Source organism: Lissotriton helveticus, chromosome 4_1, assembly GCF_964261635.1.
Source record: "Lissotriton helveticus chromosome 4_1, aLisHel1.1, whole genome shotgun sequence".
Classification (NCBI taxonomy): domain Eukaryota; kingdom Metazoa; phylum Chordata; class Amphibia; order Caudata; family Salamandridae; genus Lissotriton; species Lissotriton helveticus.
This window is the reverse complement of record NC_136063.1, coordinates 174,054,275-174,198,453: the sequence shown is the minus strand read 5'-3', so window position 1 is coordinate 174,198,453 and position 144,179 is coordinate 174,054,275. Positions and strand designations below refer to the sequence as shown.

The 144,179-nt window shown below is 45.9% G+C and overlaps 1 protein-coding gene across 1 annotated transcript; it reads left to right on the top strand.

Annotated features, from left to right (window-relative positions):
• The first annotated feature begins 27,707 nt into the window (after nt 1–27,707).
• LOC144828473 (prostate stem cell antigen-like) lies at nt 27,708–133,767 on the top strand. Its single transcript, XM_078686662.1, has 3 exons — nt 27,708–27,807; nt 107,558–107,662; nt 132,009–133,767. The coding sequence occupies exons 1-3, from the start codon at nt 27,756–27,758 to the stop codon at nt 132,254–132,256; spliced, it is 405 nt and encodes a 134-aa protein (XP_078542788.1). The 5' UTR covers nt 27,708–27,755; the 3' UTR covers nt 132,257–133,767.
• The last annotated feature ends 10,412 nt before the right edge of the window (nt 133,768–144,179 follow it).

Here is a 144,179-nt window from a genome sequence, read left to right as displayed (position 1 = left end):
GAGGAGGTTTCTTTTTGACATTTATTACAGGGTTAAAGGCATAGGGCCCGATACACAGAATGAACTTAAGACTAAATCCTAAACTTACTACTATTTGGTATTCACAGAATGCACTTACTACTTTCGGGATTCACAGAGTGAACTTACTACTTTCGGGATTCACAGAATAAACTTACTACTTTCGGTATTCACAGAATAGATTTAAGACTACTAACTCTAAGTCCGAAATCGGGGAGTAAATTCCGGCCCGGAGGCGGAGCTTCCGGCCCGGAGGCGGAGCTTCCGGCCCGGAGTCGGAGCTTGCGGCCCGGAGTTGGAGATTTCAGCATGGCAAAAATCCCCACCTCCGAGCCGGAAGCTCCGCCTCCAAGCCGCAAGCTCCGCCTCCGGGCCGCAAGCTCCACCCCCAAGCCGGAAGCTCCGCCTCCGGGCCGGAATTTACTCCCCGATTTCGGACTTAGAGTTAGTAGTCTTAAATCTATTCCGTGAATACAGAAAGTAGTAAGTTTATTCTGTGAATCCCGAAAGTAGTAAGTACACTCTGTGAATCCCGAAAGTAGTAAGTGCATTCTGTGAATACCAAATAGTAGTAAGTTTAGGATTTAGTCTTAAGTTCATTCTGTGAATCGGGCCCATAGCCTTTAGATACCTTGTGTGCTCGTATTTATAGGATGCAAACTTAGCTTTAAATCTGGTGCATTAGCTTGAATCTGTGAGTAACATGCTGGGCCTTGTTTCATAAAAATGTGCCCAGGGAGAAAATATGAGATAGCCTGAGCATCTCAGATTCACACCAACTATCTTTTACTGTAGTCCCAGTGTAAAAATATGAGTAAGTCTGAGCATATTATGAGATGCCCATGTGCCTAATGGGAATTACAAGATGCTTTACTCACAAAATTTTACATTTGATTGTGTAGGGTTACTCTTATAATTGAAACAAATTTGTGAATGCTCAGAAAATAATTCCAAGAGTACTCTTAGAAAGCTGCGGCACTCTCAGCATCACAGGAGGACTCCCATCTGTAAACATGTATACGTTCAGAAATGCAGCTTGAGTATAGTTTGGTTAACATAAAGGTAAAATATAATGCAGAAGTGCATTGGCATGTCCTACCATTTCTTCTGTAAAAGGAAAGAATATTTCCCTGTGGAGAAATCCGTTCCCATAAACCCTCACCAATTTTTGGGAAGCCCCGCCCCTTTCCTGCCCTGAAAACAGATTTATTCCAACACTTGACAAAAGTAAATCAACCACCGTTTAATCTCAGAATGCTGAAGTGTAAAGTAAAGTGATGAATGGAATGCTTGAATTAATCACAGCCACTGGTAATTACTCTGGCCGCATCCCAGTCCATCAAAATTGTGCACATCATGCAACCTTAGTTTGGAATTAGCGCAGAGGGATAGCGTGCCTCCAGCAAATCACAATGTGCAACATGCAGATCAAAAAACTGTTTTTTTTTATGTAGACATCTCAGTGGGTTACAGTTTTTGTCACAGGGACTCTTTTGTTAATTGCAGTTTATACGATACAATCCTAATATAATTCATTGAGCTATGAACCAAACAAATAGCAGCATGGAAACTGCAAGGCACCGGTTTAAAGCCTGTGTCTCTCTAATCTTTCATTATTCTAAGATTGATAATTCGGGTTCCTTTAGATAATGATAATGTGCCAAGGTTGGGTAAATTTTGCAGCAATAAAAGGCAAATTATGTGGCGTAATGCAGCACCTTTATAATTATATTACTTACATACTTTTGCATTTTTAAACTTGCTAACACTGTCTGGGCGTAGACTGCACCCCATTAGTGCCAGTTTAACAGGCAAATATAGCAATAAGCTGAGACACCTACATGGGGTACTGGGTAGACAACACACGATTGGAGAAGAGGCAGCCCTGCTGTCCCTGGATGCCAAAATGGCCTTTGACACAGTTAAGTGGGATTATATGCTTGCAGTCCTAGAGAGAAAGGGATTCGGACCCAAGTTCATAAAATGGATCAAACTACTGTACTAAAGCCCAATTGCTCAACAGGTAGTAAATAAACACACATTCAGACAGTTTCAGTTAGGAAAGGGAACACAGCAAGGGTGCCCCCTGTCACCCTTAATATTCACCCTAGTGTTAGAACCCTTAGCGGTATGGATGAGGGGAGATCCCCCATACGGGGACTCAAATGGACTGAGGACCATATAGACAGAAGTTCACTATATGCAGATGACATTTTGTTATATATGGCCTCTCCAACAACTAAACTCCATGGTATCCTTCTTATGTTCCATATATTTGGTGATCACTCAGGGTATACAAGAAATTGGTCTAAGTCACAATTATACTTACTGCGGGGCCCACAACCTTATATACCAAAGGAATATGACATCCCAGTGGCCTCAGAGGGCTTCCGTCATTTAGGAATCTATATTACACTGGACCCCAATCGTTTTCACGAGGCAAACTTACTAAGTCCCTTAAGGGGCTTTCGAGAGGATATTACACATTGGCGTTTCGTCCCTTTGACACTCCTGGGATGAGCGGACCTTTTCAAGATGTTGGCTTTAACTTGTTTCCTCTATGCATTACAAAATACTCCGTACAGAATCCCTAATGCTTACTTCTCTAATATTGACAGTGTAGTGCGTACATTGTTGTGGGACGGAGGAGCACCGCGTATAGCCCTACAGAAACTAAGAGTGGGATGGTAAGAAAGGGTAATCGCGTTGCCAGACCTCAGTTCAAATTATACAGCGTCCCAACTTGTGGCGATAAATCGCTGGGCACATGGAGATCGTGGAGACACAAAAATCTGCACAGATTGGTGGCTTATGGGACAAGGTGGATATCTTTGGGCGTTATACACAAACCCCAGAAAACTGGGCCTTACCGGCCCGACTGCACGTACAATCGAAACCTGGCAAAATAAATTAGGTTGGCACAATCAAATCACACATGCAACTCCTCTATGGGAACACGAGCAATTGGGGCAGCTGAGGGTGTGTCCTGGGTTTTAATAAATGGGACCTGATGGGGATGTCAACAGTGGGGGACATGTGGAAGTCTAGGGGATTGGTCACATTCGCAGATTTACAAAAAGAGTATGACCTTTTATCAACCGAAACATTTAGATATTTGCAAATTAGCCACACACTATCAGCAATACCAGGGGGTGGTCCGCTTCCTGAGGCTTCCCCGCTAGAAGATAGATTGATACTTTACCCCATGGTCAAGACGGCCATGTACCTAAAGTATAAAAAATTGATGAACAATCGCCCTGATCGCCTAACGTGTCTGCAGCAGCACTGGGAGGTGGACCTGGGAGAGTTAGAGGAGGAGGACTGGCGAGGCACCCTGGCCACCCCAAGGGAGGTTGCTATCCCTTTGAGACTGCAGCTAGTCCAATTAAAAGTCCTACATCGCGTTTACTTGGCCGTGGGAGTTGTGGTCAAAATGGGTACGAGACCGGACCCATATTGCCTCAGACATTGTCGCCAGGAGGAAACTTTCTTTCACATTATTTGGAACTGCACAGTTGTCCAAACATACTGGAAACAAATTACAGACCAATTGGAGAGCTCTCTGGGGAAAGAATTGACAATCACACCGAAAATATGCCTACATATGGGATGCCACAGACCTCACCCAGACTGAGAAAACGTGGGTTTCACTGGGATGGCCGTAGCTAAACGAAACATCGCACAAAAATGGGGAGTGGATGAAACACCAATTGTCAGAAACAGGGCTGCCGATATGGATAGAACCATGATCGCTGAAAAGGATGTGCTCAAACACAGAGGATGCCCTAAAAAAAGGGATCGTAAATGAACTGCCTGGAATACGTGCAGGGGTGAGATATGCTAGTGTCCTAGTGAAGAACTACAACCCAGCGAAGAAAGATTGCATGGTCCATTACACATCAAGGGTGAGATGCTTGAGTGACCAATCTATGCTGTAACAATAGTCTGAGAATAATCTACCTGTCTATTACCTTTGATCATATGTTATTGCTGATTTGCAGAGCTGTGCTATTTGTTATGTTGCTTAATAAAAAGAGTTAAAAAAAATATATATATCTATATAGCAATAAGCAACAGAAAGGTGACCAGTCACCCTGTGCAAAGGGCCTTCCAATGCATTGAGGCGTTTTGCTGAATTTTTCGTAACTTTTGAATCATTTGAGCTCAAATCTGCAGGATATGCGGCAGATGATGGATTTTATAGCAAATGAAGCACATCTATAATTATGCGGAAATTGCAGCGGCCGAGCAATTGACTAATTCCAGTGGCCCTGGTCTCAAATAACATTTCCTATACATTGGCTTACACACTTATGCACGCTATTGTATCGGAATAATATGTTTGTGATATAACACACTCCAACACCCTACTGTACCCTACATACTTGGAATAAGTAGCATTGTAAAAGAAATTAACTATGCATCATAGTGGGTCTATGTAGAGATAAGGGCACTATTGGTGGGTGGTACTGATTGAACCCTTGGAGAAGGAGGTGCTTGGGGGGTGATACACAACAAATATTCTCACACCATCTGGCACCAGCACAACAGCCAGCTCTGTCAGGGGCAAAGTTATAATTCCTGTAGCATGTGCAGTGCCCCAGGCCCTGAGGTAACAACACTTGAGCAGCTGATTGTGTGAAGGCAGGTAGGAAGGTATAGTCAATGAGTAGAGGGATTTATTTTTATTGTAATCAGTGTTTCTATATAACATTTTATTTCAACATTTCCATTTAATGGAAAACAAAGAGCACAAGTAGAAATGCCTACATAACATGATCGATGTGCTCTAATCCCAGAATCTTCTACTGCTGCACTGTGGCCTGCCAGACAACTCCTTCGGGCTGGAACCTTGGATGGATTACTCTCCTATTCTTTGAAAAATAGCATTTGCTTAAACAGTGATTTTCAATCTGTCTGTGTGTATGTATATGTCTTTTCTGTAGCAGGGCCCTAGCTAAAAGGCAGCGTGGCACTGTGCAAGGTCTAAGATAAAATGTCTGGACAACGTATGCAGTTTCAAGTTTGTAATACGCTTCTGTGCATCAGTGAGAATCTGCAGTTTAAAGCTCACTGCAAATGAAACAGCCCAAGCAGTATAATATTTCCCATATACAGGTAAAATAAGGAAGGCTGATATATGGCTAGCCAGGGCATTATATAGTAATGTCAACTCCTATCTAACCATTCTAGCCCACAATAATACCTTAACACTCAGCAGTCTGCAGCCAATATTAGCTCATGCATGCTGGTTAATAACTCTGTTTTCCTGCCAGGTGCCATAGTAGAGGGAAGGGGGTAGGGGGGCACTGCTAGGGTCCCCCAAAGTCACTTTCCACTTGCCATTTCATGGCAGGCGGACCGCCATGAAAGGGCAGGCAGAAATTGACGTTGTAATCCCGACAGCAGAGCCGAGGCTGGCTCTGCTGCCATTTTGGAAATACGATTCCATCCGCCACCACCATCTGAGGCAGAGCGGAATTGCCACGCGGTATTCCCTTTGACCGCCAGTATTGTAATACGGCGGTCGGACAGAAACCTATGATATCGGGCGGAAAGCCTCCGTTGAGTGGTCGGATAGCTTTCCTCCCGACATCATAATTAGTAAAATGTTCAGGCTTTGCAATGTTAACCTATGGGAGGAAGAAAACATTCCGCATACACAGGGATAATATCGACTTGCAAGACCGGGCTTCGGAAGTTAAGGTAGGTATTGGGCAAGATTCAGTTCAGCATCAACAACAGCACTGGGGCGGACAGGTGCAGGGTGCAAGTTTGAGATCGCGCTCCCACTAAACATCAATAGGGTTTGGGGGCAATCGGACTGAAGCTGCTTACAGGTAAGTAGCAGTGGCATGTGGGGCTGGTATCAAGGGGTTGAAGCAAACACTGGATGGGGCCCAAAGCTGCATGAACACTACGCCACCAGCTACAAAGAGGGGACTGGGTGCCAACACACCATTAGGTGCACAATGTAAAGATATATAGACAGCCAAAAAATGAAAACAGAATGCAGGCTCAGGCTAGGAAGCCGGCCAAAGAGAATCAACAGCTGCAGAGGTAATTTGTTATGCTTGGGGCGTAGAAACACCTTTGGTCTTCTTCACCAAAGCCCAGGGCGAAAAGGTGCAGAGGTGTCTTTCGGCATGGGAAACAGCTTAGCGGAGCAGGTCGCGGTTGGGGGGGAGATCTCTGTGCAAAGGCTGCAGGCAACGTTGAGGCGTCCGGGAGAGGTCATCTCACGGTGGACTTGGGAATTGGAGCACTGGGGAATCTTGCTGGAGCAGGTAAGCCACTAGGACTTGAGCCAGAGGCGTGGGTTGCAGAGGTGGAACCAGGGGCAGGCTTTGCAGTTCTCTAGGTCACAGAGTCTTTTATTTGAATATGGCTTCTTTGTGAACAGGTCTGCTGTTTTCAGAAGAATGTGGTCTTTGTCGAAGGCAGGCAGTCCTCCCAAGGTTTTGGAGGTTGCTGGGCTGCAGGAAGAGTCATCTTTTGGTACAGGACTGTCGAACGCTGCAGACAGGCTGGTAGGGCTGGGGTCAAGTCAGTTGGCTGCTGCTGTCTTCTCTGCTGGTGCGACTCTGTGGTGTCCGGCTCTTCTTAGGTTATCAGGAAATGAAGTTCAGGGTCTGGGGATGCAACCTAAATACTAGATCTAAGGATGTTACAAGTGAGGAATAGGTAGTGGCCAGTGGTCCCCTTACCTGGGGTGTCAACATCCCATATTATGCCCTCCTCCTGTGGGAGGAGGACATAGTCCTAGCACTGATTGGATAGGTCCCACCATCTTTAAGATGGTGAAAAATGTACTTCACCTCGCCTCCAGCACCTGAGGGGGTGGAGTTGGCAAAGGGGGGCACACCTACTATTCTTTCTAAGTTTTGCGGCCTGTTCTCCCACCAAAAAAGGGGTAAGGGCAGGAAAAGGGTCTGCTCCTTTTAACTGGAGAGGCTGAGGTGCATTACAAAGGTGGCAAGGCCTTTGAAGCTCTCTGCCACAGATGGCTTTTTTCTGACCAGGGGAAGGTGTGAACAGGGGCGCAACTGGAGCAAAATTTCAGGAGGGGGCTCATATTTCCAGCAATGTAGAGCCACATTTTGTGGGGGCTAATACTTCCAGGAATGTGTTTCTTGTATAATGCAACTGAAGCTCATGCAAAGTGCCTCAATACCTTCGGGTGGAGTTTGTGTTGTATAAAACTACAAAAAAACAAAGCCTAAGGTTAGTTTGTTTTCAGGTGATGCATTCTCTGTAAAACCAAAGGGGATGATGGACGGAGTGTTGAACATTGCAAGCACTCACCCCCAGTCAACTGATCTGGGTTTAATCCATCATCATTCTTTAGCTCACTCCGCCACCCCATTTCAGACATGACCATATGCAAATCAGTCTTGACCATGTGCCTCATGGGAACAGTCCAACCCGAACTGCCAAGCCATGTCTTCCCTGGACCGGAAACACGCAGCCTGGGACCGGTTTCTGGCTAATCAGCCGACATCAGCCAGGCTAGCTTGAGTCCATTGGCAAAGTGAGCAAGGGACCCACGTTTGGGCACACCCTGAAAACTTGGGGTGAACAAAGCAAAACCAAAGGGGATGATGGATGGAGTTTTGAACATTGCAAGCATTCACTCCCAGTCAACTGATCTGGGTTTAATCCATCATCATTCTTTAGCTCACTCCACCACCCCAGTACAGACATGGCTATATGCAAATAATAATAATAATAGTCGCTTTTGTAGAGCGCCTGGTTACACTGGGCCAGTGTGTCCCCGTGCTATGGTACCAGCTTAAATCAGCGACAACAAGGGGCCTACAACTAAGACCAAAGATTATACCGCAGGAAACAAATGGGTCTTCAAACCTTTCCGTAAAATAGACTCAGAGCATTCCAACCGGAGAATCTGAGGAAGTGTGTTCCACAACTGTGCAGCCAGATAACGAAAGGAGCGACCATCCATCCTGGCTCTCTTGATGTTGGGAACACACACCTTTACTGTCCCACTAGATCTTATATGTCTGGTCAGTGCATAGGGAATTAAAAAATCATGCAAGTACGAGGGCCCCTTCCTTTGTATGATCCGGTGGCTAACGCACAGGGCCTTAAACTGTACTCTCTCCCTAATAGGAAGCCAATGAAGGGAGGCCAAATCCCTTTTTGCTGAGGCTCTCTTTGGAAGCATAAGAACCAATCTTGCTGCAGCATTCTGGATGCACTGCAATCTCTGCATACATTTGTCAGTAGCACCCAGGTACAGGAGATGCCATAATCGAGGCGAGAAGTCACCAAAGCATTCACCATAGTCTTGCTCGATGCTGTGGGAAGAGCGTCTAGAGTTTTCCGTAAAATTCCAAAACAGGCGCCAGTCACCCACCTTGTATGGTAGTCAAAAGACAGCTTGTTGTCCACCCATACCACAAGGATCTTAGCTTGTTCACAAGGTGTAGGAGTGGGACTCAGAGTCTGGGGCCACCATGTCGACGACCACACTGATGGAACCTTCCCTATCACCAGCACCTCGGTCTTGATGCCATTCAATTTCAGGCAGTTGTTTGCCATCCACACAGCCAGTTCTTGAAGGCAGGACACACAATTGGAGGCAGCCCCAGCCTGTGCTTGGGGGAGGGATACCACCAGCTGGGTGTCATCAGCATAGGACAGGGCATTGATCCCAAATTTATCCAAGATTTTAGCCAAGGGGGCGACATAAAGATTAAACAATGTTGGGCTCAGGGTAGAGCCCTGAGGCACCCCTTGTGTTAGCTTGATGTCCCTGGACTAGTGAGTACCCTGCATGACTTGAAAGCTGCACTCAGATAGAAAGGATTCCATCCACTTCAGGGCCCCACCTGCTACACCTCCTCTCTCGAGGTCTTGCAACAGGGTATGATGGGCAACATTGTCAAAAGCAGCACTTAAATCTAAAACAATTAGGGCCGCCGTCTGCCCTTCGTCTACATATTTACGAATGGTCTTGATCGAGAACAATAGGGCAGTTTTGGTGGAATGGAGGGGCCGAAAGCCTGACTGAGTTTCATGGAGAAGGTTATTTTTACAGATATGTGCTGTAAGTTGTAAATTAGCAACCTTCTCCGCAACCTTTGCAAAATAAGGGAGCTAGGAGATAGGTCGCAAGTTGTCAAGCTGATCAGCACTAATATGAGGTTTCTTTTGTAAAAGGAGAACAACTGCCTCCTTCCATGTTTTTGGGACCACTCCTGAGCTAAAAGACAGCTCTAAAAGATGTCTCATAAATGGCTCGAGTATGTCAATACTCCCTCTAAGCACCTTAGGAGTAGCCGGGTCCCTTGGTGAGCCCGATTTGATACTGATGGCTATCTGTTTAAGAGTGTCAGGGTGGGGCTTGGAGAATTAGTGATAACACTGTATTTCCAGAACATCAACAGGTTCCACCTCCACCCTATTTCCATCACGAGCAGACTCAGGAAAGGAGGAGTATATTTTCTCTACCTTTTCTGCAAAGTACTCAGAACTCGATTGCAGGATTCCTCAGAGCCTGCAATGGGTGCTGCAATGGATGCCAGGGAAGATATTTCTTTAACCCCTTCGACGCTCATGACGAGCTGGGCTCGTCATGAGGTAGCCTCCTGCTACGCTCATGACGAGCCCAGCTCGTCATGAATAATGGGTTTTTGTAAAGAAGAGCACAGGAGGGGAATTTCGCTAGCGCTCATGTGGTTAAAAACCTTAAACAGCTCTTTGGTTGAATTCTCAGGTGCTTCAATCCTTTCCTTAAAATAGGCTGTCTTAACCTTTCTAATAAGCGAATGATAGTTCTTAAGGCTGATTTTATATTCCTTTTCCAAGTGGATTGAGAAAACTTTCCTCCAACGCCTTTCTAGGCGCTTACATGGTGACTTAGCAGTTTTTAACTCTTCACCGAACCAGGGAGCTGTTTTGAGTCTTTTACTAGACATTTTTTGTGACCAGGGTGCGGTGCAATCAAGTGCACCAATTTTACGTTTCTCAAGGGCTTCGCAAGCCAGGTTTGCGTCCAAGCCACAGGGTGGTCCATTCCTTAAATGGGCCTGATTAAAATTCCCCTGAGAGAAACCAGCCCACTCCCTAAATTTTATACCGATCTTAGCTTTCTCCTGTGTCTTAGGCAAGGGCAGCTTTATCGTGAAAGAAATCAGGAAATGATCAGACCACAACACCGGAAGCGCGGGCTCCACTTCCATTGTGCCCCAGTTGGCTAAAATAGGGTCAAGTAAATGACCTAACTTATGTGTGGGAAGTTCTGTCTTTAAAAGTAGTTGTAGCATTGCTAGTTCATGGCAAATCTCTTGTGCCCCGGAGTTGAGTGCATCATCAAAGTGCAAATTTAAGTCGCCCAACACTAATAACTTTTCATACCGTAGTGCAGGTTGAATAAGGTAGCCAATTAAACTAGGTGAGAACCTCATATGGGGTCCCGGAGGTCTATAGAGCAGCAGCCCTTTAATGACATAGTTAGTGGCTATCCTGATCGTAAAAAAACCTGCCTCACTGTCTGCTATATCAGCTGGCTCAAGAGAGCACTGAATATCAGGTTTATAAATGATCGCAATGCCCCCTCCTCTGCCAGACGGTCTATCCGCTGTCATAATCCCATATCCACTAGGGAGTGCCTCCAGAATTTCTGGTACAGAGTCCTCATCCAACCAGGTTTCGGGAAGAAATAATTCATCTACTTGAGCCTCAGTCAGATGGTCACAGATCTCGATTCTATGCTTCCTCAATGATCTACAATTAATTAAAGAGAGCCTGAGTGAGGGGCCTACCTCCCTATCCTCTGCCAGTGCATCCACCCTAAACCAGCAGTGACTGCATTGCCAGCTCTTACCCTCTGTCTTTATGCTGTGTTTGCACTGTTCATCCATAATGGAATAGGGTGCAGGAAGCATCTGAGCATTGTAATGGCGTCCCATTTTAAATGCAGCAGGGGTTCTGGCCCCTAGCCCCAGTCAGCCGCGGACGGGCGCAGGTGGGATTGCCTTTGGCACGCCTCTGGCGTGCCAGCGGCCGCAGAGGCATGCGGAAGTTAAGGGAACGCTCTTCCAACAACTAGAGCGCTGACCGTACCGGCCGTAAGAACCTGGCTCTGTCTTCCCAGCCCTCCGCACAACGGTAGAACACCGCGTCGGACCGAGGCAGGAAGATCAATGATCAAGCTCAGGTAAGATAGGGATTAGCACCCAAAGCTCCCCACAAGTTTAAAACAAACAAGGTACCCCCACCACATATTAAAATAGCCCAATATCTCAAATTTAAAAGAGTTCCTGCTTTTTCATGCTGTACCACAAAGCGGGCTCAGGGACACTGACAAATCAGTCTGACCCTGTGCCTCATGGGAACAGTCCAGACCGAACTGCCAAGCCATGTCTTCCCTGGACCGGAAACAAGCATCCAGGGACCGGTTTCTGGCTGATCGGCCAGGCTAGCTTGAATCCAGTGGTAACGTGACCAAGGAACCCACGTCTTGGCATACCCTGCCAAATTAGGGCAAACAAAGCAAAACCAGTGCTGAACATTGCAAGCAGTCACCCTCAGTCAACTGATCTGGGTTTAATCCATCATCATTCTTTAGCTCACTCTGCCACCCCAGTTCATGGCCATATGCATATCAGTCTGACCCTGTGCCTCATGGGAACAGTCCAGCCCAAACTGCCAAGCCATGCCTTTCCTGAACTGGAAACAAGCATCCTGGGACCTGTTTCAGGCTAATCAGCTGTCTTCAGCCAGGCTAGCTTGAATCCAATGTCAAAGTGAGCAAGGGACCCATGTCTGGGCATACCCTGTTTTTGCTGTTGTTTTTGCATTGGCATTTGTCACCCGACAGGTGTCCCGTGCTCTCCATGCCACTGGAATCCAGCTATCCTGGTTGATGAAGGCTGAAAGCCTGAAACTGGTCCTAGGATGCTTGTTTCCAGTCCAGGGAGGACCTGGCTTGGCAGTTCGGGCTGGACTGTTCCCATGGGGCACAGGGTCAAAACTGATTTGCATATGGCTGGGTTCAAACCGAAATGGCATGATGAGCAAAAAAAGGTGGATTTAGGCCCAGATCTCTGTACTGGGGTGAATATATGACATTGTTCTGCATTCTGTTCAACAACTGTTGTTTTTGTTTTTGCAGATGCATTCTCTGTGGCAGCAAAAGTAATTTGCAACTTTAAGGAATAGGCAGAGTGGAGACACAGGAGCTCTAGGAACAGGTGAATAAACAGCAAAGCCTTGTTATCAAGTAAATGGTCTTTAAAAGACCTGTGAAATACTTGGGTGCTGATGCGATAAGACGCCAGCCCGGCTAGCCCACAGCAGCCTCAAGAACTGTCTGTTTATGTGTGTCCCCGGTAAGCTGTCTCAGCCCGGGCTGCCACACACGACGGGACGGCTGAAGCCCTTTGAGCCCTAAGGGTTGCATGGGCCAGCTGGTGACCACACTAAGGGTTGGTAGAGTTCAGGGGATCCCGCTAAGGGGTCCTCCGTGTGCAACTTTAAATAAATCTGACACTCAAACCTGTACAGGTTTATTATGCGGAGATGTTTGGTACCAACATCCCATACTTCAGTGAAGCTGTCATGGAGCTGGGGAACTCGCGATGACGAGTGTTTAGCTCCTGTACTTACTATGGCTTTCCTGGTCACTTACAGTATCCATGAATAGACAAGGATATTGCAGGGTCATATATGCTGATGAAGATATGCCCTCACAGGAGATACAGTGCACCCTGCCTATCAACTACAAGGCCCACTATAGGGGTGACTTACGCATATCCCAAGCAGTGTCTGTTGGCATGACACACATGGAAGTGTCTATCTTAAGTGAATGAACCACTTAACCTCCGTGCACTGTTGCTGGTGTGGTTCAGTCTCTGGAACAACACTCTATTTTTAATACATTCTACAAAATCACAAAATAATACTCATCCCAAATAAATTCATTCGATATGGTTCTTATTTACACAGTGAACTTGATGAATCAAAAAGACATTTCTGTGTGTGAAAAATTGATATTAACATTAACATGGAAGTGTGCCATGTCGACTCTTCAATTTTATCTGCACCAAGACACGTAGGCTGCAGTGTCAGTGTGCACGTGCTTGGTGAGGGTGGCACAATTGGTGCCTCAGTCCTTAGGGACCCTCTTTAGCCACAAGGCCCTTGGTACCAGGGGTACCTTTAACCATGGATTTAAATGTGAGCAAAGTGGTGCCAATTGTGGTATAGTTTTAGGGAACGAACGCTGGTACTGGGAACCTGGACAGCAGGGACCCAGTACACCTCAGTCAAAGTGGCATCAAAAGTCAGGCAAAATGTAGGGGGTGGGAGGGTGCTGCAACGGATGACCAGTTTCCTACAGCTAGCCACTTGGAGGACTGCACTCTAGTCCAGCACTGCAGGTCCCAATTAGCTATATTCTATGCGTGCTGCTTTACATCTCACAGTGGCATTCAGATATGAGATGCTAATAACAAAGTCAATCTGAGCAGATCTTCCTGACCACTTCTTTCACCAAACATGCCTGCTCAGGAACATGAACTATAAAGAAAATATTAGACTGGACAACCCAGTGCAGTAACTATATAAATAGATTATGATCATATGAAATACATCAAAAAGACCTGCACAGTTACTCAAAGCTGCACGGATACCAAAAAAACATGAAGTGCATAATTGTCTCAACCTAATATAAACTTATTTCGACTTGTACTTTGCGTTGGTTGACTTTTTACTTATGTACTATTGCGCAACCTCCTCTGATGTGTCTGTAAAACATACCCTTTGCCCTGAATTTTTGTCCTGAATTTCGACCTTCTGTCCTGAATTTTCGTCCTGAATTTTGACCCTTAGTCCTTAATTTTTACTCTCCCCTCCCTGAATTAGCACCCATGTCAATCAATCAATCAGGAGTTTGTTAAAGCGCGACTACTCACCCGTAAGGGTCTCAAGGCGCTAGGGGTGGGGGGGGAGTTGGGGGGGTGCAGGTTCCATTCCATCAAGGAGGGGGTCTGTCGAAGAGCCAGGTTTTGAGGTTTCTTGCGAAGAAGGGGAGCGATGTTGTCTGTCTGAGGTGGAGCGGAAGGGTGTTCCATGCTTTGGCCGCGAGGAAGGAGAAGGAGCGGCCTCCCGATCTGGTCTTTCTGGTGCGGGGGACCACAGCGTAGGAAAGCTGGCTGATAGTAGGGTCCTTTGGGGTACGTGGAATTTGAGTCGGCTGTTCAGGTATGCTGGTCCGGTGCCGTGGAGGGCCTTGTGTGCGTGGGTGAGCATCTTGAAGGTGATTCTCGCCTCGACGGGGAGCCAGTGGAGTGTGCGCAGGTGCTGGGAGATGTGGCAGTGTTTTGGCAGGTTGAGGACCAGTCTTGCGGCGGCATTCTGGATGTTCTGTAGCTTGCGGATGAGGTTTTTGTTTATTCCGGTGTAGAGTGCGTTGCCGTAGTCGAGTCTGCTGGTGACCAGGGCGTGAGTGACTGCCTTTCGGTGTTCGAGGGGGATCCATTTGAAGGTCTTACGAAGGAGGCGGAGGGTGTGGAAGCAGGAAGATGAGACAGAGTTGATCTGGCGGTCCATTTTGAGCTCGGAGTCCAGGATGATTCCCAGGTTGCGTGCGTGGTCTGTGGGGGTTGGCGGGTTTCCGAGGGCGGTGGGCCACCAGGTGTCACTCCAGGCGTCGGGGTTTGGGCCCATGATGAGTACTTCTGTTTTGTTGGTGTTTAGTTGTAAGCAGCTGTTTTTCATCCATTTGGCGACGGCTTCCATGCCTTCTCGAAAGTTGCGTCTGGCAGTGTTGGGCTCGTTGGATAGGGAGAGGATGAGCTGGGTGTCGTCTGCATATGACACGATGTTGAGTCCGTAGGTTCTGACGATGGGGGCAAGTGGAGCCATGTAGACGTTGAAGAGCGTCGGGCTGAGGGAGGAGCCCTGGGGGACTCCGCAGGTGATAGGTGTGGGGTCCGAGAGGAAAGGGGGGAGTCTGACCCGCTGCGTCCTGCTGGAGAGGAAGGAGCAGATCCAGTCGAGGGCCTTGTCCTGGATTCCTGCATCGTAGAGTCTGCGTATTAGGGTGCGGTGGGAGACTGTGTCGAACGCCGCTGATAGGTCGAGGAGGATGAGGGCTACTGTTTCTCCTTTGTCCAGTAAGGTGCGGATGTCGTCTGTTGCGGCGAGGAGGGCGGTTTCCGTACTGTGGTTTTTTCTGAAGCCGGATTGGGAGGAGTCGAGGATGTTGTGTTCTTCAATGAATGTGGCGAGTTGGCTGTTGATGGCTTTCTCGATGACTTTCGCTGGGAACGGGAGCAGGGAGATGGGTCTGTAGTTTTTGAGGTCGGTGGGGTCTGCTGAGGGTTTCTTTAGGAGGGGGATGACCTCGGCGTGTTTCCAGTCGTCGGGGAATGAGGGGGTCGCCAGGGAGCGGTTGATGGTTTGGCAGAGCATGGGTGCGATGGTGTTGGCGGCTCTGTTGAAGATGTGGTGGGGGCAGGGGTCCGTGGGGGCACCTGAGTGGATTGACTTCATTGTCTTCAGTGTGTCTTCGGTGGTGAGGGCTGTCCAGTCATCAATTGCTGGTTTCCGGATGTCGGGGGTGGTTGGTGAGGGTTCAGTGTGTTGGTTGTCTTCGTCGAAGTTGTCGTAGATGCTCTTGATTTTGTGGTGGAAAAAGATGCTGAGTTTGTCGCAGAGGTCTTGTGAGGGAGGGATGTCTGTAGACTCGCTGGTGGGTTGGGCGAACTCCTTGATGATGCTGAAGAGTTCCTTGCTGTTGTGTGCGTGGGTGGAGATTCTGTCTTCAATCGCTTTTTTCCTCGTTTCTCTGATGAGTTGATGGTGGGCGTTGGTGGCGGCTCTGAAGTTGTTGTGGGCTTCTGTGGATTTGGTGTTTCTCCAAACCTTTTCGAGGCGGCGGCATGTGCGCCTGGACTCTCGAAGTTCGGTGGTAAACCATCTGGCTTTCTTGGCATGGGTATTGTTGTTTTTCTTGAGGGGGGCTATGGTGTTGGTGCTGTCCGAGATCCATCTATGCAGGGTTCGGGCTGCGGTGTTGGGGTCGTCGTTTTCCGCGATGGTTGGGGTGGAGTTGTTGAGTGAGGAGGTGAGCTGGTCATCGGTGATTTTGGTCCAGTTTCTTTGTGGAAGCAGGTGCTGGTGTCTGTGGATGGTGGGTGTTCTGAAGGTGAAGTGGACGCAACGATGGTCGGTCCATGGGAGTTTGGTGGTGTGGCTGAAGGTGATGGAGGTTCCTGTAGTGAAGAGGGGGTCGAGGGTGTGTCCTGCTGAGTGCGTGGGCTCGGTCACGATCTGGCGGAGTCCAATGTTGTGGAGATTGTCCAGGAGGGATGTGGTGTTGGGGTCCATTTGATTGTCGAGGTGGAAGTTGAGGTCTCCCAGCAGGTTGTAGTTGGTGGATGCGATGGCCTGCGGGGAGATAATGTCCGTGATGGAGTTGGCGAAGGGTCCGCGGTGTCCAGGGGGTCGGTAGATGAGGGTTCCTCGGAGGGCTGCGGTGGGGCTGGCCAGTATCTTGAAGTGAAGGTGTTCCATCAGTTCTGTGGACTCGTCAGGGAGTGTGCTCAGGCGGAGGCTGGATTTGTGGGCGATGGCGATTCCTCCTCCTGGGTGGATGGGGCGGTCCTTCCTGGAGATCTTGTATCCTTGGGGGATGGCGATGGCGATGTCCGGTCCCGAGGTGGTGTTGGTCCAGGTTTCGGTGAAGAATGCTACGTCTGGGGTTGTGCTGTCGTGGAGGTCCCAGATTTCTGTGGCGTGTTTGTGGAGGGATCGGACATTGAGGAGGATGCATTGCAGGGTCTTCAGTTCGGTTGTGTTCTTGTGGGCGGGTTGTGCTGGATCCGTGTTCTTGGCGGTGCTGCAGGTGTGCCGGCAGCGGTGACAGCTGAAGGGTCCATGCGTGTCGGCTGGTGATGCTAGCTTGCAGTTGTTGTTGCAGCCTGGGTTGAGTGCGTGGAGTGCTGCTGGGTCGTAGCGTTGGCGGGGCGGAGGTCCAGGGTTCCTGGTGCTGGTCGCGGACGGGTCGCAGACGGGCGCAGACGTGCGTGCCTTTGACGCGCCTTCGGTGCACCAGCGGCGCGCCCGCAGCCCGCGGCCGCCATTAAGTAGGGGTCGGGGTAGGCTGGACAGCTGGGAGGCGGGAGCGGGGAGGGGAGCTGGATTGGGCCGGTCGTGCTGGGGGGGGAGGGGCCGCGGGGGCAGCAGCGGCGGGGAAAGGTAAAGGGAGGAAAGAAGGGATAAAGAAAAAAGGGAAAATAAGCAGAAATAAGGCACAAAAGAGCAGAGATGCAGAAAAGAGCAGAAAGGTGAAAGATAGAAAGGGTAAAAAAACGAGTGAAAACGAGTGAAGGAGCAGAGGGAGAGAAAGGGAAAATGGGCAGAAATAAGGCACAAAAGAGCAGAGGTGCAGAAAGGTGAAAGATAGAAAGGGGAAAAAAACGAGTGAAAACGAGTGAAGGAGCTGGGGGAGAGAAAGGGAAATGGGCAGAAATAAGGCGCAAAAGAGCAGAGGTGCAGAAAGGTGAAAGATAGAAAGGGGAGAAAAACGAGTGAAGGAGCAGAAAGAAAGAAAGGAGACAGAGGTCCACTGGACCACCAGGGATGAGGCGCAGGGAAACCTGCGTGTGGAGGAGGGCCCCGATCACCAACAATCATAGTAGTGGCATCGGTACACCTCGTGCCGCAACCCACACCACCCAAATGAAACACAGACAAGTATTTGGGAAGAATCAGTTGCAGGTTTATTTGTCGTTACAAATAACAGAGCGGGTTAACTGACAGGATGACCCCCTTGCCCCACAACCCCTTGTTGCAGGGCGCCTGAAGTTGAGCCAAAACTTAAACACCAGCGGCCATAGCCCGGTGTGTCACCTGGGAGGAAAATTCCCCCCACCGGTGGACCTATCGTCCACCTGCCCCACCCTCCGGACCAGGGAGAGTCAACTCACACCTTGCCCAGTCAGGCGAGGCATTATTAGCAAACCCCCGGTTGCTCAGGCTTACAACCGCCCTCAGGACTAACGGGGTGCCGTCGGAACCAAGTCCCCAAGAAGGGCCCCTTGGATTATATATGACTCAGAGTGTGCTTCTCGCACCCGGGCCTCTGGTCCTGTTCCTGCGCCTGTCCTGATGGGGATCACCTTGTAACTCCTCCACAGCCCTGGGCGTGGCATCCGCTGCGCCCAGAGCCCCCACTACCTAGCCCTAGCCATCTCATCTTCAAGCGCCTCCCCTAAGTCTAGTAAGAAAATGGCCATGCCTACCTTGGACAAGTGTACCCCGTCGCTTTCCCAGCATCCGATGGATTTGGCGTGCAGGAAGCCGTGCCTAATGAACCCCACACCTCTCTGTTCGCAGAATTTGCGCATAGCTGCATTTACGCGCCTGCGCGAGACTTCTAATGCCTCCTGTGTCATCGCCCCGTGCCAAATCGGCCTAGGTGTAATTTCAGACCAATATATATTGCACTGTCCCAGTTCACCACCTAGGATGCTCAAGTCTTTCCTCATTGCGTCTAGCAATCGCCTTTTTCCTACCGACACCAGGTCGTTCCCCCCTAGGTGCACCACCAGGATGTTTGGCTTTTGCCTTTTTTCCCTCATTAATCTGCGCAGCGTCCCTATTAGGGCCACCCAGCGCATCCCGGGGAAACCGAACCATGATATATTGGTGCTGTTGAAGCCGTGCTTCCAGGTGTTGGCGCTCACCCATCTCGCCAGTCTGGTGACATAAGAATGCCCCATCACCCAAACCTCTGTCCCTGTAATAAAGCACAGTATGTTGCAACATTAATCTTTTATTGAAACACTTTAAAGGCACCGCAACCAACACACAACACACACAACCACTGAGGCACTGTACAACCTCCACTGAGTGGCTAAATCACTTGAATTTACATCGTCTTATTTTGACATGACTTTAATGACTTTAATGCAATATGTACTTTCTTTACACGTTGTCCACTATATGTCTGCTTACCGGGTGAATTACACTCATTGGTCTGACGTATCTCTTATAGCAATTTGAGTCCCATCTCCCTACTTTTTTAATTGCTTCGGCTGGGAGCCCTACTCTGTAAGCCGTGGTGGCCGCACCTATCCTAAAAGAATGGGAACTAAACTTGGCCCCTGTGGTGGAGTAGCCTGCCAGGAATAGGCATCCCTGCATCATATGGTCAACTTGGTACTTGGTGACAGGGGAACCATCGGAATGAATAAGTAATAAACCCCCTTTGTGCGGCCGGCAAGACAGGAAAGTGGCTACCAGAGCCACCGGGCAATAGGTGTCGTTGCCCAGCCGTTGTAATGAGATGTTCCTCCCCTTGCCTCTCTGATCTGTCTTGGAGCATTGTAGCATGATCTCGACCGACTCCTCTGTTGATCGGATGGCTTCCATCAAAATGGCCCTTGGGTTGACCTCCTTTTTGGACCGCGCTACCAGTTCTCCTATCCTAAATGCTCCAAAGAATGCTAAGCTAAATGTCACAGCGAGGAGGACCGCCTCATAAGCGGAGTGTGCCACCCTGGGCAGGGGGTCTATCATGTTTTTTAAAATATCATAGTCTATGGGGGCCCTCATGTCAGCCCTTATAGGCGTCACTCTAGCCCAGCCTTTGAGTGCCGCCCTTGTCGGGAATAAACTTGTTGGGTCCTTCTGGCCTAGCAGCCGTGCATGGTGCCCGATGGCGGACAGATGCCCTGCCCTCCAAGAGTGGCTCTTCCCTTCATCCTTCGCCCAAACCATGAATGCCTGTACTTTTTCGACTTGACTCACAGCCCCCCTTTCCCAGGGGCCCATAATTTCACAGAATGTTTTAACACAAGTCTGGTATCTTCTCATGGTTCGTGGAGCTAAAGACATCTCGCCTAGTTCTCTGATGCGCTGCGCCACCGCAGCAGGTGCCAAAGCCGGGCCGGGAAAGGCGTCATCTCTTCTCTCGCTCTCGGCCATGCCTCTCGGAACCTCTGCCAATGAAAACGTGAAAGTGCGTCAGCAGCCGAGTTTTGTACTCCCGGGATATGCCTAGCCTTGCATTCCACATTACTGTATAAACATACTTTGACCAGTTCTCTTAGTAGACATAAGACAAGTGCACAGGAGGCCGACTGGGTGTTGATGGCTTGGACTACCGCCATGTTATCTGACCAGAGAACCACTCTTTTTGCCGACAGAAGAGAGGGCCATAAGTGGAAGGCCACCACTATTGGGAATAATTCTAACACTGTTATATTGTTGGTAATCTTTTTCTTCCTCCAAGCGTTAGGCCACCCCGCCGCACACCAGTCTTTGTCGAGAATAGCCCCAAAACCTTCCCTGCCTGACGCGTCTGTAAACAACGTCAGTTCTTGGCTGCTGATCCAAGGTTCCCTCCATATCACGGAGCCATTAAACTGTTCGAGGAAATCCCCCCATAGCTTAAGATCTTCTTTGACCCCAAAGCTCAACCTGACTTGATGATGCCTGCGCTTTATCTTTGCAGCCGTCAAAGCCAACCTGCGCGCGAAAGCCCTACCAGCAGGGATTACTTTAGTGGCAAAGCTTAGTCTACCGTGAAGGCTCTGGATATCGTCTAGAGACACTTTTTCCTGCCCCCGCACCCGTCTTATCTGCGCTGCTTATTCTGCGACTTTGTCTGCTGGTAACCTGGCCTCACCTGCTATGGTGTCAATTTCTATTCCCAGGAAAGCTAGCGCCTGTGTGGGCCCTACGGTCTTCCCCGGGGCCAGTGGGACCCCCAGATAAGTTGTCATTTTTTGGAATTTTTTCAGTGCCTCCGCGCAGTCTGCTGTTTCTGCCCTGCCTACGAAGAGGAAATCGTCCAGGTAATGAGTTACGCGCGCCACCCCTTCCACTTCTTGTAGTACCCATTGCAGAAATGTGCTAAACGCCTCGAAGAATGCGCAGGAGATGGAGCAACCCATGGGCATGCACTTATCATAATAATATTCATCACCCAACCTGAAACCTAGTAAATTTTGGCTGCTGCGGTGAACAGGCAGGAGGCGGAACGCAGATTCGATATCGGCTTTGGCCAGCCAGGCCCCTTTCCCGGCACGTCGCACCAGGTCCAAGGCTACATCAAAAGAGCAGTATGATACAGAGCACACCCCTTCCTCCAAGTTGTGGTTAACTGAATCACCTTCTGGGTAGGATAGGTGATGAATCAGCCTAAACACCCCTTTTTCTTTTTTTGGTACTATCCCCAGTGGTGAAACCACGAAGTTGTCCAATGGTGGGTGTAAAAAGGGGCCAGCCACCCTACCCATTTCCAGTTCCTTACCTACTTTAGCTCTCACCGCCTCTGGGTTGGCCTTTGCTGATTTCAGGTTGTCTGCATCTCTCGCAGCAGGGACCCCTACGTATGGTATAACAAAGCCTTCCGCAAACCCTCCCCGCAGCAATCTGCCGTCTAGTCTGTTAGGATATTTGTTCAGTAATGGAATCAGTCGCTCTAGTTTTATCGGGGAGGGCCCTTTCACTGGGCTTAACCTAGTTGGCATTGGAGATACTGTTTGAGAATTAGGGGCAAGGGTGTCACATGAGTGGGAGGGGGGGAGGGAGTAAGGGAGGTAGTGACCCTCTTACTTGTTCTGCCAGGACCCTCCCCTCCCCCCTTGATAGTTGTTCTGCTTTTGCCCCTTGTTTGACCTACATGTTCCTGCCTGATGCTGTCCTCCACAGTTACTGCATGTGTGCGTGAATCTGCACGATCTCCCCCAGTGGCAATGTCCACCATTAAACAATCTACAGGATCCCGGGGATGACCTCCCGCCTCCCCTCTTCTGGCCTCTCCCCTTCTGGCCCCCACGAAAGGGCACCCACTTTTGTTCTGTCTGTGGCGCGCTGCCGCCTTTGTCATTGTGCACCAACTGCGTATCCTGTATTTTACTGCCAGTTGTTGTGCCATGGAGAGCCCTGGACCCCATATGGTCCATCCACAACAGGACCTCTTTGTGGTCCCAGCGCATCTTGGGACATTTTGACATTTTCTCTCTAAATTCCCTATCATAGTCTAGCCAGCCTAGGCCTCCCCACTTTTTGGCTTCAATGTGAATGAGTCTCCCGTACTGCACTAACGCTGGTCCTTGATCGCCAAACTTTTCCATGATCACCGAGGACAATATCGCAAATGCTTCCAACCAAGTATCAATATTCTTTTCTGGCCAAGGCTGGAACCTGACCTTCTTTTCGTCCTCTTTTATCCCTGCCTTGCGTACATCCGCACCCTGTTGACCTAACATGAGCAATGAGAAGATATCTATAAATTCCCTTTTCCATATCAATTCCTTAGCTGCCAGCGGGACATCCCAGGACAATGAGGAACGGCCCGACAGTAGGGGGGCATCATGCACCACTTCTTCCTCTTCGCTTGGCAGCGCTGACGAAGGCGCAGGTACCGAGGCAGGGATCTCTGTGCTAGCGTTAAGCGCTGGCGGCCCCACAGCGGCTGGGGGGGCGGGAATTGGAGCTTGTGGAGCCTTGGGCGCTTGCAAGGGAAGACTACCAGCCGGCCCAGGTGGTATAACAGACAAGTTGGACAAGTCTGTGCCATCCAATCCTCCACCCTGTGGAACTGAGGCGCCAGCGTTGGCGGTGCCGTTGCGCCAAACGTTGGACGGAGTTTCCCCGACATGGGAAACATGTGTAACACTTTCCCTAATCTCTTTCATAAAACCTTCTAGCGAAGACATGATCTTACCCAGATCGTTTTTAGTAGCATACTCCATAGTCTGTTGGCCATTGGCCGCCAAGTTAGATGGACCAGGCAATTCCTGAACCATTTCCGGCAGTTCCACAAGGCCTCCTGCGTCATGTATTACTGCGGCCGTTGTCTTGACGCTGGCCTTCTTTTTGGGCGGAGGCGGGAAGTCTTTGTTTGTAGGCACCTTTGTCCTTTTAGACGCTCTAATGAGTCCTGCACTACTTATCTCTTCTTCCTCCAATGCCACGACATCGTTATTCACACAGGCGTTCGCCGGGTTGGCCTTGAGCAAATTGGTGGCCCATGCCACACCGTTCGTCTCCACTAGTTGCAAGAAAATCGCCGCATGTGCAGCTTGAGCTTCTGAAACCCCATTCGCACCTGCGCCAGCTGGACCCCTTTCGGACATCTTCTTATTCTCCCTGCAAGAAAAATTATCGTGACTAATGTGCCCTCTCCTCCCCATTTCTTTTCTCTCGCTCTTCAGCTTGGCACACTTAATCCTTGTCATACTTACTTCGAACTCCTTAAAAGGGGTGGGGAAGTACTATTCCACGAATACGTTGCGACTGCGTCGTCCTTAGCCCCGGACCTGCATTGATTGACACAAAATTGTTTAGGCCTAGCCCTACCCCGTGCGTAACTAAACTGGGAGGATCAGCCCCTAATTGCCAATCCCCCAGCACAGCCCCGTATATCATCCTACCATAGCGTAGGACCAGGGGAACCAGACCATGAACACTGGTCCCCTTGGCGGCAATCTTAACCCTTATATTGGCCAACCCACCACCTTCATTCTTACCTTTTAATCGTCGGGTGGGGGGGGGGGTGAGGGGCCCGTGCTCTTGTCGCGATCCTTTTTTGACTAATATGGCTGCAACCTCAGTGTAACCTGCAGCAGGGAAACGCCCATAAAGTCATCAACATAAACGCCCGCAAAGTCATCAACATATCGTTTCCGCTATCATACTATGTATCTCAATTCAACTGGCAATATCTTATAATAATGAAGACAGGTGATAGCAGCTAAGCATAGTTGCCTTCCTAATACTGTAACAAATTGCATGTCACCTTAAACCTAAAGGAGGGAAGACATCTTTCAGCATTATAATAATAAAGCAGGGCTGTTTTATAGGCCTGAATTAAGGGCGCGCCTCGTCCTTTAATTCTGAATGTGAGGTAATCTGGGCTGTTTTGTAGGCCTTAATTAAGGACGCGCCTCCGACTAAAAACTCACCGACTTACCCCCGGGTGTTAACATTTCATGATTGGAGGACTTCCAATGCTGTACATTCACCTTAGTGAGCTCCTGTACTGGACGAGCGTGCTATGCATGCCTAGGCCCCCTATCCGGCGCAGCCTACCGACCTTGCAAGGCCCGCTGCGGTAATTAATTGCCAGCCACTTCCCCCGAAACCTCTTCCTCGAAAAGGGCGCTAGGCCCGCCGTGCTCGACATGTGAGGCTTTCATTGAAAAAGGCCGCTAAAGCCTACCGCGCAAAGCCCGTAACCCCGTCGTGTAAACGTCGCCTTATGTGTGAAGGCCGCTTTACTACTGCCTCCGTGTTTGCCACCCGCCATGTGCGTGTGTGCTCAGGGCCGTCGCTACAAACCGGCGAAGCCTGCCAATGAAAGGCCGCTGGCCGCCCTGCGCACTGAAAATTCAATCGGGCCTGTAAACCAGCGATGCCCGCCATTGAAAGGCCGCTGGCCGCCCTGCGCCCTGAAAACGAATTAGGGCCTACAAAACGGCGATGCCCGCCAATGAAAGTCCGCCGGCCGCCCTGCGCACTGAAAATTCCTTAGGGCCTGTAAACCGGCGATGCCTGCCATTGAAAGTCCGCTGGCCGCCCTGCGCACTGAAAATTCATTAAGGCCTCTAAACCGGCGATGCCTGCCGTTGAAAGGCCGCTGGCCGCACCTGCGCACTGAGAGTTCATTAGAGCTGCAGGCAATCGAGCGAGACTTTCCTTCACTCTGCCCGCCCGCCTACCCAACCGGCGAGCTCTGCCGTGCTAACGGCCGTGAGACCTTAAAGTGGGGCCTGCTGTATCCCGCCAGGCGCCCCCCTTCCAAATGGCTCAGCTTGCTGGGCCAGCCACACAAATTTTTAAGATCGTGTCCGCTGGGCCCACCAGAACCTAAAATGGCCGCGGCGCCCTGTGAGGCCCTCTGTATACCGCCGAGCGCCCCCCCACCATTCGCATCAGCTCGAAGGGCCAGCCGACGAATCTAATCATGACCGGGCCAGGCACATTAATTTTTAAAAACCTGTCCGCTGGGCCCACCGTTAACTGAAAAGGCCGCGGCGTCCTGTGCGGCCCGCTGACTCAAGTTGGCCCTCTGGGCCAACACCTGAAGCTCCACTCATATCTACCGGGCCCGCTGGGCGCCATGATGGCCGCCTCCCCCGCCCGACGCGACTTCCTCCGCCACCCGGTCGCTGCGACGCTACCTATGCTCTATTTTTGCGCACCCTCGGCGCTACACATTTCCCCTTGCACCCTTCTTCTAAAACCCCCTCCCAAACGCCGTAGACGCTCAGCCCGGATCTCTGGGCTCCCCCGTGGTAACACCACGCGGCCCTGTCGACTCGGATTACCGAGGACGGGGCCCAGCGGGGAGGCCTCTGATCCCTTACCTTAGGTAGTCAGCTTGAAAACGGGCCTCGCGTCCTGCGTCGTTGCGGGGGTGGAGGGGGAGGGGGGGCTGGTGAGAAGGGGTCTGGTGCTGCCTGAGGCTGGTGAGGAGCAGCCTAGGCGTGTGTAGCTGCCGTGGCGGGGGGAGCGCAAAAGAGGGTGCCTTCAGGGAGGAGCTCCCCTATATCTGGCCTCAGGAGGAGGGGGGGGCTTCCCACGTGTAACCCCGCCCTGTCCCGCCCTTCCTCCCCACACTCCTCGGTTTACTACGCCCTACTACGGGGTTTGCCCGTTTCAGGGGTCCCTTGCAGGGACCTCGGGCCTCCCTCAAGAGTGCAGGGGCAGGGGCACCTCACTTAATGGTGGAGCTGCGAGGGTGGGAGAGCAATTTCACTGACAATGAGTCAGTGGTCTTGCTCGCCTGTCCCCGCAGTGGCCGCCATTAAGTAGGGGTCGGGGAGGGCTGGACAGCTGGGAGGCGGGAGCGGGGAGGGGAGCTGGATTGGGCCGGTCGTGCTGGGGGGGGGGGGGGAAGGGGCCGCGGGGGCAGCAGCGGCGGGGAAAGGTAAAGGGAGGAAAGAAGGGATAAAGAAAAAAGGGGAAATGGGCAGAAATAAGGCACAAAAGAGCAGAGATGCAGAAAGGTGCAGAAAGGTGAAAGATAGAAAGAGTAGAAAACCGAGTGAAGGAGCAGAGTGAGAGAAAGGAGACAGAGGTCCACTGGACCACCAGGGATGAGGCGCAGGGAAACCTGCGGGTGGAGGAGGGCCTCGATCACCAACACTCAAGAGTGCAGGGGAAGGGGCACCTCACTTAATGGTGGAGCTGCGAGGGTGAGAGAGCAATTTCACTGACAATGAATGAGTCAGTGGTCTTGCTCGCCTGTCCCCGTAGTGGCCACCATTAAGTAGGGGTCGGGGAGGGCTGGACAGCTGGGAGGCGGGAGCGGGGAGGGGAGCTGGATTGGGCCGGTCGCGCTGGGGGGGAGGGGCCGCGGGGGCAGCAGCGGCGGGGAAAGGTAAAGGGAGGAAAGAAGGGATAAAGAAAAAGGGAAAATAAGCAGAAATAAGGCACACAAGAGCAGAGATGCAGAAAAGAGCAGAAGGGTGAAAGATAGAAAGGGTAGAAAAACGAGTGAAGGAGCAGAGGGAGAGAAAAGGAAAATGGGCAGAAATAAGGCACAAAAGAGCAGAGGTGCAGAAAGGTGAAAGATAGAAAGGGGAAAAACGAGTGAAAACGAGTGAAGGAGCAGAGGGAGAGAAAGGGAAATGGGCAGAAATAAGGCGCAAAAGAGCAGAGGTGCAGAAAGGTGAAAAATAGAAAGGGGAGAAAAACGAGTGAAGGAGCAGAAAGAAAGAAAGGAGACAGAGGTCCACTGGACCACCAGGGATGAGGCGCAGGGAAACCTGCGGGTGGAGGAGGGCCTCGATCACCAACACACAAGAGTGCAGGGGCAGGGGCACCTCACTTAATGGTGGAGCTGCGAGGGTGGCAGAGCAATTTCACTGACAATGAGTCAGTGGTCTTGCTCCATGTCAGTTGGTCATCCTAGGTTAAGGGGCAGTGGAAAAGGAGAGGAATGCGGATTGGTGGGGGAACTAAGAAATAGAAAACACAATATTTTGAGAATTAAACATCATTTTTTTAAACTTCCAAAATAGAGAGAAGGAGAGAGTGTGTGCGCCTTTTTGTCTTTACTGAAAAATTCCTGGTGAAATCCGACAGACTCTGGATAATAACTGATCTAAAGCCCCTGTACTCAACTATTTCCTTGAAAATACAATTATTAGGGGGGAGTAACACCCCGCTTGAAGCTAAGCCACTAATTATGTCATAATATGCTGGAAACGCGAACTGACATCACTGAATACATTGATGATCGGTTTGATAGGAGTGACTGATCAGGTAAGAGTTGCTACAGATAACAGGGCATTCTTTCCCTCGTTGCACGGCCCCTTTAAACCATGCAACGGTGAAACAACTGCCACCTTGACGACTGCTATTGTGAGTTTCGGTGTGTTTAGTGTAAGGGCAGGTGGCTGCCGCCCTGCGCCCGCCTAGGTGTTGAGAAAGTGTGGCAGGTGAAGAGTGCGCCCGCTCGTGACTGGTTATCAAAAAGGGCGCGCTCACCTTTACCGCTGGTTGCTGTTTTAGTCGTGGGAGGGGCGAGACCAAACCTCCAGCATCGGACAAAAGATGCCGAGAAGTCGCATAACTCCAATCCGAGCAAATAAACCTGTCGCTCCAGTCCAACGGCCCCCACCACCCACCCACCTACTTACAAAAAGTGACTGTACACCTCCCGTCAGGCTTGACAGCAAACTCTGAATCTATATATACAGGTGCCCGCGAGCGGCCGTGCAGACTCCGGGCATCTGGGAAACATGAAGGCCTTCCTTGTCACGCTCGTGGCGGCTGCCCTCTGCTTTGGGCTGGGTGAGTCTTACCCTGCACTACACAGCAGCACTACACAGCAGCACTACACAGATGCACTGGTTAAATTGTTACATTTGTGTGTGTAGATAGATAGATAGATAGATAGATAGATAGATAGATAGATAGATAGATAGATAGATAGATAGATAGATAGATAGATAGATAGATAGATAGATAGATAGATAGATAGATAGATAGATAGATAGATAGATAGATAGATAGATAGATAGATAGATAGATAGATAGATAGATAGATGTGTGTGTCTCGTGTACTCACAATTTTTCTTACGGCGCCTACATACCGCTTTAGGGCACTTCCCAGCGCTTTAAATTAGGGCCGAATGGAACCTTTGCACACACAGGGTGGGAGGAGGAGGGAGCGGAAAGGATGCAGGGATTGATCATTGGAAAGTTTTCCACTGCACCTGCTTCTAGATTACTGCCTTGAGCATTTTTTTTCGTGCAGCATCCGAGAGTGTGCAAGGCGTGATAACTGACTGATGATAGGCAGCTGATAGTGTTTCCTTTATGACAGGCAGGCGGATTGTCATCACCCCAGGGCCCTCGCAGCGGCTGTTCAGCAACAGAACGCTCATATGTGAATCGGCCCTTATTACAAAATAAATGTATTTGTGAAACATGCATTTTTTTCTGCACTAGAGGAGAAAAATCATATATTTGCCTTTTGTTAAAAATGATGAATGGGACAAAAACCTACTGTCTCTGTTGTAAATTCGAATTGACCAGTTCCAAACGGGTTTATACTGGATCATGCTGCGGTATATTTATCCTGCAGGAAATAAAAGACTTTAAAGTATAAGTAACCGTTGGAACCAATAACCAGTTCCTGGTTATGGGTCCTGAATGCAACTTGACTGGGTAATAATATACATTTTATCTATACATCCCAAAATCCAGTTTAGCAATTCCCTTAATGAGTCGAAACCATATCTGACCAGTCAACTGGAATTTCCACCAGGAGACCTGTTTTTACTTCATTCTCTTTTCATAATTCATATCAAACGTGTATTTGCAGAAAAGCTTGGAGACCTGTTGAAAGCTTAGCGTCTGCCATTTTCAGAACACACCTAACTAGTTGTAAGAATACTTAGGGACTGATTGAGAGTGCGGCGGTCTTCCGTCTGCCTGATTACGACTCTCAAGGTCGTACCAGTGGTGGACCACCGCCTGCGCCAGGCAACCGCAGTTCCCTGGCATTGGCCCAATGTAGCATGCTGAGCGGGACTGGCACAGACATTTCATGGCAAGCTCCCTGCCGTGAAAAGTCTGGTGGTGGAGGAAAAAAGTGGCCCCTATGCGGCCCGCATGCCGCCTCTGCAATGGGGATGCATTTGGGGGGGCACAACATGTGCCCCCTGTCTGCTTGCAGCCCCAGTTCCAACACGCCATGGCCATCGTCCATGCCGTGCTGGAACATTTTTGCCGTTCCCATTGCGGTGTCTGTTTTTCTGCAACCGCTATGGTAACAGCAAAAAGACCATCAGAAGGTACGAGAAAAACTCATTATCAGGCGGGCAGTCTTTGTGTTTCTTTGGCGCAGCCGCGCCAGCAGAGAGCCGCTGCAACTGCGCCAAAGTAGTACTCAGGCCCTAAGTTACATGCTGGTTGGTAACATTGCTATGTAGTTCCTGCAGGTAAGCACTTGCTTCTGACATCTTCTGTGCCCTGGATATTACATGCTTGAATTCAGGCTTGACCAGGCCTATAACATGTAAATGTTACTAATGTAGGCTCATGGTGGCAAGGCTGTGGCGGATCCAGCCACGGCTGCACCAGCGGTAGGGGTGGGCGGAATTTGCGAAATTGACTTTTGCAAACTATTGCGAAAGTGCGCAAAATCTCTGCGAGCATGCGGAACTTTCGCGAAGATGCTGAGATTGCTTTTCCCTCCCGTTCGTAATGTGTTTTTGCATGCTCGCAGGGAAATGTACCTCTAACTTGCCCATGCGGTCGCTAATGGGTGCAGCCATCTTGCTCGCGATGGTTATTTCCTCTTCCAGGTCGAATGACGTGTTCGCGATCTCAAACTCGCGCGGGATAGTGCGACCGGTTACCAACAATCCAACATCTCGTGGCACACGCAAATGGATAGGAAAACTCGTCGGTGAATGTAGGGACCCGGTAAGTCGCTACCGCACGCGCAAGAAAGCATTTTAAAAGCGTTAACAAGAAAAAGCTTTGTGGCAGATTGCGAAAGTTTTGACATTTTCGCGCTCTCCACGGAACGCAAAAATTTCAAAATATCGCAAATTCCGCTACAGTAATGAAATTTACCACCCAGGCCTAACCCGCGGTCCGACCGCCCCATTAGGAGTTGGTGGGTCAGACAGCCCTGGGACCCCAGGCCCTGCCAGGGCACCACCATTCCCTGGCGTTGGAGCGGTGGTCAGAGGCCACAATATGCTTGGCTGGACCACAGTCCATGCCATGCAGGAACCTTGTAGTGCGGTTCCAAAGAGGCGCCTTTTTTAAAGAGGCACCACCATTGGACTGCCATTGCACTCGCCTGCAAGACAACTGAAAAGTCATAATCTGGTGGGTGACGGCTACCTTCGGTGAAGTGGTGCGGCGGTTTGAGCCGTCGCACCAGCGCTCTGCCGAAAATCGTAATTGGGCCCTTAGAGTATTAGCTTAAGAAGAATGGAAGGCTGAACAAGCCCCGTCGCTTTTAAAAAGTGACATTTGGCCACTGTTGTAGTCAGTGTGGCACAGACCTTAGTGCAATGAAGAAAATGGGTCTCCTGGTCGCTGTTAATTACAGCAACATTCATGGTTCAGTAGGCCCCCTCAGGCCACTCGGCCATGGTGCTGCTGCACCTCCTGCCCCAAGGGTAGCTACGTCCCTGGTTTTAGCGGCTCATTTGGTGCTGGTGCCGAGCACCGGAAACCACCTACTCAAATTAAGCACTGGCATGCAGAGCTGGTGGTATTTCTCCATGAGTACATATGACACATTAGTGAGACTAGAAACATACGACGCTGACGACAGAGCACATGGCTTGCATGTCTGAAAAGGTTGTCAGGATTCAGGGCTGCAGTGGATGCTAATGTCATGTAATGTTTGATTTTTTAGTATTCCGCAGGCTTGAGAAATGCATTATAAATAATGGTGAAATATATCAAAATATCTTAGGTATATTTTAAACATGTTGTAAGTGTCTTCCCAAACACTATAATATATTTGAAAAAAGTCCATCTATAACAAACGTGAATTTTTCTTCTGAGTTACATGTTTCTTTTCTGCACTGGCGAAAGAGCTTCCCAGACATTACCAGTACCACGCCGGCCAGGACCAACACAGCCTGAAATACAGGCCACAAATACCTGCAAGTACTAAGCAGGCTTTCTTTACACTTGTTTTGTGTCCTGGTGGAAACTTCAGTTGACAGTAACAAATGGTTTGGCTGGAACAAGTTGTAAGAGCAAACACAAACACCAGGCCCACATGACACCAGGCAGTCAATGTGTATTGAAGGCACACAGTTGCTAGTACCACACCCTTCAAAGTTTCAGCCCAGCAATCACCAAGCACAGTGGTTGTCTAAAAACCACAGAAACCCCACGACAAACGACTGCTCACAGAACACTAGAATGTATTTAATTACTGGGAATGTTTCAATAGAGTGGACTGGATCAGAATGACGCCAGAAGGCATTACACTAGGCCGAGTTCGCGACTTTGGAGGAACCATAGTACATTATTACACACAGATATTTAAGTGGTATTGTGCCTCTGTGTGAGGCACGCTCATAGATTGTTACATGAGTTACATACAAATATTAATGCAAATGCCTGACGCTCAGCAGAAACCTAAATGTAAAGCTTCACAAACCTGCACAAAGCACTTAAAACTGTAAGGAAAAGAATAAAAAAAAATCTTTCAATCCTTTGATGAAGGAGAAGTGTGGGCGAGCCACCTTTAGTTCCATAGGCAGATATTCCACATAAGGACTGGTTGTCTTATGCTTGTTCGGGCCTGCTGGCTCAGTGGACTAATGCACCCACTGTGTTTGACCTCATGGTCACAGATTCAAATCCCGGCGGGTCTACTCAGCCTTTTATCCTTCTGAGGTCGATAAAATGAGTACCATTGACTTAGGAAACAATAAACATCGCGGTGGACATACGCTTTACAAATACACGTTATGTTGTTGAATTTAGGGACTTCGGACACCAAGCCCTCCTTGCTTCTTGATCTCCTGTTTGTCCTTGGGATGTGCAGGTTCTGCACCAGGTAGTAAGGGAAGATATCCCGCACAGCTTCATGAGTCAGCAGGCCATCCTGAGGATGCTGGGGGCCAGTTCGCAGACCTCAGGATCTGTGATAGTTGGTCTGACCTCTTTGTCCTTGTGACTAGCTTCACTGCTGAGTTTAGTAGCACTTTGATGGAGTTCGGGAAGTCTGTGAGAGATGCTAATCCATAGTTCAGCCTTGAGACAGGTATGGATCAATGCCATTTTACGAATTTCTGGAGCCACAGGCAAGATATATCTGGAGGCCCAATTTTCGGAATAACTTTGCATTTTATTACCCACTTGCAGCTCATTCAAGTCTGCAAGATGCCAAACAATGTTGAAATATGCCTTGAATTGGGAAACATCCTTTACAACGCAACCATTACATCGCACTACACTTACAACGCAGTCATTGCATCGCAACATCCTTTACAACGCATGTCACTACAACGCAGGCATTACAATGCATATCATTACAACGCATACCATTACAAAGCAGAGTACCCCTACACTATCCAAAAATTACCTTACTGTGGCAAGCCCTAGAGTTAGAATAGTAATTTTTACCCCTACACTATCCAACACTTACTCTACTGTGGCACCCCCCTGGAGTTAGAATATTAATTCTTACCCCTACACTATCCAATAGTTACCTTAAATGCAATGTAATGGTATGCGTTGTAATGGTATGCATTGTAAAGGCATAATGCGATGTAATGGAATGTGCTGTAAAGGTAGTTTTTAAAAATGTGATGTAGTGTCATGCGATGTAATGGAGTGCATTGTAAAGGATGTTGCGATGTAAAAACTGTGTTGTAAATGTATGCGTTGTAACGTCACACATTCCCTTGAATTATCACATACAGAAGTGAAACAAAAGAAAGCTAAATGATGTCTTTCCTGGTGTTCTAAAATCCTTAAGATGACACTGGGAGGAGAAAGGTAGAAGTTGAAGTAAAAGTGGTCAGATGGAACAGAAAAGGTTGAGCTAGACACATAGCTATATTAAAGATAGAAAAAAAACATTCCCAGTGACCCCTTAGTGGGCGAGAGCCTGGGCCATTGCCCACTTTGCCATGCCTTCGAATGCCTCTGCTAAGGACTGAACTAGAGTTAGTGTATCATGTTCAAGACAAAGAACCCAAAGTTGAAAGTGGTGCCCAATGGCTACTGAGTATTGTTAGCTATGTCTTTGATGTGTCTGCCTCAATGCTTAATTTGAGACCGTGGTTTCCAGTGCTCACCACTGGCACTTAATTGTCAACGCTAACAAAGTGGGGGGCTGAACTGTTCCTGCAAAGAGTGGGGAGAGAAGGGGAAGGCTAGGAAGGAATATGCAAACGCTGGCGTAACCAGAGGTGTAAATGTAACACCTGTGGGCATCCCTTTTGTTGGATGTATTTGCCTCACACACCCCGAAGGATGTCATGCTTCATCATCGGCGGTTGCTCCTCGTCGGGGGGGCGGTGCAATCCCCGACGGGCACACCTCAAAGAGGGGCACTTTGGCGGAGATCTTTTGTATCCAACTGCCCTATGGTGAAGTGTGGGTGTGTGGGCGGGGAGGCAACTGAGCCTGAGGTGAAGGTTAAAATGCAGTAAGAGGTACCGGAAGCAATTTTATTCTGGTGGTCCCCCTATTGCAGTTAAAATCGTGAAAACAAGCTCACTCAGTGTCACCTCGTTAGGTAGAGTGACCTATGTGGAGCTCTGAAAAACAACAAGTGGTCAACATGTTTCTCGCAAACGGATTACTATCCTGCGATTCATCAGGACCTTAAAAAGTGAAAAATAATAAAGGAAATTAACTCAATAACATGCTAGTGTCATGTATATGGTGTGGTATGGGTATACAGTTTACCTCAATGGAAAGTCCTATGCCTAGAGTATGAGAAAGAAAGCAAATACACATTAGTAGTACATTTCTCATTAGAACAGCAAGGATTGCCAACGCCAGAATGTGAACATAAGGAGGCATGCTTGGGGCAGTGTGGGAAATTGTCACTACCTCTTCATGCCAGGTGGTTTCAGCGTGCAGTGTGGTGTGCACACACACTCTAAAACTATATCGGTGAGGGGGTAAAGAATTTAAAACCAGTTATAAAAAACACTAACCAAATCAGAAACACCATCAAACGTCACTGGGGGATCCTCAATACAGGTGACCTGACTTTAGAACAACCTCGGTTTGCGTTCAAGAGATCGCAGAACCTGAAGGATATACTGATCAGCACCAGGCCTAAAACAACTATAAAAGAGACTCAACAAACTCTTTGGCATCTACCACCTGTCACGGGCCACTACCCGTGTGGCTCCTGTGTTGTTTGTAAGCTCACCCTGACACAAAAAACCATCAAGCTATCTGAGACCTTCACTTGGGAACTGAGGCACCACACTAATTGCAACACAACACATTGCATTTATCTGTTGACCTGTCCCTGTAATTTGCAATATATTGGGATGACCACCCGCCCAGTAAAAACACGCATCATTGAACATCGCAGCAACTTCCGCTGCAAAAAGACCCATACTAAAATGTGTAAACATTACGTGGAGTCCAATCACAACGCGGACTCTATGACATGGGTTGTTCTGGAATCCAGACCCAATTGCCCTAAAAATGCTCTCTTTAGGAAGGAGCAGAGATGGGTCCATCGACTTTCCACTGATAGCCGGGGGCTGAATGAAGACATCCCGTGGCATTCATTGTGAATCCACACTAACCTCCTGGACTTGGTCTTGCAAGGCATCCTATTAACCTCCATGGTTAATTCCCCCTGGTCGAACCCACCCCGGCACACACTGTTCTACACCCTACTGCTGGTGTGTCATATACCATCTACATGGGACACCGTTACCACCGACGATATTGATGAAATCACGTGACCATTTAGCCCCTTGCCGTGTACATAATTTAATATTATAATTACATAATTTTATATATTAGTTAGAAATCACGTGACCAACTAGCCCCTTGCCGTGTACATAATTTTATATATTAGTTATGAATCCTGACAGATCAATTTAAAGTTTTACCTGGGCGCCCATCAACATTGCCTTTAAATTTTAAATTTTGACTTAACACATCTGTGCGGAACAACCCGCGGGACATCAGCCTTAACCATGCCTATATTCATTATGCACACGGACTGTACACGGTAATATTCCCATTCTACAACCCACACGAAGTTTACATGCACTTGCCCCATGGACTTCGTACAATACGGTCCCTGGCAGTACCTTTGCACAATCTGTTTTCTGGTAAATCCAAGAGTAGTTGACATTCAGTGTTTTCAGGAACTAATCATGAATAACCTGTAAATATAACATTCTGTCCCCATATAACCGATGGAATAAACCTTTAATCCCATGCATGCTAGCTTTCCACATGATTTACGCGGCCCATTTGACTATTACATCATGGCCGACCCATCAACCGCCCGAGTCACATGATTTTGGCGGTAGGCGGGTCCCTAATCGAAACCCCCGAGCCGGGCTTCAATAAAAACAAACTCCGCGAGTGCTACACCATCTATCCGAGCTCGGCGGAGATGGGTAGGTGATCCCTCGCGGACACGGGCAGAGTGAGGTAAGAGGCGAACCCCCCCCCTTTTGGGGCTGGCATGCTTTGAGACATGACGGGTTGGAGGCTGCAATACCGGCTTCCCTAAATCCTTGTGCAGCGCTTCCGCTTTACAAACCGTACCTGAACACCGCTACATGTTGTTCAGACCTCCGTTTTAATATGTCTATTTCCTAACAAAGTCAACACCGACTTCCTTAATTATTTTGTCAGCGCGTCCATTTGTTAATCTAATTTGAGCAAAGCGGAGCGTTCCCCCTTTTTGAGCTGGCACGCTTTGAGACATGACGGGTTGGAGGCTGCATTACCGGTTTCCTGAAATCCTTGTGCAGCCCTTCCGCTTTACAAACCGTACCTGAACACCGCTATATGATGTTCAGACCTTCGTTGTAATATGTCTACTTCCCAACTAGGTCAATACCGACTTCCTTAATTATTTTGTCAGCGCGTCCATTTGTTAATCTGATCTGAGCAAAGCGGAGCGTTCCCCTCTTTATAATATGTGGACACACCATGAGACCTGCCCTGGTGGAGGCTCAAATACCGGCTTCTTGTCTCTTTTCTCCTATCTTTTTTGCCAAACTTCTTGCCGCGCTTTTGCGTTGTAACATAAAATAAATGTAAATACACCTGAACACAGCGAAGTGTTTTCCAGACCTTAGGTGTAACATGCCTACTTCCCAGCCAATTTAATATCGGCTTTATGAAATCTTGTGCAGCGCTTCCACTTTATAACCTAATCTGAACTATGCGAAGCGTTTTCTTTACCCCTGTTGTAACATGTCTATTTTCCAGCCAAGTCTGAAGGCTTACCCCGATGTACTGACCCGCCGATCACTCATGTGGTATTTAGCCCTTAACCCTTAGGTGAGTCCGGCGTTAATTACTTCATGACCATGTGAGCCACTTAGGTTTGATAGCGCACACTGAGTGTTAGGTGTTGCCACTCACTTAATTAAGGTTCATGATGCCGCTCTGAGCCAACATGGTGTTTGTATAGTTGCCTGCTGTTTTTTATAACTGGTTTTAAATTCTTTACCCCCTCACCGATATAGTTTTAGAGTGTGTGTGCACACCACACTGCACGCTGAAACCACCTGGCATGAAGAGGTAGTGACAATTTCCCACACTGCCCCAAGCATGCCTCCTTATGTTCACATTCTGGCGTTGGCAATCCTTGCTGTTCTAATGAGAAATGTACTACTAATGTGTATTTGCTTTCTTTCTCATACTCTAGGCATAGGACTTTCCATTGAGGTAAACTGTATACCCATACCACACCATATACATGACACTAGCATGTTATTGAGTTAATTTCCTTTATTATTTTTCACTTTTTAAGGTCCTGATGAATCGCAGGATAGTAATCCGTTTGCGAGAAACATGTTGACCACTTGTTGTTTTTCAGAGCTCCACATAGGTCACTCTACCTAACGAGGTGACACTGAGTGAGCTTGTTTTCACGATTTTAACTGCAATAGGGGGACCACCAGAATAAAATTGTTTCCGCTACCTCTTACTGCATTTTAACCTTCACCTCAGGCTCAGTTGCCTCCCCGCCCACACACCCACACTTCACCATAGGGCAGTTGGATACAAAAGATCTCCGCCAAAGTGCCCCTCTTTGAGGTGTGCCCGTCGGGGATTGCACCGCCCCCCCGACGAGGAGCAACCGCCGATGATGAAGCATGACATCCTTCGGGGTGTGTGAGGCAAATACATCCAACAAAAGGGATGCCCACAGGTGTTACATTTACACCTCTGGTTACGCCAGCGTTTGCATATTCCTTCCTAGCCTTCCCCTTCTCTTCCCACTCTTTGCAGGAACAGTTCAGCCCCCCACTTTGTTAGCATAGACCACCCACGGACACATGCTGTAACTGGACCTTCCACTCCCTTAAGTGGTAACTAGTGTCCGTTGATCTATTGATCTCTCTCCCTCCTTTTGATAAAGACTTAATTGTCAACACCAGCACTTATGACAGTCTACCACACGGAGGAGCTGTTTATCATATTTAGAATAGAGCACAATACCAGTTGTTGATTAGTTCAAAATACATCAAACATGATGTCTAAGCCATTCCTATTGCTTTGGAGACCTGGAGTAGCCTGAACTGTCACACTTGTAGGAGTGTGAGGGTTAGTAGCTGTTTTAGAACTGTCATTGCCAGTGCTGGCAGGGGCAATGGATGGTGCAAGCAGCAGTGACCTCCGGACGAGGGCCCTGGCACTTCTTTTTGTTCAAATTAAGCACTGGTCAGGTGCCCTGATAGAGAGAACCGGTTCTCTAGAATGAGGCCCAAGGACTTTGCCTGTTGATAGCCTTTGGTGTGGTCCCTTGGGGGTTTTACGCCACTCTCCATTTGTTGGCATGGGTATTGTTATTTTTAGGGGTTATACAAATACATTCCGAGCTTTAGGAAATGTTAAGGCGGCCTGAAACAACAAACACAGACCTTCTATAGGTACAACACATCTCCATAAACCAACTGGACTGTTCAAGATTCCCACGTATTCTAGAGGCGCGGTGTCTGACCCCCACATGCGGGCGGCTGATATAACTACTGAGAGGCAGGGTGTAATAACCTCATGTAATAACCATCAACCGAAGATCTTGCCCCATCCTTCTAGAAGGGTGGGTTTGTCATTCCCCTCTTCTTTAAAGTGCAATAATATTGGCATGGTTGATCCTGACCAGGCTCCCACAGGTAGTTTATAATTAGTCATTGGTATAATTTGCCTAGTTTGATCTAATATTCAAGGAAAATATGACATGGTTATAACATTCGAAGCCCATTCAAGTGTGTTGTCTTCCTCAAATGTGAATCAAATAAAGTGATCCCTGCTTGAAGGCATTTTCTCTTTGCACTGCACCACAAATTGTCCTTTGTGGGGGAGCAACGGGATTAATAATATACAATAAGGAAACGCTGTTTGCAAGAAGTAAGAAGGTTACTGGCGATCCTTTCGTTGTGTGTGTGACCATTTCAAAGGGTAGATAAAAGTGTTAGCCAGAGCAAAAGCTGAGTTAAAAATGATAAATGCAGCTCTTTGAATAGGATATTGCCTCACCAATCAGTGTTTCCACCTGGATTTGCTATGATATTTCCGATTTACTGGCCTTTTTCAGGGGAAATAATACTTAAAGAGCTTTTGGCCAGACAAATATGTCTCTGGAAAGGTTGGGTGGGACAGGATGCAAAAATTATGGATTTCTCAGAAAACCAATTCAGGCAGAAGCCCTAGTTTCCATCCAAATTAGTATTAGACAGCTCACACGCTCTGGACTGTGTCTCCTGTGTTTTACAGTGCTTGTGCAGAAGTGTGGCCAGCAGGGCAGGGATGTAGTTTGACTGTGGCACTTCGGAGCATGGGTGCTTTAGGCGTTTGGTGGTTGTGAGCCAGAATTGCTGGTAGGGGGCAGAGTTACAAATGCTGATTCTGTAAGCAAATTCAACGAAAATAATTTTTAGGTTTCTCCTGCACAGTGCTTGCAGTTTGTTTGCGGAATCTCTTGTATTTAATATATCTTGAAAGAGGGCTCTTATCAGTCCCCATAGCCAAATTACTGTGTTCACTCGCTTTTGTATGGTACTTTTTTTCTGTTAACTTCCCCTTGCTGCAAGCATTTACAATAATTCTACTAAAGCTGTTCACACTGTTTAAGACCCATTCACTGCCAAGATAAGATCTCTTCCCACGGAAAACGCAGACAGCTTCTTACAGTATGCTGGAATGCTTGCTTTTTATTACTCATTTGTGTACAGCAGATGCTCTAGCCTTAGAATTTTTATGGCATTTCCCATTCATGCCTCAGTACCTTTATTTGCAGTTTATAGCATTATCGGATTCCTTTTTTCAACTTAATATATTTGGCCATTATGATCAAATTCTAAAAGTTGTCATAAACATTGTATGTTAAAAATGAAGACATTATACAAGAGCTTTGCTATATTTTACTACTAAACAGGCAGCCACAAGTGCAGTTACCCTGCAGACAACAGGGTCATGATTTGAATGGTGCAGCTGGTGCAGTAGCGCCGAGACCTAACTGTGATAATGTGATACAGTCTAGTGGTTAGGGTGGAGTTAAGGGGAGGAACAGGAACAGGAGGAGCCAGGGGACAGGAACTAGGGCAGTTAGAGCAGGAACTAGGTATGGAACAGAAGTAGATAATAAAACTCAAGAGCTCCAAGAAGAACTGCAGAGCACTCGAGAAAACCTGGCGGAGAGACTCAACACCGGACAACATGACTGCCCTCAAGCTCGCCACCCGAAAACACCACCAGCTGATCCGCGCCACCAAGAAAACTGCATTCAAGGAACGACTGGACAACAACGCACACAACAGCAAGGAACTCTTCAACATCGTGAAAGAGCTCTCCAACCCCAACGCCGGAAACAACGACATCACCCCTTCGCAAGACCTCTGCAACTCCCTCGCCTCCTACTTCCACAACAAGATCGCGGACATACACAACAGCTTCAGCACTCAACCAACGCACGCCACGACCGAACCACCGCCCCCCACCACCACCCTCCGCGCCTGGACCCCGATCAGCACCGAAGACACCATCTGCACGATGAACTCCATCTACTCCGGATCTCCGACAGACCCCTGCCCTCACCACGTCTTCAACAAGGCCGACGCTGTCATCGCACCCCACCTGCGGGACATCATCAACACCTCCTTCGACATCGCCACCTTCCCGGGGAGCTGGAAGCACGCCGAACTCAGCGCTCTACTCAAGAAACCATCAGCAGACCCTACCGACCTCAAGAATTACCGCCCCATCTCGCTGCTCCCGTTTCCGGCCAAAGTCATTGAGAAGACCGTCAACAAGCAACTGGCCGCCTTCCTCGAGACGAACGGCTCCCTCGACCTCTCGCAGTCTGGCTTCCGGGCCAACCACAGCACCGAGACCGCCCTGATCGCAGCCACAGACGACATCCGAGCCCTGCTCGACAACGGAGAAACAGCGGCCCTCATCCTCCTGGACCTCTCCGCGGCCTTCGACACTGTCTGCCACCGCACCCTAGTACAGCGCCTCTGCAACGTCGGAATCCAGGAGAAGGCACTGGAGTGGATCACCTCCTTCCTCACCGGAAGGACACAGAGAGTCCGCCTCCCCCCGTTCAGATCGGAGGCCACCGAAGTCATCTGCGGCGTTCCTCAAGGCTCCTCGCTCAGCCCAACTCTCTTCAACGTCTACATGAGCCCCCTCGCAGCCATCGCACGCCAGCACAACCTGAACATCATCTCCTACGCCGACGACACCCAGCTGATCCTCTCCCTCACTAACGACCCCGCCACCGCCAGAGCCAACCTGCACGAAGGGATGACAGAAGTAGCCAAATGGATGTCGAACAGCAGCCTGAAACTGAACTCAGACAAGACGGAAGTCCTCATCCTGGGATCCTCACCCTCTGCCTGGGACGACTCCTGGTGGCCCCCCGCCCTGGGCAGCGCACCCAAACCAACTGACCACGCACGCAACCTGGGCTTCATCCTGGACTCCTCCCGCTCCATGACCAGACAAGTCAACGCCGTCTCCTCGTCGTGCTTCCACATCCTGCGAATGCTACGCAAGATCTTCCGATGGATCCCCACCGAGACCAGGAAGACGTCACCCAGGCCCTCGTCACCAGCCGTCTGGACTACGGCAACTCCCTCTACGCCGGAACCACCGCCAAACTCCAGAAGAGACTCCAGCGGATCCAGAACACCTCAGCACGACTCATCCTGGACATCCCCCGCCGCAGCCACATCTCCGGACACCTGAGAGACCTACACTGGCTCCCGGTCAACAAGAGAATCACCTTCCGGCTCCTCACCCACGCACACAAAGCCTTACACAACCAAGGACCAGGATACCTCAACAGCCGCCTCAACTTCTACGCTCCCACGCGCCAGCTTCGATCGACCAGCCACGCCCTCGCCGCCGTCCCCCGCATCCGAAGAGCCACCAGAGGAGGAAGGTCCTTCTCCTACCTGGCCGCCAAGACTTGGAACTCCCTTCCGACCCACCTCCGCCTGACCCAGGACCACCTCGCCTTCAGGAAGCAGCTCAAGACCTGGCTATTCGAGCAGTAGCGGACCCCCCCCCAGCGCCTTGAGACCCTCCGGGTGAGTAGTGCGCTATACAAATGCTCTGATTGATTGATTGATAAAAATAATGAGTAGTGTCCGCCTGTTGATTACCAGGACGATACTACAGCTGGCGACGAGGGTGGGATCATCGCGCTGTGCTCTTAGCGCGGATCCCTGAAGCTAAATAACCTGCCCTGCGATGCACGCTGAAGAAGTCGCCGTTGCGACACACGTGCCCTGAATGAGCGCCGCTGTTGAGGGTGAAGCGGACTGCCCGAGATAAAGGACGTGAAGCTCCGTGACCGGCGAGTCAAGTGGAGCGCAAATGCGTGAGTGCTGTCGGGCGTTGAATGCCAGGTGCCAACCCCTGATGCGTGGTATTACGCACGGTCGAGCGCGGCGAATGCAGAACGGGACACCGGGAGCCTACCCCGGTCCTACCTGCCGTGTGACGCTGCCCGGGTTGAGCGATCGTGTGAAGGAGCCCCTGGGACAATTTGGAGTCCGGCGTGAAGCCGCAGTGGTCATGGCATGGGGCGCCGATGCCTGCAGCTCGGCGTGGTGAGTGAGCACCGGATTGCAGTGTAGAAAGGCATAGGAAACAATGAGAGCCCAAATCTCGCTGAAAACGAGATTTCCAAGTCGACGGCCATCTTAGGATCAGGCAATTCTCTCCAATCCCCTGTCAGGGAGTCAAGTCGGCCATTTTGAGGTCAGGCACACTGAAGTGAGCAACAAGCATTGGAATATACAAGTAACAAACATTGGCAAGTGTAAGGCAACAATAGAAACAAATAAACAAGCACAAGCAAGTGTAAAAGGGAGGAATGGCAAGCAAGCACGAGCTCCTGCAAGCATCAAATCAGAAACAAGCACATGCAACTGTAAGAGATAAAGCAAGAAACAAACACTGGCGAATGGAAAGGAACAAGCGTTGATGAACATAAATAAACAAGCCGTGGCAAAGATACAAGAACAAGCACAAGCTAATGCAAGAGGCTAAACGAGCAAACACAAGAGCCAACATAAACAAATGCAAGAGCTGAAACAAGTAACCAGGCACAAACAAGGACAACAGTAAGCACAACAAGCATTGGTAAAGGCAAGAAACACAAATGAAACAAGCACTGATACAAGCAACAAGAAGTGTGATGAATCGAAGTGACTTTAGCAACAAGCACAAGCCAAAGTAACGATAAACCACACAAGACAGAATGAGTCACTCAGGCACCGGAAAAGGGAAGACAGACGCACACACGGCACCCGAGACAACGAGGCAAGTGAGAGGAGGCCATCACCATCATACGAGAGAGGCAGAGACAAGGCGCCCGGGGATCAACCACAAGAAATAAGCATGTGGTTATCAAACAACCTCTCCATCGAAATGACAACGAAGGCATGTCGAAACAGATACCCGGAGAATTATCCCAAAGATAACTCTGACTCGAGGAGCAGCTCGTCATGGCCTACTCGTTCCGGAAATCTACCATTCAAGACACCCTCAAAGGAATGTTCTCAAAGAGCATCAACAAAAGACTCCTCCGATTCAGAAAGCTTTTCTGTCCGATCTTTCGGGTCGACCGAGTCATGGTCCCAACAACGGTCATGGCATCAACCACCCGAACACACCACGGAACCTCCGGACATTCTTCCCATCCAGAGCGACACAACCCACACCAATGTCTCTGAATACTTAACCACCCCACAAGATAGCATGTCATGTCAGTCGCAGGTATATCAAGACATCAACAATATACCGTCACCCCTAAAGGGGTCAGCAAGACTGACTCAAAGAGCCTACAGAAGGAAAACAGACATAAAGGGCCCTACCAACTGGTTGGGAAAAGGCTATCCAGTCACCCAGCAAGGAAGACCGGGTGTGGTGACAGCGACAGATCATCATCGGATGAGGGAGAAACAGGTCCATGCCCAGATAGTTAAAGGACTCACCAGCCTCGGGGCAAGACAACCAGAGACAGCAGATGAGTCTCCTGACAAAATTAGGAAGACCCTTTCAGATAGTGCCCTACCGGCTGGCATGCATGACTCTGAACAGGAGGACAGTGTTGCCCCCGACCGGACGAGACAAAAGGAAGTAGCATTATATGCAGGTGCTCGGAAAAGAACCAGGACAACATCCACTCACAGGGGAGATCGAGCATCAATTGAACAAGAGCCACCAAAGAAGACGGAGTGCCGCCATCGAGCGGAGCCCTTCACGGTCACCTCCCGAGAGGCAATCATGGTTGCCTCAGAAACTGAAGATGAGTGGACAACCCACAAGCTCATAGGAAGCCGCCACGGATCTAGGAACAAGAAGATCACACAAGACATTTCGCAACTTCAAAGATGCACTTCTGTGTTCAAGGATGATCTTGTCAAACCAACGGAAAGCCACACCAGAGAAATGGAGACGCGTCTCCAGAGCCTAAACAGGCGGCCTGCGGACCCGTGTGGTTGATTGAGGAACTATAAACATGCTGGACGCTAAGTTTATTCTCTTTTGTTAACAAGGGGGTAGGTGTGATAATGTGATACAGTCTAGTGGTTAGGGTGGAGTTAAGGGGAGGAACAGGAACGGGAGGAGCCAGGGGACAGGAACTAGGGCAGTTAGAGCAGGGACTAGGTATGCAACTGAAGTAGATAATAAAGCTCCTAAAAATAATGAGTAGTGTCCGCCTGTTGATTACCAGGACGATACTACACTAACGTTGTCAGATCTCCTCTTAACACATAATATTGCTATATTAGACGCCTCAACAGGGAGTCACAATTGCAGTTACCTTGCAGTTAAAAGGGACTTGATTTGAATGGTGCAGCAGGTGCAGTGGCACTGGGGGCAAACGTTGTCAGAACTCCTCTAAACACCTGGGGCCTCATCTAGGAGAAATGACACATCGCTGCGTGAAAGCAGCGATGCGTCACTTCTCAGTGTGCACTCCTTGCGACATACCTGATGCGTCATATTTACTGTATGACGCATCATGTGTCAAGGAGTTACAGATTCGTCAGTATTTCTGACGTATCTGTATGGTGCAAAAGTGAGGCATTGCTGGAGTGTATTACAAAAGTGACGCACCTCCAGCAATGCGTCCTTTCACATGGGGCAAGCCCCATGTGAAAGGGCCTGCGTCAGTCTTATGCCTGCTGTGAGGAAGGCGTAAGATTTTGACGCAACGGCGTCCTAGAACTGACGCAGTGAAATCTCATAGATTTCACTACGTCATTTCTACGAGGCTTTTTGCGGGGGAACCTGATGCAGGTATAATGTAGCGCAGGGGTTTACAAAGTGACGCATCTGCTTAGATGCGTCACTTTGTAAATAGTGTGCCACAGGAGGCATGTTTTACGCCGCCGATGCATAAAAAAAAGTGACGCATCAGAAGCGCAAAACTGACGCAAGGCCTCATAAATGAGGCCCCTAATATTGCAATATTTTTCAAATAAATAGTCAGCCACACAGGCAGTTATCTAGCAAACACTAGGGTCATGATTTCAATGGTGCTGCAGGTGCAGTGACACCGAGACCAAAAGCTCCAGGCATCCCACTAAACACCTAAGATTGCTATATTTTATTCCTAAACAGGAAACAACACGTGCAGTTACGGTGCAGACAACAGGGTAATGATTTAAATGGTGTAGCAGGTGCAGTAGCACTGGGCCCTAAGGTTGTCAGAACTTCTCTAAACACATAATATTATTATATTTGACTACTAAACAGGCAGTCACAATTGCATTTGTCTTGCAGTTAAAATAGACTTGATTTGAATGTTGCAGCAAGTGCAGTGGCAGTGAGGCCAAAAGCTGTAGGGACGCCACTAAACTTTGGTTATTGCAAAATGTATTACTAAACAAGACGGCCACTAGTGCTTTTATCATGCAGGCAATAGGGTCACAATGTAAATAGTGCAACAGGTGCAGTGGCACTGGGGCCAAAAGCTCTAGGGACCCCACTAAGCGCAGAATATTGCTAAATTTGACTACTAAACAGGCAGTCATAAGTGCAGTTATCTAGCTGGCACTAGGGCCATGATTTCAATGGTGCAGCAGGTGCAGTGGCACCGGGGCCAAAAGTTGTCAGAACTCCTTTAAACACCAAATGTTGCTATATTTAACTACTAACAAAGCAGTCACAAGTGCAGTTACCTTGCAGGCACTAGGGTCATGATTTCAATGGTGCAGCAGGTGCAGTAGCACCGAGGCCCAAAGCTCTAGGAACACCCTCTAACCACCAAATATTGCAATATTTTACTACTAAAACAGGCAGTCACAAGTGCAGTAACCTTACAGGCAATAGGGTCATGATTTGAATGGTGCAGCAGGTGCAGAGGTATCGAGGCCAAACTCCTCTAAAGTTGCCATAACTCCTCTAAACAGCGCAGACTGCTATATTTTACTACTAAACTGGCAGTCACAATTACAGTTATCTTGCAGGCACTAAGCATGATTTGAATGGTGCAGCAGGTGCAGTGACACCAAGCCCAAAAGTTGTCAGAACACCTCTAAACACATAACATTGCTATTGCATCAATTAATTCTATTATTTCCCTCTTTCACTTCTTTTTTCAAAATGTTGTAACTACTTACCAGCACTTTACCACTATTAACAGCACAGTATATTGCATTTTTCTACATAAACGAGTCATAACACTTTAACCGACTTTCCGTAACTTATATTGTACAACTACTCAGCAAGTTACAACTTACAACAACAAACAGCCTATTAATCACATCGGTGAAACCTAATGCATTTACCAATGCTTTTTTTAAATGTAATAGGATTTAAAATCAGCTTTACAGGTTACCCTTCCACCTGGTCTGTGGAATTTCAGGAAGAGATATACCAATAATAACATTTAAAGAAAACTAAGCTACAAACACTTCCGGGGGGCGGGAGGGGGGTGTAGAGGGTGGTTTAAGCTTTCTACCCCCCCCCATGGATTTGTTCCTAGGTGTTTTTACAAATTGTGTCTGTTGATACCAGGTGAGGTCAGTAACATTTTCCAAACGCCTAGGAGGATTTAAGGTGCACTTCACAGGGGAGGATGAAGCAGTTAGATGCAGTTTATAAAGAGTTCTTTTTTACGCCTCACAGAGTCAAGAGTTAGGTACACTCCTCCAGGTCAGTTCTCACCAATGATGTGCACAGGTGTGATAATAGTTTGCTTTTCAAAAGGCTTCAGGTCTCCCTATGCCAGCCAGCACCTCTCCTCACACCCAACAACACACCACTTACACACTGTGATGACATGTGCTGTGGTGTTAGGCTGTGTCAAGAAGTTTATGAAGCCTAACAATGAGGCACTTGGGGCTCCTGGGTGTTAAGAGCATCCACATCGTTTACCCCGTAACAATCTCAACCAAATAACAAATATAGCCAGAAAAACTGTCTGCAGCAAGCTCAGATCCATGTAGGCTTCCATACTTTTTAAAACACTTAGGGGCATATGTAGGTAATTCACAGTTTGCGATTCTCAAATAGCGATTTTTAAGGAATCGCTATTTGAGAATTGTAAAATGGAATGTAGGTAAAAAAATCGTTTTTTTTTGCGAATATCAAAAATTCCTTAATTGCGATTAACAAATTGCGAATCGCAATTAAGGAATGAGTGTCCCATTCATTCCTATGGGCCAAGAGGCCCATAGGAATGAATGGGGATACATTCTCAAATTGCGATTTTCTATGCGGAAATCACAATTTGAGAATCGCAATTCCAAGGGTGCCAGGGTGTCCAAAGGACACCTGTTGCACCCCTGGAATGTGCCTGGACCGCTTTCCTACCTGTCTGATTCACTAATGTGGGCCAATTTTCTGTCCCAGTCGACCCTGCCAATAGGATTCCAAAATGTTCCCTTGTTTGATAATGTTGGCTTGAGTTTTGTGATCTACTGTGACATCATTTACTGGAGCCCCTTTAATGTTTCATGTAGGTTATTTTACTTTTGTTGCCTGGACTGGCAATGTTCATCCACCCCTTCTCAATTCTTAAAGTCAAGTAACAACTACGAGAGGTAGCTTAGCTAAGCTTAATGATCTCCCACAACTGCAGCTGCAACACCTATCGGACCCTTTCTAGAGCGGCCTGCTGAACAACACCTTGCTATAGAAGACCTCATAAAGAAAACCTTCCTATAGTAGACCCGATATACGAAACCTTTCTATAACTGGCCTGGTGAACAACACCTTGATATAATGGGCCTGGTGAACAACACCTTGATATAATGGGCCGGGTGAACAATACCTTTCTATAATGGGCATGCTGAACAACACCTTTCTATAATGGGCCTGGTGAACAACACCTTGCTATAGAAGACCTGATAAAGAAAACCTTTCTATAGTAGACCTGATAAACGAAACCTTTCTATAGAAGACCTGAAAAACAAAACCTTTCTATAACTGGCCTGGTGAACAACACTGTGATATAATGGGCCTGCTGAACAATACCTTTCTAAAGAGGTTCTTGGTGAACAAAACCTTTCTATAGTGGACCTGGTGCACAATACTTTTCTTTAGTGGTTTGGTGAGCAATACCTTTCTATAGTGGGCCTGGTACATAATACCTTTCTTTAGTGGTTTGGTGAGCAATGCATTTCTATAGCGGGCCTGGTGAACAAAACCTTTCTATAGTGGTCCTAAAGATCAATACCTTGTTTTAGAGGGCCTCGTGAACAATACCTTTCTATAGAGGGCCTGGGGAACAATACCTTTCTATAGTGGGCCTAGTGAACAATACCTTTCTATAGTGGGCCTAGTGAACAATACCTTTCTATGGTGGGCCTAGTGAACAATGCCTTTCTATAGAGGGCCTAGTGAACAATACCTTTCTATAGTGGGCCCAGTGAACAATACCTTTCTATACAGGGCCTAGTGAACAATACCTTTATATAGTGGGCCTAGTGAACAATGCCTTTCTATGGAGGGCCTGGGGAACAATACCTTTCTATAGAGGACCTGGTTAACAAACCTTTCTACAGCAGATCTGGTGCTGCCTTCTATAATAACCTGGTGAAGAATACCTTTCTATAGTTGTTCTGGTGAACAATGCCTTTATATAGCGAGCCTGGTGAACAATACTTTTCTATAGTGGGCAGGAAGATCAATACCATGTTTTAGTGAGCCTAGTGAACAACTCTTTTCTATAGGAGGCCTGGTGAACAGTGCCTTTTTATAGTGGGCCTGGTTAACAATAACTTTCTATAGAGGGCTTGGTGAACAAAACCTTTATATAGCGGGCCTGGTGAATAATACCTTTCTATAGCGGGCCTGGTGAACAATACCTTTATACAGAGGACCTGGTGAACAATACCTTTCTATAGTAACCTGGTGAACAATAACTTTCTATAGCAGGCCTGGTGAGTTTCACTCTCTTATATATGAGCATTCAGCGAACAGCAACATGGACTGGGGGCACCAGTCCTCTTTGTCAGCTGGATTTGTAACAAGGCTGCAACATTCACAACTTTTTGAAGAAGTCTCAGCTAAAAGTCCAACAGCCCCAAAAATGAATTTTTAGCATTGTCATGTCCTGATTGCACCGTTGCCATGACAACTAGAACCCGGCGTTGAAAGATAAAGAATGGAAATATGCGAGCACTTATTATCAGAAGGGCAAAAAGGCCCCAGGGGACCTGAGTCACAAGGAGGCAGAGCCTGTTTAGCCCAGATGCCAAGACTCTTTGCTGCCCCACCTGCTTCTCATTCCTCCACACGCCTCACTGTAGAGCTTTCGGCAATGCTACCAATTTAGGGGCATATGCACAAGCCCTATCACCACGGGAACATCACTTTTAGTTTAGCGTTAAGCCACTTAACGTGGCTTAATGCTGTCTTGTAAATAAGGCCCCCTTTCACGCTATGCTTAGCATGAAAGGGATGGGCAGTGGGTGTTGCAGTGAGTGTTCCACCGCAACACCCATTGATTTCAATACTGCCCCCTATTTACAAGGGCAGCGTAAATAGGAGGCAGCGCCAAAATTAAGACCGGGGAAAGCAGGTCTTAATTTGGCAAAATGAGGAGAAATGCTTTATTTCTCCTCGTTTTTAGGTCGATCCTATGGCAGCGCGCATGCGCTACATAGGGAATCAACCTCTTGGAATCACTTCAGCTTCAGTAGAAGCTTATGGATGTGGTGCGCACACGCCATTGGCCTTTGCGTCCGGCTTTAGCACGCAATTGGCCAAAGGGGTGTGGAGGTCCCAGCTTCTTCTGAAATGTTCACTCCCAGAGCGTTTTGCTCTCGGGAGCCAGCAGTGGCACGCAGGGGTCATCTGGTTTTAATTTAGCGTGGCTACACTTGTCTGTTTATACAGTGGGGTGGGAAGGCTCTCCTCACGCTCAGCTTCTCAGGTGTTAACATGCCTGTAAATTTTGTTTTAGTTATCACCGTCTAGTGCTGGGGCTATTGTGGCTGAACGCTTTCGTTTTCTTGCTGTGTGTGTGCCCAGTGTTCGTTACTGGTGAGCGGCTGAAGGTCACTGGGCATCCAATCTTATGCTTCAGACTAGCGTTGCACTTCAGTTCCACTGTCCGATGGGCTGCCCTAATGTGGGTACAGGTCCTCTCCACTATTGTGAGTCCCTGACCTGCTCAGACATGTGTAGCTAACCTCTAATATGGTTTGGCTCTCAAACTCCGAGCTTTGTCGATTGAGAACCTTAACGAGTCATAGCATCTGTTATTTTGAGCGCTGAGAAACGTGTGTTGTATGAAGCGCTGCATAAAATGCATCACTATAATTATTAGGCTAGAGTCAGCTAACTGTGTTTGGGTTTAAGGTGAAGCTGAGCCCCTACTCCGTTTGTTTCACTCATACACACTTGCAGCCTGCTGTATTGCACAGTAGTGCACACATTGCTGGGTGGTGAGCTCCCCGGGTCATGGATGTGAGTGGAGGGTGTTCTTCACACTGTCATGCCAGGCTCCTGGACCACAGTGCTGTCCTTCAGAACTTCCAATGCGGCGAAATGAGAGAGACGGACCCAAACGGCTCAGGCAGGAAAATATTAATTGCTTTTTCCCTCTGCGATGCTTTTCGAGCACGCTGTGCACTTGATCACACTGAAAATTAAGCGTTCGTCATTGTTTTTATGTTTGCTAGGTGTCCAACCCTTTTGTGAGTCACATGACCACTCACATAGACATAGAGAAAATACTTTGTACACAGGCTTTGTAGTTGCCTTAACCTTGCGTAGAAATGCTGATATAGCATGACAGTTTCAATTTTTAAGCGGCAGAAATGCAATATTCTAAAGTGATCCATGCAATCAATAAATATATAAATACATACAATAATATATAAATATTTTAAAACCAACCTTCAATATAAAACATGTTCTATTTTCATTGTGGAAAATATCACTGACCCAAATACATAGATAAAAATCATTAGATCTATAAAGTAATAAATATGTAAACAATCATTGTGCATTACATCGCTATTTGTGCAAATTCTGCGTCAATATGGGTCACCGGTGTAGCAGCAGCATTATCACTTGGTAATGCTTAACTGATCCATTTGAGAAAATGAATATAGGGCCATATAAATGAAAACATGAGAAAACTTTTTCTGTCTGCGTAAATGCATAAAATACATTGCCAACTAACCCGCCCCGAAAATCGAATTGGCTAGTTGATGTTCGAAAACACTGTCCAAATAAATTCTCCTACGTAATCATGTGGTGAATTAAAGTGCTAAAGTGCTCCTAAAAATACCCTGAATAGTTATATTAAAATATACAAAATAATAAATGAAAAACACCTAACCTACACCTCTACTAAAATACCATACTGTGCAAGTAATAATGGTTAAAAAACAGGAGTTTCGCTATGAACCATCCCTTAAGATGTCTCTAAGAAAAACTGAATTGAAAAATATTTATATATACATCCTACAAAGACAACTAACATTGTCTTGTATATATGTGCAATAAATACCAAACTCCTCTATTACTCAACATAGTCCAAGACATCAGCAACTAACCCTTACAGGAAACTCAATCAATTTGGCAAAATATCACCTTGATTAGAAATGATCTTAAATAATTGTACAGGTCTTCAGTGGTATTTAATCCATTAGGAGCCTTGCTGTCTAATTCCAAAATAATCCATGTTTCTAACTTTCTTAATAGTTTTTCTCTGTTGCCACCCCTTCTAAGGGGGGCAACTGCATTGATCACGAAATATGAAAGACATTTCAGTTCATTGTTGTGTACAGCTTTGAAATGTCTAGCGACAGGATAGGCGTGGTCATTGTTAACGATCGCTCTGAGATGCTGTAAAATTCTGACGTGCACCTGCAGCTTAGTGCTACCCACATAACGCAAGCCACAGGTGCACCCCAGAACATACACCGCATACTCGGTTCTACAGCAGTAGCTACCCTTAATGGCCACACTCTTATCTGAAAATGGAGCATTGTAATGAGTGGTATTAATGCCGAACATGCAAGCTCGTCAAGAAGAGCATTTATGGAAGCCTAACTTTGGTTTGAGCCATGTATTAGCAGTACTCAATTCTGGGCTCATTTTAACCAGTTGGCTCCGCATTGATCTTGGTTTCCAATATGTAATGGGAGGTAGCTCTGGTAGTCTACCACCTAAGACTCCATCTGTTAGTACTATAGGCCATTTTTTTCTGATAATTGACTTGCTTCCTGAAAGTCATGATGAGGCGGGGACTATCCTCCTCATTTGTGTTTATATAATCTTTTGGGAGTAATAGAGACTCTATAGGCCTCTCTTGTGCCTTATTCATTACCTTAGAGAAGACTGTTTCACTGTATCTGCTCTCTTTAAGTCTCATTATCATCTCTCTTGAGCATCTGTCAAATTCAGATGGTGAACTACAGATGTGTTTGAGTCTTAGTAATTCGCCATAGGGTATGCTATCAATGAGGTGTTTGGGGTGTCCGCTGCTGGCATGCAAAATGCTGTTCACTGCTGTGGCTTTTCTAAATAGTGATGTTTCGATTCTGTGGTTACTAACTGTGACTTGTACATCCAAAAATTCTATTCTTTCATTGCTTATGTTGGAAGAGAAGATGAGCTTGCTGGAGTTGTTGTTCAACGCACCCACAAATTCTCGTGCACTTTCCTCATTCCCATCCCACACACAGAAAACATCATCTATATAACGTAGCCAGTGACGTGCATGATGCACATTGGGTATTTTCTCCAGGACCTGTTCCTTCCACCAGCCAGCATGGAAGCAAGCATAGCTGGGGGAGAAACAGGATCCCATAGCCACGCCCCTTATCTGTTTCAGGGAGTCCTTTCCAAACATAAAACAATTGTTATTAAGACACCAGGAAATTAATTAACATATCATTTTGGTGTGTCCATAGTATTCACATGGTCTCTTTCCCAAAAAGTACTTGACCGCATGAAATCCAGTTTCATGATTAATGCTAGTATAAGTGTTATAAAAATCAAGACTTCTTCCCATTTTATGTTGTGTATATATATATCTATATCTATCTATCTATATATATATCTATATTCACTGAAAAAACCATAGGTTATAGACCATATATAGTTAGGAATTAGCATTTAGAAAACCTTATTTTACTCACACAAAACCATTGAAATTCCATATATAGTTAGTTGCACTAACTATATATCGCGCACCCGCAATCCACTGCTGATGATGTCACATATTACATCATTCATGACATGGTCAGTGACATCACTGATGACATCACTGATGACATCTCAAATGACATCACTGATGACATCTCATTTGACATCATTCTTGTGCTAATACGATAAACCTCTTCAGACTCTAATATAACCTTAGATACACTCAGTGTATACAGACACTCACACACTGTCACTCATCCATGGAGTTACTCACACACCTAGTCAGTCATGCAAAGAAACAATCTCACCTCCATTTCCTCCACTATACAGTTATACACACCTTACTTATTCAAACATATACTAACACATATTTACTCTCTTATACAATCCCTGATACAAGTTCACAATGATCCATACAGCCACTCACACATTCAGTGGCTCTCATGCACAGTTATTTATATATGCCAACTCTCACATGTACTGTGTTTTACATATGTACTTACTATGACATGTAGCATTGAGATATCCATTCACTCATCAATACACTCATGCACACAGTCAACCGCCCATGTAGCTTTTTCCACATGCACTCTTGAACTCATACACCTAGTGAATCAACTGCTCACACATCTATGCACAGAGTCACACACCTCCCAGCCACCCCCACACAAACTCAATCTCCCATAGAAATACTTGGGCAACCAATTAATAACACATATAGCCTCTCGTATAGCTAATGATCAACACATGCAGCAGTTTACATCACAACAGACATAATGATGCACAAATTAAGACAGTTTAGTCACTAACCCATGCATTCAGTGAGACACATTTAATCACTCACTCATACAGTCAGTCACGCACCTACTAAATCCTTCATCCAGACACTTATACATCCACTCATTCTTCAATATCTAAGACATATTTTAACTTTACAGAAACATACAGTCACTGGATGTTGTCATCAGTGATGTCATTTGAGATGTCATCAGTGATGTCATCAGTGATGTCACTGACCATGTCATGAATGATGTAATATGTGACATCATCAGCAGTGGATTGCGGGTGCGCGATATATAGTTAGTGCAACTAACTATATATGGAATTTCAATGGTTTTGTGTGAGTAAAATAAGGTTTTCTAAATGCTAATTCCTAACTATATATGGTCTATAACCTATGGTTTTTTCAGTGAATTTTCAAGGTTTTGTAAATGCTAATTCCTAACTATATATGGTCTATAACCTATGGTTTTTTCTGTGAATTTCATTGGTTTTTTAACAGCTAATATCTGTAGCTGTAAAATGTATTCTTCTTTAAATCCAAAAATATATTTTATATGTTTATGAATCATTTTTTTTTTAAATATTTTTTTTTCTTCGTTCCCGCTTCGCGAATCGGGAAGCTTCCCGTTAGCTGACCTTGATGCCGCGAAATAGACCGCGAGCCGGTAAACGTTTCTTTACCGCAAGTGCCGCGTTAGAAAACAACATCGTGACGCCTCCCGTCCGCATGACGTTTCACGTTGTCGCGTGATACGTCATATGACGTGCTACGTTAGCGAACTGGTACGCGAAGCGAGTGCCAAAGCGCAGGTTTCTGGAAGCAAACCGGGAGGCCCTGCAAAGCGCTTAACGTAAACACAGCAAGTCATGTGACTTGGTAATAACACTTTTCATTGGTTCATTTCACTTTTGGTTTCCTAATGATGTAAGACTAGGTCATATAATCTAAAATGAACACTTTTGATTGGTTGAGAACTCTTGTTTTTCCCAAATGATGAAAATCCCTCCTTCTTTCCTCACTCTGACTTTCATCATTGTGAGAGAAAGACCCTTTGTGATCACTGAGCAATGGCTTCTTTAGTAGCTTCAGCTGGTGCTTCCCCACCACCTCCACCACATCCAAGGAAGAGTGGACCACCTGCTCAAGTTGTAATTCAACAAGAAGAAGAAGAAGAGGAACAGGAGGACGAGCACGAAGAGAGGCCGTTTTTGCCTGAGCAGCCCAAGACGTCTCACCGGAAAGAAAACTTCATTTGGCAATTTTTTTAAATTCCCAAAGGTCAGAAAAAAGTAAATGCAAGATACGTAACTTGCCTTATATGTCAAGATAGACTGTCCAGAGGGACCGACAAAAAATACAGTTTCGGAAACTACACAATGCATCGCCATATGACTAGGTGGCATCCTAACAACTACAGTGCTGCACAGTTTCGGAACGACCTAGATAATCTCCCTATTATGGCCAGAAGATCTGTTGTACCGGAAGTAACGGGACCAGAGGGCAGGGAGATGGTGCCAAATATACAAATGAGATTTGGTGAAGTAAAACACACCTGCGTATTTTGCGATGGATTCATTTCCTACGGAGAAAGAAGCATCACTCTGATCAACAGAGCTATTGACTATCATATGCAAGTTTGTCCGAAACGCCCAAAATAATAAATACTTCTTTTTTTTGTTTTGTTGCTCCTGTTGAGCCCTTTACAATGAATCGTTTTCATTGCCCCCTCCAAGAAAAACCCAAAAAAATATAAAACTGTTCCGAAAAATTCAAAAACAGTAAAAAAATGTTCAGAAAAATAAAAAAAAAAGTTCTTTTCAGAACTACCTCCCCGTTATTAAAAAATTGGTACAATATTTGGAACTGTGCCAACCTCTATTTCTCTTAGTTCGCTTCCTAGTTCGCTCGCTGGTACGCGAACTGGAAGCGAACCAAAAACAGTAAGTATAAGGGAAGGAAACACACACTTATGTTAAAAGAAAGACAGCTATAGGGGAGTAAACTAGAGATACTATTACCCATAATCCACTGCTGATGATGTCACATATTACATCATTCATGACATGCTCAGTGACATCATCAGCAGAGGATTGCGGGTTTTTTGGCAACATGCCTTATCCACGGTTTAATAACGCTGCCTTTTGCTTTATATAAGTTTTCAAATTGTATGAAATATATACCAATAGGTCTTTATGAACCTTTAGGTAGTGCTTTTGTTCATGAGGTCTGGTCGCTTCCATACACATACAGATGTTTCAAAGATGATCAAGAAGTTTATCTGAATGGAGAGGAATGCACTGAGACGCCAGATCATTCACTAATGTGTAGGCACATACAGTTACACGATTCATGCAACAAACACCGACCAAATATGGCTTGCGTGTTGCAAGGCACGCCAGTTCCTGCTATCATCCCCACGTTCAAGTTGTTGGAAAATGGTAGTTATTTGATGCTCAATAATGAAGATTGTTCTGAGTTAATTAAAAGTATTCCTTTTATCGTAACAGTAAGTGAACGGGTTATTTGCTGCAGAAATGTTCTATTTCCTCCCACACATGAACATAGGGAGTTTTCAATCTGGCCACAAATACCAACCTTGGGACACGTTTCAACGGCATGGCAAGAATAAGAGCTCTTTTGTCTCAGAGAGAGGTGGCCTTGAGTTCGGCCCGTGAAACTTTCGTACTTCACATAGCGAACACCCGTACACAGGTTTGCCTTTCAATTTCAGCAACATGTTTCCGACTATCTTTAACGCATCCTCCACAAAATCCCTGGCACACTTTTTTAAAGTTGTTACCAGTGGTCTCGTGACTTCATTTGAGAAAATCTTTGGAGTCATCCCTGCTCCCTTTCATTGTATTTTCTGCACTCTGGTTCGTGGATTGGCATTTTTACTTGCATTACCAGCGGACGCTCTTGTGCTTTTTTACATTTTTAAATATGGATGTCCCTCCTATGCAACCTCCGACCCTGCAGCTGCTGACACTGTTCCGCAATCGCATGCTAGAATATTATGGCACAATGCCGTTGGCGATATTAAGCACGGCATATGGATTATCTTTTCGGTTCTCCTACTTCACCTGTGTCCAGCCTGTATTTCACTGCCTGACCTGTGATTTCGATTGGGCCATTGATTTGTGTCTCTGCGGACCGGTTTCTCCTGACGTCGACTTTAATCAGCTGATGACTCCTATCATTACTCACGAGTTGATTTGTCCTGGCGAAAGGATTATGGCTGTGGCATTGATGCATGGACTACTTGGTCCCTGGAATTTACTGGCGGCAGCACAGTCTTTCTTGGAACACAGCTTTCTTGAAAACCCACCGAGCTGTCCTCTGATGGTGATAGAGGATCCGGTGCTGGGAGAGCACGTATGTTCTTTTCCGCTTTTAAATTGGATGGCTGAACTGTTTTCGGATGAAGACGGTGACTTCCTATTGGAGGCTGTTGCAGCTTATTTTGCATACACAGTTATGTCATAGACCTTTTTCATGTTTGATATGCTGAGTACTAGCATTTCATTGACAATTCATTGACTTATTTGTCAAGTTTTTATTATTTACCTTGCCTATTGGCTTAAGACTCGATAAAGTACTTGGCTGTTTTATTTTTCTTTAGCATTGAATTTTCCTAGTTTTTAATGCTTTACCTTGCGGACCGTCCACATATAAACTTGCAATCTGCTCTCATGAGATGGCACTTCTATTATCTTATTCAGTTCGTTTCCGGATCATGAGGAGGTGTCATCTAGGTCCTGGATATCTTTACACCGTGTTAAGTTAGCATGGGCTCATTACCGGTTTAAACGCCATTTTTCCTTTTTTGCAACTTCTGCACACGACACTTAGTTGTTGCTTTAGCTTTCCACCTAGTAGTTCATCGTGGTTTACATGAGAATAATTTGTTATTGGTCTACTATCTGCTTTACTTGTTAAACTATATCTGTACAGCGAGTGCTAAAGTTTCAAGAACAACACGATACAGAATTGTTATGAGGTCTGATCTCCACGACTTCATACTCATAACATAAGTGCAACTTCTGCCAATTCTGGGCATGAGGCGGGTTTTATATTGCTTTGCCGAACACACATACACAACAGTTGATGCGGTTCACATGAAGAGAGAGCTGGTGTATGCTGATGTGATTCCTTCAAATCTAAGACACTAAAGTATGGGCACGCCCTAAACCAACACAAAGAGACCTTCTTAGCAAATAATATAATATGTGTATTAGGGAGGGTGAGATATAAGCAGCCGCGGGCCGTGGAGGGAGTTACGATGGGACAGGGAGGCGGGGAGGGGGAGAAGCAGGGTGGAGCCCTCTCTACCTTGCCCCTCCCCCTCCCCGCCTCCCTGCCCCACCGTAACTCCCTCCACGGCCCGCGGCTGCTTATAAGTGTTGCTAACTCTTATTCATTTACAGCATGTTAACATACTGTCACCATTCGCTTTTTATGTACTAGTAACTATGCTGGTAATTTTGCTACTGATAATATGTGTACTTGTATTCTCCACCCTGCTTCTCCCCCTCCCCGCCTCCCTGCCTCACCGTAACTCCCTCCACGGCCCGCGGTTGCTTATAAGTGTTGCTAACTCTTATTCATTTACAGCATGTTAACATACTATCACCATTCACTTTTTATGTACTAGTAACTATGCTGGTAATTTTGCTACTGATAATATGTGTACTTTTATTATCTAAGGTACTACGCCTGAGAAGACGGCATTAGTAAATAAACATTTCAAATACACATCTGTTCTTCTTAACTCCATGTTCTGGTTTCTAAGAAATCTATAACGACCGACTGTTCATGAGTTCCACGTATCCTGAGGTACTATAAGTTCATATTCTGGATTGTCTAAACATTGAGAGTTTGTTATATCCAATGTGACACTGTACCTAGCTTGCTAAATAGTTTTTGATTACTAACGTGAGTTTTGGGACACCCTAATTCGCCGAGGTTCCAATCCTCTGTCCACAGTTCTGTGTGAGAACAGAAACCCTGCGACAGGGGCACCCCCGACCCTTGCTGGAGCTTCATCACACTTGCGATACAACTCCAGCAATGCGCCACCTTTACGGCACAGATACATCACGCATCTGTGCTGTTTTTGCCCCATGATGCGCCGCATTGTAAATGCAGCACACCATAGGTGACGGAACAGCGGCACAGAATGACTAACACATCCCTGGTGATGCGCCAGTCATCATAAATCTATCCCTATGCTTCTTATCTTGTTAGAGATGAACCGCCATATGTATCATCAAAGTTATTTGCATTTCCTAAATAGCGAACTTTAAGGAATAAATAGCGATTCTTTACCATTCCTAGTTTGCGATGAGCTATTTGCTAATTAGCCGAATGTAGCCCAATGAAGCCCAATGTAGCCCAATGTAGCCCAAAGATGGCCGCCAGACACACAAAAAAACAAATGTAGCCCAAATATCAGCCAGATGTAGCCCAACTATAGCCCAGTGACAGAATGACCAATCAGCTTCGCAAACCTCCGTTACGCGAAGCGGAGCGCTGTTACAGATATATATCTTTTTTTGAACGTTAATTTCTCAAAATCCACTGGAGCACATATATTGAGACCTAGCAAAGGCACATCGGGCTACCAGTCCCTAATATTTTGCCAAGTTTCGTGCAAATCCATTCAGCCGTTCAATTATTATTTTTATTATTTTTTTTTGCCCCGCGGGGCCCTTTTAAAACCTCCACATCAAACCTAGGGGGTCAGCGAGGATCTACTATGCCCCCTTATAGTTATTTCCCCCTTTGTTTTGACCTCCTCTTGTCTCTCGATCCTACCGAGAGACAAGATGGCGGCCGCTACGGACTGTTTGGAATGTTGACAGACGCCGGAGAACCAATCAGCTTCGCTTCACAAAGCTCCGTTGCGCGAAAAGTCCGCGAACCAGAGCGCTGCCTGGTCCGCGCTTACAGATATATATCTTTTTTTAAACGTTAATTTCTCAAAATCCACTGGAGCACATATATTGAGACCTACAAAAGGCACATCGGGCTACCAGTCCCTACAATTTTGCCAAGTTTCGTGCAAATCCATTCAGCCGTTCGGGCTAAAAGTGAGGCCAACCGCCCTATGGAAAACTCAATGTTAAAAACACGTTTTGGGACCCCCCTTTTTTCTCGGCCCCCCCTGGACGAACCCCCCCCAAATTTTCAAGGGCTGCTCAGAAACAAAATGTGCCATTTTCCTGAAAATTTCAGCCAATTCCGTCCACAAACGCCAAAGTTATTAGACATAGAATTTTCAAAAAACCCATAGAGAAAAAATCCTAACTATATATACCTACTGGCGACCGCCAGTAGGTAATATATATATATATATATACATATATATATATATATATGTCTTCTCAAGCTGCTCTTTTCACTCGCCGGCTGCTTATTTTACAGCCAACGGCTTTGAATGTGGGCTGCAGCCTCGGGCATGCCTTGACACTGGGCCATGGGCAATTCTTGGGCACCTCACCCACAGATCCGACTGCAGGGGAGGATGGCCCTCCATGCCGCTGAACAGGTTGGCTGTGAGAAGTGGAATCCTGTCGGGCGGAGGGTGTGTGCACGCGTGTGGGGGAGCGGTTGGATGCCTGTGCTCTGAATACATTGATGCGTGCCTCTACTGTGTGTGGGTGTCTGCTGTGTGTGTGTGTACACACAGCAGTACTTTTTCAGTGTTTGAAGGGGGTCTTTCTGTTCCGGATATCCCTCTGTGTCTGTCATGTCTGCGATGTGTGGGCATGTCTGCTGTGCCTTGTCTCCTTTGTGTGTACCGTGTATCTGTCTGCTGTATGTGTGCGGTGTGTCTGTTGTGCCTGCTGTGTGTCTTGTCTCCTTTGTGCCTGCAGTGTTTGGCTGCTGTGTGCGTGCGGTGTGTCTGTTTTGTCTGCTGTGTATCTTGCATCCTTTGTGTTTGCCGTGTTTGTCTGCAGTGTGTGTGCTGTGTCTCTTTTGTCTGCTGTGTGTTGTCTCCTTTGTGCCTGCAGTGTGTGGCTGGCTGGATGGATCCCTCTGTGTGTCTGTCATGTGTGGTGTGTGTGTGGGCATGTCTGTTTTGTGTGTTTGGTCTCCTTAGTGTACCTTTCCTGTGTGTGTCCGTCCGCTGTGTGGGTGTCTATGTGCCTGTGCAGCATGTGTGTCTGTTTGCTGTGTGTGGTGTCTATCGGCTGCGTGTGGTGCATAGTCTGTCTGCTATTTGCCTGTGGTGTCTGCGCTGTGTCTGTCTGCTGTATGCCTAGGTGTGTCTGTCTGCTGGGTGTATGCACAGTGCACTCTTATAGTGTCGGGGATCCCTTTGCTCAGCTCCGGTGGATTTACGGCCGTGATTTAGGTCCACGGGGTGAATGCCTGCCTACCCGCCGCGACCCCGTCTGCTCTTGGTGTGTCCCGGCCAGAAGGGACTGTTCTTTGCCTCAGAAGACGCAACGAGCCTTATCAGCGGCAGCGCACAGTGTGCCAGATGTAGGGCAGGCTGCATTCTAGTCTCAGGTTAATTGTCCTTCACAGCAGGCACCCATTTTTATAAACCTAGTGGCAGGCTGCTCCTAATTAGCAACAATGCCGGCGCATGTGTTTGTTTTTTAGCATAATAAATAATGTGGCCACACGTGCCTACAAGTTACATAATGTATACACAAATGTTGATGTGGACTACATTTTACCATGAAAGACATTTTGGTGTGTTGCATCTTTGAACAGGTCCATATGGAGCAATCGTCCTCGCAAGACTGACTTCCAACAGACCAGGGACCCGGGCTCAACTGTGTAACAGTATCCCCCACTCTGCCTCATTCTGCCTCACTCCACCTCACTGCTCTTTACGGTGCCTCATTCCACTTTAATGTGCCCTGGCTCTGTACACGTGTTCAGCTGTGTAACAGCATTCCCCACTACGTCTCATTCTGCCTCAGTGCCACATAATTACACGCCACATAATTACACTCTACTGAATGCAACATACACTCCACACTATACCACTCAGTGCCACATAATTATATGCTACAAAATTACACTGCACTCAATGCAACATACACTCCAAATAACACCACTCAGTACCACATAATTACACGCCACATAATTACACTCTACTGAATGCAACACACACTAAACATAATACCACTCAGTGCCACATAATTATATGCAACATAATTACACTGCACTCAAAGCAACATACACTCCAAATATTTCCACTCAGTGCCACATAATTACGCACCACATAATTACACTCTACTCAATACAACATAAATACACTCCACATAATATCAATAACATAATGCTACACAGTGCCACACAATTATATGCTACATAATTACACTGCACTGAAAGCAACATTCACTTCAAATACCACTCAGTGCCACATATTTACACACCACATAATTACACTCTACTGAATGCAACATACACTCCACACAATACCACTCAGTGCCACATAATTATATGCTACATAATTACACTCAAAGCAATATACACTCCAAATAATTCCACTCAGTGCCACATAATTACACTCTACTGAATACAACATACACTCCCCATCATACCACTCAGTGGCACATAATTATACGCAACATATTAACACTGCACTCAATGCAACATACACTCCAAAGAATACCACTCAGTGCCAGGCCACATAATTACACTCTCCTGAATGCAACATATACTCCACACAATACCACTCAGTGCCACATAATTATATGCTACATAAATACACTCCACATAATACCACTCAGTGTCATATAATTACATGTCACATACTTACACTCTACTTAATGCAACATAAATACACTCCAAATACTACCACTCAATGACACATAATTACACACCACATAACTACCCTCTACTGAATGCAGCATACACTCCACACAATACCACTCAGTGCCACATAATGATATGCTACATAATTTCACTGCGCTCAATGCAAAAAACACTCCAAATACCACTCAGTGCCACATAATGACACTCCACTGAATATAACATACAATCCCCATATTACCAATCAGTGCCACATAATTACATGCCGCATAACTACACTCTACTCAATGCAACATTAATACACCCCACATAATACCACTCAGTACCACATATTCACGTCACACTCTATACAATGCAACATACACTCCACAAATTACCACTCAGTGCCATATAATGATATGCTACAAAATTACACTGCACTCAATGCAACATAGATTCTAAATATTACCACTCAGTGCCACATAATTACACGCCACATAATTACAATCTACTGAATGCAACATACACTCCACACATTTCCACTCAGTGCCACATGATTATATGCTACATAATTTCACTCAAAGCAAAACACACTCCAAATAATTCCACTCAGTGCTACATAATTACACTCTACCGAATACAAGATACACTCCCCATAATACGAATCAGTGCCACATAATTACACTCCACATAATTACACTCTACTCAATGCAACATAAGTACACTCCACATAATACCACTCAGTGCTTTATGATTACACGCCACATACTTACACTATACTTAATGCAAATTAAATACACCCCACATAATACCAAACAGTGCCACATAATTATATGCTACATAATTTCACTGCACTCAATGCAACATACACTCCAAATAGCACTGAGCGCCACATAATTATATGCTACATATTTACACTGCACTCAGTGCAACATACACCCCAAATACCACTCAGTGCCACATAATTACACCACATAATTACACTCTACTGAATGCAAAATACACTCCGCACAATACCACTCAGTGGCACGTAATTATATGCTACATAATTACACTCAAAGCAACATACACTCCAAATAATTCCGCTCAGTGCCACATAATTAAATTCTACTGAATACAACATTCACTCCCCATCATACCACTCAGTGCCACATAATAATATGCAACATATTAACACTGCACTCAATGGAACATACACTCCAAAGATTACCACTCAGTGCCACGCCACATAATTACACTCTACTGAATGCAACATACACACCACACCATACCACTCAGTGCCACATAATTATATGCTAAATAATTACACTGCACTCAATGCAACATACACTCCAAATAATACCACTCAGTGACACATAATTACACGCCACATAATTACACTCTACTGAATGCAACCTACACTCCACATAATACCACTCAGTGCCACATAATTACACACCACATAATCAAACTCTACTCAATGCAACATAAATACACTCTACATAATACCACACAGTGCCAAATCATTATATGCTACATAATTACACTGCACTCAATGCAACATATACTCCAAATACCACTCAGTGCCACCTATTTACACACCACATAAATACACTCTACTGAATGCAACACACAGTCCACACAATACCACTCAGTGCCACATAATTATATGCTACATAATTACACTGCACTCAATGCAACATACACTCCAAATAATACCAGTCAGTCACACATAATTACACGTCACATAATTACACTTTACTGAATGCAAAATACACTCCACACAATACCACCCAGTACCATATAATTATATCCTACATAATTACACTCAAAGCAACATACACTCCAAAAAATTCCACTCAGTGCCACATAATTACACTCTACTGAATACAACATACACTCCCCATCATACCACTCAGTGCCACATAATTATATGCAACATGTTAACACTGCACTCAATGCAACATACACTCCAAAGAATACCACTCAGTGCCACACCACATAATTACACTCCACTGAGTGCAACATACACTCCACACAATACCACTCAGTGCCACATAATTATATGCTACATAAATACACTCCACATAATACCACTCAGTGTCATATAATTACACGTCACATACTTACACTCTACTTAATGCAACATAAATACACTCCAAATAATACCGATCACTGACACATAATTACAAGTAACATAATTACACTCTACTGAATGCAGCATATACTCCACACAATACCACTCAGTGCCACATAATGATATGCTACATAATTACATTGCACTCAATCCAACATACACTCCAAATACTACTCAGTGCCACATAATTACACACCACATAATTACACTCTACTCAACACAACATAAATACACACCACATAATACCACGCAGTGCCATATAATTACACGCCACATACTTACACTATACCTAATGCAAATTAAATACACTCCACATAATACCACACAGTGCCACATAATTATATGCTACATAATTACACTGCACTCAATGCAACATACACTCCAAATACCACTCAGTGCCATAGATTTACACACCACATAATTACACTTTACTGAATACAACATACACTCCGCACAATACCACCCAGTGCCACTTAAATATATGCTACATAATTATACTGCACTCAATGCAACATACACTCCAAATAATACCACTCAGTGCCACATAATTACACGCCACATAATTATACTGTACTGAATGCAACATACACTCCACACAATACCACTAAGTGCCACATAATTACACGTCACATATTTACACTCTACTGAATGCAACATACACTCCACACAATACCACTCAGTGCCACATAATGATATGCTACATAATTACACTGCACTCAATGCAACATACACTACTAATACCACTCAGTGCCACATAATTAAACACCACATAATTATACTTTACTGAATGCAACATATACTCCACACAAGAGCACTCAGCGCTACATAATTATATGCTACATAATTACACTGCACTCAATGCAAAATACAATCCAAAGAATACCAGTCAGTGCCACGCCACATAATTACACTCTACTGAATGCATTATACACTCCACACAATACCACTCAGTGTCACATAATTACACGCGACATAACTACACTCTGCTCAATGCAACATAAATACACTCCAAATAATACCATGCAGTACCACGAAATCTCGTCACAATTCCACTCTACTCAATGCAGCATACACTTCACACAATACCACTCAGTGCCACATAATTATATGCTACAAAATTACACTGCACTCATTGCAACATACATTCTAAATATTACCACTCAGTGCCACATAATTAAACGCCACATAATTATCCTCTACTAAATGCAACATACACTCCACACAATACCACTCAGTGCCACCTAATTATATCCTACATAATTACATTGCATTCAAAGCAACATACACTCCAAATGATTCCACTCAGTGCCACATAATTACACACCACATAATTACACTCTATTCAATGCAACATAAATACCCTCCACATAATATCACTGTGGCACATAATTATATGCAACATAATTAGACTGCACTCAATGTAACATACACTCCAAATAATATCACTCGGTGCCACATAATTACACGCCACATATTTACACTCTACTGAATCAGCAAAGACTCCCCATAACACCACTCAGTACCACATAATTACACTCTACTCAATGCAACATTAATACACTCCACATAATACAACTAAGTGCCATATAATTACACGCCACATACTTACACTCTACTTAATGCAACATTAATACACCCCACATAATACCACACAGTGCCACGTTATTATATGCTACATAATTACACTGCAATCAATTCAATATTCACTCCAAATACCACTCAGTGCCACATATTTACACACCACATAATTACACTCTACTGAATGCAACATACACTCCACACAATACCACTCAGTGCCACATAATTATATGCTACATAATTACACTGCACTCAATGCAACATACACTCCAAATAATACCACTCAGTGACACATAATTACACGCCACATAATTACACTCTACTGAATGCAACATAAACTCCACATAAATCCACTCAGTGACACATAATTATATGTTACATAATTACACTGCACTCAATGCAACATACACTCCAAATAATACCACTCAGTGCCACATAATTACACTCTACTGAATACAACATACAATCCCCATAATACCAATCAGTGCCACATAATTAAACGCCACATAACTACATTCTACTCAATGCATCACAAATACACTCCACATAATACCACTCAGTACCACATAATCACGTCACAATTACACTGTATTCAATGCAACATACACTCCACACAATACCACTCAGTGCCACATAATTATATGCTACATAATAACACTGCACTCAAAGCAACATACACTCCAAATAATTCCACTCAGTGCCACATAATTACACACCACATAATCACACTCTACTCAATGCAACATAAATACACTCTACATAATACCACAGTGCTAAATAATTATATGCTACATAATTACACTGCACTCAATGCAACATACACTCCAAATACCACTCAGTGCCACATATTTACACACCACATAATTACACTCTACTGAATGCAACATACACTCCACACAATACCACTCAGTGCCACATAATTATATGCTACATAATTACACTCAAAGCAACATACACTCCAAATAATTCCACTCAGTTCCACATAATTACACTCTACTGAATACAACATACACTCCCCATAATAGCAATCAGTGCCAAATAATTACACACCACATAATTACACTCAACTCAATGCAACATAAATACACTCCACAAAATACCACACAGTGCCAAATAAGTATATGCTACATAATTACACTCTACTGAATACAACAGACACTACCCATAATACCAATCAGTGCCACATAATTACACTCTACTCAATGCAACAAACATACCCTCCACATAATACCACAGTGCCATATAATTAATTGCCACATACTTACAGTCTACTCAATGCAATATAAATACACTCCACATAATACCACACAGTGTCACATAATTACACACAACATATTTACACTCTACAGAATGCAACACACTACCCACACAATACCACTCAGTGCCACATAATTATATTCTACATAATTACACTGCACTCAATGCAACATACACTCCAAATACCACTCGGTGGCACATAATTACACACCACATAATTACACTCTACTGAATGCAACATACACTGCTCACAATAACACTCAGTGCCACATAATTAAATGCTACATAATTACACTGCACTCAATGCAACATACACTCCAAATATTACCACTCAGTGCCACATAATTAAACTCTACTGAATGCAACATACACTCCCCATTATACCAATCAGTGTCACATCATTACATGCCACATAATTACTCTACTCAATGCAACATAAATACACTCCACATAATACCACTAAGTACCACATAATCACACGTCACAATTACACTCTATTCAATGCAACATAAATACACTTCACATAATACCACTCTGTATAACATAGTTACACGCCACATAATTACACTCTACTCAATGCAATAAATACACCCCACATACCACTCAGTACCATATAAATACAAGCCACATTATTACACTCTCCTGAATGCAACATAAATACACTCCACATACTAGCACTCAGTGCCAGATAATTACATACCACGTATTTACACTCTACTCAATGCAACATAAATAGACTCAACCTAATACCACTCAGTACCACATAATTACACGTCACATAATTACACTCTATTCAATGCAACATGAATACACTCCACATAATACCACTGTGGCACATAATTAGATGCCACATTATTACACTCTACTGAATGCAACATAAATACACTCCACAAAATACCGCTCAGTGCGATATAGTTACACGCCACATAATTACACTCTACTCAATGCAACATAAATATACTCCACATACCACTCAGTACCACATAATTACACACCACATAATCACTCTTTACTCAATGCAACATAAATACACTCCACATAATACCACTCAGTGTCACATAATTACACACCAAATAATTGCACTCTACTTAATGCCACATAAATACACTCCACAGAAATGCACTCTATACCACATACCACCAATCAACATAAATGCAATTTCACTAAGCATTATTTCACTCAACACCACAGTTCCAGGCCGCACAATCCAACTCCACACATTTCCAATACACACCGCATAATTACACACGAAAGAACATATTTCAACTCCAAAACTCCACAATCCACAACGTACCTCCAATCCACACCATATAGTGTCACCACCTAAGCACCAAACTTCATTCACCACCACCATTTTGCAACAGCGCACCACCTAAGCATCAAGTCAGTCTGCCCTTGGAATCTGGCATCTGTTGATTCTCCCCTAGTGTCCGTCCGCTGCTCGTGTTCTAATTAAATTCCAACCTCCACTCACCTGTTATTTATGTGCCGCTCTCCCATAACAAAAAAAATTATAACAAACAAGCATGAGAACAGGTACAAAGAAGTTGCCAGCAGTGCAAGTACAAAAAAACTAGAAGACATTTTTTATGTTAAAATCTTTTTTTAATCAGGTTTTTCAGTTGTATATAATGTTGTCTTCGTTTGTATAATGGTAACAAAAATGCTTAACACTTTTTATTATAACTTTTCAACATAATGCACAGCAGCCACCATGCTCTACAACATAGCCAAAAGATCTGGCTGAACACATAAGGTCCCAAAGGCGAGACCTATTGGCTATGCCAATGCTTGTTTTTTTCCACGTGTGCGGTGCAGCACAGATGGAAAAAGCAAAATGCCCTGGACTGTTTATGAGTAGGAAGGTGACACATAAACAATCCTTAAATAAAAATGACATTTTTTACCTTCCATGTGTGTTGCATTAACCAGCACACATAGAAGTGACTAAACAGCATTTAAAGATGGTTTATGTGCAGGAAGGGACACCTTCCTACACATAAACAATTTTCCCTGCACGCAAACACCCTTGCAAGGGTGCCTGCGTTGGCCATACACTGCTAAGTGTAGCGCCAGCATAGGGTGAAACGCAAGGCTGCACCATATCCTTGTAAATATGGTGCAGCCTTGCGTTTCTGAAGTGGCGGAGTGAGGCGTTAAGCCATGGCGGGTAATGCCTCACTCTGCCACTTCCTCGTATATATGCCCCTTAGTTCCAGCCGCCATAAGTGTGGTTTTGATATGATGTAACTTCAAAATGTTGAGGCACATCCAGTTGTCAGATGGCTGAAAATGCGTCGGAAAGTTCTAATTTCAATCACATGTTTCAGGATTTTACTAATTAGCTTAGTATCAGCATCATACTAAAATGTAATTCGATAAGACCCTACAAATGAAACACGAGATCGAACAGATGCATTATATGGTACAGGTAACAATGCTGAACCCTGTGAAACCCCAGGGATAACCCTGTCACTTTGGAGCACAATGGAGGTATAACATTCCTGCATAAAATATTCATCCGAAAAAGACCTGAACTACCCCAAGTGTAGACCCCCATGTACTCGGGCAACCTTGGAAAAAGAGCTTTGCGATTGACTGTGTCGAACGATGTGGACAAAGACAATACAACCAGTACCCAACACCAACACTGTCCTATTCCAACCTGAGGTCATTCAAAATAGAGCAGATGAATGAAGGTTATCTTTCTAATGGAGTTTACATCACTTTCCATTCTGCAATTTCCTAGGAGAGTTTGCCCCATAAATGCATGTATGGATGCCTCCCTTCTCGTCCTCAGTTAGGAAACTCTCAACGGGGGTCCCTCAGGGCTCCACGCTGAGCCCTCTGCTTTTCAACATATATCTGACCCCCCCTTGATTTTTTTAGCGGAAGAGCTGGGAGCAAAAATGAAAGCTTACGCGGACAATACCCAGCTGCTATTCACCTGGAAGGACTCTGATCTGGACACCAGTGCCGCCCAGATTTGGCTCTCATCCATATTCCTCCCTGCCTTCAGAGAATCCTTGTGGCCTCCAGACTTCCCTTGCCCTAACTCAGAGAGAGGCCTGGCAAAGAACTTAGGGGTGTGTTTGGTGTAGATCTCCGGTTTTCAGATCATGTTCAGAAATTTACCGGAGTCTGCTTCGGGACCCTTAAGGCCTTACGAAGGTTCTTTCCCCTGCTTCCTAGGGAGGCTAAAGAAATGGTAGCGCGTGCCCTCATCCTTTCCAGCCTCGACCATTCCAATGCTTTGTTCATTGGAATTCCTGGCTATTTGGTTAAGAAACTTCAAATCATACAGAATGCCGTCGCTAGACTCCTGTTCGACATCTCTCGGAGATCTAGTGTTCGGCAGCATTTGCGGGATCCGCACTGGCTACCTGTGGCTGAACGGGTGCAATTCAAGGCCCTTATTCTATCTCACAGGGCCGTTCATGGCCAAGGGCCTAGGTACCTTAGGAGGCGCTTTGCTTTGTATACGCCCAGTCGTCCCCTGCGATCTGCCACACAACGCCTGTTGGTTATCCCGCGGTTTTGCAGGTCGGGCCTGGGCAGCCAGTCCCTTTCTGTTAAAGCAGCAGTCGCCTGGAATGTCCTCCCCATGGACTGACAGCATATACAGGATTTTCGTCTTTTTAAAAAACATTTAAAAACTCATCTTTTTAATCAGTTCATTTAATCTTTCCTGCCCTCTCTTCCAAAATCCACTCACGTGCCAGGACACTCTAGAGTATTAGAGCGCAATGTAAGTCTTTTTAGAACATATAACATAACTTTGGCATTTGCTGATCACAGTCAAAGTTATGAACTCCAAAGATACCTCATATTTTGCACCCTCTTAGTAACTAATACATGCAGTTTCACAGACCTTTGTATCAGCAGAAGACTGGTTGTCATCTTCTTTGCAATGTCATTCTCGAAGAGCAGTGGATAGAGGTCTGAAATAGACCTTCAAAGCAATAAATAATTTGTTTCTGCTTCTGCCATTATTGCTACAATACAACTACAGCAAAAAACAAACAACGCAATCTTTCCTGCAAAAACAGCAACTAAGGGCCTTATTTATGAAGGCCTTGCGCCGCCGGTGCGTCACTTTTTCCCATTTTAAAAGTAACGCACCGGCGGCGCAAGGCCTTCATAAATACGGCCCTAAATTCCTAACACCAAAAATAAGACTTTTGTTCGTCTCTTGTTGGTCCATTAGCAGAGCCTATATTTTCTCATAGTACACCTAGTTCTTTCTCGTAATATCTCTTAAAGATTCATATGAATGCCACAAGCAACATTCATTAAACATGCACTGACAAAGTCAATATGCCTGGCCTAAGCGTACTGATGCAATGGTAGTTTGTTTACAAAATTGTCCTTGCAAGTGAATGCTACAAAAATACAACACAACATCCTTTGTCACCTAAATGTGACCATCATATGCTTTAAAAAGTAAGTTTTCAAAAACATTGCTGCTGTGGATGACTTTTTAGTGATGTTTTAAAAATAATAAGAGTTGTGACATGTATTTTACTGATATTTTTTGTGAAGGTGACAAGAAGAAAGCACTCAAATTGCAGGCAGCAACAATATCACAATATCACAATGCCACTTCATAAAAGCAACTTACAGAGAGAGACACAAAATAAATCACCATCTAACTGGGAACATGATATGCAGGCAAAATAAATAGCTATTATTTAAAGGTAACATTTCAATTTCAAAAAAGCAACACTTTGACCCAGTTTTGTCACTGATGAGACAGGAATTTTATTTTAGTAGATGGGAACAATGTGCACAAGCTTTTTGCAGCCACTCAAAGTGAAGGGAGCCAGTGCGTAAAGTGGGTGGACCCATTTCTCAAGAATACACGCTGCGGTGGGCACAAGCACAATGTGAATGAATGTTTAACTGTCCAATGGATGAAGACCAACAGCCCTTCTCTGTATGTATATTATGTATGATATATTTTTCAAAACAATAGTCTGCTGAACCAGACAAAGATGTCTCAAAGGCCAGACCTAAAAAGTTGTAACCGGTCAGTATATGGGTCCCTCTGTATCCTTGTTTGCTTGTTCCTTTAATATCTGGACCCCCCCCCCCCCCACACACGCACATACACTTCTTCCTTCTGCTTCATTGACAAGTGAAGCCCTTAGCATAAGAGGTTATAAGAAAACCAGAATAAAACAAATGGGATGGAAAAGGAGATGGGTGCATTATACGAAGATTATAGGTAGGGAAAGAGGTGTAATAGCTAAAGTGGTAATAAAAAAAACTTTTTTCTCGATTGGTGTGCAGCAACAGTAAAAGGCCACATATGATTGACACTTATAAGTAAGTTGGAATTATTGAAAGATACTGAATTAGGGATACCAACTAATTCACAAATGTCTCGGAGGCTTGTAAACTTAGGATGTTCAATTAGTGGTCACAGACATGGGTTACATGTAAGTCCAAAACTGGACACACCATTTATAGTTCTTTCTGTGCAAAGTGCACTAAATCTGTTAGGATAACAATTAAGATTCGAAGATGTCTCTGCACTCATTGTACCTCGAACGGAAACCCAGGTGGCAATCTTGAAAGTGATCTTGTACTCTTTCTCAACAGATATCACATACTGTGTACTCACAAGAGACTCATCAGAAGATGATGACGTTTAATCACTTGTGATCTTGTGGAGACCAAGTGGCAGTGGTGAAAGTCTGTGTGACTTTGTGCCAAACTGTATGGCTATCTAACCACCCTTACATCTTTAGCTGGCCAGATCTATGGCTGCTCAATGTATTTAAATCAAGAGCTTGGAAACTAGGGGTGGACAAAACGTGCAGAATTTGACTCTGAGTAACTCAGCAGAGTTTCATAAAAACTCCACGAGATTCCACGGAATTCCGCCAACGGGCGGAGTTGCACATTTTACGCTGAAAATCAGCTTGAATGGCACCACCCGGTGCACTAGAGGGCGCAGCTGCTCAAGTTGATTTTGCTGCCACCCGAGTAAATTTTCTATAACTTCTAAAAGTTTTCTGACCACCAACGGCCACGATTACCGACGTTAGAAACAACTCTCACTCACGCTCTTTACGGAGCTGCATGCAAGAAAAACTCACCACGCGGTGTTTGGCAAAATTTGGCCAGAACTGAGTTGGCAAAATTACACCAATTCTGCAGGCGGGACAGAATATTAGGCTGTCTCCCAGTGACAGCATGGCCTTTGAGAGCAGTCTGTTACACACCAGCTCTTCTCACGCAATTCACTAAGGAGCCAGAGGCACAGATTAAAGGGCGACAAGATGACAAGGTAGAGTTCAAGCCCATGACAAAGCCATTTCAATAGCGGTACATTTTCGGGTAATTGATTTATGCCAAATTGGATTGTGACCATATCTTTCTAGTGAGTTTGCTGGAACAATTCACATTCATGCAAGACAACCCACGTAAATAGCTGTGCACAGATAGTAAAATTGTTGGTTAAGGTTCAGTCTGGAAAACCACTTTGAATTTTAGGATAGGCCTCCTGAGAATGGAAACGCATGCATAGTTTGTTGTGCGTAAAGAGTTCGAGTCATTTATGAAAAGAAAGGGCGTGAGGAGATGAGATATTAGTAAAAGTGTTTTTTAGGCACATGTAACAGATTATTTAATCAGAAGGTTAGTTTGAGACCACGCACAACAATCAAGAAGAATTTATAACATTATGAGCAATTCACCAATTTTTATAAATGTTCACCCATTTCATTGAGCTACCTAAGCGAATTCCGAAGGGGTTTGAAACAAATATGTAAATTATGTGATTCACTAAAATAAGAGCATTTTGTCAAAGGTCAAGACTAGCCCTAAGCAGGAAATGTTTACATGGCAAAGGACACAAATACGGTCTATTTTATTGTTTTTTTCTTAAAAGAGTAACTTCCCACATTTAAATTGTTCACATTTGTAAGTGCAGGGAAAAATCTAACTTGTCCACTTTGCTGCATGGAAAATGAAAATTCTCATATATATTCATGAAGTTACATTAGTATATTTTTAAATGAGTTCCTGTTTTAGAAAAACAAATTTGGCCGAATAAAATCTCTGCTGTAAACCAGCTCGAAACAGAAGAACTGTATTATAAGTAAAAACAGGAGAAGATATTGGCCCTCATTACGATGTCGGGCAGACACAGTTGCAGGGAAGTAACTGCCCGAATATAGGTCGGCGGTTCTGACACCCTAATTTGGATGAGATCACACTAAGGGGCCGATTATGATGGCGGACGGACCTGAGTCCGTCCACCACCATATAGTAGGAGGGAACCTCCGCATGGCCTGCGGAGTGCCCTGCTGTGCAATTAGGATGTGACCGCCACCCTGGCGGTCACATCCTCTATTTTTACCATTGCGGCGGGTGCGGCTTCCAGCTGCACCCGCCGCAATGGTAAAAATGCATACATTGCATTTGTATGCAGAAAGCGGCAGGCACCGTGCGGTGTGTGCCGATTTCTGCATACAAATGCAGGAGGGTACCATAGGTACCCCCAATGTGCACCCCTCACTCCCCCTTCACCGAGGGGGCCTGCAACAGGCCCCCGCAGTGCAGTTACACATGCTTTTCCACAGCGGAAAACCCGCCGCGGAAAAGCATTTTTTACAGCCCATCCTAATATGGCTGACGGTGTCTGAGAGACACCGTCACCATATTAGAGCTTTTCCGCTGCGGTTGTAAGCCAACCGCGGGGGAAAAGCTGCGGACGGAAACCACGACCCACCAGCCATCCTAATGTGGCGGTGGGTCTTTGGTGGGTCCGCTGCGTTTTTTCCGCATCCTCCGGGCCGGCGGTCGTAATAGGCCCCATAGTGTGGTGGGAAACATCAATTTTCCAATTAGTAAACATCCATACACCGTATGCCAGGGGGCAATGGGGTCCTGGTATGGGCCCCCAAAGTCAGTTTCCGACGGCAATTTCATGTTGGAAAGGCAGACATGGATTGGCTGTCGGAAACCGACATCTTAATCCCGATAGCAGATCTGAGCCTGGCTCTGCCGTTATTGAAGGGAATACTATACTGTTCCTGTTCAGACGGGCTCACAGAGCCCATTGAAAGAGGAGTGGTATCACCTTGCAGCTTTCTCTCCAACTGCCATAATCAAAATACAGCAGTCGAAGGGAAACCTCAGGATGTCGGAAGGAAAGCCTCTGACTGCTGGTTGATGCTCTCCGCCCGACATCCAAGTCGGGCTCAAAGTGTCTTATTTTTAGATTCATCAACCCTTCTTTGTGGCTTAGCGGATCATTATTTTCCCAGCGTACTCGTGATCACTACTATACACTCGCAACATGCAATATCCCTTCTGTGACTCAATTAAGTATACATTGTGCATCTATAGTGGGTGTACTCTTTTTGGGCCTGGCCTTGAGACAGATTTAAATGTCTTGCCAAAATATATCTGTAAAACAAACAAATCATGAGTAGAAATGAATATATACATGTACGCATATAGAGAGGAGCTTTGCATGAGTCTACTTCATCCACCGTTCCGTTCAAGTTTAATTCACATTTTTTTCCACCCACCACAGCATACATCGAAGGGCAACAGATCTGCCCAATATAACCATTGACTGACTAGCATTGCAAGTAACAGTATTTTACTGTTTCCTTCCTTTTTTCCTTTCTCATCCCTGTGTTCACACAATACACCTTAAAGGAAGATTTGCAAAGCATCCTGCAGCTCCTTTCGATACCTGGCACCTCATCTGTGGAACTCCTTGCCAGCTCCCCTGAGAAAAAATGTTAATCTGCTGGCCTTCAGAAAGGAACTGAAGTCCTGGTTGTTTGTCCAATAGTTTTTGCTGTCTGTTCATCTGCTCCTGATTTCTGCATCGGGTTTTGAAGCGCCGGGACACTCCTTGGAGTAGCTGAGCGCTATATAGAACCGATTTTAACATAACATAACATAACTATTACCAATAGAACCAGAAGGGATGTATTTTCATGTTAGTACATCATAGATGACCAAAGCTGGTATAGAAGGATGGTGTCCAAGCCAGATGTTTGGGAAATTGAAATTGCCCATTCTCCACTGGTTGGATATACAAACTACTGTGCAGTGGGACAGCATACTACAGGGCACTGATGCCTCTTCACTTGTGGCATTATTGACCAATTACCTAACCAACCACTGTTTTCAAATCGTCTAAATTCCCTATTTCCCAAATGTCCTAAAATACACCTATGGCCCCTGGGCTGTGCGCTACTTTGGCCAGCACAGCCAGGAAGGCCACCATTTCCCACACCTATTCCAATCTTTCAATCAAAATGCTCTTGATTCACCAAAAATGTTAATGTAAAGCTTGACCTGGATGCCAGTAGCGACAACGTTGAATTATCTCTGCTCACAGATCTTAGCGCCAATTTCTTTTCCATAAAATGATACACCAACTATTTTTCTTGTGATAGTTATGGTTGTGAGCCCCTTGTCGACCCTCTTGACGATCACGTTGACCAGAATCCAAACTGCATTGTCCCTCTGCTCTTAAATTCATTCTCTTGTCCTCAATTTGTGTTATAATTCCATCAATGTTTTTTAAAATGTAGTTATTTATTTATTTATTTGTTTGTTTGTTTATTTACTTATTTATTAATGTTTTTTGTAAGTGCTGCAAGCCACCGAGAGGTAGCCACAGCACTTTGGAAATACGTCCCCTTGGTGAATAATCAAGACATATACCATTACGGAGAACCAATAACCGTGTATGCTGGTAACAATATGGTAATGCCTTAGAAAGGAGTTTGTAGAGCTTTAAAATGGACCAGGGCATGTGGCCAGAAGCTTGCGTGAGGCATTTAACCAGGCAATCAGCACTCAGGAATGGGCTACAAAGAAAGGACATCCCAACAACCCATTGTGAGCTTGGGCACCAGAATCAACTAAAGTAATTGACCAACAAGGGGATCAGTTACAAAACTGATTACACTTGATCCTGATATTTAAGCATCTATTTTATGTCCCGCATTGAACTAAACCAGGAGAATTATTCACAGCCGACAGATAACAGCATTAGTTAGCATTAATTTGTGCCTGATCTTGATATAATTTAACTCAGAGTGCATTGGGAAATCTGCAGATGATGTTAAACTTGAAACATATTATTTACTATTATTTCATAATTAGTAAAGTAAAAGATAAAACAAGTCCAGCATGAAAAAGTGCGTACAAAGTCAAATGGAGTGCGAAAGAAGTCCACGGGAACCAGACACAAAATACAAACCCACTGTGCAGATTTCCATGTACACAAAAATTCTTATAAAGCACTACTTTCTGGTGGCAGTGGCCAGGGTCTGAGTAGCCTTTCTTTTTTTTATGTTTGAAAAGCTTTATTTAGAATAATAATGATAACAATCAACATCAGCCAGGAGAACATAAGTCATACAATTCAAATGAAAAACATAATATTGCTATTGTCAAAGTAGGGAACAAAAAGCATGTTAAGGGTTTTTTTTTAGGGGGAGATGCATGGGAGAAAGGGAGGGACTAGAGGGAAAAATATTGTAACAAAACAATGCTATAGAGGAGAATGGCAATGAGAAACATAGCTGTGTAACAAAACGGTTGGGGTAGGGTATAAGGGGAAAAAAATATATTTATAGACCTGCCAAACAATCTACACCCCCATATACCATGTAGAAACAAACAACATGACTGTCAGCGGTCTGTAAAGAGAAAGGACTAAGTGTCTGAAAAGCAATGGATATCACTATGTACAGGAAATGAATCCCATCAGCCCACCCAAATGGCGGAGCATCATCATCTGGGACTTCTCTGGATACTCGTATGGATAGGGAGATACACTTGTTAGAATAGTGTGTTAATCTCCACTTCACCGAGATCACCAGCGATGGATCCAACCATAGAAAGAAAGGGGGGGACAAAGTGGTGTGGGATATTTAAATTGCAGTGCAAAAAATCGGGTAAACAGAAAGTGAGTAATTTAAAATTGGCTACCGTGACTGCAAGAGAAACTTTAATGGGGAGCAATCAAGGTGTCAACATTAAAACAAAGTGTATGACAGTTTGAAAAAATAACTGTCCAAAGAAGATGGTATCATGGTCAACATGTTTCTGCCATTTATTAGGGAAATTCCCTTCTGGCTTTCATCAGGACCTTAAATAATACACTACTGCAAAAATAAGAAGAAAGTGCAAAACGAAAGTATTTACACCAAAATATATGATACCGGATATCCAGTAGTGCGTGGAAGGTCTCCTACGTCTCTTAATCCGGTTCAAGATCTATTGGATTCTTTCCCAATAATCCTTGGGAGTAAGCCCCACCTCACCTGGCCACTGCTCAGGGTTAGGAGGCCTTGGCTTAGGACGAGGCCAGAGGTACCGACGGAGAGAGAGAGGTGTAAAATTGATGTTCAAATTCTTTATTATGTGCAAGAGAAGATTTACGTTTTTGAAGAAATTGTTTCTTTTTCCTAGAAACAAAATCAATATTAAATCCCCTCGCAGTAGCCTTAAAGGAATCCCAAAGGATATAAGGAGGAGTAGTGGTAGTATCATTAGTTTGGAAGAAATCATTAGTGAAAGTTCGAAATGAAGAGGAAAAAAGAGGGTCAGTAAGTAGAGTAGAATTAAATCGCCAGCGAGAGGGTTTTGGAGAAGGAGGAAGAAGGTCAATATCAGTTATAATAGCAGCATGGTCCGAAATGACAATAGGTTCAATAGAAGAAGATAAAAGACTTTGGGTGAGAGATTGAGAAAGAAAAATATAATCTAATCTAGAGGAAGATGCATGAGGGTGTGAGAAAAAGGAATAATCCAAGGTGTCTGGATGCGTGAGTCTCCAAGAGTCGGAAAGATGCGTTTGAAGGATAGTGGTTAAGAATTGCTTGTGTGGGAATGAAACGAACAGAGGATTTGCGATCAAGGAAAGGATCCATAATTTGATTACTGTATCCTCCTAGAAGAAAGAAATCGTCATTATACTGTATACATTTGCTTATGATGAAAGGCCAAAATAGACAATCAGATTGAGTGGGACCATAAATATTAAAAACAAAGACACAGAATTAATCAATAACTTAACCAAAAGCCATCTACCTTCTGAGTCTTTTTCTTCTAATAAAACTTTACATTTCAATTTTTTATGAATTAAAATAGCAACTCCATTACGTTTATTGGAAGAAGGAGAGAATAGAACAGTACCCACCCAATTCCTTTTTAATTTAAGGGATTCAAGATCATTAAGGTGAGTCTCCTGTAAAAGAACAATATCAGGGGAATAGGAGGATAAATGGGAAAGTACTCTCTGCCGTTTAATGGGGTTTACAAAACATTTACATTCCATGAGATGACTCTAAATTTGCAAACAAGAAAAATGTAATAACATTAAAATTTGCAATTAGATATGAACACAACAGAAAGCCAAAAATAGAAATGCAAACAACATCAGGAAAAGAAAATGATTGAAGAGAAGCAAGGGAAGGGGAAAGAACAAGGTAAGAAGAAAATGAAGAGAAAGAAGAGACAGTACATATCCAAAGGATGACTGAAGGAAACATACCTGAAGGGAAGAAACAAAAGGAGTGATGGGGTAATGATGGCACTCAAAAAGACGAGCCACTCGAAGAACAGGGATCCAACCGTACCAGATACGAATAGGGAGCCAAGGAATATGAGTTGTACAATGAATGGGTCAAGGGAAATGAACTTGCATCAGAATATCTGAAGACAAATAAGAAAAAGATTAAAAACATCATTAGGAGAAAGTAATACAATAGAAACAACAAATTGACACATATAACAGGATGTCCAAAAATTACTATAAGAATTTAATAAGAAGCATCAACAGGATAACTGTGGAAAGATAAAGGAAACCATACAGAAGCAAACATCAAATCAGATCAGCCAGTAGGAGGAGTAGAGGTATCCATGCTGCTGGTTGACTGGATATGAATGAAGTTCTTAAGCTCATTAGGATCCAAAAAAGTCCAAGTATGATTCTTGTGGGTAACTTTGAAGGTGCATGGATGAAACAAACCATATCTGGCGCCAAGCGATCTGAAAGGAGCACGAAGACTTAGGAATTCTTTTCATCGATTTGCAGTAACATTGGAGACATCTTGAGAAACAAACACTCTCTGACCATTCCAGGAAATCTGACGTTTGGCTCGTGCTGCAGAGAGGACCGAAAGAAGGTCAGTAAATTTCAAAAAGAGAATAATGACTCCATGTGGTTTGGACGGAGTAGATGACCGAGAACCCAGTCTGTGGGCCCGCTGAATACTGAGAGTAGTGGAAGGAGGCACGTCAAGCAATTTCGGGAGAAAGGAAGTGAAAAAAGTCACTGGATCATCACTCTCCAAGGATTCAGGCAATCCGTAAATACAAAGATTATTTCTTCTATTTCAGTTTTCTAAATCTTCCTTATGCTGCTGAAAAGAGTGAACAGACTTTTCCAAAGTAGAGATACGTTGAGCATTGGATTGAATTTCCGTAACTTGTTGTTCCACTGAGGTAAGTCTGCTGTCCATAGAAGACCATTTCTCCTTCAAAAGTTGCATATCACTGCTAGTTTCCTCTACAAATGGGCGCAAGGCGCGAATTTCCTCCAAAATGAACTCCATAGAAATAGTAGAAGACGACTTAGGAGATGGAGGATCATGTTTCAAGCGCTTGGTAGACGTATTAGGAGAAGAAGCCTTGGTAGATGTAGACTGAGTAGAGGAAGAGCAATTAGGAGTTAAGCCAGCCATTTGTATCTCAGGAATGATAGAATTTAGGGTTGAAGGCTGTGATGGTCGAGCAGAATTGGAAGATAAAAAAACAAACTTGGGTTTACGCAGTTTACCCATAAACGAGGAGCTTAGAAGATATGGGCTGAAAGTCAAAGTATGGAGGAAAGGATAGAAATAGAGAACTGACCTGCGAGTAAATCACAATGATGAGCGGATCAATGTAATAAACCTAAAGCGACAGAAAAAGTCCAATGACCTTGATGCAACAAACAGGAGAAGAGGGACGTCCAAGAAGAAAAAGTAGTGAGTTATAAGATGATTTCAGAGGTTACACCAGAGGAAGAGACATGTGGCTTCAGAATTGATGATGTGGAAAACACTAAGCAGGCAGGCAATGACGCAGCAGAATTAAAGAAGACGTCAGCAAACACGACGTGCTGGAAGAACTGTGACAATGTCACACTATGGTTCAGGTATTCTACTGAAGAACGCCGTTGGCAGAAATCCACAATCACCTGAACAACAGAAGTGCAGGCACAATAAAAAGGAAGGTATAAATGAAGTATTCCATCAAACAGCCATCTTGAAACTGCGCTGACAATGTTCTTCAGCTTAAATTACCTCACAAATAATACGTCAGCTGAAGCGCGCTACTTTAGGCATACAATGCTGTCATTTGTCCATCAAGTTGTAAGATTTGCGCAGTGCAAACACCATTTCATTGAGGCTAACTTGGTGTGAAGAATCAGGTAGCTGGAGCTCAATGGGAATTAGGAAGACAGTAGAGGATTTTAATGGAAGCAATATAGCACAGCTTCTCTTACCATTGGTGAAAAGCGCTCCATGGGAAATAGTTGCACAGCAGCCATAGCAGACCACAGATAGGAAGGCTGAAGTCCGTCATAAGAATGAGGAGAAAATTCTCGCTGAGGGAAACCCCAAAATGGCGGCCGCAGGCGCCGAAAACGCCCCAAGCAGTCCGCAGCATGGTGGTGTGTAAAGCGCCCAGAGATGCAAGAAAAACAGCAAAAAACAGTAACAGAAGACTCAGCGCGGCGGAGATCCTCCTCAAGCGGCCATCTTGCCACGGCGCAGAAACCACGCCCCCTGAGTGGCCTTCCTGCCACTGGCATTTTCCCAGTTGCTTGCATTCTTTAGGCAGTGTTTTGAGTGACGTAGCTAACCACGCCCCAGATTTATTCTGCAGGAGAGGCTGGTTTGAACAGTTCTACCAGGACTGATTTTGGCTTCCAGTGCAGTCCTGGCAGTGATTCCGCTTGTACCGAACGGCATTACAAGTATGTCCGTAGGCACTCGCAGAAGAACCTACATGACATGGCGTCCATGAGACTGTTTTGAGATGTTGGGTTCATGTATAGCAACACAAATACCTCCGAAATTCCTGAGTATGTTTACATTCCACCTGATGCCCTTTGGTTGAGCACCCCCCAAGCCAAGATACCCTTCAACTTTCCTCCTTCCCACCACTACTGATACAACCTGATGTTGTCCCTTTAACCTTGCATGCCTCGTACTCATCCCTTTTACGGTGTGAACTGTTCCACGGTCCTATGGCTGTGTAGTTCTATATGAATGAATATCCGCAATGCCATAACAAGTCAATAAAACTGGTCCGGTTCCCCTACTGTTTCGTTGCCTCCATTGAAGATCACTTCCTGCTTAGCTATTTCTGAAGCATTGAGCCCCATTGAAAGTGGGCTCTTAATTTGAGACACGGATATCTGTCAATGTAAGTTTTCTGGCCCTAAATTAGGGAAAACATGGGGTACTATAAATTTACCTGGTCCATTTCTGAATGTTCTCCCCGAATCTGGGCTTGTTTCCCCTCAGATTTTCCTAGTTTTTCTCAGAATTAAAAAGAGACATGGAAACCCTTTAGGTTTTACTATACCTATAAACTCTCTCACCCCATAAATTTGATATCTGGTGAGAGAGTCCACGCCTGCACCTGACTTGTAATGCCCCGATTACTTAACAGTAATTTTCATTACTCCAAGTCCTGTTTCTGCCAGAAAGTAGAAGTATGTCATGCGTAAGGACTTCATCCAGGAAGACGGGCGAGGACATAATGTGGCCTGATGTGGACAAAGCCACTGAGGGGAAAAATTAGACCTTTTTACAATTTTCTGAACTTTCTCATATGCATCAGCCCTTTTTGTAATATACCTCAAATCTTGACAGCAAAGGTTCGCCCGCGCATTTAAGCATCAAGACACACAGTATATCCACCATGCTCCGACGGCCTCTTCAATCCGACATTGCATTCTTCTTGCTGTACTTTTCTCTATCTGTCTATAACTAAACTAAGTCTATTTAATTTCTACTACTTATAAATACACAGTTTGATAATATGTTTCTAGTCTCATGGTCAATTCAGCTGCACTCTCTAGCATTTTTACATTTGGTTTGCAGTTTTATATAGTGCCAACGAGGCCCAAGGGTACTAAAGTACCTTACAAGAGAACCAGATTAAGTTACATATATTTTTTAGGCACAGGGAGGTTAGGTGATTTGCCCAGAATCATAGGATGCTGAGTCAAATCCGTGATTCAAACCTGGTTTGAAGGTCGGCAGCTCTAGCCACTAGGCCACATCTCCTCCCAGAAATGCACCTTCATCCTAGACATCTCCTTTCCTCTCAGTAGCTGACAGCAAGTAACCCTCAGCTCACACAGTCCTACTGAAGAGGTCAGGATGGCCAACACCAGGACCACTGTAACCAAGAGCACAGAAATTGGGCACACATACGTACTTTCCGTAATAGGGCCCCAGGTGTGCACACACACTCACACACACATCAAACACCACATGAGAAACAGCAGTTCATGCTTCTATTGAATACATAGAGAACTGTGCACTAATAGAAAATGAGCAGTGGAAAGTTTCACTACCGCCACAGGGAGAGGTACCACATGGGCAGCAGCAGTGTCAGCTACCTTCACACGTACAGTACACAAACAGCATTAATGACGGGAACACCAATATAGCTTAGCAGCAGGCAGCTCCTCTTAACAAGACACACTGACAGCACTCGCTGTGGGTCATGACAGTGGCATCAAGGCAGGAGCTGTAGACATCATATTGAGTCCTGCACCCCAGAGGGGCACTGGTCTTGGGCAGATGCCACTTCGAGGATAGTGGTAAGGAAGGCTGCAGGGGCTCCTAAACATCTAATACATATGGGGCCTGGGAAAGGGGAGGTGAACCCTTTCTGAAGTCAAGGGTTAGAGAGGTTCTTCCACCTTATGGAAGGGGTAATGGAGGGATACGTCCTCCCAACTTATTGCATCTTGTTGGACTTGGCCCTTTTGCAGGGTCATCCCTGAACAATATTTTTTCCGACCTGTTGTTGGCTGTTTTATGACTCTGGGCACTTTACCACTGCTGATCAGTGCTAAAGTGCATATGCTCTCCCTATGGTAAATTGATGTATGGATTAGTGATTGCATGATTGGCTGGTTTGGTTTACTTGTCAGAGCTTAGTACAGTGCCCTGAGTGTGCCCAGGGCTTGTAAATCAAATGGGGCTAGTGGTCTTGCAGCACTGGTTGTGCCACCCACAGAAGCAGCGTGTAAAAGTGTGTCTCAGGTCTGCCATTGCCAAGCCTGTGTGCAGCCTGGTACTGCCATGTTGACTGCGTAAGTGCACCCACTTGCCAGTCCCCAAACCTTCCCTTTTCTGCATATTTGTCACCCCTATTGTAGGCCCAAGGGCAGGGTGTATTGTAGGTAAAAGGTAGGACATGCCCCGGTGTGTGTGGCATGTCCTAATAGTGAATTACAGCCATTTTAGTTTTCACTATTGCAAGGCTACCTGTTCCCCATAGGCCAGAATAGTGGGCAGTTTGATTATAACATCTTATAATACTAACGGACTCAGGGAACTAGGTAGAAATTTGAGTTTATTATGCCCGAACTCAGAACGATAAAATACATCTTTAAGTGAAGTTGGTTTTAACATTCTGTGTTTGAAAACACCCTTTTTAGAAAGTAGGTATTTTCATGCCTAACTGTCCAAGCCTGCCTCTGCTAGGTTGTGTATTCCTTGTCTGGAGTTTGAGTGACAGGGGCTGGGGGATTCCAGGAGACAGAGTGAGTCAGCACAGGGCTGAATAGACCCATCTGCATGTAGAGTGAGGGGAGGAGTGCACCTGGGACCTAAATAGGGCTGTGCCTGCCTTCCACAATGCTGGTTCCCCCTCCTGTGGTGCGTCTGATTTCCCTGGCCCACACTGTCAAAGGAAAGAAGGAGTCTTGTCAACAAAGTGCTCCAGGACTGCACAGAACTGGTTTGGACTGGGCACAGGACCCTCTGCCTTCAGAGGACAAAGGATTTGCTAGTATAAATATTGAGACCCAGACCCAAGAACTTTAGATCACTTTTGGGAAACAAGAAGAACCTTTGCTGAGTAGAGGAACTAGGGAAACTGAGGAGGAGACTATCCCTAAACTGAGTGCTGTTTGGGGGGATTGGCCTGCAGTGGTTGCCTGACTGCCAAAGAAAGGAGAAAGGACTTTGAGCTACTTTAACATCAACTTGTAAAGGATCTCCAAGGGCTAGAGATAGAGCTTGCCTCCTGCTGAAGTCTCAGGGACAACAGACTTAACCAACCAGCTCCCCTGCTTTCCCTTGCTGGGAATTGAAGTGCCTGCTGCTCAGCTGGAAATTCTGAGAGACTGCGTGTCGCTGGGAGCGTGACTCAAGACGAAGAAGCATGTTGCCGCCGCAGCAGTTGTCGTTGCATCACCTGAGAAGAGTGTCGCCATTGCAGCAGACGCCATCGCATCACGGGAGAAGCATGCCGCCGCTGCCGCTGTCCCCATCGCATTACCCAAAGTGCCTCGCATCACCGGAGAAGAGTGTCGCCGTCGCAGTAGGCGCCTTTGCATCACCGGAGAAGCGTGTAGCAGAGCCTGTCGTGGCTCACAAGAATAGTTGGGTCTCCGCACGGCGGTCGGGCGTGCATGCATCGTTGTCGCATCAGGAAGAAGACGCCATTTTGTTTCATTGCACTGGATCTTCATCGCATCACGGTGCCACTGATCGCATTGCCACGGAAGCGCAGTAAGAAACCGATGCATCACCTCCCCACGCGGTGAAGAACCAACGCATTCACTACGCATCACCGTTCTTGCGTGTAAGGAACCGACGCATCACCTTCCCTGCAACACTTTTGTTGTATAGTGTTACGCATCCAAAGGTACATTGAACTCAAAGTGTCGCATTTCACATCAATAGAGAACTAAGCTATTTCTACCATTTTTAAGTACAGTATAATGGATTTTTGTCGTTTATGGTCTTGTGTTAAGTCTATATGAAAAAATACTTATTTTTATACTACAACTTGTGTGGTGTCCATCTGTAGTGTTGTCACTGGGTTACTGTATGTGTTCACAAATGCTTTACACACTGCCTCTGAGATAAGCCTGTCTGCTCGTCCCAAGCTACCAAGGGGGTGAGCAGGGGTTATTTTAGGAGTGTACCCCCTTACCTTTACCAGACGTAAGGGTCCCTATTTGGTCAAAAGTACCTACCTCTGCCAACTAGAGACCCCCAAAACTAACACTTCTAAACAAAAAGTATCCCACCTTGTACATATCTAACACGTAAGGCACTAGTCTCTCCAGGTGGTGCACCGCCTAATTATGCAATGTCAGCACACTTCCCTACCCCATTGGGAACACTTAGGTGGCAGTGCCACATACTGTGGTGTGGCTTTCGGTAATTATGGGGCATAAGACATTTTTCTAATGGCTTATTTTCATTCCTTATGCTTCAAAATCACACAGCGGTTTTAATTCTAAAATGTTCCTCCTGAGGCAAAGCAGCCGGGAGTTGTATGCTCTGATTTTTAAACTTTGTGTCACTATTTACATGTACTTTTAAAACGCACGCCGCTCTTGGCACTAAGCACTCTGCCTGAGACAGATACTCATCGCACAGCCGATTGGAGCGCTGTCGGTCAAAACCTTTTGCCCTCACGACTCTCGCCGCCATCGACCGCGAGACGCGAGGCCACGCCCACTCGAGGCCACGCCCCCATCCCACACTTTAAAGCGCTGATCACGAGCGCTTAGAGGCAGAACCTGTTCCTCCTGAGGCAAAGCAGCCGGGAGTTGTATGCTCTGATTTTTAAACTTTGTGTCACTATTTACATGTACTTTTAAAACGCACGCCGCTCTTGGCACTAAGCACTCTGCCTGAGACAGATACTCACCGCACAGCCGATTGGAGCGCTGTCGGTCAAAACCTTTCGCCCTCACTACTCTCGCCGCCATCGACCGCGAGACGCGAGGCCACGCCCACTCGAGGCCACGCCCCCATCCCACACTTTAAAGCGCTGATCACGAGCGCTCAGAGGCAGAACCTGTTCCTCCTGAGGCAAAGCAGCCGGGAGTTGTATGCTCTGATTTTTAAACTTTGTGTCACTATTTACATGTACTTTTAAAACGCACGCCGCTCTTGGCACTAAGCACTCTGCCTGAGACAGATACTCACCGCACAGCCGATTGGAGCGCTGTCGGTCAAAACCTTTTGCCCTCACGACTCTCGCCGCCATCGACCGCGAGACGCGAGGCCACGCCCACTCGAGGCCACGCCCCCATCCCACACTTTAAAGCGCTGATCACGAGCGCTTAGAGGCAGAACCTGTTCCTCCTGAGGCAAAGCAGCCGGGAGTGGTATGCTCTGATTTTTAAACTTTGTGTCACTCTTTACATGTACTTTTAAAACGCACGCCGCTCTTGGCACTAAGCACTCTGCCTGAGACAGATACTCACCGCACAGCCGATTGGAGCGCTGTCGGTCAAAACCTTTTGCCCTCACTACTCTCGCCGCCATCGACCGCGAGACGCGAGGCCACGCCCCCCATCCCGTGTCCCCTTGATAGGATGTGCTTACACCGTACGCGCAGCGGACGGGCGCAGCGGGCGCGCCGTCAGCGCGCCGAAGGCGCGCCAAAGGCAAGCCCGTCTGGGCCCGTCCGGGCCCAGCCGGCCCCAGGCCCAGACACTATGCCCAACTTGCAGGAACGTATTTCATACTCTCAGGACACGCTCCGAGCCTGGAACACAAAAAAACACCCACGGTGTGAATATATCCTGAAGGATGACACCCCGTTCACAGGATGCATCCTCTGTAACCCCTCAGAGGCAACGGAACGTGGCCAAACGCTCCGACTTGGCCTTCTGAACTGCAGGTCCCTGGTAAAACACGCCCATGAAATTAATCTCCTCGCCCAAAACCTCACGCTAGACGCTCTATTTCTCACCGAAACATGGCTGACTCCCAACAGTAACTCCGACATGGTCAATGCAGCCCCACCTGGGTACCAAATCTGCTGCCTAAACAGACCAGTCGGAAGAGGTGGCGGGCTAGCCATACTTTATAAAGACCATCTCAACTGCAGGATCGAATGTGGCACGGTCAAAGACTGCGAAAACGGCCTCTTCACCCTCCAGATTTCCCCAACTACTTCACTTACGGGACTCTTAGTTTACCGACCGCCAGGCCCGCCAGGAGAATTTTCAAGCTCCCTGATGGATCACATTTTACTAAAAACTATTTCAGCCCCCAACTTCCTCCTCCTAGGGGACCTAAACCTGCACTTCCTAGACTCGGCGGACAACATTGCAGCAAACTTACTAGCAGATCTCATATCAGCTGACCTCCATCTTCTAAATTCAAAAGCCACCCACGAGAAAGGACAGCTGTTAGACCCGATCTTCACGAATATCAGGAACCTCAAAACCCAAGATCCCATCCCCCTTCCATGGACTGACCACTTCCTGATCCCTACCTATTGGACCCTCGAGTGCGTACCTACTCTCATACAGAAAACCAAGATACGAACCAGAAGATGGCACAAACTAATACCAGAGAAATGGGAAGCGAAGTTACGGGAATCCGCTGACCCTCTCTCCACTGACCCCAACACAGCTGACATAGAATTCAACAGCTGGCTCACTCACCCACTTAATGACCTTATCCCACTAACTAGTTCTCTTAAACACGTTAAAAGGATCAACCCCGCTCCATGGTACACACCCCCCCTTAATGCATTAAGGAAGGAATGCAAAAAGACGGAACGTACGTGGAGAAAAAACAAACTGACTACGGACAAAGTCACTTATCAAACAGCTATGAAGATCTACAAACAAGCCCTCCATAACGCAAAATGTACCTTCTACGAGGAAAAAATAAAGAATGCCTCTTGCTCAGCCAAGGAGACTTTCTCTATCCTCAAAGAGCTCCTCCACGTACCAGACCCCCCGCAGAAACCCATGGATCCCAAAGCAGCAGAAGAAAAATGTGTCAACTTGGCCTCCTTTTTTGACGAAAAAATCAAGAAAATTCTGGCCTCCCTTCCTGCGATCAATCCCGACATCACAGAGAAAGCTAAGGAATCATCCCCCTCAGCCGAGATCTCCCCCGAGAAGCTCGATACGCCCTACCTAGCGTCGTTCGGTCCAGTCACTGAAGAGGAAGTGGCAGCAACTCTGGCATCTATTAAGAGTGGCGCCCCCAGTGACCCAGTTCCCATACGGTTCGTCAAAGACATCACCCAGACCATAACGCCCAAACTCACTGCCCTCATTAACATCTCGCTTGCCCAAGGAGAAGTTCCGCTAAGCTGGAAGGAGGCAGTCGTAAAAGGGCTTCTCAAGAAACCATTGTTAGACCCAGCCGATCTATCCAACTATAGACCTATTTCGCTCCTCCCCTGGATAGGTAAGGTCGCCGAGAAGCTAGCAAATAAAAAGCTGTCATACTTCCTAGAAACAAACCATCTCCTTAAAAATTCACAGACAGGCTTTAGGCCAGGTCAGGGCACTGACACTGCCCTCCTGGCAGCAGTAGAAAAGTCCAGGGAAATCATCGACACAGGAGGATCAGTGGCAGTGGTCCTTCTAGACCTGAGTGCAGCCTTTGACACGGTCAGTCACCAGGTCCTAACCCAGCGCCTAGATAACATCGGAGTGAAAGACAGTGCGTTGAAATGGCTTACGTCCTTTCTCTCCCGATGCTCCTTCCAAGTCTGGGAAGGTGATAGTCGCTCCCCTTCCATCCCCCTCCGGTGTGGTGTGCCACAGGGCTCATCACTAAGCCCCACGTTGTTTAACGTGTACATGGCCCCACTGGAAGAACTGGTCGCACCATTCGGAGTCACCATCGTCAGCTATGCTGACGACACTCAGCTGGTGGTAACACTCTCTCACCCCAAACTAGAGCCTTCCAATCTCCATGACTGCCTCTCCAATATCCACCAATGGATGAGTGAGTCAGCTCTGAAACTGAATGGATCAAAAACAGAGATCCTGCTCTTAGGATGCAAATCCATGAACCTTCCTCCCAACATCTGGCCCGCCTGTATGGGCGAACCCCCCACCCCCAAGACGGAGGTGAAGAGTCTGGGCGTGTGGCTGGAGACAGACCTCACCTTTAGAACACAGGCAAGAAAAACGGCCGGCATCTGCTATGGCCTACTTAGGTCATGTAGAAAGGTGCTCCCCTTATTACCATTCCAGTCCCGACTCCTGCTGATTCAAGGCCTAACTCTATCAAGGCTTGACTACAGCAACGCCATTTACCTCGGAGCACCGGAATCCACTCTCCAAATACTGCAAAAGTCCCAGAATGCCGCAGCCCGACTCCTCACGAATACCCCAGCCAGAACCTCAGCCAAACCTGCACTGAGGCAACTACACTGGCTCCCAATTAGGGAAAGAGTAACTTTTAAAGCCCTCTGCTTGGCCCATAAGGTCTTGCAGAACGCGGGCCCCCCAATCCTCAACAACTGGATCATACCCTACAGACCTACGAGAGCCCTTCGTTCAGAACATGGAAACCTCATCACGATCCCGAAGGTGAAGAAGGCCCGCGCAGGCGGTCGCCGCTTCTCAGTCAACACAGCAAAAAAATGGAACGCGCTCCCCCCGAATCTCAGAGCAGAACCAAACCTCCTACGATTCAGAAAGTCCCTTAAAACCCTACTTTTCCCCTGAAACTTAACATCTTCTCTCCTCAGGAGGCCTAGGTTCAGCGCTGGGATACTCACGGGTGATTACGCGCTTTATAAAAACCTAAAATAAATAAATAAAATAAATGAAAATTGTAAATGAGAAGCCCTAACAATATTGCACGTATCATATGGAAATGGTGAAAAAGTAGAGTGCTTGAAATGCTGTTTGCAAAAGTGTTTAACTTCTGTATGACTGGCTACTGTTAAAGTCTTTACGGAAAGGAACCAACTTAGCAGTAGCACTGTAGCCAATCACAGGCATGCAATCAAGAATCTAAGCATGCCATTTTCAGGTTTCACCTGCATGGCGCTTGTGCTGTGCTTGTGAAATCTATTGTTGTTATGAATCTTAAAAGGGGCTTCCAGAACACCCCCTTGCTTTTCATTGGTTCCTATGCTTGGCACTTACTTTCCTCCATTTCTTTTGGCAGTAGTATACTATTTCCTGTTGTTCCTCATATCTTTCTCTTACCAGTCTCCCAATGGCCCAAGTACTGTATTTATCCACTTTGTGGGACTTTTTTTAAGCTTTTGCCTGCACAGAGCTTGCCCTGTGCTTGTTTTTTCCTTTCTGCCGAGTGCATCGCTCTCTACAGTTTGTCCCCGTCCCTCATGTTTCTCCCCACCCATTTCCCCTCCTCCCATGTAGCACTTCAATGACAACTATCTCTACACCTGCCCATCTCGCCAATTGTGAGACTGACATGTCTTGGAATCAGGGAGCAGTCCCACTATTAAGAAATTGGGAGACTAAATTCAACTCCACTGCAGTGTTACTGGAGGAAATTCTGTATATGGTAGATCCTGTATGTTACAGACTAGTCAGGGTAGATATGTTAGGGTTACTTGATGTACAGTGGATTACTGATGCAAGCTGAATCAAGCTCATTGCATACTGTTTTGTCCAGGCTCAGCTTGCTTCTGTACACTCAGTGGGACCTTCTTGCAATCATCTAAAAAGTGGTACATCTCCAGGTACGTGGCCAGCCACGCCACAGCCTCCTCCTCTCTGTCCTCGAGGCTGAAGTAGTTACGAGTGGTGCTAAGAACGAAGTGCTTCCTCAGTCCTCCTTGCTGCCTAGCTTCTTTTCTGCTCCAGCATCAGTACGCAAGTACAAGCCACAGGAACCTATCTCAGTGTAGGCCAGACTCACACTGAGTCCTCAGCCACTGTCATGGCAATGCATCACTGTACTAGAGCTGCCACACCACACACACCTAATTCAATTGGAACGAGAGCGCTCATTTAGGTGTGGGCAAACCTGATGATTTAATAGGGTGCTTAACAAGACTGTGACCACACAATTGCTCTTCTTGTGTGTGGTAGAGATGGTTTTTAGTCCCTTTTCTTTGTCAATATTACAGTGGAAATGTACGCATTGCCATGGCAGCGGCTGAGACTCAGTGCGCGTCTGGCTTCACAAACAAAGATGCTACTCTGGCCACAATAATCACGTAGTGAGCATTCGGGTCATATTTTTTTATTATTGGGCATTGTGGATATTGCGGTCTCTATGTGCTCTGTGGAGAAGTCTCTCTCCAGTTTCCTTTGTGTTTTTTGCTACTTCCCTTGTGCTTCTCCCACCATCCAATCCTCTTCTCATTCTCAAATGTTTCTTTTCCCTCCCCTTAGAGCTATTAAATTGTGCCACTGCCTCTGACAACTTGTTTGCCTAATTTTGAAACCCCCTGCTTCTTCATTGTTCTGCTTCCCCCCGCCACTATTGCCACTAAGCAGCATCAGTGTTCTCCATCTGCCTGCACTCTGCCTGCTCCTCCGTTGTCTTTGCCTCATGTTATGATCCTGCGTTTCAATATCCATTCACAATATTAGTGTGGTTTTCAGATATTCATGTGTTTCTGTTTTACAGTTAGTTGTGTTCATTTTTGTTTCCACTTTATTGTTGACACCAGTGTATCATGTATTTTACAAGCCGCTAACATACCAGTAACTCTGGGCGGAGACCTCAGCTCCGCCCGCGGAGTATGTAGAGATTTGCCTTCTCCGCGTTCCACAGAGAATGTGGGGAAGGCAAATATCCGCACACTCTGCCAGCCCCCACCTCCACCCCCCTATAAAAAAATAACTTAAAAGTAATTAAAAATAAACTTAAAACCACTTACCTCTTTACTGAGGCGTCCCCGGGCTTCCCTCCTCCTCTTCCTTGCTGTACCAGTAATATTTAAGAAAACTGTGCATTACGGGTAACGCGAGGAAGAGGAGGAGGGCAGTTCGGGCATGCCGCAGTAAAAAGGTAAGTTGCTTTGAGTTTATTTGTAATTACTTTTAACTTACTTCTTATTAGGAGGTGGAGGAGGGCAGTGTAGTGGAGCTCCACGGAGTTCCATGGAGTTTGTTTGCAACTTCGTGGTCCTCTGCGTAGCCTCGCTATGCCCACTACGCCCAGGGTTACATACCAGTCGACTTTTATTAAGGAGCATGTCTTTGCCTCAAGTTATGAACCTACAGTTTAATATATAATCCCGATATTACCTCATCACGCTTACTGCAAGCGGTCAGTGTGCCTGCCTCATATTTTAGCACAGCACAGCTTTGTACCTTTGAGATTCATTATCTTTTTTTAATTTCAGGATACATTTAGCAGCAGTATACAATACAAGCATATATCTCATACATATAGTTCACAATTAAATTAGTAAAACATGTCAGAGTTGCATGTCAAAGCATGTATTATTGTCAAGATGCAGATGATGCCTTGCAAGATATAGCAAGGCTTCATCTGCATATATGGATACAACATGTACTCTGACATCCAGCTGGATTCCCTAACAATTCTTGTCTCTTCTTAGCCTAATTGCTAAAGACTCTATTTCCAGGGCAAATAATAGAGGGGACAATGGGCAGCCTCGTCTTGTGCCTGTTCGATTAAAAGAATTTCACATATCACACCACCATTCTGTACCCTAGCAGGTGGTAGATTGTACAGAAGGCGTACCCAGGAAATATATTCCTGGCCAAGGCCTATTCTTATCAGCACATCCCGAGATAGTCCCATCGTAGGTTATCGAAGGCCTTTTCCATATACAGGGCCAGCACAGCAGCACAAATGTCCATATTTGCTCTGAGGTGCTCTGAGGTGCAAGACATGAGAAAATCTACTTAGATTTATATGTGTGCCTGGCATAAAGAAAGATGTACTGTTCTGTGCAGACTAAATGTGTGATCCCCCTACTCAGACGCATTGCGATCGCTTTTGCCAGTATTTTCATATCTACACCCAGCATTGATAATGGTCGATATGAGCCTGCGTACTTGGGTCCCCACCCTGTTTAGGGAGCATCACTATCTGAGCCTGCCTCATTGATGGTGGTAGGAGTCCTTCCCTCTTAGACACCTGTAAGGTTTCCAAGAGTCGAAGAAGCAGGTGATACGCATAGGTTTGGAAGTATTCTACCAGTATAGAATCATGCCCCAGAGACTTACAACGGGCCATGTCTGGCAGTGCTTCTTGCAGGTCTTCCAATCTGATCTCCGCATTAAGTCCCTGCGGTGGCCATCAGTGAGGCTGGGGAGTGCGAGATCATTCGGAAAAAAATCCCGGATGGCTTGGACCACCCCTGCCTCCTCTTTGTACACAGAGGATAGGTGAGCGTGTAAGATGGAATTAATACCTTGTTGTGTGGAAACGTTGCTGCCTCATGGTTTATGGAGTGTGAGAATAACCGGGGGGAGGGGGCGCTCACGCTTTAGTAAACATGCCAGCAAGTGACTTGATTTGTCACCCTCCCAGTGAAGTAATTGACGGTACTCGCATTGGACCATACAGTGTAGTCTGTCCCATATCTATCTCTCTCTCTCTCTCTATGTTGGGTGTATAGTAGCAATTCTCAAGGTGTATCCCCATCAGATTTCATCTTCTGAAATCTCGCTAGGATGTTTTCTGCCTGGGTCAAATCCCTCTCCAACTATCGTCTCAGGCTACCCACTCTTGAGTAGCATTCCCCGGTGTCACCACCTTTAGGGTTTCCCATTCTGTCCCCCTCCTACTAGTGGCTTCCCAGTTACTGTCACATTCAGTATCCTTTAGTGATTTTTCATGTTTTGATTACACGTTTATAATGAACAGCTTTTAATTGGATTGTTTTTTGGTTGTGCTGCTGACATATCTTTACACCACTTGCATACCCTTCACCTACCCTCAGACACCTCTCACCCTGCACACTTACCCACCATTTACTCTGCAGTCACCCTGATATTGTGACGGAAGTCAGATACTGCTTACCCACTACTCACAAAGTGCTGACTCTGCACCACCACTGACATACCTCTAACCCAGCACTCACATTCCTCCCACCCTCCACCAACACCTCTCACCCAGAACTCAAACTGCTCATCCTGCACTTATACTATTGACATACCGCTCACCCTATACTCGCACACCTCTTACATTGTACAGGGTAACATCTCTCAACCTGTACACACATCAATAAACCATGCATGTAAGCACTTTTACCCTGTACTCAGACACTTATTAACCTTCATTTCTGCACCACTCACCCAGCACAGAGAGTACTTAGATCATTCTCCCTGCACTCATACACTGCTCCCACACCTCTTACCTTATTATTAATCCTATAGGCGAAACCTAATGCATTTACCAGTGCTTGTTGCACCAGTAAGCAAAGTGGCATATTGCACTCTTGGAAATCAGGAATTGTGAAGCATCCATTACATACTTTCCTAAAGTTTCACTTCCCACCGTTACAAGACTAAAGCATTATGAGGATGAGGATGAAACAAGTTGTATTGCTAAACTGTCTCTATGTCACAATGGTTAAACAAGCATTTGCACGACGTAGAGGTCTTCTGCTGGCCACCAGCCTTTTAGCTTTGTCAATGCTTTTGTTTTGCTTTTTGTCCCAGGATTTACAAAATATTATTGGTGGGGAAGACATGGCTAAAAACAAAAATATTTGGGGGGGTTCAAAAGTACACATTGACACAGCAGTCCCTGGCATGTAAATAAACTATTTTGTGTGAGGATGTGCTCCATGTGAACGGACAGAATGCTGTCACTCACCGTAAGATTAGCCAATGGCTGCAGTCTGCTGACCTACTGATCCATGCTGCATGCTGTATTGGTTGGAAGAACAATTAGAATGATACATCAGACCAGTGGCTCAATAGTGCTGCTAGAAATCCCCTTTATATAAGTATATTATACTTTGGTCAAATTGCCAGCTGTGACGCCAGACCAAAGAGAAGGCCTAAATGGCCTCTTATGAAACTTTGAGGAGTCATTCATGACTCCCCTACATGCAAAATCCTTGGATTAAATGCCCTGCTAATTGAGTTCTACAAGGCCTCTGAGGTACCACTGATCCCCAAACGGTTAGAAATATATGCAACTGCTCTTACTGCTGTGCGTCTGCCCCAGACTCTTCGGTGGGCTACTGGTCTCACTACTGAAGCTAGGGCACGACCGCCTCGAGACTGCTTCCTACAGAACACTGCCCAAGTTGGGCGGTGATTGCAAGATCGTAAGCAGGGCTATAGCAATGAGGCTCTTAGAGCACATGCCTACCCCGGTGCACCTGGACCATAACAGCTTCCTACTGCATAGATCCACAACTTTCTATATCTGAAGGCTGCACTGGCTGCTAGAAGTGTCAGGATGCTGGCCCTTTGTGGCATATGTAGTCCTGGTTCTCAAAAAACGATTTGATACCCTAGACCGGGGTGACATGTTTGCGATGCTAGGAGCAATGGGCATGAGAGGCAGGCAATAGACCATGATAAAGTTCTTCTACCTGGAACCCAAGGCGATTGTGGAAATAGGGCACGGGTTATGGCCCCCTGCTGAGTAAGGAGGGTCATATGTCAGGGATGTCCTCTATACCCCTGCTCTTTGCACTGGCGATCGAGCTGCTTGTACAGAGGCTCGATCAGGTAGGCCACGATTGGGGCATACCTGTTGGATAGAGATCAAATCATCCGGGGTGCCCATCACAGTGCATCATGATGGGCTCTTGTGCCAGTCGCTGGGAACCCCACACATTCCAATACTTGGGCATTAAAATTTACCATATTTTCATACGCCTTTCCAGCAATGAGTGTAACAGTGTATCGATCCTGAAGGTTGGATTGTCACGTGTAGCTGAGTGGATGCAGAGGCACCTCCTCAAGCTAAACGGTGACAAAACCGAGATCATCATCTTGGGAAAGAACAAAGACCTTTGGGGCCCTCAGCACTGGCCCAGCGACATGGGACCCCTCCCCCAGCCGGCGTCTGTGGTTCGTAACCTCGGATTTCTCATAGACTACAAACTCTCTATGAGGCAGCAGGCCGCTAAGGTGGCCGCCATCTGTTTTGCCACCCTGAGATGGCTCCAGAAAATCCTATGGATGCTGCCTCATGCCACCAGGAGAACCGTAGTCCAGGCGTTAGTAATTTCTCACCTGGACTATGGAAATGTCCTTTATCTCGGTGCCGACGTTTCTACCATCAATAAACTTCAGGTAGTACAAAATTCGTCGGCCCGACTTCTCTGTAATATTCCGAGGAGATCTTCGGCCGCACAGGCCCTCCGTGATCTACACTGGCTTAGGGTCCCAAGCCGTATTAAATTTAAAGCCCTGTGTTATCTTTTTAAAATTAAGCAGGGCTCGGCCCCAAAATACCTACAGAGTCTGGTCCAACCGTACCAACCTAGTCGTACCTTAAGATCTTCTGCAAACGGCGATTTTGTTGTTCCAAGATTCAAGCTTGTAAAGATGGGGGGTCGGTCCTTCTCCCATCTAGGCCCCAAATCCTGGAACGCATTACCTATTGCCCTGAAATCAGAGACTGACTTATTTTGTTTTCGAAAAAACTCAAAACCCTACTCTTCCAATAAATTTGTCTTGTCGCTCTAACTGGTCTTGTCCTATTGCTGTTGTGTTTTCTTTTCTTCTTTTGTCTATCCCTGGCGCCGGGAAACCCACTGCGGGTAGCTGTTGCGCATTACAAGTTCAAATAAATAAATAAAAATAAATACCACTCGTCCCAAGACATCATAGATGGAAACATCACAAAGATGATTGCCTCCCTCGAACTCCAAATCACCTTCTGGTGCTCCCTCCCACTAACAGTGCAGGCCAGAGTATTTATCTTCAAAATGGTGTTGCTCCCATGACCACTGTATTATTTTACTAACTTGCCAATGGGCATTCCCCACAGAATATTCAAATCATTAAATACAATCTGGAACAAGGGCAGACCCAGAGTAGCCTTGGCCAAACTGCAGCTCCCAACGAAGAGAGGATAGTTGGGTGCCCCAATTTTTGAGCATTATTAATTGGTGGCAGAGCTGCAGTACCCTGCGTGCTGGCTGGCATGGGGATACCTCGCAAAGATAGGACTGGTACAATAGTGGAGAGCAATTATTCTGATGCGAGAACTATTTCTCACAAATGTACTGCTGTCCAACCCTCTCATTGGCACCTGCGTGTAGCATATGAAAGCTACAGGAGAGCACTGTGGATCATGGTGGCAATGCCACTTGAGGAGCAAATTGGCAGGGTGGGAAAGGAGATTTGGGAATCTGTAGGGGTGGGAACCCCAGGAGATATGTTCCAGGATGGCCCCTCACCGCCTTCGACCAATTTACAGACCACTCTAACTCCCTGGCAGGCCTACAGATGGCTGATAGGAGAGATAGAAAGATTGTGGGGCATAGTGTGGCTCAATGGTTAGAGAGTGGAGAAGTGTGGCTCAATGGTTAGAGCGACAGACCCTGATGCAGAGGTCAAGCCCGGGACCAGGGTTCAATTCCCCGCCTCGGCGGGTCTTGGGGTCAAAATTCCACGGACCTGATAATTCTCGCCTCGGTGCCTATTCCAATCATGGAGTCCCACTCTGCAACTCTGGGCAATAGCTTGCTTAATGTTCACAACGGCCCCCACAACGCTAAGGATGCCTGGCCTCCACCTTGGGGGTGCCCAGGAGTGGACACCTCACAGGGAAAGCCAGGATGGGTTCCACAGCGGTATTCGTACAAGCGCCTTGAGACCCTTGTGGGTGAGTAGTGCGCTATACAAGTATCAATTTTAGTAGACACAGACCCAACCCACACCCATTAACACACATGCTACACACAATTAGCACCAGCCGTCGGCTTACACTTGACTTGCTGAGGCCCTCTCCCAGGCAATTCAGGACCCACTAGAGTCCCTAAATTGGGTTTTAGAGAATGACATCGGTTGAGAACTGACTCAGAAGGAAATGGATAGAAAAGTGTTACACCCACAGAAAGTCTCTTACAATGCCTGCTTCCAATATATAAAACATAACATCCTGCTTAGGGCATACCTCACAAAATCAACACAATGCATCATCAGAACGCCCGTGCTGCCAAGCTGTCTGGACGGACATGTTGCATATGTTTTGAAGCTGTACCATAGCCCACAATCTTTGGTCAGAGCTCACAAACACCCTCACCAGAATCACAGGGTGCATCAACCTCAACTGGCCGGCAGTCTGCTGGGCCTTTATAAATGGCTCAAGTCTGGTGAAGTATCACTCACTTCATAGAACTGGTGCTGCTACTGGTTTGAAGACAGATTGCAATGCATTGGAAGTCTCGGACAACTCCAGGAATGCGGAATTGGCCGGTAGCCATGATTAAATTGGGCAAGAAGTGAAGAAGTGTGTAGAGTGCGAAAACGCCTCATCGCATCTGCATGTTATGACCTACTATCTGTCCTTCAGTGAACGCTAGACAGTGCCACCAGTTCGGACTAACCAAACATGATGTATCATAGCCCATCGGTTACACTTTGCCAGTATAGTTTCCTTCCCACTCCCCCCTCCTCCTCCATCGCATGGCCGTGATTCAAAGACGACACTTTGCACTGCATACCAAGCATCCCAGACTGCAAATTGATCACAGAGTAGACTGTGTGCTGCTGTCACACACTGCATAACACTTAGAGAGTCTTTGTCAGGCTCATAATTTGATTGTTTGTTGCATTACTAGAACCAGTATTGTCAAGACATTACGCATGTACTTTTGTAACTGTGGGAACATACTGCACCACACCCATAATCAGTACTTAATTTGTAAATAATGAAGTGCCATGGCCCAAACAATTCTTGGAGGACACTGCACCTGATGCTGTCCCAACTCCTTCCACTGCTGCCAGATGTTAGGGACAGCAGTAACTATCTACTAGTTTTAAAAAAAAGATGTAAAATTGCCAACGAGCAAATAGGCACTGTTGGAAGCTGGAGTCCCTGTCCTGCACTGCTGTCATCTAATGCGAGACCCAGGACTCCCAACTCAACGGTAGGCCAAGAAAGGACACAGTTTGAGATAGCCCTGCTTACCCCCTTGGTAGCTTGGCATGAGCAGCCAGGCCTATCTCCAAGGCATGAGTGTACAGTATGTGCAACCATACCTACAGCAACCCACTGGTGACACCACAAATGGACTCCACACAATTTAATTAAACGTGTATGAACTCTATAGAAATGGATATATGATCAGACCACACGAAACAAAATTCAACATATAATAAAGGGTAATATTTGTTCCGGCTGGTTGTTAGGTTCAAATCACAACCACTGCTTTCAAAATGCTATGCTGGTCGCAATGCTAGAATCATACACATTGCAATGGACAAACAATAATCCACTGTGTAACAATACAATCCTGTGCTGGGCAAAGGAGAAATAATACAATGCAAAACGATACACGCGGTGCGCAATGAAGGAATAATGCAAGGCGTCACACCCCAATCACGTACTTTGCAAGGAAGAAATAATGCAATGTGCGTTGCTACAATCATGTACTTCGCAATTAAGGAATAATGCAATGCGTCGCTACAATCATGTACTTTGCAATGAAGAAATAAAGAAAGCGGGCCACTGCAATCCTGTACTTTGCAATGGAGAAATAATGCAATGCGTAGCGCTACAAACTTGTACTTTGTTATGCATAAATAATGTCAGGCGTCATAAGACAGAGACAGTCCGGCAGTTCATTAGCAGCAATATTGGCAATGTGTTTTACGACAATCAGCCTCTTCGATAACAGTTGCCCCCCACACGTATCCACCGTGACATAAAGTGCAGCTTCTCACTCTGGCCCCAGCACTGCCACTCTGTCGGTCAGTACAGGCCCCAATCTGAGCCGAAGCAAAGGCTCACGTCGCCAGAAGGACTAAGTGTCCTTCCAAGCCCGCACCATGCCCAGGTAGCAATCCACGTTACCTAGGGGCACAACCCCACTCTCCTCTCCTCCTTCAGCGAACTGGGCTTCCGTGCAGAACTTTCTCAATGGGCCTTAGTGGCTAGGCCTGGCAGCTCAGCTCCCCCGGGGCTGCCGGTCTAGGCCACGACTGTTAGGAAGGTCTCAGGCGGCTGCAGGGCACACATACCCCACGGCTCTGAGATTACGTTACTCCGAGTGCACGTTCACCAGAGCACCCTCCGGGTCTCCTCTGGCACGAAGCCACACACACAACGCTGATGAGACTTTACGTCGACTCCGAGTGCACAGTCACCAGGCACTCTTTTCTGCAGTCTCAGTTGGCACCAAGACACGCACACTGCGCTGCAGAGACTCACTTTCTTCCAGTGCACACGATGATCAGCCAACCACCTCTACAGTCCCAGGTTGCACCAAAGCACGCACACTGCTTCACTGAGACTTACTCCAACTTCGGTGCCCAATATCCAGGCGCTCTTCACCAACGCTTTTTGCCGCACCACGACACCTTGTCCGAGCCTCATGTCTCCTCCGGTGCACTCGATGACCAGGCGCTCTTCACCAGCGCCTCTGGTCCCCCCGACACGCCCCCTGCGTGTCCGAGACTCACTCCCCTTCCGATGCACATGTTGACCAGGCGCTCCTCACCAACGCCTCCTGTGACCCATGACACACACCTTGCACGTCCGAGACTCCCCTCACTGCCGATGCACACGCTGACCAGGCGCTCCTCACCAGTGCCTGCGGTGCACCACGACACGCACCCTGTACGTCCGAGTCTTACTTCACCTCTGATGCAAACGCCGAGCAGGCGCTCTTCACCAATGCCTGCAGTGCACCACAACACGCTCCCAGTGCGTCCGAGTCTCACGTCTCCTCCGTGTGTGCAAGATCACAGGGTACACCTTCTGAGGGTCTCAAGCTGCCACAACATGTGCCTACCGCATTGCTTGAAACTTCTCCGGAAACTTTTATGGTCCTGTGTTTCGAAACAGGGAGCCAGCTCACCTCGGGCCCTTGGGGTTACAAGACACAGCACAAAGCACAGTCTTCTTCAAGCAGGGGAACCCAGCGCACACAGCACAGTCCCAACAGCCTCTTCCCAGGTTAAAACAGCAAACTGCAGACCAGCCCCAGATCACGAAGCAAGGGCTGGTCTTCCTAGCAGTCTCTTCAGTTGTTCTTTCCTTAGCAGAGGTTCCGCTTCACCACAAAATGAGTCTAAGCCTTTTCAGGCTCAATCCATTTCTATTCCAACGTTCAGGGGCCTCAGCTCTCATAGTTATACCCCTAAATGTCTCTGAAGTTCGTTGTGCTCAGGGCCCCCTGAACCCTGCGTAAATCAGTTCTGGGTGTCTCCCTCCCAGTGTCACCTTTCTCCCTTTGATAGTGGTGGTCTGGATCCTTAATCACTCAGCAGGAGATGGGTCAATTGGTTTACAGCACCAGCCCAGGCCTTTTCACCTCCCTGGTTTCTCCTCCCCCTACTCTCCAGATGCAGGGCAGCCTGGTGCCATCTCAACCTCTCGCTGGGTGAAGACCTTTGCCAGCTCCTCTCACCTCTCAGATCCCGACAGTCAATCCACATTCAGCAGAGACACACAGAAATGCTTAAAGCACAAAACTCAGCCACTTTCTAAAAGTGGTTTCTGAACACACTGTGCCAAAACCACTTTTGTAGAAAGATGTTTTATGACATTGTGAGTTCATACATACTAAACTTCACTTTTCCTTTTTAAACTTATAGAAAATTAGGCTAACATACACAACACCCAGCCTCCCCATTCTGTTCTATGGGCAGCATGGCCTTTCAGCAGTGAAAAACGAAATGGAGTGTTTTTCACTGTCAGGACATAACACACACCTTAGTATATGTCTTGCCTTTTACTTACACGAAACCTGCCCAGGAGTTACTCTGGACCTACAGGAGTGCCCACGGTGTACGCAAAAGGGAAATTAAGGCCTGACAAGTGGTTGCACTTGTCAGGACAACATGCTAACTTAGCAAACTGCACGCAGGCCTTACACTGCAGACCTGAGTTCCCTTCTCCACGCACCTTTGCATTACTACCCTTGGCACACACAGTGCACATCACTAGGGCCTTTACTAGAAAGGCAAACATACCAATCATGGCCAATCAATTACCACTACACTTTACACAGGAAACACTTGTACTTTTACACTGATCATCAGCGGCAAAGTACCCAAAACATCTAAATTGGCAACTGTATGTCAGGAAAATGGTCTAGGGGGAAAGCAAAAAGTTTAGGGTACTGTAGATAAAAAGGGCAAGTTCTACAGGCACACAGCGCCACAATGTGGTGGATAAATATTTGCCGGTGTTTAGAAATGGGTGCAGTGCCAAGCACCACCAAACACGGGCACAAATTAAGCACTGCCTGTTAAATATGGTTGAAAAGAAACAGGTAACTATAGGATTTTACTATAATTAAAAGGTCTACCCTAACACCAAACCTAAAAAACAATGGTCCAAGCTCATTCATCACTTTGTTATCCCTGCCCCCTTCCGTTGTTCCTACCAAGAGCATGAAGCATTTTTAGGTCGAGCCAGAGTCAGAGTGCAAGCGCTGCTCTGGGGATGATCTGTTGTAGTACAGCACGGAGAGAAGCTCCGTCCACTCCCGTGGCCATATTTTTCATTGGCTTGTGTTTTTGTCTTTCGTAAATGCTGTCTTCTGATTCCTAAATTGGCTTGTTAGTCCCTCTTTAGTACGGCCATGTCTTCATTTGTAACCGTCCATGGCTACTGGCCCCTTTACTTGGTTGTTACACTTACGTGTACTATTCTATTTATTGAGTTTTTCCTACATTAGGCAGGAGGACGTGCTTTGCTTACATTCAACGGGCCATGCTCGCTCTCACTTTCGAAGCAGCCAGGACAACGGCGGTCGTTTGTTTGCAATGCCATAGGGCTCTGAAATGAGCAGCTAGTGATAACTGTTGCTACTTAAGGCGCCAAGAAACTATAGCTTCTGGCGCAGCAGGATTTTTTATATTTTTAAAGTACATCTTTTCACAACTACATTTAAATCAGAGCTCTGCATGTGAATCATCAATAATATTAACATTTGTCTATGGTTTGCGTCGGAGCAACGTTTTGCTTGATCTGAAGATTTAATTGTACTCAGAATTTGGCAGCTTGAAAGTTACAAATGTTTTATTAAGTAGTAGCTTTTTGGTTTTCAAGTAATGGCGAGATGTATGAGTGTTTTAAAAAAAATGTAATCGCTAAAATTAGCTTAACACAGCAATAAAGTGATAGCTCTAAACGATGCATCTTTGGAAGTTTCAGAACAAGCTGTGCTTGGCACCCCCGCGCCCTCCTCCCACTCCCCTAAATTTAACTCAACACCCCCTTCACCCTCCGATGACTTTGCTACCCTCCTTCCTAATGTTATTTACAAAATGCTTTTCAAAGAAAGAGGATATTGAGCTTTGTGTGTTTCTAACTTCCTATTGTTACATAAATGCTAGCGTCTGTAGCATGTCTAGACGGGTTTCCCTTTACTTGCTTTTATTTTCCACATCCGTCATCCGTATTTTACCATGAGGACATGAGTTTAAATCCTGGTGTGTCCTCTCACCTTTCAGTAAAATGGGTACCACTGAATTGGATAACTACCATCAGCTGTTATATTGTGCCAGGAGGCTCCATTGGGGAGGACATGTTTTTTTTCCTCACAAATACACAGGTTCTGTTCAAAACCTAATAGATCATATTGAACTGTGTTGTATTTTGGTACTGTTATAGCCATGCTAATGCATTTTAAAAGCTATCATTGTTGCATCTTTAGCTGTGATGGACATATGTTTTGGTGCTCGGATCTGTTTGTTACAGCATTTTAAAATCCATAGTTCAGTCATCTTAAATAGACAAAAAGTGGCACGATAAACCAGTCTGTTGCAGTTGAGGCTTGTGCTTCTGGTTTGCGCACACCTGTTCTGATTTCAGGCCTCTCTTTTGAAATTAGTTTTTTGTTTCCCTGCAAAAGGCATTCTGAAAGACAAAAGGTGTTTATCAACTGTGCCCAGGAGAGCTGCAATCTGAGCCTGGCACAGCTCGCCACATTCAATTCTCCAGATTCCTTCCTTTTAGATGCATTGTAACACACATAATATTCATCACACACATCCTCTTACTCCAAAACACACAATTAAAAAGCATTTGGATTACAACGCCAATACCTCTTACTCAGAATAATGTGAGAGCTATTGCATTGCAAATGCTTGTCCTAAAGGATGTTGATATTGGCCCGACCTTGTGGTGCAGAAATGCACCTTTCCATTTTAGTGTTTTACATGTGTATTCATGTGTTTTAAGATAACATGGAATTTTACTGCTAACCATCATCTATTGTGATTTTATTTCTACTTTTATGGCACTTCATGCCGAATAAAGGGGCATATTAGCAAGTACCTTGTTAAAATTATCGCCGTTTTAGCGGCAGGAAACTGCCGCTAAAACGACGATTATGGGCTTGCTAATATGCGTTACAGAATTTCAATAGAAGCCCATGTTAGATGTGCAGGACATCTAACCTGGGCTTCTATTGGAATTCTATAACACATATTAGCAAGCCCATTATTGCCGTTTTAGCAGCAGTTTCCTGCCGCTAAAACGGTGATAATTTTAACAAGGTTCTTGCTAATATGCCCCAAAGTTATTTTCCGAACGATTGATGAGCCATTTCTCAAATTCCACAGGAGGTAGAAGATGGCACTAAGGGTTCTTCTCTACTACAGGGACCCAGTAAAAAGTTTTAAAAAAAGATCGGATTCCCTGCAACTTCAAGAGCATCACAATATCTTAGAACATCCTCGACCGTAGTGTGAGAATTCCATCTCATCACGTGTGCAGAAATGGCGGTGCTTCAAAATATGGAGTACAAAAATATCAGGGTGCACTTTTAGGTCTGTCTTGAGAGCTCTCACGTGTAAATAGAGTGGGCTTTGACTAGACCCAGAGGAGTTGTTTTCTCTCCCGTCAAGCTACTGGCTGTTTGTTGTATCATTCCACCCCTTGTCGGGTGCTGGCATAGCAATGCATGAGGGACTATTTTATACCTGAAAAATATACAGAATCATGACACATTATGTTCTTTATCTGATAAATGCATTTTATATTGAAAGCTGTAAAGAGAAAAATTTGTTTGATTAGTTTTTTTCCATCTCGGCTGGGTTTTTATTAATAATAGTTAAGTTACGACTCAAAATGCAATCTTTTGGCATTGCAAATGCTTGTAATTATAGACAAAATCTCGACTGTAAAAACGCTGTATATGAAGTTATGTATGTATTTTATCATAATATCTGCATTTCATTTATACAGTATACAATTATATAATTGCCATATACATACCACATAAATACAGATAATGCAAGGGTAATGTATACATCAAACAATGAAACTATAACTACACACCTGCCCTTAGCTCGAGTCCTAATGAATGATGAATGAATGAATGATGGGGTTTTTGTGTAGCGCAACGTTCACTCCAAGGAGCATCTTGGCGCTTACGGACTAATCATCACCTTGAACTGATCCCTAGACCTTTCCCCTACTGTGGTGCTTACTTAACAATATAAGTGCAGACAATACTATGACTCCCAAGATCAGATGATGTTTTTCCCAAGATGATTTTGAGAAAAGATATTTTAACTTGATTTGTCGGTAGTACATCTGTGAATAGTTACTCAACTTTGAGGTCCGAACTCCAAGGTAATGACTATACCATCCCTGCGTTTTCTTTTTCAGCTCACTCTCTCATGTGCTACTCATGCACGGCAGCGATAAACGACAGAGATTGCATGAGCATCCAGAACTGCTCTGCATCACAGACTCACTGTGAGACCATAGTTGGTAAGTTTATAATACCATTGTTAGCAATACTTACGACTTGCATTGTACTTTATGCACTTTGAGGGGCACTTTAAAGTGCCCCCTGAGGCTGCTGTCTTTGAAAAGGCCCCGTGCCTTCCGACCGCCCTATTATGACCAGAGTGGTCGGGCCGCCCTGGGACCACCGCAACTCCCAGGGATCAGAGATCCCTGGAGGTTTAGCAACAGTCTTGAGGCCGCAATATGCTTGGTGGAACCACCGCAGTCCCGCCAAGCATATTACAATTTTCCTCTCCATTACTTATGACTATTTTCATGGCAGTGTATAAATAGCATAACCCTCCAGCAGTGCCAGTCCTGGAATCGCCACTGAGTCTTCAGAGAGCCACGTCTCAGTTAAAAATAAGGTATCAGGGGATAAACATCAGAGCAGTGTTTGACCAAATAATGACAATTCAGATGGAGAATAGTCAAACTTTTGCCTGGGGAAAAGTGGCAATCCTGAAATACTACCGGGGTGACAGATGAAAAACCACAGCCTCTGCAGCTGAAAGGGCCCTCTAGAACCCCTAACCCGTGGACTGAGCACCTCCCGGACATCGTCCTGATTGATAGCAGCTCATTCTGGGTATAATTGTGATATAATTTCCTAGAATTGGCAGCGTGTCTGGCGTCTGGCGACGGCCTTGCGCGGACGGGTGCAGACGGGCTTGCCTTTGGCACATGGCGGCGTGTCTGCTGCGCGGCTGATGAAGCATGCCAGTTAAATGTGCCCCAGTAGCGGAAATGGGGAGAGGAGGGCAGAGCCACGTCCCTCGACACAAACAGCACACGCTGCGGTGGACCGGGGACTGGCGAGATCGGGTGCGAGGAGCAACACGTAAGGTGCAGGTATTTAAAAGCACAACAATAAAGCAAATATCACACTGTTAAAAAGTGAGGCACCCCAAGCCCAACACTAGCACAGACTAACAATCACGCTGTATCTAATGCTGCGAGGCCGGTCACACTCAGAGTTTAAGTGTGCCCAGTAGTGGAAATGTGGAGAGGAGGGCGGAGCCATGTCCCTCCACACATACAGCACACGCTGCAGTGGACCGGGGACTGGTGAGATTAATTGCGAAGAGCAACACGTAAGGTGCAGGTATTTAAAAGCACAACAATAAAGCAAATATCACACTGTTAAAAAGTGAAGCACCCCAAGCCCAACACTAGCGCAGACTAACATTCATGCTGTACCTAAATCATGTTAGCAAAATGGGCCGCAAGAACATTAAAAAATGGATTAATGATATAGGACGATAATTTGAAACTAATTCATGATTATTCCCTGGTTTATGAAGAACAAACACTGTTCATTTAGAATCACTCAGTACTTCTCCTTTTATGAAAATCTCATCAAAACAATTTAAGATCAATAACTGAAATGACTGAAAAAGCTTTAAAAATAATACTGGCAAATCGGATTCAGGAGTCTTAAGAGATTTTCAAGATTTAATTACTTTCTCTGTGTCTATCCCATATTTGGACCAAGGAGTGGTAGCGAGTGGAATTCTGCGCTACTCCAACATCTGTGTCTCAGGTCAGGAATTTGGGAGTTTTTCTAGATCGTGAAGTGACTATGACTAATCAAGTTGGGAAAGTTTAGCTAATTTCCTTCCTCATCTTAAAAATGCTCTGTAAAATCTTTAAGGTCCTTCTATCGGAGGCTTGTAAATCAGTTATCCATGGTCTGATTGCGTCTAGTCTGGACTATGGAAATCCTCAATTATCTTGGTATTTCAGCATGTCTGATGAGGTGGTCCTAAACTACACCATCATCCTGGTTGTCAAATTGTCTTGATCAACACATATGTCACGCTTTCATAAAGAAACCATACTGGCGAAAGAGGGACACAGTTAAGAGTCTTTGTCTTAGACATAGGATTTTAAATGGTCGGGCCCTAGGTATTAGGCCTGGGTCATTTCTACCTTACAGTCCTACTCGGTAAACATTGTTTACCACGAATCCTTTTCCCTGCACGGAATTACAATGCGGTTGTTACAACGACCGCATTGTAACAGCGCATACCATTACTCCACAAGTCGGAAAAACGACTTGCGGGGGGAGCAGAAGGAAAATCTAACACCTCCCTACTGTTGCACATATGGGAGTTTGAATAGTAAATTATACTATTCCAACATCCAGCTCCCCCCCAGAGCAAATCGTTGTTACGATTTGTGGGGGTGACGGTATGCGTTGTTACAACGCAGTCCTAGTAACAACCGTGTTGTAATTGCATGCGGGAAAAAACATGCGGAATAAAGTGGCATATGTGTCCTACTCTCCTATGCTGACACACACTGTGTGAATGCTTCTTTGGTGGCTCTTCCCCCGATTTTCCACTCCTGTGCAGGCAGTTATACTTTTTCTTTTGCAACCACAAAAGAGTTGAATGAGTTGACCATTTATATCAGTTAGAAAATCAGTAACATAACATAACATTTAGAAATTTGTGAATCTAATAGAACTTTATCGTCTTCATTAATGTAAGGGACATTAAATTTGGAGAAAAAACTTAAAAGATTGAGGTGATGAATTTTCTGAGATGCTATTTGGTGTTCAGTCAAAGGACTGAAATTGGGCAGCAGAACCTTATGCCTATGTAATCAAATCACCATCATGATTTCTATTAAATAGTATTTATTTAATTTGTTTTTGAAAGTTTGCAGGTAAACAACCTGTGCAATTTGAACATATGAAATACTTTGCTTAATTCCTAACAGTTAAATATCCAACTCATTTACTGAAGATTTACGTTTCTGTAAAAACATTTTTTAACTATCTTTGAGATAATATACAGTCTTTCAGTTCATTTAATCTTGTTCTCTAACTGAGAAACTCAACTCTCCCACTTAGGGTGGCACACTGAAGTATACAAAAAAAAATGGATTGCAATGCAGCCGCAATTAATCACCAGGGCTGACATTTTTTCAAGCATTTCATCCATCACTTTGTTTTTTGGTACCCCAAGTGTGATGGGAATGCCCGGACGTGGGTCCTGTGCTCACTGTGCTACTGGAACCAAGCAATACATGTCTGATGAGCCCCTAAGGATAAAACCAGTCCTGAGGTGCTAGTGTTCCAGTTCAAGGAGGACCCCACCTGGCAATTTGGGCTAAACTGTTTCCGTTGGATGATTTGCCTATGGCGGGGACCAAATTGATGTAGCATGGTGGGTGAAAAATGACAGATTGGTATGTGGCCCAAGCGATCGCCAGTGGCTGAAATTAATTCAAGCATTCCATCCATCAGTTTGGGTCGCATTCTGTGTCATATCCAATTCACTGTGCACATGCATGATTATCAGTTGTGCTTTTCCATGCTGGGAAAACAAATCCAAAACCAACAGAAACTCCCAATAGGAAACTAAAGGCAGGCACACACACACAGTCCCAAGCAAGGCGAACAACCTTTTCCGTCCCAACACACATTTTGGAGATGTTGATTTTGGTTTATCAGTGGCACTCGCTGCTATATGAACCAGGGATGTGTATCTCTATTTTTTTTGGTAACAATATTTAGCATCAGCATATTGTCTTGGGTCGACAACATGTAAAACTCTCTGGCTCTGTGTTACTATGCTTGCCCTGATCCAGCGCTGCTCTCAAACAATCCTCCAAACCATCACTATATACCCCAGGAGCTATCACATTTCACTCGTCGGTGGGGCCCATAGCACCGCGAGTCACTCATTCACACAAATCACACTGCTCCCAAGGACGAGCAGCTGGAATAGCGGAGAACCCTATTTCATCTATTTAATTTAAATTCTATACATTTATGTACATATGCATTTTATTAGAGTTTACCATGGTCTGAACTCTTGAGAAAACATTTAAGACACCCCGCTGTTTGGTCAATGGATCAGCTAGTAAAAGTTAACTAATGGACAACAAGACCAGCTTAATTCTCCATGTATTTAATTTTTATTCTTCGCTTTGAAATCTCCTAGCATGACCTTAATTTTGTTTGATTCCTTATTCAAAATTGAGTTAAGCATTTTATTAATCACCTTAAATAAAGAGAAAAATACATTTAATCAGTTGCATTTATTAGCAGAATAGTTCAGAAATAAAGTAGGTCAAAGGCATATTAACCATCTTCTCGGAAATGGAAATCAGGATTACAAACACCAAAGTTCCCAAAAATCAGCCTCTCTATCTTTCTTGGTGTTCACCACCCATCAGGACTCCGAACCCATCAAAAGTTAAAGTCAGGAAAAATTTCAAAGTCTTTGCACCAGGGAAAAATCGATCTGTCCGACAGCATGTCGTGGTGCGAAAAATAATTCGAAGCAAGTGAATAATTCTCTCTTCCAAACAACCTCTTTTATACCCTTTTTCCCTAACTATCTAACTAAAATTTGAAACTTTAGGGTCCACACTCAATTCTCATTGGTCCATTCAAGGGGTGGATGAAGATAACCTCATCTCCTCATTGTCCGATTTTTCACTAAGTCACTTCCTTAAACCGAATACAGTCCTAATTGTCTCTGCTGCAATCTTTCATTCTTGTCCTTTAGTTTGACACTTCGATGAATTTTCCCAGGCTTACAACACTGACATTCCAAATTGGGACCATTCTGCTCTTTAGGCCACTCTGACCTTGACATCAGCAGCACAGGCACAGGCTGCTCGCACATTCTCTTGGAGTCTCGCAAAACCTTCATGTTTTACTAGGCAGCATGGGCCATAACGGGAACTATATTAAAAGCAAACACAATTAAACGTTAGATTTCGAAGTATAGTCCTTCTGTTAACCTCCCCCCATTCTAAGTTCACCCTGTTAATGGTTACCTGGCTTTTAAGCAACACATAAGTATTGTGTTCTTACCATTCTCTGTCATTACTGCCACAATAATACTTCTAATAAGCATACATGCATGAATTTGATTAAGTTAAAGCATAACCGCACTAGATTAGTAAGACAAATTCAAATAATTAATGTATTACAGTTTGCAACACAAGCAAATTAGTATCCCACGTGTATTTCTGTGTGTGCTTTCTATTCTAGGTTGGTTAATTTAAAACCACACAATTAATACATTTTACGGTTATGGGAAATTGACTAAGAGAGGGGTTTACAAAAATGTTTGTTTTCAGTCTCGCTCCATCACCCTTCTGGTATAAAAATGGTTGATGGTGTGTTGTCCAGCTTGTCCTCTGTAACAGTTGGAGCTGGTCAAACACTTTTTTAGGTGGGGTGGTCCCAATCTGATTTTCTCCATGGACATGGGGCACTAGAAAGGTGTGGCTTTGAACAGGACGGAAGTGGACATGCCACAGGAAGCAGGAAGTGAGTGAGGGGCAGTGCAGCTGGTGCTGGGACCGGATCTGCGTGAGTCTGAAGCCTGCAGACTCCCTGACCATAGCCGGCAGACTCTCCCCGGCTGACTTCCATAGGAGCGCTGTGTGATACCCTGCTTTCTTTTTGGATCCAAGGTGATGGTGAGGGGTAGTGTGGGCGGTCAGGCATTGGACTGCGGCACTGGAGGCTAGAGCTGTGGCTCCGTCCGGTCTCATGTAGGTGACCGACATTAGGCCAGTGCGGCTTGTGAGTTGGTGCGACTGCTTCCAATCGGCCGCCTTGTGGACCCCTCCTGCCATGCTTTGCTCAGGAGGTGATGTGGCTTCATCTGCCAGGCTCCCTCCCCGGTGCTCTTGTGGTGCTGTCTGGGAGTGGTGCTGAGACCGCAGAGAGACCAAGCTGGATGGTGTGAGTTTCAGGGGGCAGCAAGGACCGTCAGAGCCTTGGAGTTGCTTACTTCCTCTGACTGGTCATATTGAGCGCCATTTACCACCATTGTTTTAACCCCCCTCAATGCAGTCAATTCAGTCCGGCCTCCTAGCCAGCCAGCTTGACTGTCAGATGGCCCACTGAAGTCCCAGAGAGGAACACCAAAAAGCCAACTCAGTCTAGCCTCCTAGCTAGCCTGCTTGTCCAGACTGATAGAAGGCCCACAGAGGAACTTCAATAGCCAAGCAGGTACTACCTGTGTCCCAAAGTAACATAAAGTAACATAAGTAACACAGTTACATATAAAGTCAAGGGCAGCTGGGCACCCATCACAACCTAGTGCGCAAGTTGCAAAATCGACCGGGGTGTGCCGCACAGTGCTGGAGTGCCGTGGCCCCGCCTACCCATGGGCACTTTTTCCTCTCTGCCACTGGGTGTACCCGTTAAAAACGTATAACAAAAGCTAGGTAAGTGGTATACTGGTTGCTGTTCGGAGCACAAAATATTCAGTCAACTTTACTTTTATTTAGGTTGAAGGATGGCAGTGGTTTTATATACCCGGGAAATAAAACTGAAGATTCCTGCACATACAGGACTCTATACTGAAGTGAAGGAAATCTATTCATCGAAAGCTCACTACTCTAGATAGAGTAAGTTGGGAAAACTATCTTCCCATTTCTATCAAGGATCAGCTTGCGGCTTTGAAAGAAACAATTCAAGCTGTACCTAATTTGGACTCACCACTATTGTGGCAACATTGAGATGGCCACTGCTTAGAGATGTTTGTGATTAGCACCTTATGAATGTCTTGATAATGAAAATGATAGCAATTGTAAGGGGGTGTGGGTGGGTTCTCCCCCGAGAAATGTTTGAAAAAAGAGTGAGCAAATAGTGCATTTTCAAGCATATTTGAGAAAGCAAGAAGTGACTTTGGCAAGCATTTGTGGCAAACGCTGAGAAATTCATCTCCAAGTCCATCTGCCACTCGAAACTGAACCAAAGTAATGCAGTATGTAACCTAGAAATTATTCATTTTAATCTGTCCCAAAAAAAATCCCTGGCTTGGCAAAAATATCCTGCTGCTGCTTGAAGCAGTGAGATGGGTCTGTCGCAGCTGGAGAAAACAGCCAGGCTGATGTCTTCCAAGTGCATTATTCAGGGACTCCTAACTTCTGTGAATACCGAAATGAGTAAGTGCCTTCTGTGAATACCAAAATGAGTAAGGGCCATCTGTGAATACCAAAATGAGTAAGGGCCATCTGTGAATACCAAAATGGTAGTAAGTTTAGGATTTTGTCTTAAGTTAGTTCTGTGAATCGGGCCACATGACCTGCCTCCAATTTCTGGCATTATCCCACTGAGTTGGCATTCCATAGCCCGGTGGGCCTTGACTTGCCATTGCGCAGTGTGGACTTGTGAAAGGGCGGGTCTGAGGGATCATCATTGGCAGCTTTAAACAATGCAGCCTCGTGAGGCACAGGGCTTATTCTGTACGCTCCCGAGGATGCCTGGAAATATGACGCTGCCTGGCGTCATTTGTGCGCGGGACCCCCAAATGTGCCAAAACAGTGACTAGCGGGCTGGCACCATGTCAGCCCGGTTCACTAAACTTTAATCTGACACATTCATGTCACAACTTCACAAGAACCTGCCTGCCTGTCCTGCCTGATGCCCGTGTCTGACTCGGTGCGTCACAAGCAGGCAGGCAGGTAGAAGGACTGGGGCAGGCTTCCTCAGTTTTAAAATGGTAAGTAACATTGCTACTGGTGTTACTTGGCATCTTAAAACAAATGCGGTATGCGGATACTGGACGGCGTGGAAATATGGTGGGTACAGCCCCCCGCCCATTGAATGAAACTGCCCCTGACCTGCCACTCGACACACATTTCAAAACCTATCACGACTACTTGTGCACACAAAGAAAAGCCAAAAGGTCACAGCCTTATCAAGACACAGACTCGTAATAATACAACAAGGGATCATTTATCATCTTAGACTGCCTCTCTGAGCAAGAGCTAAGTAACTCTCTGCACAGCTATCACTGTTTATTTATTTATTTATTTATGCCATTTGTAAAGCGCGCTGTTACCGAGCGGTGTCCTGGCGCTGAAATGATATGGTATCTCCCCTAAGATGTTTGTCGGTTTCTAAAGGCCAAAGAGCCAGGTTTTAATATTTTTCCTAAAGGCCATCAGGTTAGTGCTCTGTTTCAAAGCCAGGGGCAGTGTATTCCAAACGGTGGAGGCTCCAGAGATGAAGCTACGGCCTCCCCATCGTACTTTTCTAATCCGAAAAGTCTTAACTAGCCCTTTGTTGGCCGACCTTAGCTGTCTGCCTGGCCTGTACAGTTGAAAGGGCTGTTGAAGAAAGGATGGTCTCAGTCCATTCACAGCCTTGTACACCATACACAATGTTTGAACTTTCTTCTGCACAAGACAAACTGCTTATGTCAGTCAGCACTTCTTTATCTGCAGCCATAAATGCTTTAACATGGCAATCAGAGAAACCTGAAATACAGATGGAAACCCTCCAAGTTATGGCACTAAGAATGGCTGACATGGCTAATAAAGTAGACTGCCAGATTGCCGCGGTCAGCAGAACCGTTACCTCCTCACCGGAATGCTGGTGCTCAGAGATAGTGGTCAAATTGGCATTCCTTCCAACTGTACTTACTGCGCTGGTGGAGGAGCTAAAACTTAAAAACAGCATAAATGAACTCACAGAAGCAAGCAGGGACACAGATCCCTCGCCCAGGGAACTCCACCAGCAGGTCTTAGCTAAAGCAACCCGGCCTTCACACTCTGAGTTAATGACAGGATACATCAACCAAACGGCGGATTCCGAGATTAATAATCTGGGGGCCATTGGTTCGCCGAGTGCGCCTCAAACAGTACACGAAGAGAGAAGAAATGCCTTAAAAAACAACAGAAGCACTTAAAGCAACAACCAATGAAAACTCCTTAGCACAAACCAAGCCATGTGGCAGGCAAAAACAAATCTCCAAAGTGGAACACTGAAGTAGGAAAGAGTCCACCTCTCTTTACCATATTTCATAAGAATGGAAAACCCCAGGCCGCCTCAGATCGGGCCCCCCAGCATTAGAAACAATCACCTCACATACTTATGCGGAGGCCACCATGGGGGCCTACTCCACAGAGACAACAACCATCACTCATGGAGATACAACTTCAGGTAGATGGCCAGTATAGTGGGAGGCATGTCACTACCAACATCAAAGGCTCCACACCCCTCTGCGCCTCACCTTCTCCAAACTCTGCTTATTGGGACTAGGTCGCAGCTAAATTGGACGATAAAATTCAGGCCTGTTCCTAGCAACAATCCCCTCCACCACAGCAGCACGGCAAGAAGTCATCAAATTCTAAACATCATGACATGCTACGTCACAGGCAAGAATAAGGTCTTGCAAAGTTCAACGGCGACCACGGTCCTCAAAGCAGGGCCGGCTCTAGGCTCATGGTGGCCCTGGGCAGGGAGCGTAGGTAGGGGTCCCGGAAGAGGGGGTCCGGGCGGGGCAGAGCGCGCAGGCCAGTAAAGAGGAGAGGGGGTCAGGGTGTTTAGAAGTGGAACAGAGCCGGAGGCCGCCAAATCCCTGCCAGGGGCCACCACGCAAATATGTATCCATCCTCAGAGTATTAATATATTAAGGATATATATTGGCGTGGTGGCCCCTGGGGTTTGGTGGCCCTGTGCAGGTGCACAGCTTGCACATGCCTAAAGCCGGCCCTGCTCAAAGGGGTGAATCTCATCTGCGTTCAAGAAATGTGGGCAACCACACCCATCCCTTAACAGGCTAAGGTGAATTCTTTAAACTAGCAATCAAAACCAATCTATTTGTGAGGCCTTCTGGGGACATTTCCATATACATCAAGCACTCCCTAAAGTTGTGCTTTACAGAAATAAAAAACGCCTCCGAAATGGTTGTAGCCAGCATCCTGAAAGGGCTCAAGTCTGTGGAACGACCACTACTTATATTATTAATCAATATATACTATAATCCCCACTGCTAAGGACCCAATGATAAACTTACCCGGCTGATCAAGCAGATCGGAATCCTGATAACAGAACATGCATCCTTGGAAATTATTATCCTTGGGGACTTTAATATGCACCAGCTGGGGGAATGGGATTCCGACGGCAGTGCCACTGAGAGCACCCAGCGGCTCAACATCTTCCTTCAGACGTACAACTTAGTTCACACTCCCACCTATAATAACCAGACAACTATTGATCCGAAGCCTCCAAAAAGCAGCTGAAATCAGCAGCCAACACACGCATCTTGTCTGGAAATTAAAACGGGAAGCCACGGAGGCAAAATGGATAGTGATCTTCTAATTGCTGGCACTGAGCAAGACTCAACAATTTTGGCAATACCTCAATAATCTAATCCATGGATTCTACAACAGAGGGAACTCTGTCTCAGTGGAGATCTGGGTAGTGTGCATGAAGTCACTATACACCACCGATCAGAAATCTATCTTCACAAATAGACATGTTTCTATCTCGACCCCCTGTGGAACCCAGAGTTACAAGCATGGCAGTAGTACGTACCATCTTAAAAATGATCCAGAAAAATTGAGTCCCAGGCCCAATGACCTGCCCAGCTCCCTCTTCGGGCAGGATATAAATTTCTGTTCTTCAAACCTTTCAATGCTGTACGCGGAATGCAGTCTTCTGTAGGACGGTCTAGATTCTTGGAGGAGCTCACTGCTGCAAACAATTTTTTAAAAAGATGCAAATACTGACGCAAAGGACTACCGAATGATCACCCTGTTGGACATCGAGGGAAAGGTCTATGCTAGTACACTACTGCAGGAATTAGCGGACTGGGGTCAAACAGAAGGGCTTCTGCCATTCTATCATACAGGGTTTAGACCAGGGGGCTCAACTGTTGATAACATTACAGTCCTGTCATACCTAACCCAACAAACAGTAGCTCGTCGCTCTCCCCTGTTTTTGCCTGCTTCATCGACCACTCAGCAGCCTTTGATGGGGTAGTCTGTCACATCCTTTGGCTGAAACTGGTGGGGTGGAACATCTGCCCGAAACTACTGCGAGTAATTAGATCTCTGTATTCAAGAACCTGGGTAAGGATTAAACTCTCCAGGGAGTCCACCACGAAAAGAAATTGCCACAGATTGGGGCTAAAGCTGCGCTGTGTCCTGGCACTGCTACTATTAAATGTTCACACCGCCAACTAGGGCCCGGCACCGCATGGGGCCTCCCTTGCTACTCCAAAAATTGGATACAAAAAAATTCACCTGCTGCAGTATGCCAATGATCTTGTACTTCTTGTACACACGAAAATAAGCCTCCAAAAAGCCCTCAACGCCCTGTCTGAATATAACCCCAAGAGCGAGCTGGCAGCTAAGGTGAGCATGGTGAACACCTAAATATCGATTCCAAAATATCGAATGGACAGAATATCGAATTAAAAATATAGAATAGACAGAATATAGAATTATTAAAATATAGATAGGACAGAATATCGAAATTGGGGTAGGAAATATCGAACTCCACAATATCGAATTTTATAATATAGATTCCCACAATATCGAATTTTATAATATAGATTCCCACAATATCGATTTTTTTTTTAGTGTTATGTATGGTAGTATATGTTTTGAAATTATGAATTATTTTTCTAATGTATCGTTAATTTTTTTAAGTAATGAATGTTATGTAATTAAATTTTTGCGTAATTTAATTTCGTAGTGGGTTGTGGGTTTATAGGGGAATAGGGTGGGAAGTAATTTAATTATATTAAATTAAATATTAATTTTAATTTATGTGTATTGATAATTAATTGATTGATAAATAATTATTAATTGGTAATTAAATGTTATAAATTGGTAATTAACTGTTATTAATTGATTAATTGATCATTCTATTATTTGTATTTTGTATTATTAGGAGCGCGTTGTGGGTTTATAGGGAAATAGGATGGGAAGTAATTTAATTATAGTAAATTAAATATTACATGTTATTTATATATATTGATAATTAATGAATTGAAAATTAATTATTAGTTGGTAATTAATGTTTAGTATTTGGTAATTAATTTTTATAAATAGGTAAATCATTTTTAATAATTGATTAGTTGATAATTTTGTTAATTGTAGTTTTTAATATTAGGAGCGGGTTGTGGGATTATAGGGGAATTGGGTGGGAAGTAATTTAATTGTAATAAAGTTAATATTTATTTTTATTTATATGTATTGATAATTAATTGATAATTAATTATTTATTGGTAAATTATTTATTAATTGGTAGTAATTGTTTTAATTGGTAATTAAATGGTATTAATTGGTCATTATTTTTAATGAATTTTTTATTGGTATTGATAATTAATGTAATCTTATTTTAATATTAAATGACTTCTTTCCCTACTGTTGCACTCTCTGGAGTGGGAATTGTAATTTTTACACCTACGCTATCCAAAATGTTCCCTACTGCTGCACTCTCTGGAGTGGGAATAGTAATTTTTACCCCCCGCTATCCAACGCTTTCCCTACTGTATCACTGTTTGGAGTGGGAATAGTAATTTTTACCCCTAAGCTATCGAAAGCTTTCCCTACTGTTGCACTCTCTGGAGTGGGAATAGTAATTTTTGCCCCTACGGTATCCAAATTTTTCCCTACTGTTGCACTCATTATTAATTACCACAACTTTTTTATTTTAATTAATTTAATTATTATATTTTATTTATTTTTATATTGATATATGTTTATTAATATATTTATGTCAATATATTTTTATCAATGTTCTAAATATTTTATAATTAAGATTAATAATGATGTTATAATATTAATATGTACATTTATATTAATTATTTTTTTACATTTCATTTATTATTTTTACATTTTAAGCTTTTTTACATTATTTTAATTATGTTTTATTTAATTATGTTCATTATTTAATTACATTTCTAGTATTTTTAATACATTTAAAAAATTCGATATTTTAGTTAACTAATATTCTATATTTTGGAATCGATATTTTAGTACTTACCTGTTTGTAGATAGGCACCCTATATTCTGTCCCTCGATATTTTGGCGTCGATATTTTGATAATTTGATATTTTGTCCCTCGATATTTCAATACTGATCCAGGACCATGTCTAAAATTGTAATCTTCGGCAGGCACCCAAAGAAAAAGCTCACTAAGTGGCACCTGGGTACCCTGACCTTGCACTGTATATAAAGCTACAATTATCTTGGCGCTTGGCTAAATGAGACTGGCCGCCCCTCGCTTCATCTACATATAATGTGGTTGAAAGGAAAGATAGTCACACATGCCCTTTGCAAGTTATTTGCTACCTTAGATAGTCCAACAACTAAGGCAATTAGAAGGGTACGAAGGGCCAATCTATTACTGTCCCTCAACTATGCGCAGCAGAAATTCCCAGGAATGCTTGCAGAAGGTCTGGAAAAAATACCTTACGCAGAGTCCCCAAAAATATTTGGTCTGCCCATTTGCACAAGAAACACCTTGGTCCGTCTCGAATTTGACATCATTCAACAAAAATTAGAAGGGTTGGCGGCCTTAGCAAAATATTTCTACTTGGCAACTGGGGACCTTGACAACTCCATGAAAGCTCACATAAAATTCATCTTTGTAAAATCATACAATCCCTGGTCCGTCAAATTTTCAACATCAAAGGAACAGCTGCAACTAGCTACCGAGAATTGGGATACAAGCATAATTGACTTCGCAACCATCAAATTATCAATAAAAAGCAATTGTGTTTCCGTTCTCGTACTTCAGACATCGAATCCCTTGCAGTCAGGAACTTTCACGATCCTTTATGTCTTCCACAAATATGAAAAACCCCTAATCCTCATGCAGGCCGTGGGGAGACAAGCACTAAATCGGATCTTAGCTGCAAGACTGCATCCGCTTCCCTTAAAATAACTTCATACAACCTGGAATCAGACATCACAGAGTGTCGCTTATGCAAATATAAAGCGAGCCCTTGGCACACTTAGGGGCAGATTTACAAGAAAGTGACGCATATGTAGAGATGCATCACTTTCCCTGCGCCACCATGCAAAACCCTCGCATCACCATGGATGTGCCGTATTTACAATACGGTGCACCATGGCGCAAGGATTGACAGATGCGTCAGAAATTCTGACGCATCTGTTAATTGAAAAGTCACGCATTGCTGGAGTTGTGTCGCAAGCACAACCCAACTCCAGCAATGCGTGTTGCGGCCTATTCTCAATACACTGCCTCACACCTTAAGCCTGCTTCAAGCAGGCATAAGGTTTTGACGCAGTGGCGTCCTAAAAGTCACGCAGTGAAATCTTGTAGTTTCACTGCGTCACTTTTACGAGGCTTTCCTGCGTGGAAACGCCTACCCTGCATACATTATACCTGACGCAGCTATAATGTCACGCAGGGCTTTACAACGTGACGCATCTCCCTATATGCATCACATTGTAAATGGGCCACAACTTTTACGCCACCGCTGCATCACAAAAGTGACGCAACAGCGGCACAAAAGTGATGCAAGGGGCTTGTGAATCTGCCCGATATTGTTTTGCCGCCTGGCTTTGTGACAAGCCCGCTAAATTCACCTCAGACCTATACTTCTTCAACTGGGCACTTGCACAGCAAAGGATGCCGTTTACCAGCTCAACACCCGGGCCACAGTGAAAAATATGGCCAATTTTGGCAAATTTATATACCAAACGTGCACACTTCTGAAAGACAATATTGTTCAGGCAGAGATCGACTAACAGCCTGTTGAGTCCGACGACACAAGGACCAGCAACCCTCGAGGACTAACCTTTCCAAGAGTATCCATTCCTACTAATGGACATAATTGATTTTTATTCTTTCATTGTTTAATCATAATGTCAGTTCCGGACGTTTACATATCCTTTTTCCAGCATGATTTTAAAGTCTGGCTAGACTTCTAATTTTTACATTAAACTGACCACCACCTTCCGCTATATCTTTTTAATTTGTATATTGTAATGGTTTTAAGTAATCACACAATAAAAGTATTCATACATTCATTCAATCTGATTTTTCAGGGATCCAAAGGTCTCCTTAACCGCATGCGCGCTAGCGGGTTTTCCCGCTGTGCGCTGAAATTTGAAAATCGCGCGTATCATGACAAAGCCAGCTCGTCATCCGCGTAGCGCAGGTAACGCCCATGACGAGCTGGCTTTGTCATTAGCGCGGAAGGGGTTAAGTAGGTGTGTTTCATTTGTTTTTGAAGGGTCAATGGCTTGTTTGATTTTGTTTATAAAGAAGGACTGAGATAATTCTAGAGTCCAGGTCCCATGACAATGTTGGCTTTTCCCTATTTTTCTTTAAAGTGAAGCTCTCTTGTACAATGCCCTTGGAGGAGCATATGCAGTAAGGTAGAGGGAAATAATGTAGTGCTTTGTTTGAAGGCGTGGGTGAGTGTTTCTCAACACCATCATCTCATGATTGGTTCTTTTAGCATCGGCTGATATGTTTAGTATAAAGGTTCAACCACATCTTACGTTTTTTACAATCTGATTTTGAAAGAATTGTAACAAAGTCAGTTCTAGTTTAGACCCAATGCGGCCTTCTGGCAAAACCATGAGACAGATTTACAAGCCCCTTGCGCCGCCGGTGCGTCACGTTGCGTGATGCAACCGGTGGCGCAGCCTGCTGAGTGATATTCACAAGACCAGGTAGAGTCACTCAGCGTGACTTAACCTGTGCTTGTAAATATCACCCATGTTCATGCAACACTTTGCTTGTTAGGTGGGTGATGTGGGTGTTGCTGTGGGTGTTCCTACGCAACACCCATGTCCACTGATGCATGTCCAGATTTACGAGTAATCATAAATCTGGAAATGAGTCAGAATGCTACGGGGTGGCGTAGCGAGGTGGAATGAGGAGAAATGTTAATTTCTCCGCGTTGTTTTCCTCTTTGAATGGGTGCTGCATTCTACAGCACACATTGAAAGAGGAAATTACCTCAATTCATTGTTTTTCTGCAGGAAGGGGCCCCTTCCTGCACAAAAACAATCTCCCCACGACGCAGGCATCCTTGCACCATGGTGCAAGGGTGCCTGCGCCGGCGCATGGCAGCAGTTTGTACGCCAGCGCAGGGGGAAGCACAGATATGCAGCATATTGTTGTAAATATGTCGCATCCCTGTGCTTCGAAATAGGCAGCAACATTTCCAAAAAGTCATCAAGCATTGTAAAAACTAGGTCAAGGACAATCAATATTTGCCCGGCGGTATCGCCTCTTTAACCCACAAAATATTAATCAATGAAGAGGCAGGCGCTGGAGACTGGAAGGCAGGAAACAAGGTTTATTCTCTCCGGAGGAGAACACATCAGTTCGGACAGCAGGTATCGTCACGAGGTGCTCTAACCGCATCTCTGAGGCCTGGCCTCTTATACACATTTTCATGATCTTTATTGCAGGTAACACATTCTTGAAATGCTTTGAAGTATGAAAGGACATCCTCTGAATCTCCCCTTCAGGCCCGTTCCCACACACATTTACAGTTGAAGTCCCCACCCCGGTCACAACAGGTGATGATTATCGCGCAGCTGGACATTCCGCCGATTCGCGGACTGTGGGAGGTTTGATCGGATCTCATAGGGTGGGGGCTTTGATCAACTCGAGGGTCCTTTAATGAGGGAAGCTTCCTACTGTACGGGGGGGCAATAAACGGTATCCGCAGAGCTAGGTGGCGGCCTGGGAACGAGGAAGACAAACGGGCACACAGGATAGGGGGTTTGTATCAAAGGGCCTGGGACCATGAAAGGAATGAAGGGAGGTGTCGCGCTGGGAACAGGATGGGGTTCTGAGGCAGAGCTGCGCTGAAGAGGGGTTTATGACCCAAGGCATGTGCGAGGGGGGGTTGTCAGCGTGCGGGCTTTGGGAGGGCGAAGGGCTATGCTGGGGGCCAGTGGCGTGCAGAGGGTGGCTCTGATCGAGGCACCTAAAATGGCGGGTGCGCACGACAAAAAGTGTGGCATCAGGGGAAAAGGCAAGATGGCGCAGATAATGTTTACCAAACCGTACTAATTTTCCACAGTCCTCCCTTTAACATATCCAAGACATCTTGCTGGCCTATTTCCTATCCATATCTACTGTGGCGGTCATAAGTAAAGAAGTAGGAACCCAGGTGAAGGAGCTATAAACATTACATTTAAAATCTTTCGTCTTAGGAGGCGGGTCTATCGATAAACTCGTTTGCAGGAAAGTCATAGTGATGCAATATCAGACAAAAAACGGTTCTGTAGTGAGAGCATTGAGTACATTTCATAGATACTTATAGTCATTCGGAATGTGAACTGGTAGGTTATTACATATGTAAGTTCTGTTCATATTTGGTTGGAGCATAATCAATACAACGGTGGCTGGGAGAGAAATGAGACGTAGTAAAAACAATAATCAGGGGTGTCATTGTTCGAAGGGGAGGTCCCATTGTCATGGACCATTATTAGTGAGTTCTCAGCGTTCTTTGTCGTCTTCTGTTGGCACGGTGGAGCACCGGCGGTGGAGCTATGAGTCCAGCTCTATTCTAGGCTCCGCGTTGCAGGGCATGACCTTTTCCTCGCTTTCCTGGTCAAAAAGGTCCTTTTCGCCCTGTGTCCTTTTGAGTCGATTGTCAAAAAGTTCAGGTGGAAGAAGTGTGTGTGTAAGTAGTCCATAGGGTAGGTCGGAGAAAAAGGGGGATGGAGCAGGGCCAGATCGGGAACAGACCAGGGGGACGGAAAATTTTAGGTAGGCGGGCTCATGACCGAATTCAGAGAGCGGGGACTTTTCGGCACACGTTGAACATCGAGCAGGGGCATCAGGTCAGCCCTTTCCTCTCATTTTGTCGGAAACAGTGTCTCGTCCTGCAACTCCTTTCTGTCGTGGTCTCGCCTTGGCCAATGTCGCCGATGTTCCACGATCTGTAGTCAGGCCGCGTGCTCCCACGTCTTTAGAGAATTGGCAGAGGAAGGTAATCACATAAGTCTATTTCTCTCCCAGCAAATGAGAAACATCCGTTACATTGGGGTTCACAACCAACATATAAATAATTGATGATGGGCTTGTTGGATTTCCCATAACTTTCCTGCGTAACTATTTCTTTGGTGTTTGTTGGTGTTACATTCATTGTCGTGGTACGAGATCTGGTACCTATTCATCGCATTTTGTGTATTACAGTTACGTCAGTTCTTCTGACAGAGACCCACCTTCCTAGTACGAGCCTTACAAAGCTATACCGTCCTCCAGGGCTTTATATTTTACGAAAAAGTGCAACGTGCTATCACCATGGTCTGATAGGTATCTTTCTGAGGGACGAACATAGGCTAAAACAATTTTCCATTCTATCAATGCATCCTACCTTTCAGCTAAACATTTTACTTTCGACAGGGTTCATTGCAACAATTTTCTTCGTTTCAGTCTAATCTTAACTTTGCAAACATCATTCTAGTTCCTACATAGCCTCTTACAACCTGACTACTTCATTAAAAACCGGGATCGTATGGAAAACAACTAGGGACATAGCAAACTGTGGTGAGGGACATTTTTAAAAACTCTCGTCCGGGGCAGCTGATACAAAACTGGGGGCGTTCTGGGAAGATGGGGATGTTTCGATCACATTTACTGTTTGGATATTGCGACAATTCGGGACGGGGAAGGTCGCGTTATCTGAGGCATTTTATTTTTTTATCATAGAAGCCACTGACATGTAGTTCCCTTATTACGGGTCAGATTAGGGAACCTCAGTCGTCTTACCTGTCCTTTCCCATTTGGCCAATTCTAGGTTTCATCAAAATTTTTAGCAGAAAGGAGAGGTAGTGACGCGGCATTAGGGTGACTTTGTTTAAGACAAGTTTTGAGCAAATACTTGCGGTATTTGGAGCCAATTGGGTGATGCACCAGGGGTAGCGGTTTGCCAATTAGGTGCTAGTCGTTCGGAAGAGCGGGAGTGTGAAGAGAGAGAGAGAGAGAGAGAGAGAGAGAGAGAGAGAGAGAGAGAGAGAGAGAGAGAAAAAGAGAGAGAGAGAGAGAGATGTGTAACAATAGGCTAAATAGTACACGTGCGACATTGGGGGTGGCAGTGTATTAAGATAGGCTATTCAGCGCTTTACACAACATAAGACATTACGGGTCTGTGTTAGAATTTCGAAAGCATGCAGTTTGGGACGGACGAGCATTAGGCCGGGTACAGGGGACATGCATTGAGTAAAAGACACCATTGTATCGCACTTCTCGCACTCACGGTCCTTCGACCAGTCAAGTCAGCGCCTCAGTCGCACAAAAACATTTTCTCATAGTTTCAGACATACGTGACACGTGCCTCATTCACGCAACACGGATTAGGGGTGACCGTGTTTCAGACATACGTGACACGTGCCCATTCACGCAACACGGATTAGGGGTGACCGTGTTTCATCATATCATACAACTTATTGGCTCTTTCGTTACAAGAGCAGTTTGTGGGTGTGCTTAGGTGCCACCTTGCAGCGTTAGTCCGCTTCATGTATCAGACATGGCGAGGCTTCAGATCTTCACCATACCTTGGTCGTGATTTCCGGTGTAACCTGTAGAGGGAGGAAAAGAGGGGAAGGGAGGGGGACAACATTCGAGCATATCAAATGCATGGGTATGAAAGTCCTTTACTTACCTCATACTCGTCTTATCTCCTCGGGATAGAATCCCTGGGGTCTTGGTTTCTGAAGCCAGGGGGGGGGCAGTGTGTCCTTATAGGCCGTATGTAGGGAAACGTTAAAAAAATCAGAAGTACTTAGTGCGAGGTATCTAGTTGGTAGGTGTATCTAGCCATCGGGGTCCTTAAATCTTTTTCAACGCTGTGATGTTCTAAGGCATATCAGTTCTTCGGTCAACTCTGTTCCCTAGTACCTTTGAGAGCAGTACCTTTATAACATTCTATTATTTACACCGCTTCACTTTACCCGTCCTCAGAAGTCGAGGTCCTTCTCCATGCGTTAGTTCCTGAGCCAGTCGCATACTTGGAGGCAGAGTATCGTGTCTTAGATTCGATCCTCCATCTGGGGCTGAGCAACCATCTTCTAATAACCTTAAAAAGAGAACAAAGCAGGGTGCACAGAAAAACTCTCCCGCTGATCCCACATTTAAAAAGCATGCAATACCTGTTTCATAGTTTGGAAAACCTTTATTTGCACAATCGTTCAGCATGTAGATATGACAGTGCAATCGTATTTGGCCGGACACGGCAATGGCTAAAGTGCGTACAGTAGGGGGGCCATTTCGTAGCATTAAAACATGTAAAAAAAGGTTTATTCATTCATTTGCAGGGAACTAAAAACGTCTATCAATAGTTGAGGGATCAAGGGGCATTCATTTCATAATTGGAAGCACAGTCGGGCTAGTTGCAATCAAATTTCCTATATGTATACCATGGGCGTGTGTCATAAGCGAGGTTACGTATTAGTTACAGTAATATCATAATAAATCGTACATTGAAAACAACATTTTTCACGGGGTCCTTTTACATGTTCGTCGAGTGAACCCTCCCTCTTTTTCGTCAAGTGTACAAAGGATCATATACATATCTCGGAACATCGAGTCTTTTTAGCTAAAAACACCACGAGGTGTTCGTAAGTTCCTATTGATACCGGTGCCATTTTGGGCGAGGCCGGGTTAGTCCGGAAGTAGCATCAGGAAAAATGTTTTCCACAACCGGCAGTTGGACCAGAGTCCCTTTCGGCAGTTCAGAAAGACTTGTGCTAACAGAAGGAGTGGCTATGTCATGCTTATTTCGTTAGCGATCAAGGCAGTTGTTCCTCACCGGAAGCCGGCAGGGGCCGAGGGCTCCCGGGACTTTTTGTAGAATCTTCAAGGCTGTGGGGATGCTGTCGGAGGTGGGGGCTCGTGCCCCGGTGGGCAAGCGTCCGAGTTACATTGCTGGTCAAAGTTACTCCAGCGGCCTAGACCCGCCTTCCAGGGGGCCCAGACGCCATTTTGAGGCCCTGCAGCAGCCGCCCTTCGTCGAGTCTGCAAGAGTGGAAGAGACCTTTTGGGGTGAAAAGAACGGAACACCGTGCCGTAGGAGCAGGACATTCGGCTAGGGTGCAGCTGTGGCGCCCCCACCTGGGGGGGGCGAGAGAGACTCGTTCGCGCCGTCTCCCTCTCCCGGTGCACTCCACGCTGCCCTCTTTCATGGGCATGCATGATGGCCGCTCCACATCCCGTGCTCCACAAGTCCCATGTCCAGTGCTGCGGAAGTATGGCCACCTGCGGCGCATGTCCTGTGCTGCGGAAGTATGGCCGCCGCCGTTGCAGGTTCTGTGCTGCGCAAATATGGGCGCAGCCGTTGCATGTTCGGTGCTGCGCAAGTATGGGCGCCGCTGTTGTATGTTCGGTGCTGCGCAAGTATGGGCGCCGCTGTTGTATGTTCGGTGCTGCGCAAGTATGGGCGCCGCCTGGCTGGAGGATTTCGGTGCCGGGCCGGGGGCTGGGAAACCTCCTATCCAGGGAGGTGGGGGAGGCCCGTCCACGTCGCCTCTCCCTCCCAGCCCAACCTGGACCAATTTCAGCGGAGATATTTGTGATGGCCGGACTGGGGCTGGGGAACCTCCTATCCGAGGAGGTGGGAGAGGCCCGTCCGCGTCGCCTCTCCCTCCCAGCCCACCCCATGAAGAAGAGGATGGGACAGCCATTTCATGCCGGGCCCGTGGTGCCTCCCGGACATCCCACTGGCGATTCGATCGATGGTTGTCAGCAGGCCCCGCCCCACACGTGCTGTGTGTTTCACCTTCCGGATGGGCGTGACCGGTGACCTGCTGCATTTCGGGAACTGCCAGAGTGGGGGTAGGTATTTTTGTTTGGACAGGCATGTCTGGGTAATGGGGGGTTGTCTATGCAGGCCTGTAATTGCTTTCTTTCACAGAGTGGGGGAGCAACAGAGAGTAATCAGTCCCATTGTACTCGAAGTTTGAGTTCATTAATGGAATGTATACTAATCTGTCCGAGACTACTCTGTGTATTGTTTCTGTAAGTTATCCGAAAAAGGGTGGCCTTTTTTGTGCTAGGGAACAGTAGCGGTAGTACGGGGTTTGTCACCGGGTAACTTAGAGCTAGACTGGGTTTCTTGTCTTAGCGTTGTTCGATCTATGAGGACTCGAACATGTCGCTGAAATCGGTCTGGCGAAATCTGTGCCATCGGGCATAATGAAACGTGGTGGTTCTATCTGGCCTGTCCATGTCAGTCTGATTCATCTTTTTCTCGCGCCTTTTCCCTTTCTGCCGGCCTGTTATTCCTGTCGGTCCTCTGTTCCTACCCTCGTTCAGTAGAGTCGGGCATTGGGCTTTCCAGTGCCCGGAACATTTACAAAAAGCACATTGGTTTTGCCCTAAGTCTGGTCGTCCTGTGCGTAGTGTCGGGGGATTAATCTCGGGTCGTTGTGTCCTGGGGTTGTCCTGTCGATATATTCCTTTACCTACTCTGTCCTCGTCTCTTTTCTTTCGTTGCATTGCTTCTTTGCGCCACATACCGAGGCTGTCGAGCATAATAGGCGTTGTCTTATTACTACAAAGGGCTATTTCTAACGTTTCTATTTTATCAAGATCGAAGGATCCTATCAGTGGCCACTGTTTCTCTTGATTTTCTTTGGTATACCTGTGCCACAGCTTACTATAAGCTATGGTAACTAATCCATATTTTGTGAACATGTCTTTATTAGGGGTGCCTTCCAGCGGAGCTAGATGGTCCACCTCTAATAAACGGTCCGGGCTGAACCAACTACCAACCAGTGGGGAGAAGACAGACATGACGGCTCACAACAAGGAAAGTCAGCACTGCCTATCTTATCACTGCGTGCAAAGACTAGACAGAATATTTCTATTCTACGTTGTTTGCAGGCAGTGAATACCTCATGAACCAATATCAAATAATCAATAAACAACCAGTGGGGAGAATAAGGAGGCCCGCAAAAGGTCTGCGTCCTCTACCCTTTCACTATCTGCAAAGGGGAACCTGTTCTTTCCTGTTTGCAGACAGAGAATCTCCAGGAAACAATCCGCGAACAGTAGTTCGGGGTTAAAAACAATTAATCAGTGTGGGAGAGGGAAATCTCCCGAAAATAATCCGTGAATAAATAATCAATCAGTGGGGGAGAAAGATAGGCACGCTGGCTGCGTTACCTATCCTTCACTGTTTGCAAGGAGAAAGAGCCTACTGTTTCTCCGTTTGCAGACAGTGAATCTCCAAATAGGTCAACAAAGAGTAATACTAGTATTTTCTGAACAATTAAACAATCATTTCGCAATTCGTCGTGTCTACACGACCTTACCCGGACCGTATGGACAGTTTCTTATCTTCCGAATCCAGCGCCCGATCGTCCTCTTTTCCTCGTATTCCTCGCGGCACTCCTGATGGTTCCCAGTCAGGACCGTAGATCACTCGAGAGAGGTCTGTTCGGAACCAGTGAAGTTCAGGTGATCGGCTGCCAGACGAGGGTCTATTGGGCAAGAGCTCTCCCGATCATTGCAGTCGTTCACTCTGTCGTCAGGACCTCTCCCACTGGATCCACGTGTCGCTGATGGGCCCCACGCTTGGGACGCCAATTGTAAAAACTAGGTCAAGGACAATCAATATTTGCCCGGCGGTATCGCCTCTTTAACCCACAAAATATTAATCAATGAAGAGGCAGGCGCTGGAGACTGGAAGGCAGGAAACAAGGTTTATTCTCTCCGGAGGAGAACACATCAGTTCGGACAGCAGGTATCGTCACGAGGTGCTCTAACCGCATCTCTGAGGCCTGGCCTCTTATACACATTTTCATGATCTTTATTGCAGGTAACACATTCTTGAAATGCTTTGAAGTATGAAAGGACATCCTCTGAATCTCCCCTTCAGGCCCGTTCCCACACACATTTACAGTTGAAGTCCCCACCCCGGTCACAACAGGTGATGATTATCGCGCAGCTGGACATTCCGCCGATTCGCGGACTGTGGGAGGTTTGATCGGATCTCATAGGGTGGGGGCTTTGATCAACTCGAGGGTCCTTTAATGAGGGAAGCTTCCTACTGTACGGGGGGGCAATAAACGGTATCCGCAGAGCTAGGTGGCGGCCTGGGAACGAGGAAGACAAACGGGCACACAGGAAAGGGGGTTTGTATCAAAGGGCCTGGGACCATGAAAGGAATGAAGGGAGGTGTCGCGCTGGGAACAGGATGGGGTTCTGAGGCAGAGCTGCGCTGAAGAGGGGTTTATGACCCAAGGCATGTACGAGGGGGGGGTTGTCAGCGTGCGGGCTTTGGGAGGGCGAAGGGCTATGCTGGGGGCCAGTGGCGTGCAGAGGGTGGCTCTGATCGAGGCACCTAAAATGGCGGGTGCGCACGACAAAAAGTGTGGCATCAGGGGAAAAGGCAAGATGGCGCAGATAATGTTTACCAAACCGTACTAATTTTCCACAGTATTGCTTCAGCATATATTCCTCACGTGTAGGAGGCGGTATTTGTGCAGCATAACCCTAGATTACAGTAACGGGGCATTTTATTTAAAAACACTTCAGAAATGGTGAAAATCTCTGACCCTTTGTCTACAAGTTCTGATGTCACATTCTCTTCTGTTTCAGCTAACATCGTGTCCTTCAAGCTGATGACGAAACGCTGCGCTTCCTCGTGCGTTAACGGCAATCAGAATTTGCTTGTTGCAAACACCACTGAAGGCTGCTGCGCCTCAGACCTGTGCAACACCTACAGCATCGGCAACGACAACACCATCTTTGGCTTCACCTCCAGCGCTTCCAGCTCCAAAATCAGCTTTTTGGCACAGGCTGCCTCGGTAGCGGTCATCGGTGCCATGTTGAAGCTGGCGCTGTAATGTCTGACGAAAGAAGAACCTGGGCTGTATCATGATGGGCTGTACTGGCGCAGAGCCGAGCGCATGTTTTATGTGTCTGTAGTGCGTAAAGTGGGTTCATTTAACTAGTGCTTCATTTGTAAAAATAAAGAAATGTTGGGGTCCTTCTCAGAAGGTCGCCATGGCCTGTACCACCCATACCCTGCCAGCGCTGCAAAGGACAGCACCAACATAACTCCTAACCATCGCACTTCCACAATTGTTACAATTCAGACTATTTCAGGCCACAAAAAGCTACAAGAATGTCATGAAAGTCTAATATTAATAATTTCAATAATATTGATTTAATAGACACGATTGTTGTGCTCATCTCGGAATTAAAAAGACAGCACCACCATGTGGTGGACTATCACCAGAGCCGGTTCTGACAATTAAGTGCTGGTGCTGAGCACCGGAAACCACCGACACAAACTAAGCACTGCATTTAATCCCATATTTCTTTGAGTTAGAGCTTTATTTTCAGAAAGCAGAGCTTGAGAATGGTGGACAAGGCCTGCCTCTTCCTGTGTATCAGCTGTGCTGTCCGAAAATAAAGAATATATAAATATTGGGGGCAGAGGAATACCCTTTATGCCCTGCAGTGCATTAAAAAGGTGCAAGGCTCTGTGTTGCACCAGCGAAGGCCATTGTGATACACAGGGGACAGATAAAGGGTGAGGTCAGAGGGGGTAAGTGAAGGAAGAATCAGCGCAGCACTGATTGCTGGGAAATGGTTCCACTGAATCATGCTATGTTAGCCTTGTTTATTCTGAGTCGAATTAAACAGCGGGGTTTCTTTGAGGGCCTATCATGAGAAACCCTGGTCTACTGCTTAAGTGAGAGGTATAGAAGCAGAAATTAAATACTTTCTCTGCTTCTTCCATACCACTTGACCCCTGGGCAAATCATACTCAAATAACTTCTAGAGGTCATTTAGAGATTGAGCAAAAATTTCCCAGTGCAATTAACATTTTTGTTGCAGGTTTTCCGAGTTTTGAATCTGATGTACACACGGGCACACAAATTAGAAATTAGTCTTAAAAACTGAATTTTTACCCACTTTTGACATGTTTTATCTGTGTATATACCCTAACTGAGCTCGCTAGTATCTCTAGCTTGGTGAAAGTGCAATTCAAGCAATTCTTTAAACTGACATTGTTGCCAAAAAAAGTGCAATATTCTTATACCCCCATTTTAGTAACACCAATAGGGCCTAAACAAGGTACCTTAGAAGAGGCTCAATTGCACAAACTACACAGGATCCTGCAGGTTCATCGTTTTAATGTAAAAAGTTACATTGGATAATTGAACTGTAGTCAATTGCTGCATTCTTGGCTCCCTTGTATGTGTGGTTGCAAAGAATTACATATGTGTACCTATTAGATCATTTCCATTACAAATTATATTAATATATGCTTTGATATAGCTCGAGATTTCATTTCATCCTATTTACATCTGGACAAAATTCAAATGAATAAAGATTTCTTCTCGCATATGTTGTAGATCGCGTACTTACTCTGTGATGTTTTTTGTGGACTCAATCCTTTTGTTCAGGCATTTTCGTTAACCATACCACTGCTTGAACGTCTTTCCCAGCTATTGAGACATCAGCACTCCGAGGACCACAGGGCCCTTTGCATCACATTTTTAGGAAGGGTCCCATAAAGCATACCAGTATATGTGAGATATAGGAATACTGGAAGGTCTCGATCATCACATTCTGCAAGGGGCATCATCATTTTGTGTTATGCCACTCAGAATTGCCACCACCCCTCTAAGCGGAATGGTCAAGTTGCTCAACTTAACAGCCTTTTTGTCATGCCTGGCAGGAAAATGTTACTATTTTTGGCACAGAGATATATAATCTGCAAATGTTTATTTGTCCATAACCCTGGGCCAATCGATTTGAATAAACTCAAAACTACTGGAATCTGTTCAAAGATTCACCAAAATGTAGGAATTGTGAAGGTACACTGCAGCAAAGGAAAGACAGACAGACAGACAGGGTTGTAAAGATAGAGCACGCACACGAGCTCATATTCAGAGTTTGTGTGGGCCGTTATTTAGATTTGCCCAAAGACAATCTTACCAGCCTTATGTTTTACTAAAAAATATCCTACAAAACTTAATTACATATCCAGAGTCTCACAATCAAGATTCCTTCACCTTTGGTCTGTTGACATTTTACCAGTGCATGTAATGAAAAAATAGAAGTGCAGGTACTCTGTAATAGTGTCGGTACTCTCCAATTAAAAGTAGTTACATTTTTCTTGAAGTGCAGGTATACCGGCTTATATAAAGCACTGCATGTCACTCAAAATATACTCTCTCACGCCCAGCAGAAGGTATATATCAAAGGACCAGCCAACTCGTTTCATTTGATGCTTTCATTTTGAGTGATTGTTTTATCCCCTCGCACATCTACACAAACACCTGTGGGGCATATTACCAAGCAATAGCAATAATTATCGCTATTGCTTGGTTAGCGACAAAAATTTACCGCTGGGCTGCGGCGATTTTTATCGCAGATAAACCTTGGTATTACCAAGGTTTATCGCAAATGCGATAAAAAACGGCCGCAATGCATGAATATCGCTGAAAAGTCAGCGATATTCATGCATTAACGAGCTAATGCTCTTAGCCATGTTATCCACCTCCCATTGGATAACATGGCTAAGAACTGCTCAGGGGCAGGTGTTAGCTAAGCGCGAATATCTCCAAAAGTTGGTAATAGGAGATAGCGATGTTAGCGACTGTTTCCAGTCGCTAACATCTTGGCACGCCCACTTTGCATGTCATTAGTGATAAATATCACTGACATGCAAAGTGGGGCCCAAGATGGTCGCTATCTCCTACTAGCTGTCGCTAACTGGTGTTAGCGACAGCTAGGTAATAGGGAGATAATTTTATCTCCGCTTTCTTGGCTTTTAAAGCAAAAAAAGCGAAGATAAACCCCCTTGATAATATGCCCCCCAGTTTCTTAAAATATAGAACTCATTTGACACTTGCACAGCCCAAAACCTTATGATCCCTATGTATAGTAGGGTTGGGATTAGTAGGGTTTCATCAATTATTTTCCTAACTCTCAAGATGTGTATTGTAAACTGCAATGTTCATTCCTCACCAACTTTGGAATATGTATTTACCCTACAGAAAATGAGCACAAGTCATTACAGTAGCTAGAGGATATATATGCAGATTTCTAGGTAGATGTCACAGCCCCTCCGGTTTGTGCTTGACAGGTCATTTGAAGAAATTTCATCTGACTTGATTGAGACCTCTAGGTATGACTTGTGGAAGTGCTGCTTCCTTAAAGAATTCACTTATTTTGCACCAGGCTCGAGAGGGACCTCTAGTTACTGGTGGAACTGCACCTTCGTGAAAGAATAACAATACTATTGCATTTGACTTGACAGGGACACCTGGTAACAACTAGAGGAACTGCAACTTCATGCCGTAGTTTCAATGTTTTTTCAATTGACTTCTAAGGGACATCTAGTAACACCTATTGGAATTGCAGTTTTGTGCTTTTGCATCAGACTTGATATGAATACCTTTTAACCACTTGTGGAACTGCAGGTTCATGAAAAAATGTCAACACTTTTGCATTTGACTCGTGAGGGACATCTAGTAAGAATTAGTGGAACTGCGCCTACATGAAAGAATATCAATACTTCTGCATTTGACTTGAGAGGGATACCTAGTAACTACTAGTGGAACTGCAGCTTTATGAAATAACTTTTTTTTTGGTGTAAGACATTTATTCTGCAATAAAGAGACAGAAAATTTACACTGCGTCACGCCAACAACCCGGAGGCAGGCCGCAATCAGGTATACAGGGCACAAGAGTCAGAAAAATAGGTCGGGGCCAGGGCCTGGCCGGGTTTAGCACTCCCAGAGATATACACAATACAGTATAAAAATGAATGTGAGCAGTGCAACTTCAGCGCTTAAGTGGTCTTACTTTTCTCCCAGTGTTGTAGACACGTAGATGAATTAGTAAGTAACTAAGCCGCCTCGTAACGAGCAGCGGTCAGCAACCTGCTGCAGCGGCAGGTGGAAAGGATACGTCAAACAGCACTGTTTTCTCTCAACGTATCCCACTAACAAACAGAAAACGAAAACAGCAAACTACGGTGCTAGTACATAAAGACAACTACCCAACATATCATCCATCCATGGGGCTGCGCGGACCTATGCCGGATCACCATGAGCACAAGGCAGGCCATGGTGAGAGTGGGGGTGCGGAGACTTCCACACTGTTACGTGGAGGCGGAGGGGGCGGGGGAAGGGGGAGGGGGAGGATGCTGAGTGGGGTCATCTGCCCAATTCTGAGGCCGAAGTAGGGTCAGCGGGGGCAAGGCCAGTGGTATACGCAGGAACTGCGGGGCAGCAGGCTCGGGGCGCGTGTCAGTGCAGGGCAGGTCCATACTAGCGCAGGTTCTCCGAGCAGCAATCACTCAACCTCATAATGAACACATTCAGCCCATATCATCCGAAACACCCGCATCAGGTGACCCCCCCGATTTGTCTGAGCCCTCCCGCTCTCTAGTCCATTGTATGAACGGGTCCCAGATATCAGTAGGTCTGGAAGCGGTGGGCATTGTCTCCCAATAGTGCGTCAGTTGAGCGTGGCCATATGTCACATCCCTAATCCACCCCGCGAACGAGGGAAGAGCCCTCCTGCCCCAATGCAGTGCGATCTGTCTCTTGGCATAGAGAAGGAGGAGTGCATGCAGTTTTCTGTCGCAGGGTTCAGTATCCTTAACATAGCCCAACAATCCCAGGAGCGGTGTCGGTGTATCATTTCTATGTGTGATTTGATTAATGGCTCTAAAGACCTCCGACCAGTATGCGTCCAGTTTAGGGCAGCTCCATGCTACGTGGAGAAAGGACGCATCTTCCCCTCCACATTTCCAGCAGGAGGCATCCGCGCGGATGCCCATGCGGTGTAACAGTGACGGCGTGCGATAATATCGGTGCAGAAACTTGAAATGAATGAGCCGCAGCCGATAGTTCGGAGACAATGCCGTGAGTTGCTTACAGCAGTATTCCCATGCGTCATCTGTTAAAGGGTCTGCCAGGTCTGCATCCCAAGCCTGCTTGGCCGCGGCCACTGTCAACGGGGCCTGCTCCTGCATGCAGTTATACAGTCTCGATACTAGCTTTTTGGGGGAGGGCCGGGAAAGCAAATTTTGAAGGGCGTCCAGAGTGCATGGCTCCTCCGGGAATTGGGGCCCCATCTTTTTGCAGGATTCCCTAAGAGAATGGTATAACAACGCGTCCGCAAAAGATTCAGGTCGTATATCATCGCTCGCGCTCATCTCGACAAATGTACCGCCAGGATATATATCAGCAAAGGTGTGCAGTCTCTTCCCTCTAATCATGAGAACGTCGCCTCTGGCGGTCAAGCAAGGCAGCATCGGGTTTCCCCGTAGGGGGATGGCCGGTGCGTAAAGCAAGGAGAGTCTCGCTCTTTTCTGAAGTTCACGCCAGGCCCATCGAATCATCTCTACAGTATCTACCTCCATTGATGGGCATGTAACCTTCCCGTATAGCGCCACACGTAGCGGCAATGGGGCCACCACAGCCAGTTCCACCGCCACATGCGGTTGGTAGGGAGTAGGGAAGGCCCAGAAGTGCAGAAATTGCACCTGTGCACAGAGGGAGTAAAGCTTTAAATCTAGAGCCCCGAGGCCCCCCTGACGGAGCGGTAGTGTGAGCAGGTCCCAGGACACTCTCGCCTGTCCTCCAGCCCACACCAATTTCAACAACAGCGAGCGGACCCGAGCGTGAAAGTGTGCTGTCATCGGCAGCGGAACGTTCACGAACAAGTACAAGAATTTGGGGAGAACCACCATTTTCGCTAAGGCTATCCTTGCAACCAGAGACAGTGGCAGTTTGTTCCAAACCTCTACTTTCCCTTCCAGCCAGTCCACCGCCCTTCCGAAATTGAGCGACCACAGCTCCTGCACATCACGACTGACCCAAACTCCCAAATATTTAACAGCGTCCGTCTCCCATCTCAGTGGGTAGTCCGGAGCCGGGCGACAGGTCTCCTCCGTCAAGGGGAAGGCAACAGACTTAGACCAGTTTATTGACACTCCTGCCAGGCCCTCAAACCTCACAAATTCTCGGAGCAGCGGATTCATGTTGACATTGGGATCGATGATATATAAGGTGACATCGTCTGCATATAACGAGATCAGCAAGCTCCGAGAGCTGAATCCGATGCCCCGTGCAGTGTGATGCTGCCATATCCGAGCCGCAAGCGGCTCCATTGCAATGGCAAAAAGGAGAGGGGACAGAGGACACCCTTGTCTAGTCCCTCTGGAAATATTAAAGGGCCCGGAAACGAGTCCATTTACACTCACCCTAGCTCTAGGTTCCGTGTACAGCAGTTTGATCAAGGTCATGAAATTTTGACTGAATCCCATCCGCTCTAAAATCCTAAACAGGTAAGGCCACTCTAAGGAGTCAAAAGCCTTGGTGGCGTCTAGAAACACCACCGCCGCCTGCACAGATGGGTGTAAGTAGTGAAGGACAGAGAAAATGGTCCTGAGGTTATGCGATGTTGCGCGGCCAGGGATAAACCCCGATTGGTCAGGGAGTGCAATCATAGGTAACATTGGCTGTAATCTATCCGCAATGATCTTTGCGTAAATTTTAGCATCTACATTTATCAGAGAGAGGGGCCTATAGGAATCCAGGCGCAGCTCATCTTTATCAGGTTTTAAGAGTGTAATTATTAAGGCCTCACGCATGGAGTCTGGCAGGGAGTTCAATTCAAGGGCCTCGACAAACACAGAGTGGAGTTTCGGCGCCAGTTCATCCACATAAGTTTTATAGAAGGATGTTGTCAGGCCGTCAGGGCCAGGGGCTTTGTTGGCCGGCATGCTCTTAATCACCTGAGTGATATCTTGGACAGTTACAGTAAGGTCCATGTATTGTCTGTGGTTGTTATTAAACCAGACGAGAGCAATAGAGTCGAGAAAGTCCTGCAAGGAGTCTGGGGCCGTGGGTTGCTTGGAGGCGTAGAGGGATGCGTAGAAATCAGCGAAAGCGCCCAACACTGCCTCCTGTCCCACTACCAGGGTTCCCTCCTTGTCATATATGGTGTGAATGTAGTTGGACTGAGTACGAGGAGCTATCAGCCTAGCAAGGGTTCTACTTGGCCTGTCCCCCTCCCCATACCTGCGCGCCTCCGCCTGTTTCCCCAGGAATCGCACCTCTCGCTCCGCCTCCTCGGTAAAGGCTAGCAGCTTGGTTTTTAGAGCCCCAGCAGTCTCTAACGACGGGTCAGTGCTAAAAGCAGTATCCAGGTCTCTCAACTCTCCCTCCAGTTTAGCCAACGTGTCCCTGATGGCGCGCAGGACTCCCGCCTTTCGCGCAATGCACTGGCCCCTGATCACAGCCTTAAAGGCGTCCCATTCGACGGCCGTAGATGAGCCGGACCCAGCGTTTTCAGCAAAATATTTAATGATGTCCTCTCTGATCTCCTCTACAAACACTGGGTCCGTGAGCGCGTGTGGCGGAAGGCGCCATGTGAACGCCCTGTGGATAGTGTCTGGGGGGCGCAACTCCAACATACATGGGGCATGATCCGACAGTGACCTAGCTAAGATATCAACACTCGACGCCCATGTCGCAACCTCAGGAGACACTAGCCAGAAGTCCAATCTGGACCAAGCAGCTTTGTGGTAAGTATAGCAGGTCCCCACTTTGACATCCGGATGCCTAGTTCTCCACACATCCGAAAGCATTCCTTCACTCATTACATCCAAGACTGCCTGACGCGCTTTAGCATGCGATGGTCTGCTCACACCCCTTCGATCCATGTCATCATTCAGCACAACATTGAAATCACCTCCCAGCACGACCGACTGGCAGTCCATCAACGCAATCTCCGCCCAAACACTCCGGAAACATTCAGGATCATCCACATTTGGACCGTAAATGGCGGCCAACACAATAGGCCTCCCCTGCAAGGAACCATGTAATATAACATATCTCCCCTCCACATCCTGCACATGAGCGTGTTCCCGCCAATCCATCCCTCTTCGGATGAGTATAGCCACACCTCTCGCAAAGTTAGAATAAATGGCAGAGTACACATGCGCCCATCGGGAGTTTTTCAATCTGGGTGAGGGGGTCATGTTAAGATGAGTTTCCTGCAGGAAGCAAATGTCCACATTGTGCCTTGACAGTATACCATGCATCAAGTGGCCTTTTTTGTAATCACCAAGGCCTCTAATGTTCCAAGTCCATAGCTTAATCCCCCCCATCTAGTAGGTGGTACAGAGTCAGATCCATCCCCAATAGTCCCCATCCCCCAGAGCCACAAGGCCGCCCACTCATCGTGACCATCAATCCAATGCGCAAACAGGTAGTCCGAGGAAAAAGTACAGTGCACCGTGTTAGAACTAGAACTTGCAACTTCACAAACACCCCCCTCCACCCCCCACCCTCAGCAACCCCCCAATCAGGTCGTGACATATCCCAAAAGCAGGCACGCAAGGCGTGCAGAAACCCCAACATCAGTAACAATGGGAAGCACCCCATGAGGTGTGGCGCACCCAGCGTACACCCCCGTGTGAACGGGGTGGCTACACACAAATTGGAAATCTCCTGGGTCCTAACGGTACCCCCACCCCAGGGCCCACAAAACCCATATGTAACCATAATCGCATATAGAACATGGAGTCAGTAGCCTCTGCTTGGCACCCGTGGATTCGCCAGTGTCGCACCCCCACTTACTCAGATCAGATGTAACAGCCGCGGGCACAAGGAGTACCCAGACGCCCATTCGAGGCACGAATGGGGTGGAGGTGCAGTCACACAGGTTCACAGCGGCAGCCCCTTCAGTCATTGTCACTAAGTTGGTCCGAAGCCTCCTCCAGTCGTGGTGATTTTCTTCTGGCCCCAGCACAAATATGTTTGGCGAACTTGAGCGCAGATTTGGCATCAGTGAAGAAGTGTGAAGTGTTGTCATGCTGTACCTTCAATTTCGCCGGATATAACAGAGAGTATGGCACACCAGCCTGCAACAGCACCTTCTTCGCCGGCAGAAACTCCTTACGGGCCGCTTGTACCAGGGGGGTAAAGTCCGGGTAGAAGGAGACGTTGTTCCCTTGATGCGTGATTCTACCCTTCTCTCTCGCCAAGCGCAGGATGAGGTCTCTATCTTGGTAATTGAGCAATTTAGCCAGGATTGGGCGAGGTGTGGCACCCGGCGGAGGTTTCTTTCCAAGCGATCTGTGTGCCCTCTCGACTGTGAAGACTGGGGACAAATTCGGGTCAAAAAGCTCATGTAGGAGGTCTGCCACAAACACCTCCATCTTGCTAATGTTGGTTGTCTCCGGAATGCCCGTAATGCGGATATTGGACCTTCTGGAACGTGCTTCCAAATCATCAGCCTTGGTGCGTAGGTTATCTATTTCTCGCTCCAGGGATGTGATGTGTTGCTTGGCTTGCTGTTGGAATTCGCAGCATTCAGTTTGTCTATTTTCCAGGCAGTCCAGTCTGGTTTCGTGGGCGTCCACTTTATTTTTCACAGATTCTAGCTGCGAGGACATGGTATCGAGTTTGGCGTCGATACTCTTTAAGCTAGACCTCACCTCCATGATAAGCGCCCCAAAGTCAATGTCCGAAGGTGCACCATGCGATGACGACTCGCCGCCATCCATCTCCGCCGCTTGATTTTTCGGGGGTCTCTTGTTATCGAAGCTGATTTTGGGCTGCCTGGCTTCGTTTTTCCCCATCTCTGAAGCTTGGAGTGTGCCGCTAGCGCCACGAAGTAGCAGTACCGCTGTGCGCCCCACTGCAGTCCCGCCGTGCAATGGTTCGTGTTATGACAAACTGAGTCGGTCTTATCCGAAGGATAGATATGAATCGGCCAATTATTTAGTAAAAATGGCGAGGCTGCCCAGTTTCACTAAGTAGCTGCAGCGTGCAAATCCGGGCAGCACCAAGTTACAAAATGGCGGGCGCCGGAATTCCTCCAGCAAGATCTCGTGTTGTCCAATCAGGCACTGGTATTGGAGGCCTGAACGAGACCCCGGGGATCCAGTCCACCAGGTAACTAGAAATGCAAGTGGCTCTCTGAAGTCAGTTACCGACAGCAGTCAATGTAGTGCGGCATAATGGCGCAGCGGGTAGATAATCGACCGGTCACCGCCCCACCACAGCTTCGCTCTGTTCTGACCACAATCCACATGGAATTGGCGCTATTGCAGACACCACCTCGCAACCGAGCTCCGGGGGGTCTCCCACAGTCCACTGCCCCCCCGGGTGAACGGCGAGCTATGCGCGGCTCCCCGACAGGATTCCCAACAAGGGTAGGAGCGTCGGACTTCCTCCGCAAGGCACAGCGCCACAGCAGTCAGACCTCCCCTCAGACAGAGCCGGGACTCACCGGTAGCAAATACGGTGGCAGCCCCCTTGCAGGCGATGTCCTACGGCACAACTCGCCGCACCTCCGAAGGCCCTCGAGGCCGCGGTCTGCAGTGCCGTGCAACGCCTGGAGACCGGCACTTCCGGCGAGGAGCAGAGCAGGCGCACAGGTCGGCAAATGTCCAGAAGGCAGCCGCTCCGCAGGATCGGCAGCTATGCGCCCCAAACTGAAGCCGAAGGATCTCCTGGGTGTGCGGCGGCGACCCTCGGGGTATCTTGGGTCCGCAGGCACCAGGAGCAGGATAAACACAGGATTAATTATCGTAGCCGGCGGAGCTCACTCACAGAGCGGCCATTTCGCTGCTCGGCTAGCCACGCCCCCCAGCTTTATGAAATAACTTAAATGCTTAAATGCTTTTTCATGTAACTCAAGAGTCAGCTCTAGTAACACCATGAGAAACTGCAGCTGTGGAAAAGATAAAAGATACAAGGATCCTTCATCAAATATCCTTATCTATTGGCTTGCATTCTGCTTCTTGTTGGCCTACTCTGTGGGGTCACCCCCAAACATTTTGCCTTCACACCTGACTGTTTTATGAATTTAGTTTCTGTTGGCATTAGGACACTTTACCACTGCTAGCTAGAGCTAAGGTGCTTGTGCTTGCTCCTTTAAACATGGTAAAATTGGCTTACATCCAATAGGATAATTTGATTTCCAGGGCATGTCCGTTATATGCTACTAGTAGGCCTGCAGCACTTATTGTACCACCTACTAAATTGTCCTTTAAAACATGCCTTCGGCCTGCCATTGCAGTCTGTGTGCAGTTTTTAACTGCCTATTCGACCTGGCAAAATAAACCTTTTTGCCAGGCCTACACCACCCTTTTAAATAAATATAAGTGAACCCTATTATTGGTAGTAGGCCCTAACCTGCCCATAGGGCCAACCATTCCATAGGATAATATTGGGCTACCTCATTACATTTAATCAGTGTTCCATTTTTATTGGGAACAGGTAGAAATGTCATGTTTGGTCTAAAGATAATTGCAATTTAAAATTTGTTTTAACTGTAAAGTCAGATTTTAAGTCACAAATCTGAAAATGGCTCTTTTAGAAAGTTGGCATTTTCTTGTCCTAACTGTTCGTTATCTGCAGCCTGTGTCCTAGGTTGCACAACTGAAAAGTTGACAGTTGGCCTTTGTGTATTCCTCTCAGTGAGAGAAAGTGGGACTAGATGTTGCCCCACTTACATTTCAAAGGGCTGCCTCCAGCACACTCATAATGGAACTTGACACCAGCATTTTTCTCACCCCAGACTACTTGGAGCCTAGGCAGGAAAAGGAAGGCGGTAGGGAGACGGTGGCAGTGTCTCCCGGACCCGCTGCTGCACCCGTGAGCTGTTTGTGAATATTGCCATTCATGCGTGGGCTGCGAGAATCAATAGCGGACTAATTTTAAAATTGTATACTTCATTTTTAATCAGGACAGTCCTCATTTGTTCCCCTAATACTGG

Bases quoted from the DNA above. Each gene is read 5' to 3' on its own strand.
- LOC144828473 (XM_078686662.1), top strand. From the start codon at position 27,756: ATGAAGGCCTTCCTTGTCACGCTCGTGGCGGCTGCCCTCTGCTTTGGG. The intron at 27,808-107,557 runs GTGAGTCTTACC...TTTCTTTTTCAG, and splicing joins TGCCCTCTGCTTTGGGCTGG to CTCACTCTCTCATGTGCTAC. The intron at 107,663-132,008 runs GTAAGTTTATAA...CTTCTGTTTCAG, and splicing joins TCACTGTGAGACCATAGTTG to CTAACATCGTGTCCTTCAAG.